This window comes from Pristis pectinata, chromosome 6 (assembly GCF_009764475.1).
Source record: "Pristis pectinata isolate sPriPec2 chromosome 6, sPriPec2.1.pri, whole genome shotgun sequence".
Lineage (NCBI taxonomy): Eukaryota > Metazoa > Chordata > Chondrichthyes > Rhinopristiformes > Pristidae > Pristis > Pristis pectinata.
In genome coordinates, this window is record NC_067410.1 from 113852722 (window position 1) to 113996900 (window position 144179).

Sequence of the window (144179 nt, forward strand, 5' to 3'; positions counted from 1 at the left end):
GAGGAAACAATCCAAGTTTGTCCAGCCTCTCCTTGTATCTCATGCCCTCCAATCCAGGCAGCATCCTGGTGAACAACTTCTGCACCCTCTCAAGCCTCCACATCCTTCCTGAAATGGGGCTACCAGAACTGCACACAATATCCAAGTGCAGCCTAACCAAAGTTGTATCTAACTGCAACGTGACTTCCTGACTCTTAATGCCCCGACCAATGAAGGCAACTGTGCCACATGCCTTTTTTACCATCCTACCTACTTGTGTTGTCATTTTCAGGGGCCACTTTTAGGTTTATAAAATTATAAGAGGTACAGATAGGGTAGACAGTCAGTCTTTTTCCCGGGTAGAAATGTCAATTACCAGAGGGCACAGCTTTAAGCGTCCCCACGTCCTCTGGCTCCACACACGGATCGCCACTTTGGTCCGTGGTGGACTCCACTCTTCCCCTGGTTTCTCCCTTGCCTTTAATGTACTTCTAAAATGTTTTGGGCTTTACCTTAATCTTGTCCTCCAGCACTATTTTGTACCCCCCCCATTACAACTTGTAAGTACCTTCTATGCATTGTACCCCTCTCCCTAGGTATCAGTTCTCTCTACCTGCCATGGGCTAGCTATTTTTTTCTTTACTGAACCATCAATATCCTTTGACAAGTATGGTTCCTTGGACATTGACCATACCTTTTATCATTAAAGTAACATGTTGAGTGACGTTCATGTGTAGACTTACCTGCAAGTAGTGCTGCCATTCACTTTTGCCAGGTCCTGTGTTATCAGCTTCCTCCAATTTAGGACCTTTATTTCTGGTCTATCCTTGGCCTTCTCCATAGCAACCTTAAAATGTACAGTGCTTTGGTCCCTATCTGTTTACATATTGGCTCTAAAAGGTCTCCTGAACACACTTTGTCCCCTTTTTGTTTAAAAGCTCTACCCAAATGGAAGAAACTTGCAGAATATCCCCCATCCTTACTGTAGGTGGACTCCTTTATTATCACTCTTTTACATCACCCTCATTCCACTTGAAGACTCCACACGTGGAATGTTGAGGTGCTTTCTTTGAATGACATCTTGGTAAGAGCAGCAATATCATATTTCCATAATCTGACCAATGGTCTATGTTGCAGAGGGGATTAATGCTCCTTAACACTGCACTGTATTACCCTATCAGAGAAACACCCTTTATTCTACCCTTCGCCTTCCACAACTAGACGAACTTATTTCTCTTTCACAATTCTGATGAAGCGCCTCAGACCTGAAACTATTTCTCTTCCACAGATGCTGCCCAACCTGCTGAACTTTTCAGGGGTTTTCAGATTTTCAGCATCTGCAGTTTTTTTCAGCTGCTTCTTACTCTGCTACCGAGCTCCCTAAGTTCACACGGCAGGATTTCATCCCTCATGTTACCGATGTTCTCACCACCAACGTCAACCAGGATCCCTGACATTTCACCCTTCCCCTTCAGAATGCCCCTCTGTGACATCCTTGACCTTGTCACCAGGGGAGCAACACACTAAATCTGGATTGAGATGCATTCTGTCTCTTCCCTAGCTACCTGCTGTCTCTTTCCTCTGCCTGGAAGTCACCCATCGTTCTCTGAATGCATTTCCTTAAGCTGCAGGGTGACCACCTCTAAAGCTGTGCAATCTACATAACTCTGAGCCTTGCAGATGCACGGTGGCCCACCAATTAGCGCTCAAGCTCCAAAACCCAGCGCAGAAGGTTCTGGAAAGCTCTCTCAAAACTATATCATAGAACATAGAAAACCTACAGCACAATACAGGCTCTTTGGCTCACAAAGTTACGCCGAACATGTCCCTACCATAGAAATTACTAGCCCTTACCCATAGCCCTCTACTTTTCTCAGCTCCATGTACCTATCCAACAGTCTCTTGAAAGACCCTATCGTATCCACCTCCGCCTCCACCACCATTGCCGGCAGCCCATTCCCCGCACTCACCACCCTCTGAGTAAAAAACCTACCCCTGACATCTCCTCTGTACCTACTCCCCAGCACCTTAAACCTATGTCCTCTTGTGGCCACCACTTCCATTGTACTGTAACCTCCAGCACAGGGAACAGTTTCTGTCTACACAATCTGCGTCCCTCAGGAGTTTGTAACCTCCATCGACCCCTCATTGAATTTTAACCTCCATCACCACCCCCATTGTATTGTGCCGTTGTTGGGGCGCGGACGTGGCGTCCGGGCGGTGTTCAGTCCGTTCCGCCCGCTCGCCGGCTCCGGCGGGCCGGGATTTCCGATCCCCGCAACTGACAGACGGAGCGCGGGAATCGGATCCCCGCGGGTCGCCGCAACCCGGGCAGCGCGCACGCGCGGGGTGTGCGGCGGAGGCGGGGCCAGGGGCGGGGCCGCGCACCAGCGGCGGGGGCGGGGCCAGGGGCGGGGCCGCGCACGGGCGGAGGGTCGTGAGCGGCGCCATGGCGGAGTTCAGCATCGACCAGAGCAGCCTCCCCGCCGTCAACGCAGGTAGGGGCCGCCGCCCGACACCCTCCCACCTCACATTCCCCCCCCCAACACCGACACCCCCCCTCACACCCTCCCCCCCCTCCTCACACCCCCCCTCCCCGCTCCCTCCCTCCCTCCCCCGGTCCCCCCATCTTCCCCCCCGCTCCCACCTACCCCCTCCCATCTCCTCCCCCCTCCCCGCCCCGCCTCCCCCCCCTCCCCCACCTCCCCGCTCCCACCTCCCCTTCCTCCCCTCCTCCCATCTCCCCCCATCTCCCCCCCTCCCCCCCCATCTCCCCCCCTCCCCCCCCATCTCCCCCCCATCTCCCCCCCATCTCCCCCCCATCTCCCCCCCCATCTCCCCCCATCTCCCCCCTCCCCCCATCTCCCCCCTCCCCCCCATCTCCCCCCCTCCCCCCCATCTCCCCCCCTCCCCCCCTCCCCCCCCATCTCCCCCCCATCTCCCCCCCTCCCCCCCATCTCCCCCCCTCCCCCCCATCTCCCCCCCTCCCCCCCCATCTCCCCCCCATCTCCCCCCCCTCCCCCCCACCCTCCATAACGTTTAAATATTTGCTGTAGCAAAATTCAAGTCAAATTCCCCATATGTTTGAAGATACTCTTTAAAAAAAAATCTGGGAGTAGCCTTGTGTTAGTGGAAGTGAGGTTAACTGTTCGACTGTGTAAAGGATCCAATCACTGTTGCCCTTTGGGTTAGAAGACTGGTTTGGTCTCGTCATGTATGTGAATCCCGGCTCTCGCACCTGGATTTACTCCTGGGTGGCCTGGCAGAGGTTCTGGTTGTGATGTTGGCACTGACAGGTGGCTTGTACATGCCCACTGTGCCAGTAGCCACATCCCAGAGGATGCTCTCACTTCTTTCAACTGGCAACAGTAGCGCTAAAGGACTGTGTCTGTTTGTGATACCAGCTGCTCTGACGCAGTAGCCAAATTATACGTGAAGAATCAAACAAAGGCAATTTGTTGTCAAAAAGTGATAATTGCATGCTGTCATCCTTCACAGATTTTGTTTCCAGTTTTGCCCCTTTCTCAGCTGACAATCATTTACTCTGCGGCACTACTGTGTATCCTGTGGTCTTGGTTCTATCATCTCGTGAGCCTGGGCTTTGATGGAAGAAGGACTTGCTTTTATTACAGTTCATCTCTATTTGGCTCTGCAGACACTAGTGGTACACATAGGTTGTAATGTAATGCAGGGTACATGGCAGCTCTGTTTTGAACAAAGCAAGCCTCATGAACAGCAGTGAGGACAAATACCAGGCAAAGTGTTTTAGAGCAGGATTAACGAGGGTCAGGACTTTGGGGAGGGCTTTCTGGCTCTTCTTGGCTTGTAGTCATGACCTTTTAGGTCCATCTGAAAGGGCAAATAGGGTCTTGGATTTGAGTCTCATTTAAAAGAGAATGCCTCTGAGTGCAATCCTCACTCAGCACTACACTGGGTGTGCTGGCAAACTGGAGTCTTTGGAGCAGGACCCAAGCCCACACTCTTCTGACTCCCATGTGAGAGAGCCGTTAGTTACCACTGGAAATGAGCCTGACAGTTCTCTGTGGCTGTGGGAAGCCCAGAGCTAATGTCTCTCCCTGATGCTTCCTCATAGCCATCCAAAAATAAACTGTGCACCATAATGTTTTCGTGGGGCTCAGCCAGCATACAGCACAACCACTGTGGCAAGGGAGTGTGACGGGCACTTCAAGCCACATTTCCACAACCTTCAGTTACGTCCAGGCATTGATCAGAGTCTTGGCATAATACGGCACGAAAACTGGTTCTTCAACCCAACGGGTCCATGCCGACCACACCACACGCCCTGCTAGTCCCACTCAACGGGTCCATGCCGACCACACCACACGCCCTGCTAGTCCCAATCAACGGGTCCATGCTGACCACACCATACGCCCTGCTAGTCCCAGTTGCCCCTCTTTTATCTTGTGTCTCTCATCAAATCTCTCCCCTCTTGTGTCTGTGCCCTCTAGTTATAGACTCCCTGACCCTGGGGGAAAATACTATGACTGTCCCCTCACGATTTGATAAACTTCTATGAGGTCACTCCTCTACTCCAGAATAAATAGCTAGAGTGGCCGACCTTTCCCTATAATTCAGGCCCTCTAGTCCAGGCAGCATCCTCGCAAATCTCTTCTGCACCCTCTCCAGTTTGACAATGTCCTTCCTATAACAGGGTGACCAAAACTGTACACCATGCTTCAAGTGCACCCTCACCAACAATTTGTATAACTGCAACATAATGCACTGACTGATGAAGGCCAGCATGTTAAAAAGCCGCCTTCACCACCCTGTCTACTTGCACGGCCACTTTCAGTGAACTGTGCACTTGTACTCCCAGGTCCCTCTGTTCCACAACACAGTGTCCTGCCATTCACTGTATAAGTCTGACCCTGGTTTAACTGTCCAAAATGCATCACCTCACACTTACTAACATTGAAATCTATTTGCCATTTCTCAGCCAATCTCTCTAACTGATCAGGATCTCTTTGCAATTCATTGTAACCTGCTTCACTGTCAACAAGACCCCCTAATTTAGTATCATCAGCAAATTTGCTAATCGTGCCATGTACATTCATATACAAATCATTTACGTACATAATAAATAACAGAGGTCCCAACACTGACCCCTGGGGCACCCCACTAGTTACAGGCTGCCAGTTGGAGAATCAGCCTTCAACCATCACCCTCTGCTTCCTATCATTTGAGCCAATTCTGGATCCACCTTGCGAGCTCTCCTTGAGCCCCATGTGACCAGATCAGCCTGCCATGCAGGACCTTATCAAAGGCCTTATAAAGTCCACGTAGGCAACATCCACTGCCCAATCTTCACCTGTCCCCTTAGTTACCTCTTAAAAAAAACTTCAAAAGATTCGTCAAACATGACCTCCCACGCACAAAACCACGCTGACTATTCCTGATCAGGCCTCGACTATCCAAGTGATAGTAGATCTTGTCCCTCAGAATTCCCTCCAGTAACTTCCCTGCAACTGTAGTCAGGCTCACCGGCCTGTAGTTCCCTGGCTGTCCTTGCTACCCTTCTTGAGCAATGGAACAACATTAGCCACCCTCCGGTCTACAAGGACCTCTACGATTTCTTCCCTGGCCTCCCATGGATGGCACAACATGGTGGGCCGAAGGGCCTGTTTTGTGCTGTATGGTTCTATGGTATAAAGTCTGGGGGTGCACTTGGTCAGGCCCTGGGGATTTGCCCACCTTAATGCGCTTTAAGACTGTGAATACCTCCTTCCTCAGAATATGCATATGATCCGAGACCTTACTTTTTACAGTATATCCTCATTTCTTTGGCATCCATGATATTTTCCTTAGTAAACACTGAGGAGAAATAGACATTAAAAATTCCCGCCGTCTCCTGTTGCTCCACGCATAGGTGGCCCTGATGGTCTTTAAGAGGACCTAGTCTCTCCCTGTTAATATAACTGAAGAACCCCTTGAATTATCTTTAACCCTGCCTGCCAATTCCATCTCATTCTCTCTTTTTGCCCTCTCAAGTCTGGTCTTAAACTTTTTATATTCTTTGAGGGATTCCTTTGTGCCTAGCTGCCTAAACATGGAGGCAGATCCGTGTTTGGCAGTTGGGTACGAATGAATCCCTCAACAGGTTGGTACTGCCTGATCTGGGAGTTCAGCCCATCTCCAGAGGAATAAAATAGGAAAATGCTGGACTAACTCAGCAGGTTAGGCAGCATCCGGAAAGAAAAACAGTTAATGTTTCAGGTTAAAGACCCTTCATTGAAAATTCTGATGAAGAGACTTCAACCTGAATAGTTAGCTATTTTCCTCTCCACTGATACTGTCTGACGGATTTTTCCCACATTTTCTGTCTTTCTTTCAGTTTTCCAGTATCTGCAGGTTTATTTCATTTCTGTCTTCGGTGAACCCCGTTATGAAACATAAGCAGCCGTAGGCTCGGCAGATGGAATCCGAGGGAGCGGTCTGGGCACCCCTCAGATCTGGATCTGATTTGCTTCGGGACATCTAGTGTACCACTGATTGTGAAAAGTTCTAGCAAAGATCTTCCAGGAAAAGATCGTTACTGAGTGGCATGAGATAGAATGTTGACCTTAAACTGCACTGTGTGTATCGTCACACTAGTAGGATTTACAGATGCTTGACATGCACTTTTGTTCACCTGAACACGTTAAAGACCTCAGATTAAGTTGCTTAGCCCTTGCAGTGATCTTCCCTTTTGTTCTCTCCAGCTGGACAACGTAGATATTTTTAATTTTGATCATACCTTTGTGCTGTTATTGAGATTACAACGAAGGGTAATGGTGAGTGGGGCCACGATTGCCCTTCATAATGGTGGGGTGATGACGATCCCACTACCATTACACTACCAATGTTGAAAGTACGATGACCTTGGGATACTATACTTGTGGGTGCAGAAATAAAACAGAAAATAGTGGAAACATCATCTTGAAGGGTCCTGGACCTGGTATGTTAACTGTTTCTCTCTCCACAGATGCTGCCTCTCCTGCTAAGTGTTTCAAGCATTTTCTGTTTTCATTTCAGATTTTCAACAGTTGCAGGTTTTTTTTCGCTTCTGGGTACAGGTGGTCACTGTGTAGCACTGGGGGAACGTAACTGGGAGGTAGCAAGCTGCCCTCACTTCTTTATGTTCCTCCCACCCAGCTTGATGATGCTTTGTCTCATGAGCCATGAGTCAAGAATTAGGTGCAGGGAATGGAGTGGATTTGAAATCAGGAATATTTGTATGATACGATATCTTTATTAGTCACACGTACATCGAAACACACAGTGAAATACATCTTTTGCATAGAGGGTTCTGGGGGCAGCCTGCAAGTGTCGACATGCTTCCGGCGGCAACATAGCACGCCCACAACTTCCTAACCCGTACGTCTTTGGAATGTGGGAGGAAACCGGAGCACCCGGAGGAAACCCACGCAGTCACGGGCAGAATGTACAAACTCCTTACAGGCAGCGGCCGGAACCGAACCTGGGTCACTGGCGCTAGCGTTATAGCGTTGTGCTAAGTGCTACAGTACCGTGCCTGCCAACAATGTTAATGTTAAATAAAAATAAACAACATCCTGAAACCTTAAATGTGCTCTGAGATCAACTCGTCTCACCATCGTGGTCTTTGGCTAAACCAAGGATCTACTTGCCTCATAAGATGGACAGAAAAGATGCTGTACAACTCTATAACTCTACAACTTGAAGACAAAACAGCTGAAAGATACTGACAACTCAACTGGCTGCCAAAATCACCAAAAAACATTGACTGTTTCTTGTGTGTTTTCAATATTCAGAAGCATTTCAAAATATTCAGAAATTATTAAAATTTAAGATAAGATGTCTTTATTAGTCACATGTACATCGAAACACATGGTGAAATGCATCTTTTGCATAGAATGTTCTGGGATGTAACTGAGGTAAAATCAGTCTGTACAGGCCTGTCAGTGTACAACTCTGGGGTGTAGTGTTGGTAGCTGTAGAATATGGGTGCAAGTCTGTCACTGTATATGGGCACTGCATTAGCACAGTGTATGTTTGCCACACTAACATGGTTCAAGTACCTGTGAGTACAGGTCTGCCTCTGGTTGATGTGTAGTTGTATAACAGTGGCATATTGTGGAGTTGCAACAGGACAAGGCAATACACAGCAATATCCTTCCTTGAGTGGTGTGGAGGAGCAGAGGGACTTTGAAGTGTCTGTAAACGGAGCCTTAAAGAGGGCAGAGCTGGTCAGAATCAAGTTTATTATCACCGACATGTAGTGAAATTTGTTGTTTTGCGGCCGCAGTACGGTGCAAGACATAAAAATTACTATAAGTTACAAAAATAAATAGTGCAAAATAGGAATAATGAGGTAGTGTTCATGGACCATTCAGAGATCTGATGGCAGAGGGGAAGAAGCTGTTCTTTAATCATTGAGTGTGGGTCTTCAGGCTCCTGTACCTCCCCCTTGATGTTAGTAACAAGAAGAGGGCATGTCCCTGGTGGCGAGGGTCCTTAGTGATGGATGCTACCTTCTTGAGGCACTGCTTCTTGAAGGTGTCCTCGATGGTGGGGAGGGTTTTGCCTGTGATGGAGCTGGCTGAGTCTACAGCTCTCTGCAGCCTCTTGTGATCCTGCGCATTAAGCATCCATACCATGCAGTCTGAAAGATAGATGGGATGATTTCCTTTTATTAGTCAAGGCAAAGCATACAAGAACAGGGAGGTTTTGCAAGATCAGTGTACAACACTGGTTAGACCACAGCTCAAGCATTGAGTACTGTTTGGGTCACCACATTACAGGAAAGATGTGATTGCACTGGAAGGGATACAGAAGGGATTTCCAGGACCAAAATTGTAGCCATTAGGAAAGATTGGAAAAGTAGCGATTATTTTCTTTGGAACAGGAAAGGTCAAGGGAAGATTTAATTGAGATGTACAACATTGAGAGACTCAGATTCTTCTACTTCCCTGAACAGGGATCAAAAGGCAGTGGCCATAGTTGGTAGAGCATTAGAGGGAGGATGGACTTTGTTGTGTGAGATTGGTATGGGCCGAAACTCATTTGAAAAGTGCTTGGAAAATGGCAACCTGCAGGGCTATGTCCTATTACTGGAAGAAATGAGTGGGCTGAGTAGAGACACAAAAGGCTGTAATTGCTGAAATCTGGAGTAACATATAAAAAGGGAAGAAATGGAAACATCGACTGTCCATTTCCTTCCATAGATGCTGCCTGACCCGCTGAGTTCCTCCAGCATTGGACTGAGTAGTTCATTTTTTGACCGGCATGGACCAAATATCCTTTTCTCTGATACTATGCTGTTGGGTAGCCAAGCTATGCAAACCTCCAGATGTTCTTCCTAAATCTGTCTGGCTCATTGTTGCTTAGGGTGGTGAACCAGGATTTGAATTCTGTCAATGGATAGTTATTCTGAAATTTTGCTTAATTAATCAGGAATATTTGTACAGAAATTTTGTTTTACACATTAAGTAATGAGTAGAATGTAATTGGGTATTTTCGACTGATGCTTGGGCTGCTGGACTTTTGTAAATAGCCCAGGACCTGTTTCTGATCTTTCGATAAGGGACGTTGAAATGTCGTGTATTTTCAGAGACACAGATGTTTGGAGTTGGAATGAAGTGCAGTGTGTTGCTGGAATTTTACTGACTCTGTGGCTCTCCCATTTGATGGAATCTGGTCTCTATTTTTTATTGCAGTTTGAGGCAATGGTTTCATATAGCATGACTTGTTTGGACAGGGTGGATGGTTCACTGAGTGTTCAGTTGTCCCAAAGTGCACTATAAACTGGCTTCATATAAGGGAAGGTTCTGTTAAATATATTTCCTGTAAATTAACTGCAAAATTTGTGGGCAAGGCTAATATATCTAATTTTTACCAATCTGGACTGATAGTTGACATTGTGTAGAAGATGTTAAACCCTTGGGCTACTGTGTTAGTGAGATTTTTTTGGTGACTGGATACAGCAGGTGTGGACTCCGCAAAAGGTTGAGCCCTGGATCCTGAGGAGGGCCCTGATCAACGCTTGGTCTATGCTTGGGAAGCGGATCTGGTAGGAAAGGTCTATAATTTACTCTGTGCTGTTGTAAGTTGATCAAGGGCTTTTCTCCTGGATTGGTGAAGTTTTGTATTCCCTTGATGTTCACACCATCCTTTATCCTGCTGGAATAGTGGGTACACAAGTGTCATGTTGCATGGTGAGTGTTGGAGATGGGGTAGGATGGGTGATGCTTGGTCAACTTTCTATTAAATCTGTAACTGTAAAATGCTTAGTTTAGCCTAATTGGCTGTGGTCTGTTGAACCACAAAATGATTACTTTCCATTTTTGTTACGGTGAGCTCTCCCAGCTTGGGTTTAGTGCAGGTAGGTGCATGATGGTCTCCTTACACTGATCACATGCCTTGTCTAGCTGCATTGTGTGTGCCAGGTATCCAGGAGCCTCCCTCAGCCAGTTTCTTCTAAGGCAGTCCCTCAGGATTGAGGGCGAGTTCTCCTATTCTTTGAGTTCTGAGGTGACTGCTGGGATGAATGTAAAAAGCACAGACTCTGAAGCAAATGGTAGCCAGTGGAACAGCCAGGTGGCTAATTGTGTGATGGTCCACTCATTGTGTCACTCGCAGGGCCTCGCTTCTCAGTACTATCCTGAATGTTCCTTCTCCAATTTGGTTACGGATCAGAGACTGCCAGGAGTCAGTGGGGATATTGCGTTTCTTCAAGAAGGCTTTGAATCTTTTCCTCTGTCCACTTAGTAATCTATTCATGACAGAGCTTGGAATGGAGCATCTTTTTTGGGAGTCTGGCTTTGTCCTGTTCAATATAGTTGACTGAATGTGATCTCAGTCTCGATACTGTCAGTCTGGGGGACCCTCGAGGGTATAGGTTTAAGGTGAAGGGGAAAGATTTAAAGATGACCTGAGCGGCCAGTTTTCATAGAGAGGGTGCTATGTATATGGAGCTGCCAAAGGAAGCAGTAAAGGAAGATACAATTCCAACATTTAAAAGACATTTGGACAGGTACATGGACAGGCAAGGGTTAGAGGGATATGGGCCCAACGGGCAAATAAGACAAGCTCAGGAAGGCACCTTGGTCAGCATGAACTGGTTGAGGCAAGGGGCCTGTTTCTGTGCTGTATAACCATGACTCTAAAGGTGAGCTTGGTTCACTTGCCCTTGGGGCAAATTTGCACTGACAGCATTGGTGATATTTTTCCAGTGTCTTGAGGGTCTGCTGTAGGTGGTCCAGCTCTCAGAAGCAGATGGAAGGGCAGGGATCACTGCTGCCTGGAGACCAGGAGTTCTCTGCCAGGTCTGAGGTCTTGCTTTTCAAGTACCCTTTCTCTCAACCAGCCAAAGTGTGTGCTGATCCGTTGTAGACCGTGGTGAATTTCATCATCGATGTCCCTCTTCACCAAGGGGTGACTCCTGAGACAAGGGACGTAGTCACAATTTCCTGTCTCCCTGTGGACCCTATGTTGGAGTAGTTCAGTGGGGGGGGGGGGTGGGAGGGTGGGCGGGCGGGCGCGGGGGATGTTGGTAGAGGACTTTGCCTTGGGATGTTGAATGTAAGGCCCATCCTCTTGTAAGTTCTGATGGTAACTTGGACCTTGGTCTTGTGCAAATGCAACCATCACCTGCATACTGCAGCTCAAATGCAAGCCTTGGTGACCTGGTTCTGGCGTGCAGTCACCATGGCTTGAACAACTTCTGTTGGTTCTCCTGCAGGAAGTTTGTTGGAATGAGATATAACTTTGTGGCAAGAAAGTTTGAGAAACATGTTGTGGCAATGATAGTCTTGTTTGAATGTAGTCTCCATGAGACTACATTCTGATGTAGATTCATTTGTTATATTACTGCATGCAGTTGTAGAGCAAGCATAAGGTGGAGATGAATTTCTGTAGGCAGTCAAATTTGTGGAGGTTGTTCCACAGTCCCTTCTGACTGATGGAGCCAAAGGCTTCGGTGAGGTCAAGGAAAATAATTTATAGTGACGTGCTGCTCCCTGCATTTTTATTGGAGTTGTCAAGTGGTGAAGATCACGTCAATTGTGCCTCTCGATGGACAGAATCCACACTGTATTGGAGGAGGCAATTGAGAAGGGCACTGGCTATGAGTTTTGGATTACATAGATGCTGCTCTGCAATTACGAAAGTCAGATGGCTCCTTTCTTGGAGATGGTCACAATTACAGCATCTGAGTTTCCCTGGTATATAATCCTCTTCCCATCTATGGGTTTGTGACCAAGTTTTGTGATTACTCCCAAGACCACCGTATCTTTGAGTTGGGAGTTGGCCCTTTCAACCTCTTGTTGATCAGGCTACAAAGCCGGCCTGGATAGGCTGCTGTGGGATGCAATCACAGGTGTTCATGTCAGGGATTGAGTCACACTTACAGTGGTGTTTGAAATGATCCTTCCAGCAGGTGTTGACTGCCTCTAAGTTCAGCCCATTCCTGACTCTGAGTGGGGTGGGACCTTAGATGTTCACAGCTGTTTGTGGCTTTAGCAGCATTGAAGAATCTCCGTCTGTCATGGCTGTCAGTGAGCTCTGAGCCCCTTCATTCACCATCTGTTTCTTAGGTCTCCAGTATTTTGCTGGGTCTCTTCCTTCTGCTTCCTGTAAGATCATTTCTTTTTCATTGAGAGGTGAACCTTCCAATTGAGGAACACTGTGTTTGCAGTTAATTAACTCCTCAGTCTGGGCATTCATATCAAACCAGTCCTGGTCCTTCTGGTTGGGGAAAGACAAGAGTCTCTTCACGGTTGCCAGTTTTGGTGACTTCAGGGCAGCCCACTGTGGACACTATGGCTCTGGTGGATTGAGAAGACAGGTGGCTATGTGAGACAGGGTCCTTGAGAGTCTGAGGTTGGTCTTCTAATACCTCCTGACTCTGATGCTTTGGGGTCACATTGATGGGGAGTTTACAGAAGTGATGGCTGTCATATCAGCGGTGGCTGCCCAAACTGTCTGTGTTCAGGATTTCTATGCAGGGAGTAGACTTTCCATTCCATCAATCTGATGGACTTGATCCCTGAAGTAAAAAGTGTGTAGCTCTACCAAGGCTTCTGACTCCACTTTCTGAAGGTTGCATTTGCTCAAATCCTTGAGCAGAAAACCCAGAAACTTCATTAACTGAGGTCTTGCCACCCCCAACCTAACCTTTCTACAATCCTTGTCACCACAAGACTGCAGCATTTGGGGAAAGGCTCCAACACTTAACGATAGTCAGTAAATGCCAATAATGTCCAAATTCCAAGATGGAAAACTCTTTGTGGCTGTTTCCCAGAAAGGAGCTTTTTGTTTTGAGGGGAAAAAAAATCAAATGGTAAATTTCTAAGAATTCCTTTCCCTCATTACCATAAAATTCCAGTGTGACCCTTAAAGTCAGGTTTGGTAAATTGAATAGTTCACTGGCTTGTGCAATGTGGCTTCCTGCTTCGGAAAAGGAATGGTGGGCACTCTGCATATAGGCACTTTTCCTGCTGAAATTGCTGATCTTGGGGGAAATGGTGAATAGCCAGGGTCAGGGTTAGCAATTAGAAATGGGTGCATTGATGGAGATTTAGAGGAATACGATTCGAGTGAAAAGAAAACTGAAAATGAACTGGCTGGGTTATGTGGGAGTGTTCCAGAGTGCTGGCATGTCAGGAGATTGCCAGATATGCTGATCTCATATCACGTAAGCCAGTTATGAATATGTTCAACATTTACAAAGTTTAGATTTTTGTTTCAGATTCATTTCAAGATACATAAATAAAAAAAATAAGCTGACTTGAATTGTAAGCATAATCTCAACTATTTATAGCTTTCTGGTGAAACATTGATAATTTTATAATTTGTTTTCCTGTTTTTCCCTCAAATTTGATAAATGAATTCAAATAAAAAGTGCAGGAACTCCAGTTCTAAAATAGTTTGTAAAAAAAGCACAGCTTCTTCCCACTTTCATTAAGTTCAACGCTCTACCAATCCATCCTTCCAAAGTGTGACAAAGGAGAGACTTGACCTGTGGCCCAGCCACCAAGAATTATACAATAGCTGAAATCTGCTGGGAGGCAGAGAGAGAGAGAACTGCAAATCAAGTGATCTCGGCAATTGGCACCTGGGTATTTGTCTTTCTCAGTGCAGTTTGCTCTTGCAGTAGAATTATTTTGCTATACTCTTGTCCTTCCAGCATGTTCCTATCTTCTGCTGAAGGCCTTGATTCGATGCCACAGATGGCAACCAGCTTCTGCTTTACCCCAGTGGGCACTGGTGTGAACCTGAGCTAAGAGGGTTGATACAGTACTTGATCAAAACCTGAACCATTTTGGGTCGAAACCTGAACCATTTTGGGTCCTGATGCAGGATTTCAACCCAAAACGTCGACAATTCCTCCCCCCGCCCCCCCCCCCCCCCCCGATGCTGCTTAGCCCGCTGAGTTCCTCCAGCAGATTGTTGCTTCAGATTCCAGCATCTGCAGTCTCTTGTGTCTCCAGTGAACTGTCCTGCAAAAAGGGGTCAGGTCAGGATCAGACTTCAGTGCCTGACCAAGTACTGCATTCTGATACCAAGTTCCTCCAGCAGATTGTGTGTTGTTCACTGGAGAGCACTGGGAGGTGTGAGTCCCTTGCTAGTAATTGATGCAATTCTTCAGTCCATTTGTCACACATTGGTCCTGTATTCCACACTAGGCATTACACTTATTATTGACTAAAGGGGAAGGAAAAACAGGTCATCCAGGCATGGGACTTTTTCTACATTAAATTAGATTATGAGTGACTTGTATATAAACCGTTTGCAAATGAAATTGGATTTATTTTGCCAGGACAGATGGCTCTTTTGAAGAACCACACTCTCAGCTGTTGCGTTAATTTTATCCTGTTGTTCTTTAGAAAGCAGAAATAAGACTAGGCAGAGTCAACACAGATTTCCGAAAGGGAAATCATATTTGACAAACCTGTTAGTTTTTTGAGGTTGTAGCTAACAGAATAAGTAAGGGTGACTCAGTGGATGTGCATCTGCATTTTCACAAGGCCTCCAATCGGATGACACATGAGATTATTAAACAAAACTAGGGCAGACGGGATTAATACTGGCATGAATGAGGGTTAAGGTGCATAAAGCAGGAACAAAGAGGTTATTTTTAGGTTGAGAGGCTGTGACAGAAGCCACATGGATCAGTGCTGGGAGCCCAGCTTATTCCCTATCTATGTCAATGATGATCGAGCCAAGCTTAATATATCCAAGTTTGATGGTGCAAAGCTGGAGGCTGTGAGGCTGATATAGAGGTGCTTTGGGGATATAGACAGTGTAAGTAAATGTGCAAGGATGTGCAGGTGGAATGTAATGTGGAAAACCTGTGCGGTCATCCACTTGAGTAGAAAATATCGAAAAGCAGAGTAGTTTGTAACTTGAGAGATTGTGCTAGGTGTATATTGGCACCAACAAGTAGCGTGTTCAATATCTTTAACTGAATCTCTCCAGGGAAATGTTCTGATGCAGAGATTAGCAGGAATCCCCATTCTAGAACATCAGGGGATTTCCACTATGTATTCTGACTAAAGAGTCTTGTTTTTAGTCCTACTTTGTTCTTGGTTATGTTGGGGTTTGAATGAATTGAATGTTTAAATTGAGGAGACTTAGTGATTCAGGCTAGAATGCTATCACTGAGGTAAGATTGACCTGCATTACAGAAGGTACAGTACAGAGCCAGTTGTCCTATCACACCTCTGCCACATCTTTGGAAAAAGTCATTTGATTAGTCCTACATTCCTAATTGTGCACATTCAACTTCTCTTATTATCAGTGATTCTGTTTCCAATCCCCTTTCAGGCAGTGCATTCCAGATCACAGCTTGTCACTTTGACTGATACTGTGTTCTCTTATTATCATTCCTCCTGCTAAGTTTCTCCTTCAATCTATCAAAACCAATTAGAAATACATCTCCATTTCTTCATTGTTACTTGGCCCATATTCTGGGACTCTCACCCCAGCACTCTCCCATTCCACCCAATTTCACCAAAAGGATTGTAGTGATTCAAGAAGGCAGCTCATCTCCACTTCCTCAAATTAGGGATGTGCAATAAATGCTGGTCTTGTCAGAGGTATCCAGGTCCCAAAAAAAATAAAGACCTCGAAGTGAATTGGGAAGTGAAATGTGATGTTTCCTGTCCTTTGACTGCTGCACAGTTGAATGATTGTTGGAGATGGATGCAGTTACTGTCCATTGGGTATATCCATAAATGAAGTAGTATTAGAAAGCTTTAATTGGAAACTTGGAATTCTCAGAGAGGGAAATAAAATATTGACTATTTTTCTAGTTAGTGACCTGTAAGAGATATAGCATAAATATAAACTGCTCTATGGCATAAAGGACGAGAGACAAGTGGTTATGGCCCTGTCAGGAAATAAAATCCAATTTAGAGTTTGGAAATGAAAGGAAAAAAACATGAAAAATGTATTACAGATTTAGAAAGGGGAGGTGAGTTGTATAGAGTGGACGGTACTATCAAAGCTAGCATAGGTATGATGGGCTGAATGGCCTGCTGTGTGCTGTAAAATTCTCTGATCTTAAATCCAGTAAGCTCTAGTTTTGTAATACCAGACTCCCATGCTGAGGTAAACGAGTTTTAGCAATTATGAGACCTGCTTTCTCCTCCTAAGACCTTGTACTGTCCTATATCTCACCAGACCTGTCCAAAGTGTACAGCTACTGACAACAGTCTCTTCCCAAGTAATGTGCGTGCCTGTTCATGCAAGCCTTCACTGGTTTCCCAAAGCATTCAGTTCTGGTAGCACCACAAGGTTATTTACTGTTTAAGGTGTGGTGTATGTGCAAATACATTAAGGTGTAATTATCGATTAAGAGTGTTGTGCAACTGTGGTGTTTGCAACAACTCAGTGACAAGTGAGTTTTCTCTTTCTCAATAGTGCCAATAAAGGAAATAAACCAAGTGAAGATGTTCTTGATGCTGCACTCAGTAAAATGCTTTGATTGCAAGGCTAATCACTGCCACTTCACCTAGAATTGAGCTCTTCGGTCTATGTTAGGACCAAGGTTGTGATAAGGAGCCAAGTGGTCCTGGGGAAACCCACACTGAAGAGCAAATTATTGGTGAGTAGGTGCCACTTGATAGCACTGTGGACAAAACTTCCCATCACTTTGATTGAGAGTTTAGGCAAACAGGATTTGGCCTGCTTTTTGTGAATAGGATATACTTGGTCAATTTCCAAGTTCCTGAACAGTGCTGTAACTGAAGTGGAGCAGCTTGGCTTGAGGCCCATAACTGGAGCGCAGGCCTTCAGTGCTACAGCTGCAATGTTGTCTGGTCCTGTCACTTTTGTTGTGTAGTTCCGTCAACTAGTTATTGATATTGCATGGAGTGAATCACATTGGCAGAGGATAGACTTCAGTGATGGTGGAGATGTCAGCAGGAAGCCGAGATGTATCATCTCCTCAATTTGGTCTAAGCATGGGGTAAATGGTTTAGTCTTGCCTTTAGCATACTTATGCTGGGCTCTGTCATCATTGAGGGTGGAGATATTCTTGGAGCCACCGCCATTTAGCTGTCACCATTCATGGCTAAACGTGGTAGGACTGCAGAGCTTTGTCATCCAATGGTTGTGAGATCAATTAGTTCTGTCTGTTACGTGCTGTTTTTTCTGTTTAGCGTGTATGTAATTATATATGACAGTTTCATTATGCTAGTACCTCATCATTTTTGGGTACACATGGTAGTGCTCTCAGCATGTCCTTTTGCACTCCTTAACCAGATTCAATGCCCTGACATAGGTTACAATAGTATCCTCTCTCGTTCTAAACCTCGGTTTATCACAAACCCATTTCATGAGGTCTATCCTTGGAACAACGTTATTATTCTAGATGACAGTCTAGTGAATCTATATTCCATTGCTTTAAAGGTAAGAGACTTCCTTGGGTGTGGAGAATGAAGTCACAGACAGTACTTGTGGTTAGCGTAACACTATTATAGTGCCAGCGACCCAGGTTCAATTTCGGCTGCTGTCCGTAAGGAGTTTGTACATTCTCCCCATAATTGCGTGGGTTTCCTCTGGGTGCTCTGATTCCTTCCCACATTCCAAAGATGTACGGGTTAGGAAGTTGTGGGCATGCTATGTTGGCGTCGGAAGCGTGGCAACACTGTGGGCTGCCCCCAGAACACACTATGCAAAAATACATTTCACTGTGTGTTTCGATGTACATGTGACTAATAAAGATATCTTACTTCACCAGTGGTCTCATCAAAGCCATGTAGCAAGACTTCCTCGCCCTTTCCAACAAAAGTTTGGCCTTCCTAATCTTTTGATATACCTGTGCATTAAATTTCTGTACCTGGCAAATCAGCATCTGATCCCTCCTTGCACATTTTCTTCTTTTCTTTATAAAGTATTCTATTTCTCTATCTTTTCCCTTCGAGCAAGTAATCACATTTTCCAACTTCATCTTAATTTGCTTCTGTTAATTAATTAGAGCCTTTTGCAGTCTTTCTCCTGACAACTTTCCCACCAGTCTGTATGTATGGCTCTGTGTTCTTTCATCAATAGCGATTATAAACAGTTGAGAGCCCAGCACCAATCTTAGACAGATGCAGCATGGAAACAGGCCCTTCGGCCCACTGAGTTTGCACTGACCATCAACTACTTGAGGATGGTTGGGATTTGGAATGCACTGTGTGAGGAGGTGGTGGAGGCAAGGACTCTCAATATTTAAGAAGTATCTGGATGGTTACCTGATTCACCAAGGCAAAGGTGGCTGTGGGCCAAGTGCTGGTAAATAGGATGTATAGATTGGTACTTGATAGTTGACATGGTCAGGTGGGTTGGAAGGCCTGTTGCCATGCTGTGACTCTATCACTCTAAGTGCATGTCTTTCACAGTTAGAACATTAATTACGATTATTTCAATGAGTTAAAAATTACGCTGAAACTTAATAGTGCATTAGAACCATTACAATACAGAAGAGTCGCACTTAAACCATTACATGTATGGGGCATTTTGTTAGTATTAGCAGTGCAGTAATGCTGCTGTGGAACTGGGCCCTATGGCTGTCGCAATCCCAGTCATTTGGTGGTTGTGGATGGGCGTGGGTGATTTGCATTCTGGGCATTGCCATCACAAGAATAGACTGCTCTCAATAAAAAAAAGTTTAGATTCCCCACCATGCATGTAACCACCTGTATTTGAGTGCTTTGTGGATCAAAATATGTTAGACACAATCATTTTGGCACTTCCTTTGCCATTACTGGATACTTTTCCCACGGTAGGTGAAACTTTCTGAAATGTGTGTGTAATCCCATTGATAACTGATTCTAGGCAGCAGCTGGAAAATGCCCAGACTAGCACCTGCTGATGTGGCTCAAAGTCATTGCTTGAATCATTTCCAGAAACACTGTGGCTGGGGATCTTTTGGATAAGAACTTGTAAACAGTGATAGATCTTGTTTGAGAAAGCCACAAAATGAATGGGTTTCATTGTATTTGAGGTGGCTGATGTTCAGCCTTAGAACAGCCCAGCTGTGCTTGAGCTACATCAGTACACTGACTTTGGAATGGAAAGGTGCTGAAGATGCCTTGTGTTATCAGCCTTGACCAGCCTGTCTCTAATTTTAATGTGCAGTTTTGGTATTACCCAATTGATTATTGTTCTTTCTAATGTCTCCACCTCCGCTTATTGTGGATCCTTAATGTTTATCCATATTTCTCGGTGTGTTCTAGGCTTCAGTCATTGATGCCCTGTTGGGGAATTAGAATGAGATTTGAGTGTAAACCTTCCCTGAGTCTCAGAAACTAGTGGGGGCTTGTTGAAAAGTGCAATTCAGTGAACCTGGAGACACAAGAGATTGCAGATGCTGGAATCTGGAGCAAAAGATAAACTGCTGGAAGAGCTCGGGGTCAAGTAGCATCTATGGAGGCAAAGAGATGGATGGTTGATGTTTTGGGTTGACCTGTGGCAGCTCCCAATAAGAGCTCAATTCTGAGCAAACTTTTCTCCTCCTCTCTGACCTTGAACATTTTGCTCTTGTCCCACTTTCCCTTACATGTGGCAGATGGCTCACCTTCAATATGTCTCTCAAACCTGTGCAATTAAAATAAAACTTCTCTCGTTCCCTTCCCCAAGATGTACTCTTGAAACTGTGTCATCACTGAAACCATCAGCTGGTGGAAGTGAGCCTCCATTATTCACTCTGTTACCTGACTTTCCCAGCTGGGATGAGGTGCTATTCTAGCTGTGCTGTGCTTCCTGCACTCATTCCCACTTTGTGTCAGGCTGAATAAGCAGCGGCATAGTGGCTTTTCAGAACTCATTCCCACAACATCACTGGATTGTGCAGCCCCAGCCCCTGTATCCCAACCACACACTTACCAAGATGGAAATATTACAGAACAATGCTAGAGTGTGGCTGGAGGTCATTCTGCACTTTGCCTGTGCAGGCTTTTTGAAAGCGTGATCTATTTAGTCCCAATCTCATTCCTCAGAGCCCTGCTATGTATTTTGCCTTTGCCAATGCTTCAGTAATTTATTTGTGAAAGCTACAATTCTATTTGTTTCAGCACACTCTTGGATGAACACAACTGTGTGTGGCAGGAAAAAAGGCTTCCTCTTCACTCTTGTCTCCTCTGGGTGTTGACCTTTCTGCCACTAGATGTTGAAGGTCTTTTTGGTGTGATTGCCAGAAAAAAAGATTTTTTTCCCCTCTGTCTAGGACTGATTTTTTAGGGTAATAAAAAAGCAGAATTTGAGTCCATTGAAGTGTGACATAACATTTAAGGAAATGAAAGGCTTCAGGAACAGTAGATTATTACCCATCGACTAGAGGAGAAATAGAGTTCAAAACTTGCATGAATTTTAATAAATTTGTAACATAGAACATACAACAGAACATGGAGGCTGCAAGCTGGCGCTGGAGTGTGGCGGCTTGTTGCAAGCTGCTCTCTGCCAATCTACTCATTAATTCTATTACAGCACAGGAACAGGCTCTTCAGCTCATGATGTTGTGTTGAACTAATTAACCTAGTAATTAAACACCTAACTAATCTCTTCCACCTACACAATGTCCATATCCTTCCATTCTTTGCATATTCATGTACCAATCCAAGAGCCCTCTAAATACCTCTATTATATCTGCCTCCGTTACCATCCCTGGCAGCACATTCCAGGCACTCTCTGTGTAAAAAAAACTTGCCCCACACATCTCCTTTGAAGTTGCCTTAAATGCGTGCCCTTTGGTATTGGACATTTCGACCCCGGGAAAAAGATACTGTCTGTCTAGTCAATCTATGCCTCTCATAAACTTATAAACTTCTATCATCTTCTGGATGAGTCTACCATGAGGGACCTTGTCAAATGCCATACAGACAACATCCACAGCTCTACCTTCATCAATCACCGTCACCACCCCAGAAAGCTCAATGAAGTTCAAAAGACGTGACTTGCCCCACATAAAGCCATGCTGACTGTCCCTAATTAGGCCATGGTTTCCCAAATGCTCATAAATCCTATCCCTAAGAATCCTCTCCAATACCTTCCCTATCAGTGACGTTAGACTCATCGGTCTATAGTTTCCAGGATTACCTGATCAAATGATAACTACCTGTCACAAAGCCCACCACAGCCACTAATCTTCCTTTAACCAAGGTGACTACTCAACTCACCAGTGTTTTTGAAGTTGTGTTACAAGTAAGAGTATCTGTGTCACGGTAGTTGCATGAACACATGTTTGTGCTGGAGTAACCAAGTGAATACACCACTGCAGGGAGCTCGGGAGAGAGGAATGGGGCTGATGGGATTACTGGCTTTGGCATGGAGCTGATGGGCAGAATGGCCTATCCCTGTGTTACAGTTTGTAAAGTCCTTTGTTGGACGGAAGGAAGTTGTGCTGAGCACAAAATGGCATTTTCAGAAAGAACTGAGAATTCTGAGTACAAGTAGTACTTCCTGGAAATGTTGTTTTTCTCAGTTGATAGTCTGATAACAAGAATGTGAGTTTACTCAGGTAATCTGATTAAGAATAATTGAGAGAATGCTGGAAATCAGCAGATAGTTTTACTAGGAAGTGAAAGTGTTTCATCTAGACTTTTTATCAAAACTGGGCTAACTTACAAAATGAACTAGCCTTTAAAATGCAGTGAGAGTGGGGAGGTCAGTACAGAATCTGTGAAACACCAGAGACCGCAGATGCTGCAATCTGGAGCTAAAAGTAAACTGCTGGAGGAACTCAGTGGGTCAGTGTGGGGAGGGGGAGGGGGAGGGGAAGGGATGGCTGACATTTCAGGTGGTGTAGGGCTTTGACCTGAAATGTTTAACTATCCCTTTGCCTTAAGTGCTGCCTGACCCACTGAGCTCCAGCAGTTTGTTTTTTGCTCCAGGATATCTGAAGGCAATCTTAGAATCAATGACTGAAGAGTATAAAGAATGACAAAGTAGATAGAAGTGCAAGGCAAACGGGCAGGAATGGGATAATGGGATGAGAACAAAGCGTGGGTCAGGGGGGTTGGGGGGGTCCAAGTCCGAATAGTAGAATAATCAGAAATTAGTGAACTCTCATGTCCAGTAGAGGAGGCTCTACTGTACTATAGGAAGATTATGTGTTGTTCCTCAGACTTGTGTTGAGCTTCGTTGGACTTGTGGAGTCACCAATAGTGTTGGAGGCCTGTGACTAGTGGTGTGCTGTAGGGGCAGGGATCGGTGCTGGGTTTGTTGTTGTTTATCATCTATATTAATGATTTAGATGATAATGTGGTGAACTGGATCAGCAAATTTGCAGATGACACCAGGCTGGGGGGCGTAGTGGACAGTGAGGAAGGCTATCAAAGCTTGCAACGTGATCTTGACCAGCTAAGGAAATGGGCTGAAAAATGGCAGATGGAATTTAATGCAGACAAGTGTGAAGTGTACTTAGGGAGGACAAACCAGGGTAAGACTTGCACAGTGCGTGGTAGGGCACTGAGGTGTGCAGTAAAAGAAAGGAACCTGGGAATACAGATCCATGGTTCCTTGAAAGTGGCATCACAGGTAGATAAGGTCATAAAGAGAACTTTTGGCGCTTTGGCCTTCATAAATCAGGGCACTGAGTACAGGAGTTGGAATGTTACATTGAAGTTGTATAAGACATTGGTGAGGCCGAATTTGGAGTATTATTTGCAGTTCTGGTCACCTACCTACAGGAAAGATATCAATAAGCTTGAAAGAGTGCAGAGAAAATTTTTACGGATGTTGCTGAGACCTGAGTTATAGGGAAAGGTTGAATAGGTTAGGACTTTATTCCCTGGACTGCAGGAGAATGAGGGGAGATCTTATAGAGGTATACAAAATTATGATGGGTATAGATGGGGTGAGTGGATTCAGGCTTTTCTCCTCAGGTTGGGTGAGACTAGAACTAGAGGACATAGGTTTAGGGTGAAAGGTGAAATATTTAAGAGGAATCTGAGGGGGAACTACTTCACTTAGAGGGTGGTGCGAGTGTGGAACTAGCTGCCAGCGGAAGTGGTGGATGTGGGTTCAATTGTAACATTTAAGAGAGGTCTGGGTAGGTACATGGATGGGAGGGGTTTGGAGGATATGGTCCAGGTGCAGGTAGATGGGACTAGGCAGAATATCAGGTTGGCGTGGACTAGGTGGGCTGAAGGACCAGTTTCTGTGTTGTAGTGCTCTATGACTATGACTCTATAAGTCGGCAGAGGAGAGGATGGTAGTGGACTGGAGATTGAGCCATAGTTGGCCAGAAGGTGAGTTATACTTACATAGTGAATGGAGATGCTAAGTGAAGCTGTCAGCCAGTTAATATGTAGGGGAGGGCACGTTGTGCATGTCGTGAACAGCATGTGCAGTATATTTTGTTGGAAGTATCCCAGTTAAATCGCTGTTTCATCTGGAAGGGGTGTTTACCCATTGATTGTGGGAAGGGAGGAGATAAACAAATGTGTTGTGTCCCTGCACTTGTTTGGAATCGTGCTGTGGGATTGGTGTAGGTTTTGGGATTGATGGATGAGTGAACCAGAGCATTCAGGAAGTCATGGTCCTTTCAGAATATTGAAAGGGGAAGAGTTGGGGATTGAGTGCAGCCTAGAAATTGGTGGCAAAATTGATGAGATTTTCCAATTTAGGATGTCGGTGGGAAGTGGCTCTGCTATAGTTATGTGCAAGAGGTGAGAGGGGAACCCAAGTTGGACAAGAGCAAAGAATATTCTGTTCCTCCTGTGGAGTCGGGTGTAGCTCAGACCCTGTGAGCTCATAGCAGTGGCTATTGGATGAGGTGAAGTTAGCTGAATTTGTTCAATAGGAAATCGCTTTATAAATGTCAGTGTGGGGGTTCTGATTAGTGCTGGGGTGGGGAGATGGGGAAATTGATGTAAGTTTAGCAGTTTGACCAAGCAATATCAGTCACCACAGACAGGAAATCTGCGAGTGTGAATTTTTTAAGGCTGATGGGTGGCTTTAATCTTCGTCTGTTCCCTCAACTCTTCCCCTTTCCCTCCCTGCCCATGCGGGTTTTTCTAGCATTGCACTGCAAGTACTTGCTTGTTATGTGTGCATTTCGAACGCTGTTTGATCTACAGCAGGAGATCCCAATTCTAACATCAGTGTGAAATCTCTTCCTGGCTCCATTTGCTAAGGGTAGGTTGAATACGTATATTTGGGAATGGAGTATGTAAATCTTTTCAGCATAACAAAGTCACAGATTGTTGCACCTCAGAGTATTATTTCCTATTTTAAACTGCAGCCAAATGGTTGGCAGATGGCCATTTCACAGGCTCATCAGTCACTTACTCCACTTAATTGTCTTTCCAGTGCAGGTGCCTGTTTGCATTGAGCCAAGGATTGAGGCAGGATGATGTTGAGGTTACACAGCCCTGTATGTGATTTGTGGCTGCCTCAGTCTCAGCTGCACAAAGAAATTGTGGAAGTTGATATTGGACAGAATCTGAACACAGAGGATAGTGCTACATGTGTGGGAAGGGTTACACAGAGTTAAGCTGCAGTGCTTCCAGTCTAGTCATGCTCCGTTTAGATCTTGAGGTTGAACCCTGAATTGTGTGCCTTGTTTTAACATACTGCAGTGGTGGAGGTGGGTGAAGATGATGGAATCCATTGCAGCCACCTGAGCAGGCAAATTGTGCTTCATTTGAAGATCAGGACAAGCAGCAATGCAGCATCCTCTCAGCACTGCACTGGTTTGTTATCTTAGATAACGTGCTTGCACTGGACAGGAAGCTTACTTTAATAATATGAAATAAAATAATTGTTTCTATATTTTTTCTCTTCACTGTCTTGTATAATTTACATGTAATTTATATCCTGTGTATTGTCTGTACTTACGTGCCTGTGATGCTGCCACAAGCAAGTTTTTCACTGTACCTGTAGCTCACTACACTTGTGCACATGACAATAAACTCAACCTGACTTGACTACTCATTCCTAAAGGTGGTACTTTGCTTTCCATTCTGGGTGTGGATGTGAACAGCTGAAATAATTGCAACATGGATTTGGAATGTAATCAAAGACAAAGCACAGGTGGCTGATTCACTTTCTGAAACAGCATTCATGAAACCTCGTGATTGTAAGGTCCCTTCTGTGAAAGCCTTCAGTCCGAATCCATCCCATTAGTGAGAGGACGTTGTGATTGTCTTTGGTTCCTACGGATTCCCAACATAATCCCTTATATTGTTTAAAGTAGGGAAATGGAAATGTAATAAAAACTGAAACTTCTGAAAACACTCAGCAGGTTAGGCAGCATCTGTGGAAAGAGAAACAGATTTAACCTTTAAGGTCTTTATTTTAGATTTTCAGCATTTGCATTTTTTGAATTTTTGTTGGATGTATTTGGTAATACGATAATGTGGTAAATTGGATTAGTAAGTTTGCGGATGACACTAGGGTTGGAGGTGTAGTGGACAGTGAGGAAGGCTTTCAAAGCTTGCAGAGGGATCTGGACCAAATGGAAAAATGGTCCAGAAAATGGCAGATGGAATTTAATGCAGACAAGTGTGAGGTGTTGCAGTTTGGAAGGACAAATCAAGGGAGGACATACACAGTAAATGGTAGGGGACTGAGGAGTGCGGAGGAACAAAGGGATCTGGGAGTTCAGATACATAATTCCTTGAAAGTAAAGTCACAGGTAGACAGGGTTGTAAAAAAGGCTTTTGGCATCCTGGCATTTATAAATCAAAGTATTGAGTATAAGAGTTGGAATGTTTTGGTGAGGTTGTATAAGTCATTGGTGAGACCAAATTTAGAATATTGTGTGCAGTTCTGGTCACTGAACTACTGGAAGGATGTCAGTAAGATTGAAAGAGTGCAGAGGAGATTTACAAGAATGTTGCCGGGTCTTCAGGAGTTGAGTTACAAGGAAAGATTGAGCATGTTAGGACTTTATTCCTTGGAGCGGAGAAGAATGAGGGGAGATATGATAGAGGTTTATAAAATGATGAGGGGCATAGACAGGGTTAATGCAAGTAGGCTCTTTCCACCTAGATTAGGAGAGATAAGTACGAGAGGACATGGCTTTAGGGTGAAAGGGGAAAGGTTTAGGGGAACATTAGAGGGAACTTCTTCACTCAGAGAGTGGTGGGAGTGTGGAATGGGCTGCCATCTGATGTGGTAAATGTGGGCTCGCTCTTAACTTTTAAGAGTAAATTGGATAGATACATGGACGAGAGAGGTCTGGAGGGGTATGGGCTGGGGGCAGGTAAATGGGACTAGCAGAATAATGTTTTGGCACAGACTAGAAGGGCCAAATGGCCTGTTTTCTGTGCTGTAGTTTTCTATGGTTTCTATGGCTCCCTACCTTACAGGGATGGTATAGGAACTTGGATCCCAGTATGAGTGTGTCTGTAGCATAACACTGTAGAAAACCAAGCAGAGCCTCATCATGTTGCTCAGAAGGCCGTAAGTTCTTAAAAAAAACTTGCATATCTGCCACGTTACATGGCATTATAACAACATTTGGACCGAGGGTTTCTGAAGCAAAGTCTGTTGTAATATAAATAATTGTGGGAAAAGCAATATCAGCAGATTTAGGAGGCTGCTGTTCAGAGTAAAGGGCTGAGGAATGTGGGTGAGGTAGTGGAGAGATGGCTTCAGTCTGACAAAGTTGAAATTGTTCTGCATAAACAAACCATTTACACCATAATATTTGCATAATAGTTGTACCTATGTAAAACATAATCTTTGGCTGAAGTCAGTTATTGGCAGAATTGGAATGGAATTGATCTTCTGTGTTATTCAAGCTATACTTGGGTATAATGTGATCAGTAGTTAGAACTGAATGAAGAAAGAATAGTGGTTTACAGAAATAGTAAACTTAAGATCATATGCAGAGTGTTTAGCTGAGGACCTCATTTGCTGTGGTCAGGGTACAGGTTTGTATATATCTACCAGCAGAGAGCAGCTGGGCAGTGAAAGGGCAGCAGCGAGGCATTGACGGGCCAGTGTAGGGGCATTACTGAGGAGGGGCTGAGTCAATGGAGGGCAGCAGCAAAAGTGGCCATGCCCAGAGGAGGGGAAAGCACTGAAGGGATGGCCAGGATGACCCTTAACTGTGATATTTGATTCACTGTTAGTTGTTAATTGCAATGCGTCTATAACAGGCTACATCTCTTTTTAAGTCCAAGTTCTGCAACAGAGTGAGTGTTTAGATACCACTGCTGCCTGGGTTTGACAACATCAGACTAGTATATTTTGTCCACTTGTCATTCAAATCTTTCAGCTGTAATCATGCTTCTCCCCAATCCTTTTTGTGTGTATGTGAACCGTTGTGCTTGATTGCCATTGTGTGAGCAGTAGGAGCTTGCTCTGCTATCCCATAAGATCCTGGTTGACCTTCTAACTTCAGATTTCTGTTCTATCCTCATATTCCTTAATTTCCTTGCACTTTACAGATCTATTGACCTCAATCAAACAGTTGGGCATCCACTGTCTGTGGGTGAAAATTACCAAGGATTCACCATCAATTGACGGAAATGATTTCTTGACTTGATGTTAAATGGCCACTTTATCCAATGGCTCGTTTCTCTACAGTACGAGGAAGATATTTCTCACCATTTATCCAGTCAACTCATTTCAGGATTTATGTTTTAGACAATTCCTGTAACACCATAGAATGTAAATCCATCCTGTTCAATCCCTGCATAAGGCAGCCTTCTCATTTCAAGAATCAATCTGAATCTCAGTTGTAGGTAGTTTTAAAACATCCATCGTCACTTAACGTTGTCAAGCTTGTATGTGTGAGATTGGAGTTTAACCATTTCTTTTTCCTTTCAGTATGTCGTCAGTTTGCAGTTCGTGAGGATCACAGTCTGGCCCACAACCTTCAGGAGCAGGAGAGTGAGTACTCGAAAAACACTTTATTGCAGCATCGCAAAGTGCACTTGGAGGTGAACTGTTTGTGTATAAAAATAAGTCAATCATGACTGTAATGTTGTCAGAATGTTCTGAAATCCTTGAAGGAAGGAAGCATGCAGAGTTTACCTGGTCTGGGTCTGTATGTGCCTCAAGTTCCACTCCAACCTTGTTAGCTCCTACATGTCCTCTGAGGTGGCTGTGTCGTCCCGAAATCAATTTCCCTATCCGTCTGCTGTAAATAACACAGTGCCACGAGGTCGATTCGAACAAATACCTTTATTAGCAGCGCACCGCTAGGAGAATTCTCTTCAGCACTCACTAAGAGTCGCTTCCCAAGTTCTCCCAGTACAAAGGGGTAGACAGAGATTTATACAGGTATTGTCACGCACACTTTAATGAGTCAGGTGCTGGAGTACTTGGTTGAGCAGGAAACGGACAAAGGGCTACTGCAGATGGACAAAGAGCAGCCTCACACCACAGGTTCAGTTAATCATTTTGCAATCGGGTGAGACAAAGCAGGTATCACCTTCATTGTTTGAGACAGCCTTCCATTTCCCGTTGACCATCATCTCCATAGTCAAGCATAATGGGAATCCAATTAAGTTCCAGACACAGCAATTACCACACAGTACCCAGCCCAGGAAAGCAGTGGTGTGGCTGTTCTGGCCTGAAGGACACTTTTTAAATCAGTATTTCAAGCAGCCATAATTCTCATCCGTCTTAAGATATCAATACAGTTCTAGTTTATTAATCCTACACCTCCTCATTCCCCCCCTTTTTATCATTTCATGATAAACTAGAGCGGCGCTGAGAACGGGGCGGAGAGCTTATTAATAAGGACCTTGCAACAAGTATTTAGACAGGCCAGCACCACACAGCATACTATTATAATCACGATTAGTCCCACAGCTCCATGCAGCAGGTATGATGCCCACGATCCTCCTAGCAGCCACCCCAACCAACTTGTCCCTCCTGTAAATCCTGACTAAAGCTATCTACTTGCATCTGAATGTCCTGAATGGCATGGGAGATGTTGTAGGACTCGTCTCTCACGTTGGTGATGCATTTGTCCCCAACTATAGCACATACTCCTCCTTGCTGAGCCAGCTGGTAGTCCACAGCATACCGGGTCTGCTGGGCATAAAGTTGAAGCTCTGCCAGTTTCCGGTTCACTGCCTTCAGGCCCTCCATGGTACTGTTTCCCAGTGCAGCCAGTCCACAAATAAGGTAGTTCCGGTTTTTTGCGGCTATAGTTCCTTCCCAACCCCCCAGAGAGAGAGTACTCAGGAATCCATAGCCTAACGATGCTAAGGGAGATCCCAATGACATAGGACCCTTCCAATCCTCACAGAACTCCTCACTAACTGACCGCACCACAAGTCTTCGTCGGACATGAGCCTTCTGGGGGCAGGGGACCGTGACCGGCCCGATCGTTCCTATTGCAAACCAGGCTGGCAGAGTGGGGGTGGCTGTGGTGTAAGTGCCATTAAAGAGGAACACATACCCTTCCTTAGCCCGGTAGCAGGTTACATTACCCGATTGCCGTGGACTGGGCATTTGAGAATACCAAGAGATCCCAGCAACATTTCTCCCATGCTCCCTCAGGTAATTCTCCCTGGTTAGCCATTCTAAAGAGACATTAGACAATCTCACGTGGGTCCCGTTCCCTTCTCCACAAACCCATCGCTCTCCTGCAAGTAACGTAGCACACCTGGTGGCAGCGCACTCACAGCTAAACCATCCCCCTTTAAACCCGCAATTCCTCTCTGTACAGGTAGTGGCGGCACATGTTATCGTATGCTGTACAATTGCTAGCCCACAACCCCACCCTATGCCGGTGAAACAGTGGGAGAAGGACTGGTGGTGGGCTGTACTACTAGGTCCTGTTACTGTTCCTTGCCAGCATTTACCCGGCAGCACCCTCCTGTAAGTTCCCATCTGTCCAACACACTTTGTTTTTGAAAATTCATACTTTAAGAGGGCCCTGGGGCTCCAGCTTGGTGTGGCTATAAGAAGACCTTCCGGTGACTCTGCCAAGGGGTAACAAACGGTGCGATTACTATGTAGGTGCATATGTATTTGTAAAACAAATTATCCTCTGACGCCCACACAAGAGTACTAGTAAAGGTGAAGAGTCCGAAATTAAAAGGTATTAGCTTTCCTCCCGTGGCCATCGTTTGCAGTCGCTCAGATGAATCCAACGTTCCTGGCCTTTTACTTTCACAGGCTGTCGGATGTTTGGAGTAGTATCTGGAAGGGGCCTTTCCACCGAGGTCCCAGTTTAGGGCGCTCCCAATCCTGTATCAGTACCTGAGTCTCCGATTTCCAGGTCAGGCAATTCCGTGTTCTGCCCTTGAGGTGGTTTAAAGGCACTCTCCACCTGCGAATGAAGAAACTTTAAAGAGGACGTAAGTTGTCTGAAATACCTTTGTAGTTCATCCCCCATGATATTAAGGTCAACCTGTGTGGGGGTTGGGTGGCAGCGTCCCATGGGGTTCTTCCCGGACGCCCATAGACGATTTCGGCAGCCGATGCCCTGGTGGCTGAGTGGGGGGTGATTCTCATATGGTATAATGCTAAGAAGAGAACCTTCAACCAGTTTAGACCTGCCTTTGACACTAATCTGGTTAGTTTATTCTTAAGGGTCCTGTTAGCTCTCTCTACTACACCCGCTGACTGAGGGTGGTAGTTGCAGTGGAACTGCTGTTCGATATGCAGTGCCTCGCACAATTCCTTATTTATTTTCCCTAGGAAGTGGGGGCCATTAAAGAACTTATCCGTCGGGGTTTCACATAACTTTACCACTGTTGAGGCCTTATTATTGGTGGTTGGAAAAGCTTCAATCCATCGACTAAATACATCAACAATAATAAGACAGTACTTGTAACAATATACGACGCGGTAATTCAATAAAGTCGAGTTGTATGCATTCAAAAGGACCACCTGGCAAGGGGGTTTTGCCTAGGGGTGCACTTCACCCCTTTCCCAGCATTGGTTTGTTGGCATATCAAGCACGACCGTATTTTGCCTTGTGCTGCTTCCTCCAATCTGGGGTGCCACCAGGTACGTAGTAAAATGTTACTCATTCCCTCCTTGCCGAGGTGGGTGTCAGAATGTAGGCAGTCAATAAGCATTGGTAACAAAGAATCAGGTATACATACTTGACCGACTGGAGTAACCCAGAGGCCATGTAGCGCAGAGTGCGTACACCCGTGCACCTTCCACATTTGTTTTTCTGAGTCAGGGGCGTCCCCCTGTAAGTGCTGCACAGTGACCATGTCTGGGGTGCCCGGTCGTTGCTATGTTTGGCTTGCAAACAACTGCTTGTTTTTCCATAGTGGAAACGGGTTTATAGACCCCTGGCATGCTGCCAATGTCGCTTCTATATCTGCCCTGTTATTCCCCTGGGTTATTGGGGAGGCATCTGAAAGGTGAGCGGAGCATTTAATGATGGCCAATTTGTTTGGGAGGAGGATGGCTTGGAGGAGGTTCTTTACATAAACCGCATTCTGTATGGGGCTACCTGTAGAGGTCAGAAATCCCCTGTGTGCCCAGAGTTGGACAAATCATGGGCAACTCCAAAAGCATAGCGGGAGTCAGTGAAGACATTAGCTACTTTGTCCTTGGCTAAAATGCAAGCTCGGGTCAGGGCAAAGAGTTCTGCTTTTTGGGCAGAGACTGGGGGCTGCAGAGATGCCGATTCCACACTCTGGGAGTCGTTAACCACAGCATAGCCGCTAAGGCGGATGCCCTGTTCAGAAATGTAGGAACTACCGTCGACGTACAGGTTTAAGTCGGCTGACTGGATGGCCTTATCTGAAAGGTCCGGGCGGGGTGCAGTTAAAAAGTGGTTACGCATTAGACAGTCATGAGGTGGGTCCGCAAGATCCTCAGGTGGGGCTCTAGGAAGATGGCAGGATTAATGGTCGTACAGTAAGCAAAAGTGAGGAGTGGGTTATTCAGGAGTGCTACCTCGTATCTGTTTAAGCGGGCCTGGGTAAGGTGTTGCGTCGGGTGAGAAGTTAAGAGTGCCGTTACAGTGTGGGAGGAATAAACCATCACTGCCTGTTGCCAAGGTTATATTGGTGGCTTGCTGTTACTAGGGAATAAATGGCTGGAAGCATTTGTGAGCATGGTGGAAGTCCCCTTGCAACTGGGTCCAGCCGAGTGGAGTAGTATGCCACCGGTCTTTTCCTTCCCCGTGGGTTTTGAGTAAGGATGGCTGTAGGGCAGTCCTGTAGGACATCCACGAAGAGCTGAAATGGGCGATCATACAAAAGGGCGTCCCAGGGCCGGGCCACTGGCAAGGGCCTGTTTGAGGCTATCAAAGGCCTCCCTTTGTTCTGTTCGTAAGTTCAAGAGGGTCCCCACGGACTGGCTTGAGGCCAAGGGTGTGAGGGTGCTTAGTAAGGAGCGCCACGTTAGGTAGCCACTGTCTGCAGAAATTTACTAACCCTAAGAAGGCGCGCATACCCTTTGGGGTAGTGGGCGGTGGGGTGGCAACGATGGGCGTAATACATTCAGGAGTGAGCCGCCGCTCAGTAGCACTTAAGAGGGTGCCCAGAAATTTTACCTGGTGCTGGGTTCGTTTTACTTTCTGTGGAGGTATTACGTATCCCCACGAGTGGAGCGCGTTAAGTAGTCTATTAGTGTCCGCGATGTTGGTGGGCTCCGAGGGGCTTGCTAGTAAAAGGTCATCTACATACTGGACAATGGTGGATTTATCAGAAAGGTGGAACCCTTGGAGTTGATTATGTAAAACTTGGGAAAAAAATAGTCGGGGAGTGTATAAAACCTTGCGGGAGGTGCATCCAAGTGTATTGCTGACCTTGGAAGGTGAAAGCAAACAGGTACTGCGAGTCGGGAGAGAGGGGAATTGCGAAAAATGCATGCTGCAGGTCCACAATGGTAAAAACGCAAGAGTCGGCGGGGATACTGCTGAGAATGGTAGCTGGATTCGGGACCACGGGATGTAGTGGCTCCACTATCTCGTTGACCTTACGTAGGTCTTGTACAAGGCGCCACTCTGTTCGTCCGGGTTTGGGGACAGGTAAAATGGGGGTGTTACAAGGTGATTGGCAAGGAACCAGGATGCCCTGCTTGCAGAATGAATCTATTAACTGAGTTATTCCGTCGACTGCCTCTCTCCGAAGGGGATACTGTGGGATGGAAGGCAGTTGTGCTGCCGGTCTTACACAGATCTGGACTGGGGTCACTGGGGTGTATCCCACCTCGGACTTCGATGCGGCCCATAAATCGGGGGTGGGTTCATCCGAAGGGAGTCGATGGGGCCGGTGATGGTGTAAACAGCCCGTCACCGAGAAAGGGACGAGGTAGTAAGTCAGGGTCCCCCCTGGCAGAGCCTGAGGAACCCCGAAAAGGCCTTTGTCTGTCTGTACCTCAAGCTGGTGGGCTAGGAATCCCAGTTCCTTTGGTCTATGTCCCTCGTTAACTGACAGGGTAATGTGAGGGGACATCAAGCCTGACTGATTCCAGAATTCATTAGGCACTTGGACTAGAAGTGCTGCCCCCTCCTTCCCCACTACTTCTCCTAAAATAGTGATGGTCACCATGCTACCCAGGAGAGGAGCATACAATCCTTCTAGTTCCCTTGAGGCCCCAGTGGGGTCGTAAGCTAGCGTCACATGCGGGTCAGTGGTTTCCAAGGGTGGGTTAAAATCGCTGCTCGTGAGGTTCACCGTCCATCACTGAGGAGGCTGGTGAATCCAGAGGATCCTATGGTTTTTAGTACCAGTAATGGTAATACCGTCATCCAGGCATTGTATTTTGAGTTGGAAGGAGCAGAGCAGGTCCCTTCCGGCTAGGTTAACCCCCAGGCTTGTGGTTACTGCAAACTGGATCAGGCATACCTGATCTTCAAATTTAACTTTTAAGGGTTCAGTTAAGGGGTAGGATCTTTCCTGTCCCTCCAGTCCGCTCAATGGAACTGAAGCAGTGGACAGTTTAAAATCATGCTGGGTAATACAAGGGGCTTCAAGGGTCGAAGTATTTGCTCCCGTGTCTATCATAAAGGGAATCGGCTTTCCTTCAACTAAGAAATGGACGATGGGTTCATCGTCCGGGTTATTGGTGAGGGCAGGGTATATGGAGAGGCTACTCTCCACGTCTAGTCAGGCAGAAAACGGGTTGTTGGTTGAAAAAGGTTGTCGTCTACCAGGGGGTCTGGTCTGCCGATGACGGTAGTAGGGGCAGTCCCTCCACCAATAGTCAGGTGCCCCACAAAGGTAGCATCCCGTCGGCCTGGCGTTCGCTGGTGCGGGTTGTTGGGGTCCCCTGGGTCCTAGGTAATTATGAGAGGGTGGTGGTGGTGGCCCACAAGGGGGCCCGTACACTGGGGCTCTTAAGTCATTGGGGTATAGTGGGTATCCTTTACCGGACCAGTCAACCCCTTCTGGAACGCAAAATTGCCGCTCCATTTGATAGCCCGTATTGTCGGAGTAGGAAGGTTGGGGCCGAGGGGGTCTCTGCACCATTTCCTGTTTTATCTTTGTGGCTTTCGACTCGCGCCCGTTACTCCAGAAATGGACTAGCGCCCTCCCCATGGCTTGTTGTGTGTGGTCAGGCCAGTTCATGTCATTAGTGCGGATAGATGAGGCCACTCCCGCAGGGATGCATTGTAATAAGAGGGCGTTAAACTGGGGGGAGACATTGCCTCTGTTGTAGGCATCGTCCCCCGCATAGGTACCGTAAAGTGAACAGAAACGGTCCCAAAAGTCTGGGCCGTCCTCACCTTGTTTTGGTCGGCATTCTAAAACTTCAGTTATGTCAATAGGCTGTTGGAGGGTTTTACGAAGGGCAGTTCTAATAGTGGCCACCTGGTCCTGAGGCCGGACGGCCACCTGAAAGTCTGTCCAGTCAGTATAGTTCCCCAGGTGTTCTTTCCACTGTGCCACTTCATTAGTCGTAAGGGTCATGCAACAAAGGCTGAAAAGGTCTTGTGGGGCGGCCTGATCCATCTGAATTGTCCCCATCACATAATCTATGAAATCCTCCAGGTTGGTTTTACGGTTGGGCGCCCGACTCATGATTAAGCACATCTCCTGAGGGCTTCCAAGGGGTGTAAATTTGGATTGTAGGATTAGCGCTGGCTTGGGCTGGATCAGGATTGGGAACACTCCTGTTGGGAAATTGTTTCTTAACCTTGGCTCCCTTAACCCCGTTCAACATGGTCGGTAGGCTGGGATCTGTAGGGTCGCCATAATCAGTGGTAGAATCAGAGTCGGTGTCCGTCTGAGAATCTATTGAAGGACCGTCCCTTGCCAGAAAGCTCCGTCGTTTGTCTGTGGCCTTAGAGCCACCTGTCTGTGGGCTTTCCCTTCGACTAAGCCGCATCCTGGTTCGGGACGCAATAGGTTCATGGACTTGTCCTGTGGGCGGGACTTGGCTAGCAGTCGCTGGTGGTAGGGGCGGGACGGCTGGTGGGCTAGCCGCATTATATGGGGGCGGCAATGAAACTGGGGGGTAGGTAGGGGCTGTGGGTCGGACCATCCAATTCTCCTCCTCTTCGTCCGTATCATTACTTTGGAACAACAGGGGCATGCCAGACATGTCGGGAGGTACCTCCACTTTATCCTTACTACTTTTATTTTTATTTCTGCTCTTCTCCGTATACACCTCATTTACCTCTCCTCTCTCCCTTCTGCTCCTTTCAGCATCGTGGTCTCCGCACTGAGACTTCAGGACTCCCCAACTCTTAGGATTTCCCTGTTCATCACACACACTAATTCCCCTTCTGCGCGCATTATGTTCCCAGCTAGCTTGCTTAGATTTATTTGTTAGGTCTTCGGCCGTTTTTCTCCAAGTAGACATTAATAATTTCCATTTTTCCCCTGTATTCCGCTCCCAAATTGCCTTTTCTGCCTTTAGGCATTTATCTACGTCCCAAGTTCCCCCCAATGGCCATATTTCTTTTCCCAATTTCTTATTGAGGCATGCTGATAATTTACGGAAGTTACTCTCGTTCTTCGGATCGTCTTTACATAACTTAGATAGTGGGGTATTGGACCCAGACTTATCGAGAGTTTGTCCCATATTTGTATTCTACCCGATCGGACGGTACGAATCGCTGCGATTACCTATGAGATTGGTCTCTTTCCTTCACCCACTTCAGGTTCCTGACCTTTCCGTGGGGGATTTCCCCTCTTAAGAACCGGTCTTAGGCAGGGTGGTAGTACTGGAGAACCGATCTCAGAACTTAGAGCTCAAAACCTTGAAATTCACAACTTAAAATCCCAAATCCAAAACTGGGGAACCCTGAACAGGACTTAACTTAACTGGGGACTCGAACCCCGAACAGAACTTAACTGGGGACTCGAACCCCTTCTTACCTGTGGCACTCGGACAGGTTCGCGAGGAGTCCGTCAGAGGATTGTCGGTAAACGAAGGGATCGATCAGGTGTCCGACTACCTGAGAGGGATCAAGGTGAATCGTACCTTGTGGGCCCGTCCGTCTCAGGTGGCCGTTATCCCCGTCGGTTGCTCACGCCGCTTCCGAAACCTCGTCTTGGACTCCTGGCTGGCTCACCAAATTGTCGTCCCGAAATCAATTTCCCTATCCGTCCGCTGTAAATAACACAGTGCCACGAGGTCGATTCGAACAAATACCTTTATTAGCAGTGCACCGCTAGGAGAATTCTCTTCAGCACTCACTAAGAGTCGCTCCCGAGTTCTCCCAGTACAAAGGGGTAGACAGAGATTTATACAGGTATTGTCACGCACACTTTAATGAGTCAGGTGCCGGAGTTCTTGGTTGAGCAAGAAACGGACAAAGGGCTACTGCAGATGGACAAAGAGCAGCCTCACACCACAGGTTCAGCTAATCATTTTGCAATCGGGTGAGACAAAGGCAGGTATCACCTTCATTGTTTGAGACAGCCTTCCCATTTCCCGTTGACCATCATCTCCATAGTCAAGCATAATGGGAATCCAGTTAAGTTCCAGACACAGCAATTACCACACAGCACCCAGCCCAGGAAAGCAGTGGTGTGGCTGTTCTGGCCTGAAGGACACTTTTTAAATCAGTATTTCAAGCAGCCATAATTCTCATCCGTCTTAAGATATCAATACAGTTCTAGTTTATTAATCCTACACCTCCTCAGCTGACTGAATTGATGTAAACCAGCCTTGTGTCTATTTCATCATAGAATTAGTTAGTTTAAGTTTTGCCATTTTCTTTGTGAGATATTTCTTACTAAAAAATTAGACTATTGAACAGTTCCCTTATACAATGAGATGGACTATGACCTCACGATCTACCTTGTTGTGACCTTATAGCACTGCACTTCCTCTGTAGCTGTGACACTTTACTCTGTACTGTTATTGTCTTTACCTGTACTACGTCAATGAACTCTGTACTAACCCAATGTAACTGCACTGTGTAATGAATTGACCTGCATGATCGGTTTGTAAGACAAGCTTGTAAGACACCGTACCTCAGTACAAGTGACAATAATAAACCAATACCAATAGTTTAATTGGAACTGTTGGTGAGATATGTGGACTGTTGTATTTTATTTTAAATCTGTTTCTGAAAAGAGAAACAAGTTCAAATCTCTTGTTGATCTGGAGTCTGAGGAGCACATGTCATCCCCACCTGCTCCAGGAGTCCTTGTTATCCTTATAAGATTTGAATGTAGGTCATGGCATCAATTAGAGTGCACAGCATCACCAGTATTTGTGAAATGTTCTTCTGCAAAAAACACCTGATGAACTGTGCACTCTACACATTAGCCAAAAAATAACTTTCAAAAAAACATTTTACAACTCCGTTTCCCACACCTCTGCTTTCACCCTCCCCCACCTAGAACCATGAGGGTTTTCCCCTCATCCTCACCTTCCATGACACCACCCTCTACATTCAACAGATTTCTCACTTAACATTCAACTTGATGTAACCACCAAATATATTTTTTCTTCTCTCCCCTTAAGTATTACGAAAGGATCAATCTCTCTGCAATATGCTGGTTGTGGAGATGACTCTAGCTTCATTTAACTTGTTACAAAAATTATGAACATTGTGAACTACTCTAGCTGTTTGACAATTTTAAAGAATCTAGGAAGCTGTGGAAGTGAAACTAGGGGGGGTTAATTGAAAATATCAGAGCCTGAGATTGTTTTTTGTGAGGTGTAGGTGAGTTGATGAAGTTAAAATTCTGAGCAGCTGTGACCTACTATTGTCAATGGCACTTAACGTGCTGTTAGTTGTGCATCTAATTGTGCAATCATCATCAAACGTTGTTCAATTCTGTTTACAATTTCTTAGCAAATAAATCAATTCCTCATAAGTGGCAAGCAACGTGACAGTGCTTACCACCCACCCTTGATATTCAGTGACATACCATCCAGCTAGACCAGCCACATAAATCCTGCAGTAACAAGAACAGGTTGGGGACTGGGCATTCTCACCCCTTGATATCCTAAAAGTCTTTTCCCAAGGCAGGATTGTGTGCTCATATTTTCTACTTGCCTGCAGAGTGCAGCTCCAACAAGCTCGACACCAGGACAAAACCACACAGTTGGTTGGCACCCTACCCACCACCCTGAGCGTTCATTCCCTCCACACTGGCAGACTATGGCTGCTATGTGTACATTTACAAAGCGTACTGCAGTTAACCCTAGGCAACTCTGACGCTCCTCCCAAACCCATGACCTCTAGCACTAAGAGGGACAAGATGCAGGGGAACACACCAGCTGTGGGTTCCCCTCCACGTCGTCCACTGTCTTGACTTTGAAATATATCACCAGTCTAAATCCCAGAGCTCCCTACAAACAAACAAACATGTGAATTAGGGGCAGGAAGAGGCTATTCGGCCCCTCTAGCCTGCTCCGCAGTTTAATGACGTTGTGCCTGATCTGATTTTTAACTTTAACTCCAGTCTACCTTGTAGCGTGTCACCTCCTTGCACTTTGAGGTACCTTCACTGGAAGCAGTTCATAGCAGAGGCTCACCACAACCACCTCAAGGGCAGTGAGGGGTGGGCAATAAATTCTGGCCTTCTGAAGGAGTAAATGTAAAAGACCTGTTGAAACAGATTCGGAGGTCAATGGCTCTACCTGGTGTATGTTCCCCTGTGCCAGGTATGGACATTGGGTGGGTTTAGCAGACTGGGAATGGCCCCAGAGCTTTCTTTGTTATGCCTTCTTGTCAGATGGCACAAATGGCTGTGTAAACAATAACTTGGACGTCTCAGATCCATCAGACTCGCTTCCTACCCACTGTATGATGAACTGGCATGGGCTGGATCTGCAGTGCTGTAGGGATTTCCTTGGGACCATAATGGTGGATAAGAAGCACCCAAGAATATGTGATAGAATTAGAACAGTACAGCACAGGAACAGGCCCTTCAGCCCACCGTGTCTGTGCCAACCATGATGCCAATTTAAACTGCACATCTGCCTGCACACGGTCTGTATCCCTCAACTCCCTGCCTGTTCATGTGCCTAAAACCAGCTGATGGGCTGTGTATAGAAGGCAAAATGCTAGAAACACTCAGCTGGTCAGGTCGAAGTCCTTTCGTTGGTTCTTTAGCCGAAATGATACCTCTTTCTTTCACTACAATGCTGCCTGACAAGCACCTCCAGCATTTTGTGATTATTTTTACTTCAGATTTCCAGTGTATGTAATTTGATTTTCTTTTGTTTAGTAACACTGTACATAGCCTTCAAAACAAAAATTGCCCTATGGCTTCTCTGAGGCAGGAGTAGTCAGCAGGTTTCAAGAGGAGAGATGATTTGCTGCAGCAGTTAAGATCTTGCCGATTGTTAATAAAGTGGTTGAGCTAGTGGCAATGTTGGCGAGTTGGAAGCCACATCAATATTTTCCTGCAGCTGTACCCTGTGCTTTTCCTGCTCTGTCTCCTCTCCTGGGTATTGACTCAGAGGATAATTTTCTTTGGACACTGGCTCATTCTGATAGCTTTCCCAGAAACCTGCTGTTAGGTAGAAATCTGGATACACTGTCATTTGCCCATGAGTTTGTTTTATGGTGAAGCACACCTTCGAACCGGACTAAGGGCCTTTCACTCCCTGCTTGAGCCTAAGATCGTGGGGCCAGATGTGATATTCTGGCTCTCTATTCATGGGCACCCCTGCACAGGTGAAATAGAGTCCAGCATTTGTGATCACTGCAGCTCCTCACTGGATGTGTTGATGCACTCAGAGAATCTCCAGAGGAAATTGCTGAGCTCTTGTGCTTTTGGGCATAAGACATAGGAGCAGAATTAAGCTATTTGGCCCATCGAGTCTACTCTGCCATTCAATCATGCCTGATTTAAAATTCACTCTCAACCCCATTCTCCTGCCTTCTCCCCGTAACCTTACTGAGGGCAGGGCAGGGTTTCAGATACTGTTATCTCACATTTTGTAAACAATCCAGCCACAATGACAGCAGCAGCTCAGTTTTAGTAATGTTTGCAACATAAGTCATTGAAATTCTTCATTTAAATTCTAGAATGCTTGAAGTTGGAGCTCCGTGAATCGAACATATTGCACACTGAATGATATAACTGGACAGGCTGTTTTGTCTCAGGAGGTGGTGTGCAGTTAACTGCAGATTGCTACTTGTCTGTGTGTGCGTGTGTGTGTGCGTGTGTGTGTGCGTGTAAGTGCGCGTGTGTGTGTGAGAGAGAGAGAGAGAGAGAGATCTGATGGAAGTTTAATTGCAGAGGAGCAATCTTGAACAGAAGTTCACCACCTTGCAAGTCTCTTACTACCAACTGGCTCATTTTAACTGTGGATGTCCGATCTCTTTACACCTTCACCCCACACCAGGATGGCTTGGAGCCTTTCACTTCTCCTTGAACAGCAACCAAACCAATGCCCCTCCACCACCATCCTCATTTGTCTGGCAGAACTCATTCTTACGTTGAACAACTTCTCCTTTACTTCCACTCACTTCCTCCAAATCAAACATGCAGCTGTAGGAGCCCACATGGCCCAAGTTTTGTGGAACAATTCCTTGTTTCATTTCTACTCAGACCCCCTCCCTTATTCCTTTCTCTGGTACATTGACGACTGTATTGGTTTACTTCTGCACTTGTACAGAACTCGACTATATCACCTTTCCTGCCAAATTCCACCCAGCTCTCAGTTTCACACAGCCTGTCTCTGATTCTTCCCTTCTTTATCACCATTACAGAGGATAGGTTAATGACCATTATCCATTGAACCTGCAGACTCCCATAGCTATCACGACTACATCCCCCTCCACCCTGTTTCCTGTGTGGACGCCTTTCCATTCTCTCAGTTTTTCTGGTTTTCTCTTACCTGTTCTTATGGAGAGATCTTTCACACCAGTGTTTCTAAGATGTCTCCTGTTTCCTCAACCTTACCATCTACCCTTGTTGATAGGTCCCTCAACCACATCTGCTCCACTTCCTGTACTTCTGCTCATCCCTCTCTTCCCACCCAGAGCAAGGACAGGGTTCCCCTTGTCCTCGCCTTCCATTCCACCAGTCTCCACATTCAATAGATCGTCCTCAGTAATTTCTACACCTTCCGTGCCAAAGCAAACACTAGGCACATGTTCCATTCTCTTCCCCTTTCAACATTCTGAAGGGGCTGTTCCTTCTGTGACTCCCTGGTTCACTCTTGCACCTCCATCAACAATAACAACTCTCCTCTGTTCAGTCTAAAAAGGTGTCCCTGACCTTCCAGTGCTGCCACTTCAGTTTTCTGTCCCACTCTCACTTCGCCCAGGCTTTGGCCTTCTATACCGTTCCAACAAATCCCAGTGCAAGCTCGAGAAATAGCATCTCATCTTCTGTCTAGCATGTTGCAGACCTTGAGATGCAATATTGATTCACCACTTTCACATAACCAGCCTTAATTGTTTCGGTTGGCATTGTGAATTCTAATGTAAGGTCATTAACCTGTGATGTTATTTTTCCTCTTGCCACAGCTCTACCTGCGCTGCTGCATATTTCCAACATTTTATTTTATTTATCAGATTTCCACCATCTGTCTTCTGCACCTCTCACTTCAAGCATTGTTCTTTTTCCTCTTTGCCCACTTTCCTTCCCCACCACCCCCCTCCTCTGGACAGTTTAGTTATGATAACCATTCACCATGTTTCTTTGGTTTATGTCCCAGAAGGTTCACGTGAGCCGTGATTAGTCGATTCTAAGTTCTGGAAAAACCAATTTTCTCATCATTGTGTGGTAAAATTCCATGAGGCAGGAATAAGGTGGTGAAGGAACATGGAAAGTGTATCAGTAGCCAATCTTTTGAGTTATACAGCATGGAAGCAGGCCCCTGGGCTCAACTCGTCCATGCCAACCAAGGTATCTTCCTGAGCTAGACCCATCTGCCTGCATTTGGCCCATATCCCTCTCGTTGACACAGATTGGTGTTATGGGCATAAGGTGCTTTCTCCTGCTAATTCACATTGTTCCTGCTCTGGAAATGCTTAATAAGATAGTACAGAGGGAGCTTTCTCCTGTATCAGACCTGTTGTGTGCCCACCCTGGGAGTGTATGGGACAGTGTAGCAGCAGCTTTATTCTGTATCAAGCCCATGCTGTACTTGTCTGGGAATGTGGGATGCTGTGATACCAGGGCTTGAAATGGAGTGTGTTCAGTCTCCCAATACCTAAAGGATTTTCTACTTGCAAACATGACAAGCCTATGAGACGGTGGGGAGATGGTTGGTAGTGGCTGTGAGCCATTTCCAGGCTTAAAGAGAACAAAGTCTGCCGTTCCACTCTGTAACTAATGATTGTACTTGTAGTATATGAAATAGAATATAATGTCAGTATTGTACAATCACTTGGAATTGTTGTAATATTTTGTCATCGGGGACTATTGTGTGGATTGTGTTTGCATTGTAAGAATCAGGGAACATTTCAAACCGCTCTTGATGAAGCTGAGAACTTGCTCCATTTGTCTTTGTGCAGTCATTCCTGCATTTCTCGCAAAGGCAGCCCTCTGATCTTAAATCTGTTTACAGTCCTAATGCAGTGTTTGAGTAGCATGATGTCTTAACTAGATTCAAACCCTGCACAAAATCCATGGACTACAGGTAGCATGACAAGTATATCTTAGTTAAGATATAGTTGTCTTTGCTACCTGTACTGTACACAGTACTCTAGCTGTAATTCCACCGAGGCCCATTGTAGTTGGAGACATCTTTGTTGCTGTACTCAAAACCTCTTACATTGAAATCTAGCATACCGTTTGCCTTAATTGCTCACTGCACTTGCATATTTGCTTTGTTCATCCCATTGAACCTAAACATTTCCCAGTCTGTCTGCTCCATGCTGTAACTGTTCTATGATCCTATATGAATACCATTTAAATAAATGGTAGATTACTTCAGGTTTTTCCGACTGCTATGTATTTGATCACTCATTCAGTGTCTGAATTGCCCTGAAGCCTCTCTGCATTCTCCGTACAACTCATAATTCCATCCAGTTTCATGTCACTGTCAAACTTGGAAATATTATGTCACCACCTGCTGTACCGAGGAAGTCCCATTCATTCTCCGTTTCCCGTCTGTAAGCTGATCCATGCCAGTCTATTAACCCCCAACCCCCATACAATATGCTTTAATTTTGCATACAAGAACTTTTTACTTTATCAAAGGGCTTCTGAAAATCCAAATGCACCACATCCATTGGTTCTACCTTATCTATTCTACCAGTTACAAAGCTCCAGTGGCATTGTCAAACAATTTCCCTTTCATAAATCCACTTTGACTTTATCTGATTCTTTTGGTATTTTCTAAGTTTCCTGTTACCACATCCTTTACAGTAGGTTCTATTACTGAGGTTAGGCTAACCGGAATATAGTTCCCTGTTTACTACATCCCTTAAATACCTACCACTCTGCAGGAACTGTTCCATAATCTATCCAATTTTGGAAAATCTTATTCAAGCTGTGCAGTTCTATCATATCTACTTGTGAATGGGAGTGGACAATTAACAGGAGAGGTGGTGGGCTAAATGGTCTCCTGTGTTGTAACTTTGCTCTGATTCCCTTCAAGGCTTCAGGTGTGGTCCATCCTCAATGTAGTGAGGTTCCTTGCTCAGGCTGCTCTGGGGGTACCTCCTAAACCCATGGCCTCTGCAATCAAGAAAGATGAGGGCTTCAGTGTGTGGGAACTCTCACCACCTGCAGGTTCCTCTTCAAGTTGCACACCACCTTGACTTGAAAATATATCATTGGTCCCTCCTGGTTGCTTGGTCTCAATATTGGACCTCATTCTGGCCATCGACACTGACCGAGTACCTGCATCAGAAGAACTTCAGCAGTTAAGGGCATCAGCTCCCCACCACTACCTTGGAAGATAGTAAATGATAGCCTTGAAACTGTGGCCAGATCCTGAAAAGTGAATAAACAAAAGTCTGTGCTTCCCTTCAGTACAGGAGCCAGGAAATTCTCTGCTGTCAGATGAGCCTTTAAATCAAACCTTTGCCTGAAGTGGAAGTGCCAAGTCTCATTAGTATAAGAGCAGGGAGTTCTGCCCCAGTTATCAGTGCAAGAGATGAACTTAGCATTCGTTTCATTATTTGTGCTGCACTCAATTTGTCTGCTGGGTTTACCTTCATTGGAGACTAAACTTCAAAATGTGCTTTGTAAAGTGCTTTCAGCCATCCTGAGACTGCAAAAAATTCTAATTGGTCCTTTTTCTCACAACTTTGTAGTGTCATTAAAAACTTGACAGGTTGCAAGTACTTTATTTCTGTTAGAGTCATGGCAGTGTTAGGAGATGTAACAGCAGTATGATAAAGGACCCAGGAGACACGAGACTGCAAATGCTGGATCTGGAGCAGAAAACCCAGTGATGGAGGAACTCAGTGGGTAATGCTGCCTGACCTGCTGAGTTCCTCCAGCAGTTTGGGTTTTTTTTTACTCCCGATAAAAGACCCAGTCTTTCTTGGTCTTTTTTCTTTGACAGATAAACTTTAGCTAGAATATTGGTATTGGTTTATTATTGTAACTTGTACCAAGGTACAGTGAAAAACTTGTCTTGCATACCGATCGTACAGGTTAATTCATCACACAGTGCAGTTACATTGAGTTAGTACAGAGTGCATTGAGGAAGTACAGGTAAGAACAGTAACAGTACAGAGTAAAGTGTCACAGGTACAGAGAAGGTGCAGTGCAATAAGGTGCAAGGTCACATCAAGGTAGATTGTGAGGTCAGAGTCCATCTCGTTGTATAAGGTGTTGTGTAAAATCATTCTTTACTGTCTTAAGGATCAAGGACTCTGGACACAAGCTTTGTAGACCAAAACTAGTTTAATCACAAAGGCAAACGCGGGACAGAATGGATGGGAACAGACACACGATCACTCACACACAGAATACCACGAACACGAGAGGGAATCGCAACTGGGGTAAGGTACACACACACACACACACACACACACACGCTAACACACACACACGCTAACACACACACACGCTAACACACACACACACACACACACACACACACACACACACAATAACAATGTACAACTTCAGGATATAACCCTTCAATGCCTGACCCACACTAGCATTGGCTCTAATACTACCCGGAGTCTGAGTGGAACGCTCCCAGACCATGTGGTGATGCACTCTTACCAGTGATCTCTGCAGCGTTGTCTCACTACTCCTGGGGTCGTCAAAAGAGGAAGGGCTAGGTGATGCAGCCGTTTTTATGGTGCTAGGAGGCTGGGTGGAGCCTAACGTGATTTAAACAAGCCAATGGTGTGGGAGTCAAAGACAAAGGTTCCTGCCACAGCCAATGGTCAGGCAGGTTCAGAGACAAAGGGTACTGGTCAGGCAAGTTCAGAGGCAAAAGGTACTCTCACACCTGAGGGGTGGGTGGAGCCGCACCTTGATTGACAGTAGTATCACTTCTGATCAGAGGAGCAATGCTGTCCTCCGGTCAGCGGAGGTCATTGTCATTACTGTCACGTGACAGCCATGTGGCTTTCTCACAACATAAGGGAACTGTTCAATAGTCTTATCTCAGTGGGATAGAAGGAAAAGAGATCCTTCAGTTAAATGTCCAGCTAAGAGGACAAAGACAATATCTCTGACAGTTCAGTAGCCTCTCAGTACTGCACACGATACAACCTGGATTATTTAGGTTCCCACATCTCAAGTGTGTTTTGTGCCCGTAATCTTCTGACTGCAAGATGAAAGTGTCACTTGGGCCATGGCTGAAGCTCGAGGTTGGGAAATTGAATGGGCCAGGTCTTTCTGTATTGGTTACCCTGCCTTCTCCTTCGGTCTCCCCCACGCCTGTGCTCACCTGATCCAGGTGAGGAGGGCATATCCAGTTGGATCCAGATCCTGGACTCCAAGGGCCTGGTGGGAATGATATTTGGGCTTCTGGTGCATTGCAGCTCTGCCCTAGAAACCTGATTCCTTCCATCACCTGGTAAGGTTCTGTGCCAGAGACTTAAAATCTATCAACATTATAGTAAAATGTATATAGATTTAATCAAATTTTATTAGAAACACAAATCGACAAAAGCTAGTGCTGATCAGGTTGTAATCTCAGTTCCTTGTTCTTACCTGTCCATGCTAACCTTTCACCCCTTTGCTAATCAAGAATCTACTTACCTCTTTCTTACTTACCTCTACTTACCAGCACCCTCTGTGAAGACTTGCAACCCCCTCCACTCCACTCTCAGTCCTGATGCAGGGTTTCAACCTGACCCCCCACAGATGCTGCTCAACCTGTTTGATGCTCCAGATATCAGCTCAACTTGTCATAAATGGGAAGTCCTTGATGCTTAAACACTCCTCAGAATCACATCCCCTCTTCCTCTTCTACAGAATAAAAACAGAGTAACTTGCCTTCCCATTTGCCTCATGGTCCTTTCCCTACAATGGCTGAAATCAGTTGGCTTTGGTTTGTGAACCGGGGTGGACCTGGCTCATAGTCAAAGAGGCAATTCTCTCGGCAGACTGGGGTTGGCAACTAGAATTCACGAGTCCCCCCGGCGGAGCAAATGGGCGAATTTAGCCTTCCAAATCTTTCCAATTCCAACAATTCGTTCAACAGTGTGCGCACAGACGTTTGGGATTATTTTAGTTTAAACAGCTTGAATCGTTGGCATTAACAAGTGTGATCTGCGCAATATATTTAATCAAAAGATGTGTGCATGTTTAGAATGCTGAATTGTTCCTGTGCTGTACATATGAGAGTACAGTGCAAGCCTAACTCGTTTTGTGCACTTTCCTAGTTGAACATCACTTGGCATCCAACGTGCAGCGAAACCGTTTAGTTCAGAATGATCTGCAAGTGGCCAAGAAGCTGCAAGAGGAGGAGAATAAGAAAGCCCAAATGCGGCTTCAGAGACGCCAGCGAGAGATGTAAGCACTTACTACATTACTGCTTGGAAATACAGAAACATGGGAAAAGTGGGAGCAGGAGTCCCATTCGAGCCTGCTCCACCACTCAGTATCGTTGTGGCTGATCATTGATTACTGTTTCAGCTTTCTCCCACTTGCCCTTGCACAAGTATGCGTCTTCTATTTGAATATATTTAATGATTTGGTATCAACTGTTTTCTGTGGTAGAGAATTCCACAGGTGTAAGAAGAAATTTCTCATCATCTCAGTTTTAAACGGATTGCTCCTACTGTTAGACTCTGAGCTCTGGTTCTCAATTTCCGGCATCAGAAACATCTAATCTATTCTGAGATTCCCTTCTCAATCTTCTGAATATAAACCTACTTGACCCAACCTCTTTTCGTACGTCAGTACTGCATCTGCCATGAATCTGCCCACTTCCTCGGTTGTCATCTTCAAGGCTGATCTTCGTCCAAGAAGTTGGAGATATTACGCTTAATTCCCTTGCATCCAAATCATTAGTAAATATTGTGGAGAGGGAAAGAGTGGAGGTAGGACCCACCAAGGTTGGGAGGCAGGATAAAAGGAATAAAAAACACAAGTGGTTAGTTGAGACCATTGAAAGCCGGCAGGAGAAGCATGCTGAGAAAATGCAGCCCTCCCTTTCTCGCAACCACTGTCCTGTTTCTTCACAACTCTCTCTTGCCCTTTCACCTAGATTGGCACTTTGTGCTATCTTCCAGCATGTAACTATTGAGGTAAAACTGGCAGGTTGACTGGAACCTTGACTAATTAGGTTATATTTGTGAAAACAAAGTTCTTTAGTTACGTCTTCAGTAGGTTGACTCCAAGGAAGGCCCACGGTGGCTTCTGGGAGTGGCCAATCAATGAAACTTTGTCGGAGACACAAGAAATTCTGCAGATGCTGCAATCTGGAGCAATACACAAAAAGTACTGGAGGAACTCAGCAGGTCCAGTAGCATCCATGGAGTGAAATAAACAATCGATGTTTCGGGCCAAGACCTGAGTCCTGATGAAGGGTCTCGGCTCAAAACGTCAACTGTACATCTCCCTCTATGGATGCTGCCTGACCTGTTGAGTTCCTCCAGCACTTCTTGTGAATGAAACTTTGTTGGTATTCATGAAATCAACACGTTGTCAGCTGGGATGCCTGCAATAGATGTCCAATTGCTTCAACAGAGCTTCAGCATTCTGCACAGAGTTTTGATCACTCTGACCAATCTGGATGCAGGTTGCTGGCTCCAATTCCAAATGGAGCCACAGGAGAGCAGATGGTGGAATCTTGAACAACACACAAGTTGCTGGAGGAACTCTGGTGGATCAGGCACATCTATGGAGGGAAATGGACGGTCGACGTTTTGGGGAGTCTGGATGAAGGGTCTTGACCCGTAACATCGACTGTTCCTTTCCCTCCATAGGTGCTGCTTGCCCTGCTGTGTTCTTCTGGCATCCTGTGTGAAACTCCCAATTCCAAATGGTTGTCTAATTCTGAATCTAAAGTTACAGTCAATGTAGTAGCTGGGACTTAACCAAACAAAATTTCATCCTGAGCATAACTGGTTGTATCTGTTTCATACTCTCTCTCCCTATTCTGACATTAAATCGCCAAAGCATTCAGGGCAGGAGGGACTAATCAGATGTTGTATCTGAAGTACTTACTAGGATCTATTTGGTTGTGAAATTGACCAAGTCACACTGATGTATTTTGGGGAACGGCTTTTAAGGATGACCAGACATTTAGAGTAATAGAACCATAGAGTAGTGCAGCAGGCCCTTCGGCCCAGCCGGTCCATACTGACCAAGATGCCCACCTAAGCTAGTCCCACTTCCCCTCGTTTGGCCCATATCCCTTTAGTGGGACAGTGTTGGAAGGGGCCTTTAACCTTAACCTGGATTAAGTTTATGTATTGCAGCATAAGGGCATCGCATCCCATCTGGAGGCCTTTGTCCCTCATTAACCTCAATCATTTTAAAATATTTGTTACCATCCAGTCTTACATGAGGTGGTGAGAGGTTCTATTCCCACTGGGCACAGGTTGTAAATCATAGAGTCGTAGAGATGTAGAGCTTGGGAATGGTCTCTTTGCCCCACTGAGTCCATACTGACTATCAGGCACCCCTTGCTGTGCTAACTCTACAATAATCTCAGTCAACTCCTCCAAATTCGATTGCCTCACCTGCCACTGTGGGTGATTTACAGGGCCAATGAACCCACCAACCTGCACATCTTTGGGATGTGCGAGGAAAGCAGAGCACCCGGTGTAAATCCGTGCAAGCTCCACATCGATGGTACCAAAGGTCAGCATTAACCATGGGTTGCTGGAGCTGTGAGGGAACAGACTTACGAGCTACACCACTGTGTCATAAGTGAATCAACAATCAAATTCTAGAATAGATTATACGGAGGCTGAGGAGAAGTCCTCAAACATTTTTGTTTCACCACGCTTTACCTCAAGCCACATGCCTCTCTCGCTCTCAGCCCTTTTCCCCCACCAGCTCCACCTCCACTCAAATACTTTTCATTCTGTGTTTATTTTGCACCTCCTAATATTACCGCATGTCCCACAGTTGAGAAGCAGTAGATGGTGAGAGCTGTTACAAGCTGCTTTCAGCAGTGAATTGCTGTGTGAGTCACAGGTACAGATTGATGCTCTTCTTTGATGCAGCCGTTAGAGCTGATGAGCAGACAGCATCTAATTTAAACTTCATGTGCACAGCAGGAGAAGTAGTATAATTAGCAAATTAAAAGGCTGGTAGTGAGGAGTCTGACAAATGATGCAAATAGTGCATGCAGGGATGTAATCCCAAAAATCCTTAGATTCTGGAGAAGTATTGCAGGTTTGGAAAACTGCAAGTGTGATAGTTGTATTCAAAAAGGTTTAGAGGCAAAAGCAAGTAACCACAGGCTGGTTAGATAACTGTCTGTTATTGGAAAATGTTAGTACCAATTATTAAGGAGGTCATAGATTCACGCAGCACGGAAACAGGCCCTTCGGCCCAACTCATCCATGCCGACTGTGTTGCCCAGTCTCACCTGCCCATGTTTGGCCCATAGCCGTCTAAACCTCTCCTCTGCATGTACTTATCTAGATGGCTTTTACATGTTACTAATGTGCCTGCCTCAACCACTATTTCTGGTAGCTCATTCCAAATACACACCACCCTTTGTGTGAAGAAACTGCCCCTGATGTCCCTTTTAAATCTCTCACCTCTGATCTTAAACCTATGCCCTCTTGTTTTTAGCTCCCCCTCCCTGGGAAAAAGACTCCATGCTTTCACCCAGTCTATGCCTCTCATGATATTATATACCTCTATTAGGTCACCCCTCAATCTCCTACATTCCAGAGAATAAAGTCCTAGTCTACTCAACCTCTCCTTGTAACTCAGGCCCCCGGGTCCAGGCAACATCCTGGTAAATCTTTTCTGCTCTCTTTCTCATTTAATAACATCTTTCTTATAACAGGGTGACCAAAACAACACACAGTATTCCAAGTGCAGCCTCACCAACATCTTGTATAACTGCAACATAACTTCCCAACTCCTACACTCAGTGCCCTGACTGATGAAGGCCAGCACACCAAATGCGTTCTTCACCACCCTATCTACCTGTGACGCTGCTTTCATGGAACTATGCACTTGCATTCCTAGGCCCCTCTGTTTCATAACACTCCCCAGGGCCCTACCATTCACCAAATAAGTCCTACCCTGGTCTGATCTCTCAAAATGTAAAACCTCACATTTATCTGGATTGAAAGCCACTTGCCAATCCTCAGCCCACTTACCCAGCTGATCAAGATCCCCCTGTAATTTTTCATAATCTCCCACACTATCTACAACACCACCTGTTTAGTAACAGCAAAGTATTTGGAAAGTTGTAATCAGATCAAGCAGAATAAGCATCCTTAAGGGACAGTCACATCTGACACATTTATTCAAGACTCACAACCCTTGTGAGAAGAAATTCTTCCTCACAGTCTTAAATGAATGCCCTTATTCTGAGACCATGCCCTCTGGTCCTAGACTCTCCTCCCAGCATTTACCCTGACAAACATCCATAGAATGTTATGTATTTTAATAATGCTTCTTATTCTTCTGAACTCCAATGAAACAGATGCAACCTATTAAAACTTTCCTTATACAACAACCTCTCCATATCCAGAATTATCCCAATGATCCTTGAACTGCCTCCATGATGATCTCTCTCCTTACATTAGGGGACCAAAACTGTTCACTGTAGTCTAGATCTGGCCTCAATAGTGCCTTGTGCAGTTGCGTACTTTTATACTCCGGTCCCCTGGAGATAAGAGCCAGCATTCTGTTAGTTTTCATGCTTGCTAGTTTTTGGAGGAAGTATCAGCTGCAGTGGACAGCTGAGAATAAATAGATGTAATACATTTGGATTTTTTAAAGGTATTCAACAAGGTGCCACACAAGGGTGTTTTGCAATATAAGAGCTCATGGTGTTGGAGGTAATGTATTAGCATAGACAGAGACACAAAATTTCTGCAGATGCTGGAATTGATGGAGGATTGGCTAACTAGAAGGAAGGAGTGTTTTCAGATTGGCAATGAATCCAGAGTGGTGCTGCAGCTATTTACAATGTATATTAGTAATCTAAGGGAAGGAAGTTACGTGCAAAAAGTTGGCAAATGGAGTTAGACGTGGGGAAGCATATTGTTTACTTTGGAAGGAAGAATAATGAAGCAGAGTATTATTTGAATAGAGAGAGACTGCAGAAGGCTGCAATACAAAGGGATTTGGGTTCTTTGCAGCAGACGCAAAGTGCAGGTGCAGCAGCTAACAGAATGCTGGCTCTTATCTCCAGGGGACTGGAGTATAAAAGTAAGCAACTGTACAAGGCACTATTGAGGCCAGATCTAGACTACAGTGAACAGTTTTGGTCCCCTAATGTAAGGAGAGATCATGGAGGCCGTTCAAGGTTCCCTGGGATAATTCTGGACATAGCAGGGTTGTCTTATGAGGAAAGTTTTTATAGGTTTCACCTGTATTCATTGGAGTTCAGAAGACTGAGAAGCAATCTTATTGAAACATACAATTCTACAGATGTTTGTCAGGGTAAATGCTGGGAGGAGAGTCCAGGACCAGAGGGCATGGTCTCAGAATAAGGGCATCCATATAAAGACTGTGAGGAAGAATTTCTTCTCACAGGTGTTGTGAGTCTTTGGAAGTCTTTGCTCCAGAGAGCTGTGGAGGCTGAATCCTTCACTATATTGAAAGATGAGATAGAATATTAATCAGAACAGGAATCAAGGGTTATGGGGAGAGGGCAGGAAAGTGGATGAGGAAGTCAGATCAGCCATGATCTTACTGATAGGCCTACTCTTGCTCCTATTTGTAATGACACTGAGGGTTAAGCTGTGTGGATCTGTTTTGGGTGCCCTGTTATATCTTGGACAACCTTTTTAGAGCTTGCTTCATTGGGTTCCTCTGGGGAAGGCTGACCTTTAAATGCCAGCTCACTCTTCAAAGACAATCTGGTTTATAAAACTGAGGCTCTGATGGTATTTGTGCAGGCATGTCACCTTCTTCTTGTCTGGTCATCTCTGATGTTGTAGGGAGCTCCGCGACAACCAGATGGCTCAGGTGATTCAGGATGAGCTTGCCCTGGAAAATGAAAAAAGGCGACGCCAGGAGGAGAAGGACGAGGTACGACTCCGTGGAGTGGCAGTAATTTTACAGGGAACAGGCCTTTCGACCCGCCATGTCTGCTCCAAACATGATGTCAAATTAAACTAAATCCCTTCTACTTACACAATATTCATATCCCTCCATTCTCGGCATAATCATGTGTCTATGTAATAGCCTCTTAAATGCCGCAATCATATCTGCTTCCACCACGACCCTGGCAGTGCATTACAGGCACCTATCACTCTCTGTGTAAAATAAAACTTGCCCTGCACATCTCCTTTAAACTGCACCCCCTCCCCCCCCCCCCCCCCCCCCCCCCCCCCCCCCCCCCCCCCCCCCCCCCCCCCCCCCCCCCCCCCCCCCCCCCACCTCATTGCATGTCCTTTAGTACTTAACATTTCTATCCTGGGAAAAAGACTCTGACTGTCTACCCTATCTACGCCTCTCATAACTTTATAAACCTTCATCAGCTCTCCCCTCATCTTCTGATGCTCCAGAGAAGATGCTCCAAGTTTGTCCAACCTCTCCCTAGCTCAAACCCTCTAATCCAGGCACCATCCTGGTGAACCTTTTCTGCACCCTTTCCAAAGCCTCCACGTCCTTCCTGTGATGGGGTGACCAGAATTGAATGCAATACTTGAAGTTCAGCCTAACCAAAGTTTCATCTTGCTGCAACATGACCTTGTTACTCTCACACTCAATACCCCAGTGCTTCAGTGTCCCAATACCTGCATGTTCAGGGCACTGAGCAAGACACTGCATCTGGGATCACTCTGGCAGTGCCCAGAGTGGCTGTATGAAGTTCACTCAGCAAAGTATTTCTGCTAAAAGCTCTGAACTTGTTTCTTTTTTTACTAAAGATATATGGTTTCTGAGTTTTTAGACCCAGACTGGAACACAAGCCTATGATTTTTGTTTTTGTAAGTAGATGACTTTGGGTGAGCAGAAATTCATGGACCATTTACTTTAATACAGCAAGCCTCACGGGTAAGGCAGATGAACTCAGAGCATGGATGGGCACATGGGATTGTGGCATTGTAGCTATTACAGAAACATTGTTGAAATATGGGCAGGACTGGCAGCTCAATTTTTGCAGAGTATCGATGCTTTGGCATGACAAGTGGGTGTAAGAGAGCAGGGGAGTTGCACAATTGATGAGAGAGAACATCGTGGCAATAATTAGAGGTGATATCCTGGGAGGAACATTCACTGAGGCCATGTTGGTAGAACTTAGAAATATAAAAGGATGGATGACTTTGGGATTGAAGTATAGACTCCCATAGTAGCGAACAGGAATTGGAGGAGCATATAGGTGGAGAAATCACGGATAGGTGTAGGAATAATAGGATTGTAATCGTAGGTGATTTTAACTGCCCTAGTATTAACTGGGACTGCCTTGGTGTGAAAGGATTAGATGGGACAGGATTTGTCAAGTGTGTCCAGGTGAGTTTTCTCAAGCAATATGCTGTGGCTGGCCCTACTAGAAGGAGCTACACTTGACCTCCTCTTAAGAAATAATGCTGGGCAAGTGGTTGATGGGTCAGATTGACAAGGAAGGGCGGTAGGCGTTGTCTACGTGGACTTTGACAAGGTCCCACATGCAAGGCTGATCCAGAAAGTTAAGACACATGGGATCCAGCGTAAGCTAGCCAATTGGATACAAGATTGGCTATTTTTCATGTTCATTCAAGGGATGTGGGCAGTGGTGTGTGCATGGATCTGGGTCAGACAGGGGTGCAGAGAGCTTGTAGTATGCTTGCCTTCATCCACTGAGGCATTGAGTTTAAGAGTTGGGACATCATGTTACAGTACAAAATGTTGGTTAGACTGCACTTGGAATAATGTGTGCAGTTCTTATCACCACACTACAAGAAGGATGTGACTAAGTTCAAGGGTGCAGAAAAGATTCACAAGGATGTTGCCTGGATTGAGGGGCTTGAGTTAGAAGGAGAGACTGGATGGGCTGGGTTTGTTTTCCCTGGAGCAAAGGAGGCTGAGAGGTGACATGATAGAGGTTTATAAAATTATGAAAAGCATAGACAAGGTAGAAAACCAGAATATGTTTCCCATGGTCAAGGGGAAGAAGGAAACATACTTTGTTTAGGAAGCAAAAATTGGATAGGGCTCTTGAGATAAGGTAGCCAGGAAGGAGCTTAAGAAGGAACTTAGGAGAGCTGGAAGGGAATGTGAGAAAGCCTTGGCGAGTAGGACTAAGGAATTGTACACGTACGTGAAGAACAGGAGGATGACTAGGATGTGGGTAGGACCGCACAACGATAAATGGGAAAATGTGCCCAGAGGTAGGGGAGGTCCTTAATGAATACTTCAGTGTTCACCAGGGAGAGGAACTTTGATGAATGTGAGGTCAGCATAGAACAGGCTAATGTGCTGGAGCATATAGAGGTTAAAAAAGAAGCAGTGTTGGAGCTTCTGAAAAACATTAGGATAGGTAAGCCCCCAGAGCCAGACGGGATATACCCCAGGATACTATGGGAAGGGAGGGAAGAGATTGCTGGGGTGTTGACGATGATCTTTGCATTTTCCCTGGTCACAGGAGTGGTACCAGAGGATTGGAGGATGGCAAATGTTGTTCCCTTGTTCAAGAAAGGTAATAGGGATAATCCTGGGAATTATAGACCAGTGAGTCTTACGTCAGTGGTGGGCAAGCTATTGGAGAGGATTCTTAGGGACAGGATTTACAAGCATTTGGAGAAGCATAGTCTTATTAGGGACAGTCAGCATGGCTTTGTGAGGGGCAGATTGTGCCTCACAAGCCTAATTGAGTTTAAAACTTCATTTATACAACATGGTAATGGGCCCAACGAGCCCGCGCCGCCCATTTACACCCAAGTTAACCTACTAACCCGTACGTCTTTGGAATGTGGGAGAAAACCGGAGGAAACCCACACAGTCATGGGGAGAATGTACAAACTCCTTACAGACAGCGGTGGGAATTGAACCCTGATCACTGGTTCTATAACCGCTACACTGCTCTTGGCTGAAGTCATTGTCTCCTCTGCCTTCAGCCACCTTGCTCTGAAGATTAATTTTCATGAGCATTGCATCAGTGAGAGTAAGATTGTTCAGCCGTGATAGACTCTGAACCTGTCTGACCCTCCAGAAACAGGCTGATCCAGAGGGCACCAGATCCTGTCGTTGCACACAAACATTGCAGTTGTTGGACACTGGTTAGATCGAAGGTTAGATCACACGGAATCCAGGGAGAGCTGGATAATCAGATACAAAATTGACGATGGTAGAAAGCAGAGGGTAATGGTGGAGGTTTCTCGGACTGGAAACCTGTGACTAGTGGTGTTCCTCAGGGCTAGGCCTGTTGTGATTTGGATAAGAATGTACAAGGCATGGTTAGTAAGTTTGCAGATGACATTAAAATAGGTGGTACAGTGGACAATGAAGAAGGTTATCAAAATTACAGGGGATCTTGATCAGCTGGGTACGTGGGCCAAGGAATGGCAAATGGAGTTTAATTTGGATAAGTGTGAGGTGTTGCATTTTGGGAAGTCAAATCAAGGTAGGACTTTCACAGTGAACAGCAGGGCCCTGGGGAGTTTTGTAGAACAGAGGGACCTTGGAGTACAAGTACATGGTTCCCTGAAAGTGGAGTCACAGGTAGATGGAGGTGAAGAAGGATTTCGGCATGCTGGCCTTCATCAGTCAGGGCACTGAGTATAAAAGTTGGGATGTCATGGTGCGGTTGTACAGGACGCTGGTGAGGCCACACTTGGAGTATTGTGTTCAGTTTTGGTTGTCCTGCTAGAGGAAAGATGTTAAAGGATTTACAAAGATGCTGCCAGGACTTAAGGGATTGAGTTATCGGGAGAGGTTGGACAGGCTAGGACTTTATTCCTTAGAATGCAGGAGACTGAGAGATGATATTATAGAGGTGTACAAAATCATGATGGGCAGAGGTAGGGTGAATGCATTTGGTCTTTTTCCAAGGGTTGGGGAATCAAGTACTAGATGGCATAGGTTTAAGGTGAGAGGGAAAAAATTTAATAGGAACTTAAGGGGCAACTTTTTTTTACACAAAGGGTGGTATCTATGTGGAATGAGCTGTCAGAGGAAGTGGTTGAGGCAGGTACAGTGACAACTTTTAAAAGACAGTTGGACAGGTACATGGATTGGAAAGGTTTAGAAGGTTATGGGCCAAACGCTGGCAAATGGGTTATCTTGGTCAGCATGGACCAGTTGGGCCAAAGGGCCCGTTTCTGTGCTGTATCACTCTATGACATCAATCAGGATGTTGCTGCTTCAGTCTGACAATGCAGCCAAATGTACACTAGCTGCCAATAACTCGGGGTAGATTGGATATGATCATCTTCAAAGTAAGGGTTGAGGGGAGTGCTGATGCAAATGTTTTCAGTTTTGTTCAAGCTTCACTCATGTTTCTAATACTCTTCATTCAGGCCATTGCTCGTAAGCTCCAAGAGAAGGAAGAGAAGCTGAGACGGAAACACCAGGTGCTAGATCGTGAACCATTAGATGCTGCCTTTGAAGGAAATAGAGGTAATGCTTCAAAGCATATTTTAATGACTTGGTTCAAATTGAGTGGGCATTGCTATGGTGGGTAAAGCAGTACAATGACATGAGTTAATTTGACCAGTGGGACACATTCAGCTTGCTGAATTGGAGCTTCCTGAAGATTCGTTCTTGGGATCAACTGGAGATCCAAGATTTTAGTTTGTTTTCTGAGACAGTGAATTAGAAATGCCCATTCATAAGCCTGGGAACAAAGAGGAAAAATGTCTGGATGAGCTTGAAAGGCTAATCCTGGAATGGTGTCTTGATCCTTGAAGCATTACAATACCCAGCTGTTGTTGAGCTTGTTTACTGAGGCATGTGGTGGCGTTTGGTGAATGGAAGGTGCTGAGAGCACTCATTGCTGCTGCAGTGACACTGTTGATCAGGGGCTGGTATTGTTGATCTGTGGTTGTGATAAGTGCTTGGTGATGGGTTTGTGGTGGCAATTGTCAAATGATTGTAGAGCTAAGAAAATTGGCTGCTCATCCTGATTCTAACTGCATACTGAGTTTTCTGAAGATCATGATGATTGGAAGCTATGGAATAACCTTGACACCATGATTCTTCTGGACAATCAGTTACGCTCGCCAACCTCAGCTGTTGATGTACGCCTGCCGGCTTGTCATTTCTATCTTGTTTGTGTCTTTCCTTTTCTAGTGTTGGTGGTTACCTTGTGCTCCATCCCCACATCTAACCTGAACTGTTCCCTACCCATACAATACCTACACTTGGAGTTCTTGGAAGGAATCAGTACACTAGTGAATCCATGGCAGTTAGACACAAAATGAAAACATAAAATACTGGAGATACTCGGTAGTTTAGCATTTGTGGAGAGAAAAACGGGTAATATTTTGGGTCAATCTCCTTTCATCAGATGACACCAACATAAAATTCTAAACGTTTCTCTCTCCATAGACACTGCTTGACCTGCAGACTATTTTCAGAATTCTCTATCACAGCAAATTTTCAGTATCTGAGAGGTTTTTTTGCCTTTTTGTTAACAGACCTATTAATTTAAGTGTCCCCAGTTGATGAGTCTCTGGAAGGGTCCAATAGGAGTACTCCTTGAATTAATGCTGAATAAACTGATAAAAGTTGAGTTGGGTAGATCAGGCAGGGTAAGAGTGGAGAACTAAAACTGAATTGTCCTTTCCCTGTACCCTACCATTGTGGGTAGCACAGTGGTACAGCTAGCAGAGCTGCTGTCTCCCAACTCCAGTGACCCAGGTTCAGCTCTGACCTCTGGTGCTGTCTGTGGGGAGTTTGCACGTTCTTCCTGTGACTGCATGCTCGAGTTTCCTCCCATATCCCAGTGACGTGTGAGTTGGCAGGTTAACCGACCACTGTAAATCGTCCCTCGTAGTAGAATTGATGGGAATGTGCAGAGATCAAGTTACAGGGAAATCTAGTGGGGGAATAGGATTGCTCTGTAAACTGGCATAGACTTGATGGGCTGAATGGCCTTGTATGTTGAAAGGAAATATGGAAATATTAAAAATAGTAGTGGTTTGGATGTTGTTGGGACTTGCTCTGTCATTGATTACCATTATTCAGTTACCCTTGGCTGTCTGGTCTCGATGTCACAAATCAGTGATTTCAGTTGATCATCACTTCTAGTAGTTTATTTTGGATTTCCACCAATAAAGTAGTTTTCTTCGATCATTCACCTCCCATTTTCACCTCCTGCAGACCAGACTTTCGTTTCTTCAGTTGTCCCATTACCATCTTCTACTTTCATAGCTTTCGACATCTAACCTCTCTGCTTCCCATCTTTTAACAGATCCTCCTTTTGCACAATGTTCCCTGACTCTAGTATTTCTGTATTTCACTTCACTCACTGTGAATTAAGACCAGGAGTGGGACTCTTGTCCACTGAGTCTTGCTGTGTCATTCAATGAGATCGTGATGGATCTGAATGTAACCTCAACTCCATATTCTCATCATCCCGCGGTAACCCTTCAACCCTAGCTCATCAAATATCTGTCTACGCCTGCCTTAAAAATTTTCAACAACTGTCCTTCCACTGCCCTTTGAGGAAAAGTTCTATAGGTTTGCATCCCTCCAAGAGGGGAAAAAATCCACCTCATCCGTCTTAAATGAACTAGATGTAATTTTTGTTTTAAAGGTGCCCCTTAATTCTAGATTCCCCCACAGAAAAGCTATACACTAAGTGCTGGAGAATAGAATCAGTACAGATGGGAATGTGATGGTCAGTGCGGACATGAGACCTCAGGGTCTGACTCTGAGAAACATCCTTTCCATATCCCCCCCATCAGGATTTCACATGTTTCAATCATGTCACCTCTTGTTTGTGAAATTCCAACTGATACAAGTCCAGCCTCTCCCAGCCTTTTCTCGAGAGAGCATTCCCATTCCAGGTATTAGTCTAGTAAACTATCTCTGAACTGCCTCCAGCACTGCATCCTTCCAAAAATAAGGAAACTAATACTGTCCACAGTATTCCAGATGTGGTCTCACCACTGCCCTATATAACTGAAGCATAACCTCCTAACATCTGTGTTTGGTTCCCCTCACAATCAACAATGCTGTATGCTAGACCTTTGCGAGTCCTGCACAAGGACACAGAATCAGAGTAAGGTTTATTAGCATTGACATATGTCATGAAATTTGTTGTTTTGTGGATCTTTCTGCATCTTGGAACTTGGCAGTCTCGCCATTTTGATTAAGTGCTTTCACATTTTGCCTTCCAAAATGTTCAATTTCATGTCTTCCCACATACTCTGTCAGGTCTTTGGCCACTCACTGAACCTGTCCTTATCCCTCTGTAGTCTCATTGTGTCTTCTTCACAATTTACTTTCCTACCTGTCTTTAACCAGACCTTCGGTGCCTTCACCTATCATTTATATTAAGCTGAGGCCCCAGCACTGGTCCCTCTGGTAGAGCACTTGTTACAACCAGAGAGAGAACCATTTATTCTTACTATTTCCTGTTAACCAGCCAATCTTCTACCCACACCAATATGTTGCCTCCTACACCATGAACTTTTACTTTCCGTGATGACCTTTGATGCGGCACATTATCACAGGTCTCATCAACAACTGAGCATCCTCAGCCCTCTGAGGTTGGAAATTTCATTACAACCCTCTGCAGAAAGACATTTCTTCTCATCTCGCTTTTAAATAGCAGACCTCTGCCAGGGACTATATACTCAAAGTTCCAAACCACTACCAAGAGACTTCCTTACCTTTGTGTTCCAATAAAAGCCAAAGTACCATTTGCCTTCTGATTTGCTTGCTGTGTCCTCATGAAAACTTTAACCAATTACTTGTTTTGACTCTTCAGAAATCAAAGATGTAATGGTCTCATACAAAAAATATCTGCATTATGTTTATTGCTAGTGATCTAGAATGTAAAGGAGAGAAAATTTTGCTATAACTTTGCACACTGCTAGTTTGACCATGCCTAGAGCACTGTAACATGGAAGATATTTGTCATAGATTTCTTGAACAATATTTCAAAGAACCAGTTTGGGAGCAGGGTATTTTAGATGTAGTACTATGCAATGAGAGTGCTAATATATATTTTTAAGAATGTGTTTAGTTTTTTTCTGTGGAGAAAAGTGGTGTTATAGTATTTAATCTGGAGTTTGAGAAGTTTAAACTATAAATGATGGAGTAGAAGGATTGCTGGCCTCATTTTTAAATAATTTGTAAATTGAAGGACGGCAAAAAGCTGGCAAACATTGCCAAAAGAGTAGTAATTCCAAATATCAGGAAGAACGTAGAAACTAACAGTAATCAAGAAATTCACATGAGAAGCTAAAATCACGAAATGTAAAAATGATTGTAAGTTCAGGAAATGTGAAAAGGATAGTGTGGTTAAAGCAAATATGGGTTTCTAAATAAACAGAGACAGAAGTGAGGAGCTGTAAACTAGCAGAGCCATTAAATATTTTAGTGTCTTCACAGTGTAGGGGATGAAGAACATATAGGGCTAGTGAAGGTCCAAGAGTCCATTAAGAACAAGGAACTTAATGTCAGTAAATAAAAGTACTGAAGAATGGGACTAAAATCTGGCAAATCGGGTCCTACACCTTCAAAAGAAGTGGCCACGGTGAAAGTGAGGGAGGTTCAGGTCTGTTGTTAGGGCTGATCATGGGGGTCCTGGCATTCATACTGAGGAACAGAACTTGCCTCTGTTCTTAACTTGACTTCTTTTAATGTGGGAGAGTTATTGCGCACCAGCAACCATACAGATTAAGAGAGCAAGGTCTTGGTCCAGTGACAACAGAGTCCAAGATGACTGGAGATGAGGGTCTGCTGCATGGGCTGTCGTGCACATATACCTGCATGTGTACCTCTCGCTACACGTTCACAGGTACATGCAAAGCGCACACTCACTCTCACACTCAGACAGTGATGGGCTTGACTACAGATGCCCTTACCCATCGGGATCACATCACTCCGCACCCCACCCCTACCCAAAATCCGTGATCCTTTACAAGATTTCAGAGTTTAGAAGCAAAACATTATTGTGTTGGAAACTCCACATGTGAAGGGGAAGTGATCAGCTCTACAGGGATCTGAAGGCTGAGGTCCAATAGGAAACCCATGAAGTAAGGAACTGCTGGTGGGTAGAAAGCTGTCAAGGTGATCCACAGCCAAATCTCCCAAGGGCCCGTCCTGCTGTGAGCCGAGAATGGAGGTGACTTTCCGGAAACAGACAAAACTGCAGATGCTAGAATCTGAAACAAAAACAGAAATGTTAGAAGAACTCAGCTAGTCGAGCAGCATCTGTGGAAAGAAAAACGATTAATGTTTCTTGTCAGTGATCAGTTCTGTGGAAATGTTCATTGGTTCCACAGATGCTGCTTGACTGGCTGAGTTCTTCCAGCATTTCTGTTTCTGTTATCGAGGACAGAAGCAGGCGGTGCCTGCTGGAAGGAAGTCTTAGAGTAACTCCATAGCATGGCTCTGCCCTTGACAAGAGTACCCTTGATTCTATTCACAACAGACCCTCACCATCACCCTGACTGACGGGAGGTCAGAGGCACACAGCCCGGGAGTGGAGAGTAATCCCTGCTGAAGTTCTAAACTTGGCAGTGAGGAATGTCAGTCACACATTCACAACCTCGTTTCCACATCTGGGAGAGAAATGTGCCAATGATGTTGTAATCATGAACAAGGAAGGAGCTGAATCTGACTGTGATGAGGACAGAGGACAGGAAAGTCATCGCCAGGGTTCTCCTCAGCTGTGCCTGTGCTGACAGAGCCGTCCGAATCACAGTGGGATTCCATCCAAGCAGGAGGCACAATGAACACGATCCTTACCACATGTAATGAAATGCAATGAGCATCAGCCATATATGTGGCTTATTCTTGACCTCTCTATCTTTTGACTTGGTCATTTTCGAGAGTCTGTGAGCATCCTCTTCAAATTTGCCCCAATCTCTTACCGTCATGACTTGTGTGCAAGGTTATCAATGGGCCCACAAAGACCCAATCTCATTCTAGGCTGATGTCAGCAAGGCTGCATCATCAACCCAGCACTTGTGTCGGTCTTCCTCACCACAGTGCTCCACCTCACTGCCAACTTACTGCTAGAGTGCAGCTAATCTAAATGGGAAACTGTCCAATCTACCCTCACTTCAGAGCCAAGGACATCCCAACTTCAGGTCACTGCATTGGAATTAGCTGGTAGCAGTGTCCTAGTGGACCAAGTAACTAGAGCTGGCCTTAAGGCTAATTGGGTGTGGGTGGTAGGGGTATTCTTCTGAAGGGAGATTTAATTAAGGGCAAAAGGATAGTGTTGGGTAATGAAAAGGGTGTTGGTGGCCAGGGTATGTCAGGAAGGGACAGACGTAAGAGACTGTCTACAATTAAGTCGTCAGGAAGTGATCTGACTCGTTGTGCAGGATCCCGGGCCTGTTATTGACCAAGTTTGGGTGCTGCTTTAGTTGGGGAAAAGCACAGAAAATGCTGGGAATACTCAGCAGGTCAGGCAGCATCTGCAGAGAAAGAGAGAGATACAGAGTTAACATTTCACATTGGTAACCTTTCCACAATAAATGGAAGAATAAGAGTCCGATTAAAGGTCATTGATCTGAAACGTTTCTCTCACCACAGTTGCTGCCTGACCAGCCAAGCACTCCCAGTATTTTGTTTGTTTCAGATTTCCAGCATCTGTTATATTTATTCTGTATGCAGGTCACTCCCACCCCCTCCCCCCCCCCCCCCCCACCCCAACCATGTCAGGGTTCCGTTCCTGAGAACTGTTTGTATCCTGAACAGTTTGTAAGTCAGAAATGTGGCCACCCGGCAATATGTTTAAATAAAAACATAGGCTGAACAACAGCAATGTGTAGTTAGACCAGGGTGTTTAACTCAATCATTCAGATATTGCTGTAAACAGAGTTCCCACCCGGCAGAAGATGCCTGCAGCAGCCGGCAAATCCATCGCACTGGTCTCCCAAATACTCGCTTATATGTGGGCTGTACATAAGTCAGGCATTTGTATCCTGGGAGGAGCTGTACTTGTGTGATGTGGGGATCATTCTACCTTGCTCCTGGTGAAATGCTGTCTCACATTTCAGTGGGTACAGCTCAGTAGGCAGCTCTTCCGCCCATTAAGTCTGTACTGGCTTTACGTAAGAGCAATCCAACCAATACCTCACCCTCTTCCTAACTCTGCAAATTCTTTCCTATCGGGTCCTTATCCGGCTCTCTTTTCAATGCTGCAGCTGTAACTATATAAATTGGACTCTTTTAATGAGACACGCTATCATTTACCTGCATGGCTTTCTGTGATCATGTCCTGAAGATTTATTATTTGAATTCTCCATCGGTTTTGTCTTTGTTTTGTTTGGTGTCTAACATTTACTGACCAGTTCTCATGTCCCGTTGTGTCCATGTGCGACTCAGACCATATGAAAAGTGGGGTGCACAAACCTGATAGAAACAGCAGGCTTGCCTGTGGCTCCCACAGAAACAGCAATTCAGGGGGCTCCCAGCTGAGGGGAGCTGTAGGAGGATCCTGTTCGAAGGTTTGTGCAGATGACTGGATCGCCGAGCCAGCAACATGTGGCTCCACTCAGAGGCTCCACAGCTCTGAGGCTGAGGGTGATGACAGTTCTCTCGACACTGGAAGACAGAAGGTTGAGAGCTGCTCTCCTCAGAAGGAGCCACCAATGAGACCACCTCCACCAGTCGTAAACTCAGCCTCCAAGGCAGCCTACAGCTACCACGGTAAGGGCGCTCGACCCAAGGTCATTCGTGTGAGGGATGATCGTGGTGCTCACCACCGGAAACACAGGGACAGAGCAAAGCGTGACTATAGCCCTGAAATGCTTGGGGCATGTGGCTACAGTCCTGAGGAACTGAGGGGGCGACATGGAGAGGACAGAGATGGTGGCAAGAGGAGGAAGGAGTGGCAGCACTCAGCACGTTCGTGGTCACCTGACCTGAAGATAAGCGAAGAACAATGCCCAGAACAAGGTAGCAACTTCCTCTTTCGCTTACATTGCTGTTCAGAGTGTGTGAAATTCCTCTTGGTGTTTCCAGCAGGGAAGCAGTGTTTCATGAAAAACAGCGCACTTAAGTGTAGACGGTAAATTATTTCAGTAAAACCATTGGAGTTGATCTCAGCCCTGGGCAGGGCTTGGTGGCAGAGGTGAAATATAAACTTCTTGTTGCTTGGAACTTGTGTAAGTTCAGTACAGTGAGACGGTAACCACTCCACTTAAACATCGCTCCTTGAGATGTTGCAGGCTCCTAAAGTAAAAGAACCCAGTGAGTGCTTTCAGCACCCCCACCTCACCCCCTGCCCCTTGGAAATGTGTTCATTGTGCATTCTGAGAAGCATTAATCAGGTTAGCTTCTGAACAAGTTGACAGGACCCCATGTCCCAGTGCAAGCCCTGCATCATTCCTGGTCCATTTAAATGAATGAGGGGAACAATTCGCTATCAGTTCACTTGGGTCATGTGAGTCCAGAAATGGCAAGCTCTTGAGGAATTCCATCTGATGTATTCAACTGGAATGATGGTCCGTAGCCTAGTGTTCCTTAATCACTGATGTCCACTTAGAAGTGCAATAAAATGTCCCACTAATGAATCAGTGCACACAAATCTCTCTCCAAAAAAAAGCCCAGTTAAATCCCTTCCCAAATGCTGGACCACTCCAAAGAACATCTTCCTTTACTCGCTCCTTGAGATGTTGCAGGCTTTTCTCTGTCCTGCTTGATTCAGACTGTCCCAGTGAAAGGGAATCACATTGTCATGCATCAAGCATGGATGTGTTATCTTGCTCTGTCCTCTCCTCTGCTGCTTGAAGCTGATGATCATTCTCCCTTTCCTGCCACTTTGGCTGCTTCCTCCTGATTGCATCCCAGTGCCCATCCCAATCTGGTGCCAGTCCTGATCATTAATGTTGCTTGTTTGGAATTTTCCATTATGTCATCAGCTTTGCTTTAACCCATTGCCTGCTGAGATGCATCTTTCGCCCACCATGAACCCATGAACACTACCTCGTTATTCCTCTTTTGCACTATTTATTTATTTTTGTAACTTATAGTAATTTTTATGTCTTTGTTTTGCACTGTACTGCTACCACAAAACAATAAACTTCATGACATATGTCAGTGATAATAACTCTGATTCTGATTCTTCTCTGCCACTCCTCTCACTATCTAGCTTCATTACTGAGGCACAACTCCCCCTGCATTCTTCTGACCAGCTTCCAAATAAATTACACCTCTTTGGAATGCTGTTGTCAGGCTCGCCTGTGCTCACTCCAGGCACGAGCACCACCCAGTCTGACACACCAGTGTAGTACTGCGGGAAAGCTGCACTATTGAAAGTGCCATCATGCAAGTGACGGTTAGAGGCCTTATTTGCCCTCGAATGATGTGAAAAATTCCTAGTTTGAAGCAAAAAAGAAAATGCTGGAAAGACCCAACTGGTCAGGCAGCATCTGTGGAAAGAGAAACAGTCAACGTGCCAGGTCTACAACAGAACAGGACACTCTCCCCACTGTAATGGGCCAATATCCATCACCTCTGCAAAGTAAAGAGATGTGGCTGTTACCACATAGCGGTGGGTGAAGCCCTGCTGTATACAAACTGGCTGTCACGTTTCCTATATTTATGAGAAGCAATACCTGCTTTGGGTGACTCACGGTCACATAGAAACTCCTCTCCAGCTCCATCGTTCTCTTTGACTCTCTGTGGTGGTCCTTGTCACTTTCACACTCTTGCTCCTTGCCTCTCAACCTTCCTTCATCGGCAGCCTCCCTGTTTTCCTGTCTGTGCTGCTCGGTCTACCCTTCATCATCTGTTGTAATCTCCATAAACAGTGACTAGCCTCCCAGCTGCTCAAACCAAGTCCCCCCCCTTCCACGTCCTCCCACCTTACTGTCAAATGTCACCTTGGAGCTTATCTCTTGGTTCGATCTCCTGGTCCACAGTTCTCGCCATAAATTCCCAATCCTTATTTCCCCTTCCCCTTCCCTCTTGCAATGTGTTCCTGTGACCTCCTCAAGGAGGGATTGTCCATTGTAATTTATCAATGTTCTTGTACCCTTCTGAAGCAACCCTGCCAGTGACTGTGGCCTCCACACCTCAATGTTAAATGTGCAGGAGTTGCTGTCAGCACATTTGTTTTCTGAAGCTCGCTGGAGACCTCCAGTGGCAGGGTTCAGTTTTATTATCTCTCAGAGTTGAACTGTGTTTGATGCTTCGATTTATCTAGGTATAATTCAGGTGGTGGACACTTTAACTGTACAAAGATAGGTCTCGACTCAGTGGGTTGTACTTTCTTCTGAGTCAGAGGACCTTCTGTTGAAGTCTCTCTGTGGAGAGTTAAACACATCTCTTGACACCAGTGCGGTAGTGAGGGTGCTCCTCTGTTGCCAGTTTAAAGATAAACAGGCCCAGTGTGGCCTCAGATGGATGCACTGTTCAAAGCAGCAGTGGGGATATTCCCTGTGCCTTGGCAAATATTTATCCCTCCAGCTCCCTACTAATAAAACATAAATGATCATTATCTCATTGCTGTTTGTATGAGCTGGCTGTTACACTTCCTAAATTACAAATGACTTCACCTCAAGTACTTAATTGGTTGTAAAGTGCTCTGCAGTGACTGGGGCTGTGAGAGTTACCATATGGAAACAAGTCAGAGAGGTTCTTGCGAAGACTTGCAGCACTAAGTGAGTGAGACTGCCGCCTGCGCTGTGTTCACCCTGTCATTCAGTGGCAGCATCAAAACGATTGCTCTTGTGTAAAATAGCTCGTGGTATCTATAAGGTGAGCCTACACAAGTGATCTAGCACTTTGAAGTTGCTTTTTTAAAATCTTGATTCTTTGCTGAATTCAATTGGTCAGGAGGGTCTGGTAACAGCAACCTAACTTGAGGTAGTTTTTGATCTTTGACTACAAGGTCTTTTGCGTGTCTCAGGAAGATCTGTAGCCCACACTTGGCCTGAGGGAGCTCCAGCCCAAAGGAAGCTCGTCTTCTGCTTTTATCACAAGATCACAAGATAAGGGAGCAGAAGCAGGCCATTCGGCCCATCGAGTCTGCTCCAAGGAAAAGGGAAAAAGAAATGGGTGGGAAAAAAAGAGAGAGAAAAAAAAAACTATTCTAATCCCATTTGCCAGCCTTATCCCCATATCCCTTGATACCCTGACTATTTAGATATCTGTCTATCTCCTCCTTGAACACCCCCACTGATCTGGCCTCCACTGCTGTGCGTGGCAAGGAGTTCCACAATTTCACCACCCTCTGGGGTAAAGAAAACTTCTCCTCATCTCTGTCTTGAAACTGTACCCTCTAATTCTAAGATTGTGCCCTCTGGTCCTGGACAACGCCCACCAAGGGAAACAGCCTAGCCACATCTACTCTATCCTTACCTGTCAACATTTTAAAATGTCGCTACGAGGTCCCTCTCATCCTTCTGTACTCCAGCGAGTACAGTCCAAGAGCCGACAAACGCTCATCGTACTTAAGAGCCCTTTCATTCCTGGAATCATTCTCGTAAATCTCCTCTGACCCTCTCCAACGTCAGCACATCCTTCCTAAGATGCGGGGCCCAAAACTGCGCACAGTATTCCAAATGAGGCCTCACTAGCGCCCCGTAGAGCCTCATCAACACTTCCTTACTTTATACACTATACCTCTCGAGATGAATGCCAACATAGCATTCGCTTTCTTAACCACCGATCCAACCTGGTGGTTAACTTTTAAGGTATCTTGTATAAGTACCCCCAAGTCCCTTTGTACTACCGCACTATCAATCTTCTCTCCTTCTAGATAATAATCTACCCGCTTGCGGCACACCACTAGTAACCGGTAACCAACCAGAACGAGATCCTTTTATTTCCACCCTTTGCTTCCTGCCAACCAGCCAATTCTCCACCCATTTTGCTACCCTGCCCCATAATTCCATGACCTCTCATCTTATTAATCAGTCCTCTTGTGAGGCACCTTATCAAAGGCCTTTTGAAAGTCTAAATACACAACATCTACCCGCCTCTCCCTTATCCACCCTACCTGTGATTTCTTCAAAAAACTCCAATAGGTTGGTCAGACAGGACCCTCCCCTTCACAAAACCATGTTGACTAGGTCCTATCTTGCCTTGCGCCTCTAGGTATTCGGTACCTCCTCCTTGAGGATAGACTCCAATAATTTTCCCCACCACTGACGTCAGACTAATAGGTCTGTAATTGCCTTTGTGCTGCCTCCCACCTTTCTTATATAACGGAACTACATTCGCTACCCTCCATTCCTCCGGAAACCATGCCAGAATCTATCGATTCCTGAAAAATAATCGCCAACGCCTCCGCTATCTCCACAGCCACCTCCTTCAGAACCCGGGGATGCACCTCATCCGGTCCGGGAGACTTATCAGCCTTAAGCCCCTTTAGTTTTCCAAGCACCTTCTCCCTATTAATCTCAATTGAACTCAGCTCCAATTCGTGAGACTCCTGACTAATGGGCACATTGCTTATGTCCTCCACGGTGAAGACCGATGCAAATATTCATTCAATTCCCTTGCCATCTCACTATCATCCATTATAATACCTCCTGCACCGTTATCAATTGGTCCTATGTCACCCGTGTCTCTCTTTTATCCTTATGTATTTAAAAAAACTCTTAGAATCCTTCCGAATGTTGTCCGCCAGCTTCCTTTCGTAACTCATCTTTGCTTTCCTAATGACCTTCTTAGTTTCTCTCTGCAGATTTTTAAAATCGTTCCAATCTTCTGTTTTCCCACTAATTTTTGCTACTTTGTACGCCGCCCCTTTTGCTTTTATTTTATCCTTCACCTCCCTCGTTATCCACATCTGTGCCTTTTTCCATTCAAAACCTTCTTTTTTCTTGGAATATATCTGTCCTGCATTGTCCTTATTTCCTGTAGAAATTTCTTCCATTTTTCCTCTGCCGTCCCTCCAGCTAACTTACTCCTCCAATCAATTTGGGCCAATTCATCTCTCATACCTTTGTAATTTCCCTTATTCCACTGAAATATCGATATAACCAGTTATCAGCTTCTCCTTCTCAAACTTGAAACTAAACTCAATCATATTGTGATCACTTGTTCCCAGTGGTTCCTTTACCTTTAGTTCCCTAATCACCTCGGGTTCACTACACAGCACCCAATCCAAAACAGCCGATCCCCTGGTGGGCTCCTCAATAAGTTGCTCCAGAAAAACATCCCTTAGACATTCCACAAACTCACTCTCCTGAGTACTACCGCCTTGCTGCATTTCCCAGTCCCACCTTCATGTTAAAATCCCCCATAATTATCTTCACATTGTCACTCTGACATGCTTTTTCTATCTCAATCTGCAACTTATGGTCCACTTCCTGACTGCTGTTCGGGGGCCTATATATGACTGCTATTATTGTTCTTTTAACCCTTGCTATTTCTCAGCTCCACCCATAAGGATTCCACCTCCTCTGACCCAATGTCCTTCCTTTCTATTGATTTTATATCGCTACTAACCATCATGGCCACACCTCCCCCTCTGCCTACCCTCCTATCCTTCCTATATACTGTATACCCCTTGACATTCAGTTCCCAATCACATCCATCATGAAGCCACGACTCAGTGATTGCAACGATGTCATATTTATTAACCTGTAGTTGTGCCACTAGGTCATCTACTTTATTCCTGATGCTACGTGCATTTAAATATAGTATGTTTAGACTGGTATCTGCTATTGATTTTATTGTACCTCTATTGATCAGCAGATTATCCTGACTTTCTACCTGTCCATCCTTCTTACTATCTTCGCTACCTACTATCTTAGACATGTTCGTGTAGACCTCATCCCCTATCCTAACATTCGGTATCCGAACATCCTCATCCCCGATCCTAACATTCTGTATCCGAACATCCGGATTTGTTGTACTTCTATTATTCAGTAAATTATCCTGACTTATCACCTGCCTGTCATTCTTGCCATCCTCAATGGATTCGTTTCTATACACTTTCTCCCTCACCTTAGCATCTTGTAACCTAGCATCCTGGTTACCATCCCCCTGCCAGATCAGTTTAAACCCTCCCCTACAACTAAATTAAACATTCCCGCCAGGATATTGGACCCTTTGGAGTTTAGATGCAACCCATCCTTAGCAAATAGGTCTTGCCTCCCCCAAAAAAAGGTCCCAGGTATCCAAGAATCTGAAGCCCTGCCCCTTGCACCAGTCACTCAGCCACGCATTTAACTGCCAGAGCTTTCTATTCTTCCTGTCATTGATACGCGACACGGGTAGTAGTCCTGAGATTACTACCCTTGAGGTCCTACTTTTCAACCTTCTCCCTAATGCCTTGTATTCCTCCTTCAGGACCTCTTCTCTTTTCCTACCTACATCATTGGTACCTACATGTACCAAGATTTCTGGCTGCTCACCCTCCCCCCTCAGAATATTCTCGACACGGTCTGTATACCCATACTGTCCTGCAAAATGGGTTGTGATGGTAACAGGAGTCAAAGAGCAAGGTTGGTTGGAAAGTGGGATGGCATTCACAAAAAGTAATGACTAACGATCTAAAGATTTTAGTGGTGGTTCTGATAAAGGAAGTTTGTTTCCAGGAATGGAAATGTTTTTGGATTCTGTTATTCCCATCAAACATTCCGAGGGAAGCTATGGCATGGAAACATGAGATGTCAGATGCTGGAATCTGGAGGTTCCTCCAGCAGATTGTTGATCTACCTATGACGTGGGCTAGCTACAGAGTAAAGCCTCCACCTTATCGTCCCCTCTGTCACTCCCAAGCCAAGGTACAGCAGGTGTCAGGTAGTGAGTAATCTTCAGTTAAGTTTCTTAAGCTCAGAGGGTGTTCCTCTTTGCGTAAGTCCTCTCCCCATGTCCGCTATTCGACGTTGCAGATTATTGTATTTCCATTCAATCGCAAATGCAGTTCATTGTGTGGTGAGGTCCAGGGAACTGATTTAATTAGTCGCAATGCTCACTGGTACCGGAGTTTCGCAGCAAATGGGTCTGAGGATAGTCTCACCTCATTAATCAGGAAGGCTTGAATCTGACACTCACTGTGGTGCTTAATCAAAGGTGCTGGGCATACTGTGCTCAGTGATACTGTGTAGACAAGAAAGTAACCTCTGTACCAGCTACCATGTTGTGGTTTGGTGTGCTCCCATTGAGGTGGGTAGTCCCTCTTGGGGAGATCTAAGCCCTGCATCCCAAGCACCATCCCTTGGTGCAGCCCTGACTAACACCAAGAAACCCACCCCTTCCCAATCACTATGGAAAGCTTCACGGTCACACCATACTAGGGTGGAAAAACCTGAGCTCTAATTCACCAGTGAATGCCCTGGAGAAAGAAGGCCGAGAGCAGCTTCAACCAGTGTTCTGGGTAAATATGAAAGGTGTTATTCCGTTGGTTGGGAATTCTGAGTTATCACTCAGTGGGCAGGGAGGGAGAGACATTTCTTTATGTGGAGGTTGTTGGATCGGAATCCTTCACCTTGGTGACTGAGGCAGGGTGGCCATGTTATCCTAAATGGGGAAAACCTGGATAAATGTTGAAACCAATAAGTGTAGGGGGAGAGCAGGACATTGACATTGGATTTGGATTGGCCAGCCAAGTGTCAGCACAGACAGAACGGACTGGATGTGGAACCTCCTGTACTGTAAGGGGGTGCAGTGGGTTCCAAAGCACTGGAAAGGCCGGGCTACACAAGAGCCGGTATTCAAAGGGCATCTGCTGTAAGTGGTTCATGTTCTCTGGTTGAAGCAACTGGTGAATTAATATGTTGTAGGTGTTGGTTGGGGTAGGTGTTCTTTCATTGTGGTCTGCTGACTGGTGAATATTCCTGCCTCCTTCAGGGCTGAAGCCCAGGATGGAGTATGGAGTGAAGGAAGCCATGCACGGGATCTCAAGAATGAGCACCAAGGACCTGGAGTTGAAGGATGCTGAACTGGCACGAAAACTTCAGGAGGAAGAGATCAGGGTGAGGAAATGAAACTGGCGCATGGTATTTATATAATGTGATTAAAGTACAACATGTGGTACGGATGTCAGCCCTGGTGTTTGTCTCGAGGGATGTGCACAAAATTCGGGTTGATGTGTTGCCTGCTGAAGGCAGCACTGCTGGAGAGGCTACCTTTCAAATGAGAAGTTAAACCTGAGGCCCCATCAGCTCCCTCTGGTACTGGCGAATGGTCCTATGAGATACCAGATGGGAAGAAGTTAACCTCAGTGTCTAGGCCAAGATATATCCATTAATCATCATCATTGAAGTAGATTATCTGCTGCTATTTGAAGAAGCTCACTATGCCCTACATTACAGCATTAAAATGTTCTTCATTGACTAGGATGCCCACTGGTCATGAGGGATGCTGTAGAAATGCTAGAACAGTGGCCACACGCAGTTGCATTCAGCTTTAGTATTCTGAGTTTCCTTTTGCTTCAGTTGAAGTCAGGCTTTGTTTCAACTTTTGTTAATTCTACCTCCTTGATTTGATTGACATTTTATGGGTGAATAAACTGGGGGACAACAGAAGATGTTCTCTGTATATCTCAGCAATATTGTCTTCCCCTAAACCTCGGCCACAGTGTGGGCCAGGGGTTGTGGTGAGGTGGGCCAGGTAAAGGCAGCCGGTTCCCTTTCCTCCAGGGCCATGCTGAACCATTTTGGGTTTAGGTTAAGTGCAGGAAGTTAAACCAGGCCAGGACATGAGCAGTGAATGGCAGAGCCCTGGGGAAGCTTGTTGAATAGAGAGACCTAGGGGTACAAATACATAGTTTCCTGGTGGAGTGGTGAAGAAGGCGTACAGCACTCCTCCCTTCATCGGCTGAGGCACTGAGTATCTGAATTCAGACCTCATGTTTCAGCTGTACAGATCGTTGGTTAGGCCACACGGAGTATTGTGTGCCCTTGTACTATAAAATGGATTCTTAACCTCACAATCTACCTCGTTATGACCTTGTACCTTATTGTCTGCCTGCACTGCACTTTCTCTGTCACTGTAACACTTTATTCTGCATTCTGTTATTGTTTTCCTTTGTGCTACATCAATGCACTGATGTGATGAAATGATCTGTATGGATGGCATGTAAAACAAAGTTTTTCACTGTACCTCGGTACATGTGACAATAATAAACCAATTTGCCAATTTGCAGTTGTGGTTTCCACACTATAGGAAGGATGTGGTTAAGCTGGAGAGAGTACCAAAAAGATTCACAAGGATGTTGCCAGGACTGGAGGGCTTGAGTTATAAGGAGAGGCTGGATAGGCTGGGACTGTTTTCTCTGGAGTGAAGGAGGCTGAGGGGTGACCTTATAGAGGTTTATAAGATTGAGGGGCATAGATAGATAAGTCTATTTGTATAAGGGAGTCTAAAACTCAAGGGCATAGATTTAAGGTGAGAGATGGAAAGATTTAAAGGGGACCCGAGGGGCAAGTTTTTCCACACAGAGGGTGGTAGGTACAGTTACAACACTTAAAAGACATTTGGACAGGTACATGGATAGGAAAGGTTCAGAGGGATATGGGCCAAACACAGGCAAATGAGAGTCGTGTAGGTGGGCACCTTGTTGGCATGGATGAGGTGGGTGAAGGACCTGTTTCTGCGCTGTATTACTCCATGAATTTATGACTGTTTCACAGTACCAATGTGCAAAATCTTATCTCTTATTTATTGAAATCAAATTGATAACCTTCCCTTCTGGCACCTGAACAATGTTTTGGTGTTCACAGTTATGCAAAGATTTCCATTTCTACTTTGTCTCTCGTGTTCCCAGAACAGCCCAAAGTGGCTTCAAAGCCAAAGAAGTGCAGTCGCTATCACAGCAACGTAGCAGGTGATCAACGGTCGAGACATAGTTGTAGAGCAATACAGCACGGATACAGGCCCTTCAGCCCAACTAGTCCATGCCAACCACGGTGCCCACCCAGCTAGTCCCAATTTCCTGTGTTCAGCCCATATCTCTCCAAGCCCTGCCCCTCCATGTACCTATCCAAGTGCTTCTTAAATGATACTATTGTACCTGCTTCAACCACTTCCTCTGGCAGCTCATTTCATATCCTCACCACCCTGAAGAAGTTGCCCCTCGGATCCCTGTTAAATCTGTCCCCTCTCACCCTAAACCTATGCCCCCTAGTTTTGGGACTCCCCTACCCTGGAGAAAAGTCTGTTACCGTCCGCCTTATCTCTGCCTCTCACTTTAAGCACTTCTGTAAGGTCGCCCCTCATTCTCCAACATTCCAAGGAATGAAGACGTAGCCTGTCCAACCTCTCCCTATAACATGGGCCCTCTCATCCTGGCAACATCCTTGTAAGTATTCTCTGCACTCTGATTAATTAATCAGTTCACTTGGTTGAAAGATAGGTATTGGCCCAAATGGCGTGTTGGGAATTACACCTGCATCTTCTGGTGCAATGCAGAGAGAGAAATATTGGGCCAGGTTGAAAGCTCGATTCAGTGAGTCAGTAGCATTGAAATGTATTCAGGAGCCAAACACCAGGGCTTGCTACAGGCATTCTTTGGAGGACACACTCAAAGCTCAGTGACATCGTGTCAGAGTGACAAGGGAATGTGAAGCTTCCTGCTTCCTTGTGTAAGAGTTGATAAAGTCGCACGGCCCTGATGTGTTCATCATTTCATAAAGTTCTTAACAATTAAAACATTTGACCTCCTGACATTTCCTGCTTTACATATTCTGCTCCAAGCAACCAGTTTGAATATCTTTCATTACCTGTTCCCTGCCACTCCCCTAAACCAGGGGGTGTGTTGAAAATCTCTCATCGTCAAGATTTATATAAAAAAGAAAACATTCCGGTTGTCACAGACACTGCCCACTTGCCTACTGAGAGGAGTTCTGGGTAGTACAGCAGGTAGTGCAGCTGTCTCATTGCTCCAGTGACCCAGTTTCAATCCTGACCTTGGTGCTATCAGTGTGGAGTTAGTACGTTCTCCCTTTGTTTATCTCTCGATGCTCTGGTTTCCTCCACATCCCAAACACGAGGAGACTCGGTGGCAATTGACTGCCTTCTACATCATCTGGAAACATCCACACCTCGTGGCCAATCCACCATCCCAAACATTCCCATCACACAGTGGCTGCAGCCTACACCATTGATAAGGTGCACTGCAACATACACAGCACAGTGGTTCCCAACCTTCTGAGTGAAAACCCAACCTGTTCGTGCTCAATAAAATACTCACCCCATCATAAATGTCTGATGTCGTGGGCTATATCATAGTGCTCTCTTAAGGAGTTTAGGTAGTTCCAGGGCTGGTTACAGCCCAGTCTCCAAGGCAGTTGGTATGTCCAGTAAGTGTTTATTCATCTTTACTTTCTTGTGAACTTTTTAACTAAAGTTCATAGAGCCCCTGTAATCTTTGACACCCCTGAGGAACTTCTGCCTGGTGTCCAGACAGCATTTATTCCTCTATAGTTAACTAAATAGATAGCAGGCATGGAATTGGTTTATTATTGTCACTTCTACTAAGGTACAGTGAAAAATCTGCCTTGCATACCATTCATACAGATCAATTCATTACACAGTGCATCGAGGTAGTACAGGGTGAAACAATAACAGAATGCAGAATAAAGTGTTACAGCTACAGAGAAAGTGCAGTGTAGGCAGACAATAAGGTGCAAGGTCATAACGAGGTGGATTGTGAGGTCAAGAGTCCATTTTATCATACTAGGAGACTGTTTAATAGTCTTATAACAGTGGGATAGAAGCTGTCCTGGAGCCTGCTGGTACGTGCTTTTGGGTTTTTTGTATCTTCTGCCCAATGGGAGGGGGGAGGAGAGAGAATGTTGGGGGTAGGTGGGGTGTTTGATTACGTTGGCTGCTTTACCAAGGCAGCAAAAAGTGTAGACAGAGTCCATGGAGGGAGGCTGGTTTCTGTGATGTGCTGGGCTGTGTCCACAACTCCCTGCAGTTTCTTGCGGTCCTGGGCAGAGCAGTTGCCATACTAAGCCATGATGCATCCAGATAGGATGACGTTGCTGTTTGTGAGGCTGTGCTATCCACGGTTATCAGCTATGATTTAAAAAAAAATAAAATGTTGGAAACACTCAGCAGGTCAGGGCAGCAGCTGTGAAACATTCTCTTTCCACAGATGTTGCCTGAGCTGATTATCTCCAGCATTTTTCTGTTTTACAGATTTCCAGCATCTGCAGCTTTTCTTTATTATCCTTGTGAATACTTTGTGTTCTGTGGAGAGAAGGTTGCTTTGATGCACTCTTTTCTTCCCTGTGTACTGTTTTGTTCATGGGAACTGATTCAGAGGTAAGGTTTCTTCTTGTCGAGAACCAGTAGTTGTTTTCTCCCTCCCTCCCTGCAGCAAAAAACTCTCTCCCTTCAGCAGCTAGAGCCTCCAGCTCCAGGTACCATACCCGAGTAGTATTTGCCAATGGTACCTACACATGTAGAACCAGGCACCGCATTAACAAGCTGCTTCGCCGCGGGAGGAATGGATAAGCGCTGAGCTCCATTCCAAACTGTGATCCTTGCAGCAGACTCCAAAACCTGTGTACTGACCTCTCTTCCCTCTCATGAAAGGTAGGATGAGTAGAAACCCTTGTATTTAAAAAGTAGTTGGATGTACACTTGTAGAGCAGTGACTGTGGGGCTCCAGAGCTAGAGCTGGAAGGTGGGATTAAGCTGGAGAGCTTTGTTTACACCAGCACCCAGACAGTGGGCTGTATGGTCAGCTCCCGTGTAGTAGGTTTTCCACAATCCTGTGGTCGAAGATAATGAATCCTGTTTGTCAGCTGAGAAAAGCAGCAGGTTAAGAGGTTTGTGGTGTGTATGCTGTGTTACAACATGGCACTGTGTGAGCTTTCCTCTGGAGCTGTTGACTGCATGCTGTGTATCACCTGTGAAGCAACAGGCACTGAGCAGGAAACCAACTGCTTGTTATTTCTCTTCTCTGATCCAGGCTACTCAGAGTTCTGAGAGAGCAGCTCAGTTGGCGCAAGATGAGGTAAGATTACTCTTCAGAGATTGTGTGAATCTGGAGCAAGTAGCTTCAGAACACTATTCCAATTAATATTCCAGGGAGAATTGCTCCTCTTGAGTCATCTCTATATAATGTTCAATGCAGTGGATGTTGTCCCTTCATTCTGCAAGGTAATCGATTCACTGTCAATCTTGTGGCCAAATTTAATTCCTTTCTGCCAATGACAGGAGATTGCTCGGTTACTAATGGAAGAGGAGAAGAAGCAGGTTCTCAGGAAATCCAAGGAAAAAGATTCTTCACGAAGGACAGAGGAAGAAAGGAGGAAGGGATCATTGGACTGGAGGAAGCTCGAGCTAGAGAGGAAGGTAATTCACACCCACGGTGAGGTTTGATTCTGGGTATTTGTTCAGACTTTTTGGGAAAAATCTCGTAGAGGTTAATTGGATGGTTATCTAGAACTACTTACCTGGTAACTATGGTTGGTGGATGTAAGCACAAAGTTTTTGCTGATGGACAGAAGAAGGAGCATGCAGTGTGGTTCTGTGGGGCACTGTCCCTGGAGCAGGGGTCCATGCACTGTGGTTCTGTGGTGCACTGATCGGCCTAGCTCTGTCAACTACCAGTGTGGTCCAGTGCAAACTTTCCTACTCAGTGAGGCTACAATACACAACAGTTTTGAGAGTTTGGTTTCGTGCATGGTTTTGGATGATTAATGTTAACCGGTTAAACTTCAATGTTGTGGCTTATGGGTGGAGACCGTTGATGAGATAACCAAATCCCACACTGCTTTTCTTGGTATTTGATTTAATCTGACTGTCGGTGCAATACTCATCAACTGTAACGTACTGATTCTCGTCCATGATTCCTTGTTTTTCTTCTGATCATAAAATAAAACAAAGGTATTGGATTTATTCAATCTGTCAGAATGATAGCAGGCCAAGGAGCCTTTGTGGAGAGAGAACTAGTTGACATCAGAAGCAAAAAACAAGCTGCTGGAGGAACTCAGCAGTTCAGGCAGCATCTGTGAAGGTAACAGAGAGTCGAAGTTTCAAGTTAAGAGCTGCATCAGACAGATGCTGCCTGACCTGCTGAGTTCCTCCAGCTGCTTGTTTTTGCTCCAGATCCCAGCATCTGCAGTCTCTTTTGTTTCCTTTCATCAGAACCCATTTTTGTGGGTGGTTCTGTGCTTGGACACTTTGGATATTGTTAGCACTATGAAACTTGCCAGGCAACCCATAGTGCGGGTTAGGTCGAGGAGCAGATACATCCGTTTGGCCTTATCAGGAGGTGAGAGGCAGGTTCCTAATGTGCGAGTTGAGGGAAATTGAACAGTTCCTTCAAACAGCTGGAACAGGCACGATGGGGCCAATGGCCTCCAAGAATTGTATAAAATTCTAAGATTTGAGGTAGGCTGAAATGAAAGGCAGCAGAGTAAAGCTGCCTCTGGTCATTCCTACAGTGCACCTGAGCCGTCCGTCTAAGTTGAAGGGATGGCACTGATCACCTTGCCGTTAGACTGCCTCTTAGTTGGTGTAGCATTGAAACAATCCTAAATGTCCTATGTTTGTGATTTATGTACACAATTTGGATGGGAATGTACAAGGCATGGTCAGTACATTTGCAGATGATACTAAAATAGGTGGTGGTGTAGATGTGTAGAAGTTTCTGAAAAATTACAGGGATGTCATGACCAGCTGGGTATGTGGGCTGAGGACTGGCAAATGGCTTTCAATCCAGATAAATGTGAGGTATTACATTTTGGGAGATCAAACTAGGGTAGGACATATAGGAGTTGGGAAGTTATCTTGCAGTTATATAAGGCATTGGTGAGGCTGCACTTGGAGTATTGTGTACATTTTCAGTCACCCTGTTATAGGAAAGATGTTATTAAACTAGAAGGAGAGCAGAAAAGATTTACCAGGATGTTGCTTGGACTTGGGGGCCTGAGTTACAAGGAGAGGTTGCCTGGACTAGGACTTTATTCCCTGGAATGAAGGAGATTGAGGGGTGACCTGATAGAGGTATATGAGATCATGAGGGGCATAGACAGGGTGAAAGCACATAGTCTTTTTCCCAGGGAGGGGGCATTATAAACAAACGGGCACAGGTTTAAGATCAGAGGTGAGAGATTTAAAAGGGACATCAGGGGCAGTTTCTTCACACAAAGGGTGGTGTGTATTTGGAATGAGCGGCCAGAAATAGTGGTTGAAGCAGGCACATTAGCAACACTTAAAAGCCATTGAGATAAGTACATGGATAGGAGAGGTTTAGAGGGCTATGGGCCAGATGTGGGCAGATGGGACTAGCTCACTGGGCAACACAGTTGGGCATGGACAAGTTGGGCTGAAGGGCCTGTTTCCATGCTCAATGTCTCGATTACTCTATATGGAGATGGGAGAGAGCTTTAAACTCGTGAGTGATTTCATCTCTCTGTGGTCTGAGCCCTCTTACCTCTCGACTCCACCAAGCCTACAGTCATTCAAGATCAATTTCTTCTCCAGTTCTCAACCATTGGTGCCTGCACCATGAACTGCCAAGACCCCAAGCTCAGGAATTCCCTCCACAAACTCTCTGTCCTGCTACCTTTCCTTAACAAGATGCTTCTTAAAGCATGCTACCTTGAACAAGCCTCTGGTCCCCAGCTTTAGTCTGCTCGTGCTGCATGTCAGATTTTCTTTATCGTTCCTGTGTACTAAAGAATAGTTTACCAGAATTTAAGATGGTTTGTAAAATGCAATGATCTGAGACTGGAACTTGGTAAGGAAATAATGAAGGAAATGGGAGGAGGGCTGGAGTAAAGATGAAATGTGGAACCTTTCTTGTACAGTAGTTTCTCTGCTCTCCTAATTCTACGTCTTCAGGGAAACCCAAGGCAAAATCTGTTGAAATTCAAGTGTGGTTTACTGGTTATTGCATGGTCACACTTCTGGTAGATGAGGAATCTCCCCATCATCACTGAGGAACAGGAGGGACAATGAGTCTCCAGGTGAACAGGAGCCATGTTATCCCTGTGCCTAACCAGATCCATTGTGGACCAGTTCATCAGCATTCATGGAATCTTCACTCCCTGAGGAATATTGAATGTTGCAATGCCACAACAACCTGTGTGGCCATCGTAGCTACAATTGTTTTCTGTTTGGGCTAGCGGGGAGACGGTGCTGCCTTCCTGTGCTGTTGTGACCTATCTTTCTCTTTGTGCAGCACAACGGCGGTGAGTATGTCAGAGCCAGGCCGCAGGACGAGCTGGAGCCGTTAACAGGGAAGCCTGAACGACCAGCAAGGTAAAACCATGGACACTTTTCTGGTAGTGTTTGCCTCCAGCTCTGTTGAATGTGGAGGCTGCCCCTGTGATATTTCCATGAAGACTGGCTGCTATCTGTGTGTGTGAGACCATGCTTGAATGTCAACATCGCAATGCAAAACTCATCTTGTTGCCTTGGGTTGGAAACGAGGCATGGATTTGTGTTGCACTGTGGGTCCTGACTGAGATCCACGTATTTTCAGATGGAACCTTTGACTTTCCTGATCCATGTAGCTGAACATTGGGTGGGGTTAGGAAGCCTTATTGAAGGCTCAGCCCTGCATTCTGTTCTGGATACACTCAATGTGTTGAGGTGGCACATGTTTATTTCCTGCCATAGCAATTTGATTATCTCAGACTGTGAAGGTTAAGGACGTTACAATGACTGAGTCATTGACTTCAGGAAGTGGGGTGGAGCACACATTCCTGTACGTAATGGTGCTAAGGTGGAGGTGGTTTAAAGCTTCAAGTTCCTAGGTGTAAACATCACCAATAGTTTGTCCTGGTCCAACCACATAGATGTCACAGGCAAGAAAGCTCACCAGTGCCTCTACTTCCTCAGAAGGCTAAGGAAGTTTGGCATTGACCCTCACCAATTTTTATAGATGCAGCAGAAAGCATCGTATTTGGGTGCATTCATGGCTTGGTATGACTGTGCCTGAGTCTGCAAGAAACTGCAGAGAGTTGTGGATACCAGCCTCCCCTCCATGTCTACGCTTCTCGCTGCCTCGGTAAAGCAGCCAGCATAATCAAAGACCCCACCCACCCTGGACATTCTCTCTTCTCCCCCTTCCAACGGGCAGAAGATACAAAAGCTTGAAAACACACACTACCAGGCTCAAGGACAGCTTCTGTCCTGCTGTTATAAGACTCTTGAACGGTCCCCTAGTACAATAAGATGGACACTTGACCTCAATCTACCTTGTCATGGCCTTTGTACCTTATTGTCTGTCTCCACTGCACTTTGTCTGTGCCTCACTCTATATTCTGCATTCTGTTATCACTTTTCCCTTTGTGCTACTTTGATGTACTTAGATTTTGAAATGATCTGTCTGGATGGCAGGCAAACAAAGTTTTTCACCATACCTCAATACGTGTGACAATAATATACCAATTGCCTTTGCCACTGGATCAATTCTCTCTCCAAGTTAGCAGCCTTTGCATCAGTATTTCAGCAGCAGTCTGATGAAAGGACATTGACCCGACACATTAACACTGTTTCTCTCGGATGCTACCTGACCTCCTGACTATTTCCTGTGTTTTTAAACCTCTTGTTATTTCTTCCCTCTGCCTTTACTGATTATATATTCTGACCTTCAGCCAAGGTGCATCCTTCCTGCTGTCATTGTTTCATCCTCCTCATTACCTGGACCTTTTCCATTCATGGCTTTTCTCGGAACAAGTTACCTTTGAAATATTTAACTCTCAAACACAGTCCCCACATGCCCACCTCTCTGTTCTGGATATTAGGTCAAACACCAAGTCTAGCTGTGCCTTATTCAAAAATGGAAACATTTCAGATGATGAAAGAAGAAATTAATGTCACTAATTCCTAAATGCTTCATGCATTGAATATAGTGCCATCAATTGTAGCTGCTCCCAGTTTTCCTTGATTTGACCTTGGTTGGAAGAATCCCGAATAACAACCTCGCACTTAATGTCAGCAAAATCAAGGAGCTAATTGTTGACTTCAGAAAGGGGGAGTCAGGAGACCACATACCAGTTCTCGTTGGTAGGTCAGAAGTGGAGAGAGTCAGCAGCTTCAAATTCCTGGGCATTAACATATCGAATGACCTGTCCTGTGCCCAACACGTTGATGCAATCATGACAAAGGCATGCCAGTGCTCTACTTTCTAAGCTTAACAAGACTTAACTTTGACAGATGCACTGTTGGAAGTACCCTGACTGGTTGCAGCATGGTCTGGTGCAGTAATTCCAACACAGGAAAGCAAACAGCTACCGAGAGTTGTAGACACGTCCTGGTCCATCACTGGCATAGCCCTCCCCACCATTGACAGTATCTACTGGAGGTGCTGCCTCAAGAAGGCAGCATCTATCATCAAGGATCCCCACCATCTGGGTCACACCTTCTTCTCGCTGCTACCATCGGGCAGGAGGTACAGAAGCCTCAAGTCCCACACCACCAGGTTCAGGAACAGCTATTTTCCTACAACCATCAGATTCTTGAACCAACCTGCACAACCCTAACCCTACTTCAGCAATAGAACACTACCTGTTGCACTACCATGGACTTGTCTTCAATTAGGTCTTTATGCGTAATTTATATTGTGTGTTGTCTGTACCTACATTCCTGTGATGCTGCAGCAAGCAAGTTTTTCATTGTACTGTACCTCACCGTACTTGTGCACGTGACAACAAACTCAGCTTGAATACCTCTTTCCCTGACACAGAGCTGAAGTTTTTTACACCACTGACACATATATTTCCCTTACCTGACCACTCCAACCTTTTTCATTAAACTGAATCTACATGCACCCTCTCATGAGACCCATAATTAGCAGTGGGTAAGTTACAGATAACTTTGTCCTGTTTGCCTCAGTAAACTTGAAGGAAGCACCCTGGTTACTCACCCAGCTGCTTGTCCTTTTCTCTTGCCAGGTTAAGGGAGCAGAAGTGGAAAGCTCCACCTCTCAAACTGGCTGGCCCAGTGTTGCCAGTTCTCAAGAATCATATTCAGCAGATACAGAGTTATATAAAGCAACCTGGGCATTGAGCCAAATTCAAGTCATAGTTCAAAATGCCAAGAGCCTTTGCTTGCACATCGTTTCTTATTTCCCTCTGTACCCACTTGCCTTTCTCCACAGCTGACACACCTTGATCACCCATTCAGTGGGAGTGGTGCCAGAGAAAGAGCACAGCTTAATCAAAAGAGAAATTACCTGGTCTATCCATTTCTAGAAATGACTTCACCCTGGGATCAACTCTAATCCCTGGGTTACTCCCTAATCCCTGACAACCCCCATCAGTTAAATCAGCAATGTCTGCAACACTTAACTACTCCAAGCATTTCTCACCGCTGTCCACTCGGTAACGATTGATTTAGACGGAGAACGTTGCCCATTAGCAGACAGCTCAAGAACTGGGGACACAGATTCAAAGTGGTGGGCAAAAGATGCAAGAGGGATGTGACAGCAAAACATTTAACACTGAGTATTTTGATCTTTAACCCACTACCAATAAGGGTTGTACAGGCTGTCAGTTAGAGCTTTCAAGAAGAAAGTGGCTAGCAACTAAAGGAAAACATTTTGAAGAGATGGGAAAGAACAAAGGAAACTGGATTGTCTTTCAAACAGCAGCATGGACTTGATGACAGTGATTTAAAATAGGTTGCAGAAAAGATTCACAAGGATGTTGCCTGGATCAGAGGGCTTGAGGTATAGGAAGAGAGGTAAATGAGTTGTGGTGTCTTCGACCACATATGAATGACCAAGGAGTAGGTATTGGCAGCCTTAAAGCACATGAGGGTGGATTAATCCCCAGAGCCTGACCAAGTGCATCCATGGACCTTGTGGGAAGTTAGGGAAGAAATTTCAAAGGCCCTTGTAGAGATATTTGCTTCATCTTTAGCCTCAAAGTCGAGTTTGTTGTCATATGCACAAGTCCATGTGTGCACAGGTGCAAAGAAAAACTTAGTTGCAGCAGCATCACAGGCACAGAGCATCAGATAAGCAGCATTCACAAGAAAAACATAGATTAAACATAAATTATACACAATTTCTACAGAACAAAATTGGAACAAAAAAAAAGTCAATTTTAATGCAAGGTGATCTAAGTGGTCACGATGTTGCTAAACTGCAGTGATTAGGGTTGTGCAAGTTGGTTCAAGAACCGAATGGTTGAAGTGAAGTAGCTGTTCCTGACCTGGTGTGGGACTTCAGACTTCTGTACCTCTTGCCCGATGGGAGCTGTGAGAAGATGGCACGGCCCGGATGGTGGGGATCTTTATGGATGTTGCCTTCTTGAGGCAGCGCCTCCTGTAGATACCACCGGTGGTGGGGAGGGATGTGCCCGTGATGTATTGGGCTGAGTCCATTACTCTCTGCAGCTTCTTGTGTTTCTGCACACTCAAATTGGCATACCAGACCATGATGCAACCAATCAGGATACCAGTCAGTGAAGTTCTGGAAGACTGGAGGGTGGCTAATGTTGTACCGTTATTTAAGAAGGGCAGCAAGGACAAGCCAAGGAACGTCAGTCGTGTGTAAGTTACTGGAGGGGATTATGAGGGACAGGATCTATTAATATTTGGATAGACACGGTCTGATTAGAGATAGCACAGCTTTGTACGTGAGAAATTGTGTCTGACAAATCCATTTGTTTTTCGAAGAGGTGACTAAGGGGATAGCTAAGGGCAGAACAGTGGGCGTTGAATGAGAATGTACAAGGCATAGTTAATAACTTTACGGATATTACGAAAATAGATGGTATCGAAGACAGTGAAGAGAGGTATCAAAAACTACGGGGGGACCTTGATCAGTTGGGCTGAGGATTGGCAAATGTTCAATTCAGATCAGTGTGAGGTGTTGCATTTTGGAAAGTCAGACCAGGGTAGGACCAGTACAGTGAATGGTCAGGTCCTGGGGAGTGTTGTGGAACAGAGGGATCAAGGGGTACAGACTGAAAGCGGTGTCACAGGTAGATGGTGATTAAGGAAGCATTTGACATGCTGGCCTTCATCAGTCGGCGCATTGAATATAGGAGTTGGGACATTATGTTGCAGTTGTACAAGATGTTGGTGAGGCCACACTTGGAGTATTGTGTCAGTTTTGGTTATCCTGCTATAGGAAAGAGATTATTAAGCTGGAGAGAGTGCAGAGGAGATTTACAAGAATGTTGCCTGAGTTATAGGGAGAGGTTGGACAGGCTAGGATTTTATTCATTGGAGCGTAGGAGACTGAGGGGTGACCTTATAGAGGTGCATAAAGTCATGAGGGGCATCGATAGAGTGGATGCGCACAGTCTTTTTCCCAGTGAAGGGGAGCAAGAACTAGCGGGCATAGGTTTAAGGTGAGAGGTGAAAATTTTAAAAGGGATCTGAGGGGCAACTTCTTCACACAGAGGGTGGTGGATATGTAGAACAAGCTGCCAGAGGAAGTAGTTGAGGCAGGTACAATAATGACATTTGAGACACTTGGATAAGTACGTGGGTAGGAAAGGTTTAGAGGGATGCGGGCAAATGGGACTAGCTTAGGTGGGCACTTTGGTTGGTATTGAAGGGCCTGTTTCCGTGCAATATTACTGTATGACTCAGAGTCTGGATAGGCTGGGTCTTTATTCCCTGAGCAAAGGGGGCTGAGAGGTGACATGACAGAGGTAAATAAAATTATGAGAGGCATAGATAGGGCAGATAGCCAGAGTCTATTTCCCATGGCAGGGTGCCTAAAACTAGACGGTGTTGGTTTAAAGTGAGAAGGAGAAGTTTAAAGGGGATCTGAGGGGTAAATGCTTCACACACAGAGTAGTTGGTATCTGGAGTGAGCTGCCAGAGGAGGCAGTGGAGGCAGAAACAGTAACAACATTTCAGAGGCATCTGGACAGGTGAATGAGCAGGGCACAGAGGGAGAGGGAGTTAATGCAGGCGAGTGGGGTTGGTGTAGATGGGCATGAGGGTTGGCACCTACATGATGGGCCGAAGGTCCTCTTTCTGTGACAAACAACTGACTCTGAGCAGAACGGACTGATTTTTGATGGAGTTTAGAAAAATGAGAGAATCATGGATAATGATTTCAAGAGCAAATTTTTATTGTGTCACAGATTTTTTGACAGTGGTTTGTGAATTATGTAGGAGCGAATTTCTGTTACCTGAGCCTCCGTAAAATAAGAGGAAAGTTTGACTGAAGTTTTACATCCTGCTGTATGGAATTGATTGCAGAGCAGTGTTATTGCATTCCATTGGGCAGTAGGTACTGGGGCCAAGTATGAATGGGCCCACTATACACAGAGAAGCATGTTGTATTTTGTGTTTTTCTGCCTTTGTTAAGTAACTCATAAAGTAACTCTTTTCCCCATCTTTCTCTGTCCGGTGCCTTAGGCTGGCATTGTAATGTTCCCCTGTTAGAGCACTGGTGCTGGGAAAGTGGTTGGGAAATGTTTTCTTTGGCCTCATTCAGTCGGTCTTACGCTGCAGTCTTCATTTCCGCAGACTCCCTGCCCAGCGAGTGGGGTCTGAAGACTTGGACCACAGGCCAGGCTCACAGCGTCCATCACGTCCTGTCTCTCGGCCTTCTGAGTCGTCACAGAAAGGTACCGTACAGTGGCAGTGTGAAGCCTCAGCTGGTGGGAACCAAGTGCCAGGGTTGGGAAAAGTGGTGGATAAGTGTCAGTTCCAGATTTTCTAGTTTATTAAAGCTCTGTCATCCATCTATTTAAAGATGTACGGATGGTATAGACATTGGTCAGCCAGCGCAGAAACAGTGCACTTAGTCCACGCTGCCAGTAATCTGGTCCATCAGCAAATGTTTCCAATTGTATCCCACACTCCATCTCACTCTGCAGTCGGACCACAGATGAAGTGTCCATCTCAGCCACCAATCCTGAGACCACACCCCACAGCCTCACCACTCCATGCATGAAGAAGGTTCACCAGCATCTGTTCCACATCTTCTACATTTCCTCCTCATTCTCTGGCCCCTTGTTCTGAGTTCTCACTCGCTGGAGGCAGTCTGCTTCTCTCTGTCCCATTCCATTCGTTACACTCATCTGCCCTTCCATCTGCCAACAGCTTTTCTCTCTGTAGGCCTGATGAGCTCAGATTACATGGGAAAACTTGGGTAAACTACTGTGTCTGACGATGACCATAGCCTCACTATTATTTACAACAGCTGTTGGGAAGCACTAGATGACAAATCAGCCCAATTGTGGATTTCATTAGCCTGCTATCATGCATTAAGTCGCATGGGGCAGTACAGTTTGTGGTACATTCATCTGATCAGGTAATGAATTGTTGACTGTCAACAGTCTGTGGTTAAGCCACCAGCTTTGATACCTCTGATTTGACCTCTAGGGTGAGGCAGTTGTTGGGCCCTGCCCTTCATTCTGTGATTCCAGATTAAACTGAGCATTTACCTCGTGGGCATTTATCAACTCCCCTTACACCAAAACTGGTAGTAAATTGTCCTGTGTACTTGGGTGTCAGCTATCTCTAGAACTCTCAACTCTGATTCAGTAGGTCATGGATTCAAGTCGCTGTCCAGAGGCTTGAGCAGATCTAGGTTGTTGTTCCCAGTGTGGTTCTTGGGAGCACAACATTGAAGTACCACCTTTCTGATGCAATGAGACAAGGAGCTCTGTGCCCTCTGAAATGAATGTTCTGAGCAGTTAAGGTGTTCATTAGATGTTAAGACCAAAATGTTAATGCCTGTGCCCACCTGGCAGCGGAAGGCATGGGTGAACAGACAGAAAAATAAAAGGAAGACCCTGCCTCTGCTCCCCTCCACACCTATTTCTCTGATTTTCTACAATCCCTAGAAAAATTATAGCTTCAACCTGCTTGGCATACTATGCATCCATATATTCTCTTCTACATGCTGATATAGTCTGAGGACAGAACTGCTAATGGAATAGAATTGGTTTAAAATGTGTGTTTGCAAATTGTCTTTTATCTTCAGTGATGCTTTTAACACAGTCAATGAATTTAATAAAAATAGTTGGTGATAGAATGCCATGCAGCTGTAAAGCTGAGAGGAATGTGAGGAGGAAATAACTGCAGCGGAAATGGGACAGCGGCTTTTCCTTTACAGGGGAGGTATTGAAGGATAAGGCAGCAAAGACTTGTTCATCCACTCTGCAAACTTACTTGTAGAAATCTGTCGAGCAATCCTGGTACTAATGAGTTGATAATTCTGAAACTGCTGCTTTAAGGATATTTGTTTCTGTTTCAAATTATATTTGTCTCAAAAATAATTGCCAGTATTCAGTCAAAAATGGCAGTGAAATGATTGAAAATTTCAAATGAGAAGCACTGGTTGCACAAGGATAAGCAAAATAAGGGGTTTTGGAAGAAGTTCCAGCCTGGGCCATCTTGTCGCGTGCCAGTGCTAATGTTGGCACTTGCCCATGTTTTCCTCGCACAAGTCCTGGTTTCCAGTTTATCCCTGAGCTGCCAAGTTCACAGGCAGATTCTCCTTAGGGTCTGACCAGGCAGCGTGACCTTGAGCAGACTTCCAAGCTGTCGGGCTAGGAAGCCAGCCCACAAAGTCAGCACCAGATTAAACCTGGCGCAAGCACAATGATCCCATTGAAATATCAGGAGAAGGGTAAGTGGAGCTGAGCTGTTTTAGTTGGTTTTGGTGTCTTTAATTCTTTATATGTGGTTTAGTCTTCTAAATATAAAAGATTTTAAGTAATTTTTTATAGATCCCATGTGTGGACATCAATGTAACTTGCAACTGTTGAGTCTGGGAGTGAGGCCTCCCCGGTGTCAAAGCCACTGTGTGAGCTCAGCAAGCACTCTGTGCTGAGATCCTGTGGCAGCCAGGACACTGATGGTCTCAGGCTCTGTGGAACTCTCCATCCAGGGTCATGTTGGAACGCTGTGTCCTGCAGGGAGACAGTCAGTGATTGTAAGGCACTAGAAGATCTGGTCTACTGGGGTTATACAGCATAGAAACAGGCCCTTCAGCCTAACTCATCCATGTCAACTGAGATGCCCATCTAAGCTAATCCCATTTCCCTGTATTTGGCCCACATCTCTCTAAACCTTTCCTATCCATGTACCTGTCCAAGTGTCTTTTAAATGTTGTTAATGTACCTGCCTCAACCACTTCATCTGGCAGCTCATTCCATATACTGACCACCCTCCGTGTGAAGAAGTTGCCCCTCATGTCCCTTTTAAATCTCTCCCCTCTCACCTTAAACCTGTGCCCTCTAGTTTTTGATTCCCTTTCTCTGGAAAACAGAATCAACTTTTGTGCCCCCCTCTTTGCTCTTCTTGTCTCCTTTTGAAGTGCCTACCTACACTTTCTGTACTCCTGCAGGACCTCCCATTCTCAGTACCCTTGCCCTGCCACATGCTGCTTTTTCTTTATCCCATGACACCCATGGCTCCTTGGACTTAACTGCCCTTACCCTTCACCCTTACAAGCACACTGACCTTGAACCCTCCTCGTTTCACTTTAGAATGACTCCCATTTGTTGGATGTAGACCTACCCACAAGTAATCGTTCCCAATTGGTTTGCCAGGTCCTGTCTTATGATACTGAAATTGGCCTTCTGCCAATTCTTGACCTTCCTGGCTTTCCTTACCCCTGTCAGATGGGATTAGTATGGACAGGTATTGGGTGGACTTGAAATGTCACTGGCAGACAAGATTAAGGAAAATCGCAAAGCACTTTAAAAGTATATTAAAGGCAAGAGGGTACCCAGGGATAGAGTAGGGCCCACTAGAGAACAAATTGTCAATCTGTGCATGAAGCCAGAGGACATAAGAAAGGGGTAATAAATACTTCTCATCTGCATGCAGTAACAAGAAGACATTGTAGCTAGAGAATTCAGGGAGGAAGCTGTTGGAATTTCAGAATAAATTACCATTGAAAAGGAGGAGGTCTTCGATATCTTAGTGGGCTTAAATGTGGATATGTCCCCAGGACCTGAGGAATTGTATCCCAGGCTGCTATGGGAGGTAAGGGAGGTGATTGATGGAACCCCGACACGGATTTTTCAATCTTCATTGGTGGCAGGCATGGTGCCAAATGACTGTGGTCCCTCTATTCAAGAAGGGAAGCAGGGATGATCCAGTAATTACAGGCCTGTGAATCTAATGTCAGCAGTAGGGAAGTTATTGGAAAAAGCTCTGAGGCACAGGGTCAATTACACATGGAAAGGCAAGGAATAATCAAAGAGAGTCAGCATAGTTTTGGCCAGGGGGACCTAGTTTCTAACCAAAGTGATTAAATTTTCCGAAGAGGTAGCACAATGTATTGATAGCAGAGTGGTTGACGTGTACATAGACTTCAGTCTCACATGGAAGACTCGTCCAAAAGGTGGGATCCAGGGCAAGTTGGCAAATTGGTTCCAGAATTGGCTTGGTAATAGGAGACAGAGGGTAATGGTGGAGGGTTGGCTTTTGTGATTAGATGCCTGTGACCGGTAGTGCACCACAGGGATCAGTGCTGGGGCTGCTGCTGTTTGTTATATTCATTAATAATTTGGATATGAGTATAGGAGACAGGATTAGAAGGTTTGCAGATGACACAAAAATTAGTGGTGAGAAAGTTGGTCATAGACTACTGGACAATATTGATCAGTTGGTAAGAACGGCAGATTAATGGCAGGTGGAATTTAGTCCTGTTAGTTGTGAGGTGGTGCACTTTGGAGGGACAGATGCATGTGGTATGTACACAATGATGTTAGGGTCTCGGAGTATTTAAAAAAAGAGATGGATCTCTGTGCACAAGTCCAAGGAGCCTTGAAAATCGCAGCACAGATAAGGTGAAGAAGGCATACAAAATATTAGCTGAGGCACAGAGAAAAGAACAGGGAAGTTGTGATACAAGTTTGGAAAACATTTGTTGGGCCTCAGCTGGAATATTGTGTGCCGTTCTGGTCACCATACTTTAGGAAGGATGTGATGGTGCTGCAGAGGAGATTCCTCAGGGTGTTGCCTAGGATGGAGCAGTTCGGTTATGTAGAGAGGCTGGGTCTGTTCTCGGAGCAGAGGAGTCCTGATAGACGTGTACAAAATTATGAGTGGTATAGGTAGGATAAGTATTAGGAAGCTTTTCCCCATAGCAGTGTCTAAAACTGGAGAATATAGTTTTAAGGTAATGGCTGAGAGGTTCAGAGGGAATTTGAGGAACTTTCTGATCCAGAGAAATGGAATGTGGAGTGCACTGCCGAAGGGGCTGGTGGAAGCTGATACCTCCACAACTTTTTAAAGTATCTAGACAAGCACTTGTATGGCCAAGGCATAGAGACTCTGGACAAAGTGCTGGTAAATGGGTACTTGATGTTGGCATGGCTTGATGGGCCGAAGGGCCCATTTCTGTGCCGTAAGATTCTAATTCTGACATAATCCCTCATGGCAGTAAATTCCCAATTTCCTTTACTTTAGTATCCCTACAGCTCTTCAGAGGGATTTAACAATTTGGGAGCATTCCATGCTTTGGGTTATACATCAACTGGGTTAGGGATGAGTACAAGGAAATAAGAGGAATTGAGTAGAAGAGCTATTATTTGTCTAATACTGGACATAATGCTTTTAAAGTGAGAGGGACCAAGTTCAAAGGAGATGTGTGAGGCAGGCTCTCTTTACACGGAGAGTGGTGGGTGCCTGGAATGTGCTGCCAGGGGTAATGGTGGAGGCAGATAAATAGAGGTGTTACAAGGATCTTGGGTAGGCACATATATGTGCAGAGGATGGAGGGACATGGACACTGTGTAGGCAGAAGGGATTAGTTTAGTGAGGCGTTTAATTACCAGTTAGGTTAGTTTGACACATCGTGGGCAAAAGGCCCTGTTCCTGTGCTGTACTCTATGTTTGAGTGCTGTTACAACAAAGCTAGATTTTATAATTCAACAATATGTTAACTTTTTGACTGGTAGTGATGTCCTGTCACTTTAACCACAGTTTAGGATTTGTGGTTCTGGATTTGCCCAATGGAATCAACTGATTCATTCTGATTCTCTGGGAATGTCAGAGTTTACAGGGCCAGAGCTACTGTTTAGGACTATGTGCCTCCTGATAATGTGGTATTTGTCCTTGCTTATGGTGAGCCAGACTGTAACAGCATTCTTCTGACTTCTCTTGCACATCCCTCGATCTCCTCGCCAAACAACATGTGGGTCTCAGTTCTGAGAGCTCCAGCTGAGTGCCTGCCCCACAGTGTTTTGGGGAGGAGTTGCACTGCTCTACTGTGTGGAGAATTCATCCTGATTTCACTCTTGAACCCTTTTGTTCTCATTTTGTGATGGTAACCCCTTGTTCTGGATTCTTCTGCCTAGGTAAGTGGTTTCTCTTTAGCTTCCTCATGGAATCTTTTTAAACACAATTAGATCATTCCTTCTAAACACAGAGGAGTACAAGCCTAGAACTTCAACTGACATTGCAATTTGATCCTTTAGACCTGATGTCACAATGCTAGATTTGTGGAGCTCCTGATCATGGCTAAAATATCCTCCCTAGATCTGACCTCAGGCTCTGAGCACAGGTCTGTAGCAGTTATCACTTTGTATTGACATTTATTAATTGGAGGTTGTGTTCAGTTTCCTATTACAGGCAATGATTGAGGAAACCGAGCAGTTTCATAAATGAAGGGGATTTAATGTCTTGAGAGTTTCGCCTGTTTTTATCCAGTGTGGATTGGGCCATTGTTACTGGAAAAAAGTGCAACCTGTGCTTCCTTCGACTCGTCAAAGTGGAGAAAACCCTCTCGGATATTTGGCACACCGGAATGAAGTGAGCCAGTACACAGCCCTGTTCTTGTTTTACGACATAGAATCTTCACTATTAATGTGTTTGCACAAATAGCAGGAGAGAGACCTTTTGAAATGTTTTTTAAATTAACAATGTTAAGTTGTACTAACTTCTATAAATATTTTTGTTTCTAACCATTTAACCAGGGCTTTCAGTTGGTCTTTGCAGTACTGTGCTCAGCTTGGAATGGCTTGCATCTGCACCAAAGTTTCTCCCTCCCTCGCCCACCCACCCTGGTTCATGTTAGTGTGACCACCAAATTCTTGCATTGATTTAATTTGACTGAATGGTCCAGTAAATTCATGACTTGATATCTGAAGATCTGACACACATCCCTGGTGTTGCTGGTGAGACCTGGTTCTCCTGTGGGGATTCCATCAAACACACTGAACAGCACAAAAACCTTTGTTCTATGGGAAGTCACTTGGTGTATTGTGACCTTTCTGTTTTATGCAGAAACATTTCCACTTTAACAAATAATTGATTGCCATATCTTTCTTCTTGCTGTCTCAAGAAATTTGCATAATGTTATTATAATCAAATTACATCGACACTTTCGCATATCTATCGTACGTTTAAAATCCTGTAAGTGTTAACGCACTTCCCATCAACAATTATCCATTATATGTTTCTGCGTCCACATTTAAATTAGAAATTGCCAATGTAAACCTGCTGTAATTGTAGTCCTTAATATTGGAGAAGCAGCAATAACAGTGCGAATAGACCGTGGCAAGTTTGCATTGGCAGTTTGTTCCATCTGTGGCCAATGAATTCTATAATCACTGTATAAAAAGAATCAAAAAGGGAATTGAATTACTGGCCTACTTGTCCTGGTGACTCTCCTTGTTGGAGTCTATAACTGGCTGCAATTTTTCAGAGAAGGCGTATTAACAACTTTTGGTTGTCGATTTGCAAGGTCACCCATTGGCATTCTGCTGTGTGACTACTTGGAAGAATGCTTTATTCATTAGGATCTGCAGGGCTATGTTCAGGAAATCCTCAGGCATAAGTGGGTAGTGCCCATCTCCTCCATCCGACTTGTCAAAGGTAGATGGGATCAGCCTGCCATCTCCAAACAGAGTGAAATACCAGCGAGTGATAAACCACTGGCTTCTGTTTAGTTGTTACCTGGTATAACTATAGTTCTAGGTATAGGATCTTCACAGACTGATAACATTTTGGGGAAAAGCAGACTTAATCCTAACCAGCAACCCACTGTCCCCAAATGTCCAAGGATCCCAAACTCTTCATGGTTTGGAATGGCACACAGGCCATTATGAATCAAATGAACTTAGCTTAGGTGTGTAGGAAATAGTTGCAACATAACATGCGACTTTTGTGATAAGATCTGTTCTATAGAGACCCTTACTGTGTCCCTCTAAGTAAAGGTGCTGCCCCCTCCAGCCAATGATGCATGCTGCATGTGTGTTTGTCAAGCAAATGTAAATCACTGATGCATGTTGTGTGTTGAAGCTGCCTCGTGCATGTCGAGCAGCTGGAGTGAGCAGAGGTCTGAGACTGCCAAGCTGCAAGGTCAGGCATTTCAGCCACTGAAGCAGATGCCCTGATTTTACTCAAAAGTAGTTTGTGGATCTTTTAATTTAATTACCCATAAAAAGGTGGAATGCAGGATGTAATAGGAACCTCCATGAGTCAGTGTTTTAAATGTCTCAAATTTTCTAGCACACTTTCTATGATGTACAGTACTCTCCAGATTTTGTGCACACCAAGCTTTTCCCTGTGGAGGAAGAGGATCCAGTAGAAGCAGCCTGTAGTTTGGCCACATCTGTGATGGGATAAGATGGGATCTTGCTAACAGTGTGCCTTGTGAATGCACTTCTTCGGGAACACTGCTGCCCTTCAGTGTGGTGTTCCCATGCAGGCTGTATAATTGAGGCAGTGTAACAGAAGGCCTCAAGATCTCTTGTCCCCGCACTGACGCTGGTACTTGGGGACGGTTTGCTTTGCCTTGGAAACAAACTTCATTGGATTTCAATTTATATGCAATAGTAAACGGTTTTAAAGGTGGGCCAGTCAGGGGAACCTTTCAGTGTTTCTTTTTCTATATCTGACCTAGCAGACCAAATTAAATCAACCTTTGAGGAGGTTTCCACTCTCGTTGTCACTGGTACCCTCCCTGTTCCATGCACCGCAAGCTTCCTTCATGCTGTCCTGTGGAGATCAGTGACGGTACCTCCGTATCCCTACCCTCACTGTCCTGTTGAGATCAGTGAATCTCCATCTCCCTGCCCTCACCATCCTGTGGAGATCAATGACGGTACCTCTGTCTCCCTATCCTCACCGTCCTGTGGAGATCAGTGAACCTCCATCTCCCTACCCTCACCGTCCTGTGGAGATCAGTGAACCTCCACCTTCCTACCCTCAGCATCCTGTGGAGATCAGTGAATCTCTGTCTCCCTACCCTCACCGTCCTGAGGAGATCAGTGATGGCACCTCCATCTCCCTACCCTCACTGCCCTGTGGAGATCGGTGACGGTACCTCTGTCTCTGCACCCTCACCGTCCTGTGGAGATCAGTGAGGGTACCTCCATCTCCCTACCTTTACCATCCTGGGCTCAAAACGAGTGTCTGCACAATCTGCCCGGCACTTTCCTTCTGAAGCTATTTAATCTGTTACTTGTCCTTCAGTGCTTGGATTTGGGCATCAGTGCAGCCTCTCACATGTCCTTTACATTAAGGGATAAGGTAGTGGCACAGTGGTGAATGGACCAGTAACCCGGAGGCCTGCACCAACAATCCAGAGGCACGAGTTCAAATCACACCTGTGGAATTTAAGTTCCATTAGTCTTCTGGAATTTTAAAAAAGCAGCAGGTTTTGGTAAAAACGCTATATTGTCATAAAGCCCACCTTGTTCTGCCACCCTTAGAGGGCTGGTGCCTCCACACCGTAGATGAGGCTGACTCTTAACTGGCCTTTGAAAAGGCCCAGCAAACCATGGCTGTATCATAACTGCTGCATTAAAGCAGAGAAAAAGAGAGCTTGATGCAACACCTACTGTTCCCTCGGGTAGCTAACCTGGACCACCACAAAGTTGTCCCCAATCCATCTGACCTTGCCACAATCACGTACTGATGAATATCTGGGGCCAGTGGTTAAAAAGTGGAAGAGCAGGCTAAGGAGCGATCTGACCAAATCATATCCTCACCATCATAGTTATCAGACACGTGCCTGATTCCATCACTATCCCTGGGTACATCCAGGTCCACCAAAGGAGAGGCTCACCCAAGATGGTGGCACAGTGGTGTACAGGTGGGACGGTGTAGCCCTGGGCATCCTCGTCATTGGCTCTAGACCCCTTGACGTCTCATCGCATCAGACCAGTCTTGGCAAGGAAACCCTGTTCTGTTCACCACCCACTTTCCCCTTGTGCCCGAGGCAGCAATGCCAAGAGAGCACCAGGCATGAGCTGGTAAGTGACGGGTAACGTTCGAGTCACAGAAACACCAAGAAATGACCTTCTCCAATAGGAGAGAATTCCACCTCCTGCCCTCGACATTCAATGGCATCAATAGCCTGGTAGTTACCGTTGACCAGACACTCACTGGACCAATCACATAAGTACAGTGGCTGCAAGAAGAGTTTAAAGGCTGGGAATCCAGTGGTAAGGGACTCACCTCCTGACACTCCAGACACAAGTAGAGAATGTGATGGAATACTCTCCACTTCCCTGAATGAAGGCAATGCCAGCAAAAGTCAAGAAGCTTGTCACTCTCCAGGAGAAAGCACCTTGGGTGATAAGCAGCCCATCAATCACACTGAAAATTCATTCCCTTCACCACTGGCACACAGTGTGTGCCACCTACAAAATGCACTGCAGTTACTCACCCAGCCTGCTCTGACAGCACCTCCCAAATCCATGAACTGTACCACCAAGTAGGGCAAAGGCAGCAGGGGTACAGCAAGTACATCACCCACAGGCTTCCTTCCAAGTGCACACCATCCTGACTTGGAGATATTGCATCCCCTTCACTGCTGTGTCTAAATCCTGGAACTCTCTCCCCAGCAGGACTGTGGTGACTCACCACCAGCTTCTCAGGGGTGGTTAGGGATGGACAATAAACTAACTTTTTTCTTTTTCTTTTCTTTTTTTCTATTTTTAAATATTGTGCTGCCTCTCCAGATGTTGTATCAATGATCATATCTGACATGGCCGACGTTGATCTTCCAATGGCTCCACTGCTGTCTAAGTGTAGTCAGACTGCAGTAAACAAGAGCTTCCTTTGACCTGTGTCCAGCACCCAAATGTCACTCCAAGTGGACATGTTTTCACCAAAGTATGCAGCTGAACGGCAGCAATCAATATCAGCTCCCTCACACCCACAGTGGCAGTGAGGTAGCCAAGTTAGCAAATCTTGGTGCTTAACCTAAAGGAAGCTTCAAGCAGACTTTGTAAACTCCAGACACAATCAATCCAGTGATCAGTGGATTAGCCATTTCTGGTTTTACTGATGTGTATCAGTGGTACTCACGCAGAGACCTCCTACTTTCAGACCATCACTCACCCTAACACCGCCCTTGTTTTGTCTGGCTGTGTCACTGATGTTAAATTTCAAGTTTAATTTCCAACCCACTTCATTGCCCCTATGGCCAGCAATTCCCTGACCGCACTGTTCACCCGAGATGTCTGAGAGTTCAGCTTGCCTTTCCTTCCCCAGTGCCCATTGGCTTGGGGAATATCGGCACAGAACACCACTTGAATCCAAGGCTCCCTCTGATAACGTCCCACTCTGTGGAGTGTTCTTGTTCTACAACCACCCAAGGTATAATAACACCCAAGTCCATATTCCTCAACCTTGCACTCCTGTGTCTGCAGGCATCCAGGCCCTTCCTGTACAATGTTCCTGCATAGCTCCTCGCATGTTACCCTTCTACTCCATTGCTCCATTCTTGAGATGTGACCATCAGCAATGTCCAGTTGGCCTGAGACATTGTGGTCAGGCTAATTCATTGAACTGTAGAGTGTCCAACACAACGAGGTGACTTCAGAGGGTGGGTAGAAATCAACTGTGGAATAGGAGTCACGTACAGGATGGTTAGACAAAGATAGCAGACTCCTGCCCTAGAGGGCATCAATGAACCTTCTGGAATATTTTATGACAATCTGACGTTGTGCATTCTTGCCAAGACCAACTGTTTATTTTGAGCTGCTTTCAAGTTTCAAAACAGTCAAATAGAATTTGTACTTACACAGGCTGCACTGTTGGGATGGGTTCAGGATTACTGGTCTGGTACCATGTCCCCTCTACATATCTGTGAATAAGCACCCTTCGTACAACCTTGCCTTCTTTCACCAAGGTTTGATCACTGCACTAACCTCACCGTCCTGCACCCCCAGCTTCCAAACTGCATAGTTACCCCTCCAAATCCTTGGGCACCTTTGTATTAATGAGCTGTCTTGTTGATCTTTGCTCTGAATTGGAATCCAGAAAAGTAATTTGGGATTTGCAAGTTCAATCATTCCCTGATTTATGATAGACTCTTTAAATGGATTTTCAATCCCTGGATTCAAAGCACACCCCCCCCCCCCCCCAATACAACGTGCTTCACTTTGATTAGTTTCAGGTTGAGTATGAGACGATACAAAGCAAATCATTCCTCAAAGGGTAAATTCATCAATAAAGAAGCAATTTAGTCTCGTCTTCCCTGGTGTGCATTGTGCTTCTGGGTTTTGCAATTCATTAAGGATACCTGCGAAAGGACTTGCATTGCAGCAGCATCCACCTTATACTCCACTTGGAGGCCATGAACCCTCCTCCTGGGAATGCCCTCTGTCCTTTGGAGACGTGCCTCATTACTGCCTCCAGCCAATGGTTTGTTGATAATGAAAATCTCAAAGGAAAACTATATTTTGTCAGGATTGAGGTTGGGGTCAACACGTAGCCTCGTGGTTTTGTTCTTCAAATTGAGAATCCTAGAGGCCTGCATCAACATCTGAAAATAGAGGTAGCTCGCTCATTTGTTGATGCCGCGTTTGAGGCTCAGTAAATGGTTGGAGTGAAGGAGGGGTGGAGGGGAAGTGATGGGGTGATCCCTAAAGCTACAGACAGATTGACGAAGCTTTCAGCCAGCAAACTCCAGAGCAGTGTTTGGTTAGTTGTGTTCCCCTTTCTCACTCAGTGTTACTGTCTCACCTCTGCTCCTTCCAGCTGATTTTATATATATATATATATCTATATATATCTATACATATCTATATAAATATATTCCAGATATGACCAAATATTATTGTGGATAGCAGCATTTATTTGCCAAATGATCACTTTGTGCTTTTCTGAGCACACTTCACCACGAGATCTGATTCATGTTCATTAACTATATTACCATGTTACCCATTGCTAACAAGCTGCTTCTGTTAATGGTATTCAGATTATTTTTGTACATCTTTGTAATTAAGTTTAAAATTGTCAACAACGTGTGTTTTTCTGACAATAAACATGAAATGCTGCCTGAAGATGAATCAGTGATGGGTGCCCTTCATTGTCCATTGTGGTGGCCTGATCCAGCTTGCATTAGTACCTGGATCCCATTGAGGCCCATTCTGCTGAAGAGACTTGGACAGAGGCCAAAGCATTAATGTTACAAGGTTCCAGTGCTTCTTGTCCAATGAACTGACAGATGATCCATTCACAGTAATGAAGTGAACAGGTGAAGCAATAACTTGTCCCAGAACACAGGAGGAAATGGAGACCCTCTGCATCATCGCCCTTTTCCCTTGCCCTCCACCAGCACCACACTTTCCTGGCAAAACCAGTAATCCCAACCTTTCCCCCCCAACAATAGCAGTGGAATCCCCAGCAGAGGCAAAAAACATCTGCAAATCCGACTTCCAGGTAAGGAATACTTTCTCCCCTCCCTCTATCAAATCTTCATAGCGTTAAAAACTTCATTAAATTTCCTTTTGACCCTCCAATGTTCCAGTGGAAATAATCCCCATAGTTCTGAGGTTTCCCTTTTAGCCATAGTTTCTGGGCTCTGGTACCATTCCTGCTGGTTTGATACTGACTTTGTTCACCCCAAAGTCTCCCCAAAGGCTGATCCATCTGTGGCTGACTTGAGAAGTTAACAGTGATTTCAAATTGGGGGAAAAAGACGTCTTAGAACATAGAACACTACAGCACACTACAGGCCCTTCAGCCCACAATGTTGTGCCGACATTTTATCCTGCTCTAAGATCTATCTAACCCTTCCCTTCCACATAGCCCTCCATTTCTCTACCATTCATGTGGCTATCTGAGTTTCTTAAATGTTCCTAATGTCCTGCCCCCACAACCTCTGCTGGCAGTGCGTTCCATGCACCCACCACTCTGTGTAAAAAAACTTACCTCTGACATCCCCCTTATACCTTCCTCCAATCACCTTAAAATTATGCCCCCTCGTGTTAGCCATTGTCGCCCTGGGGAAAAGTCTCTGACTACCCACTCGATCTATGTCTCATATATCTATATCATCTTGTACACCTCTGTCAAGTCACCTCTCATCCTTCTCTCCAAAGAGAAAAGCCCTAACTCACTCAACCTGTCCTCATAAGACATGCTCTCCAATCCAGGCAGCATCCTGGTAAATCTCCTCGGCACCCTCTCTAAAGCTTCCACATCCTTCCTATAATGTTGCAAAGACCAGGAAAAGAAATGACTACAAAAGTAATGGCAGAAAATAGGTTGAGAGTCAATCAGCAAGAGATAAAAACAGTCGGTAAGAACTCCTAAAATTATATAAAAATGTAACTAAAATAAATGTAGGTCCTGTTGTTGATGAAGCTGGGGAATTAATGGGAAATAAGGCAATGATGGGTAATTGAACTAATTAAGGGGAATCAGTAAATGTAATGGAGTTGGATGTCCAATTGGCACTGTAAGCTGCAGAGGTGAGGGCGGATCCTGCTGGAGATGGTGTATTAGTGTGAATACAGGATTGACTAACAGTTCAGATAAGTGGGTCATTTTCAGGTTACCATTCAAAAACTTTCTATCTGTTTATGGCAGGCACAGTCATGTAGCGCTTAGCATAACGCTATTACAGCGCCAGCGACCTGGGTTCAATTCTGGCCGCTGTCTAAGGAGTTTGTATGTTCTCCCCGTGTCTGCGTGGGTTTCCTCCGGATGCTCTGGTTTCTTCCCACATTCCAAAGACGTACTGGTTAGGAAGTTGTGGGCATGCTATGTTGACGCCAGAAGCGTGGCGACATTTACGGCTGCCCCCAGAATACTCTACGCAAAAGATGCATTTCACTGTGTATTTCGATGTACATGTGACTAATAAAGATATCGTATTTTTTCTACAGAAGTGGATGACCTCTCAGTTTTCTTCCATTATCCCCCAAAACCGCTCTGCCTTTTCACAACACTTAGTTTTATATCATCAACAAGTTGGGATATGTTACACTTGATCACCTCATCCAAATCATTGAAGCAGACTGTGAACCAGTCCCAGCAGCACCCACTATCCCCAGCCTCCCAATTTGAAAATGACCTGTTCATTGCCCCTCTGCTTTCTCTCTGTTAACCAGTCCTCAGTTCAGGCCACTGTATTACATCCCTGGCATGGCACCTTCTCAGCAACCTTCAAACACACCACATCCGTTGGTTAACCTTACCTATTCTGCTGTTACAACCACACAATTCCAACAGAGTTGTCAAGTACAAACTCCCTCATAAATCCATGCCAACTCCGTTCAGTCCTATTATTTTCCAAGTATCCTGTTACCACTCCTTTACTAATAGATTCCAGCATCTCCCTGCAGATGTCAGAATTACTGCTCTATAGTTCTGTTTTACTCTCTCCCTCTGACTTGAGAGGCAATTTGATAGAGATGTATAAGTTATAAGGGTTATAGATCGAGTGGACAGCCAGCACCTTTTCCCCAGGGCGGCAATGGCCAATACCAGAAGACATCAGTTTAAGGTCAGAGGAGGAAAGTTTAGGGGAGATGTCAGAGGTAGGTATTTTACACAGAGAGTGGTGGGTGCCGGGAATGCACTGCTGGGGGTGGTGGTAGAGGCTGATACAATAGGGACATTTATAAGACTCAGGCACATGGATGTAAGAAAAATGGAGGGTTGTGGGCTGTGCGGGAGGGAAGGGTTAGATTGATGGTGGAGTAGGTTTGTATAGGTCATCACAACATTGTGGGCTGAAGGGCCTGTACTGTGCTGTACTGTTCTGTACTCCTCCCGTAAATAGCGGGTTACATTTGCAACCTTCTGCTCAGTGGAAACCTTTCAACAATCTGAACGTTTAGAAGATCCACATTCTCCATCCAAACCTAGGATGCAAGTCGCCGGGGACGTGAAGATTTATTGCCTCTCAGTCTCATTATTTAGTGTTAATTTCTGTGAACTCATTTTACTCCAGGCATTTGGTTCTCTATTTCCAGCAGGTTTTCTGTATCTTCCGTAAAGACTGACAGGAAACATTGCTTTAATTTCTCTGCCATTTCCTTATTCCCCAATATAATTTCTTCTGCCACAAATCTTTTCCATTTTGCATCCCTTGAGAAGCTCTCACGGTTTGCTCCGTGTTTCTCGCTGGTTTACTCCTGTATACTCCCTTCCATTGGACCCCCTTTGCCAAATTCTGAACGTCCCAACCCCAGGCTTCCTGCTTTTATTGGTAATGTACGTGTGAACTAATCCTGACTTTAGTTTCTCTTCAACAGGCTGTTCTGGGACTGGAGTCAATAAGCAGAGACCAGGCAGGGAGGGCAGGTTTCCTGCCCTAAAGGATGTGGTGAAGCTGTCGGATTTTGGCCACAATCCCGCAGATCCATAGTTACTTACACTAACGCTGGCATTTTACTCCTTGTGATGAAGTTAGATTCTTGGTCTGTTACGTGGGATGTGGTCTCCATCCACTGGAATAATTAAAGGCAGCACATTGGCACAACAAGTAGTACTACTGCCACACAACACCAGGTTCGATCCCGACCTCCGGCACTGTCTGTGTGGAGTTCGCACGTTCTCCCTGTGACTGCATGGGTTTCCTCTCACATCCCAAAGGTGTGTGAGTTGGTGGGTTAATTGGCCCCTGTGTGTGGGTGACAGAGGATTCAGGGTGGGGTTGCAGAGAGTTGCTGGGCACAGGACAGAATTGGTTGCAGGGAAGCAGGTGAGGGAAGAACTATGAGAGTCGGCATGGACTTGATGGGCCAAATGGCATCAGGGAATGGAAGAGAGGAAAGTGGGAGTAGGTCACATTGCCCTCTGAGCCTCCTGCACTCAGTGAGATCATGTCTGGCGTTTCCCCACCCAATCCTCACCCACCATGATTCCACTCATGTCCAATAGCTTATTGACCTGAACACCCACTGCCCCATGGGAGATAATACCATGGAATCACAAGCCTCTGAGTGAAGACTTTTCTCATCTCAACCCCAATCCTGAGGTGATTAATCCAGGCCACCGGATTGTAATAAATCCTGAAATGCTGCTTGACCTTTCCATTTTCCTGCCTTCTGTCTTTTCCAGGAATCGGTTGGAACCCTTGTCATTATTACAGTAGAATCTTGTTGATCTGAATGTTTACTCCCTGTCCTCAACACATCTACACTCCTTACCGATGATCTGCCCATTCTGCTGACCATCTGGGACTGGTTCATAGCTCTTTCACAGATTCCTTGTTTCCAAGGCACGTTTAACAACTTCCAGCTCCTGATGCCGACTATCTCCTCAGTGCTGAACTCTGTACCTCTGGGCAGTGTCCTGGAGGAGGTGGATAGGGTGACTGTGTCTGTAATAGGGTGCAGTGTTGTCTGCCTTGCTTGAGTCACAGAGTAACGATTTGTACACTCCACCCAAAACAATGACTGAAGTCCCTGAACATCACTGCAGGCACTGGTTGGGGCGGGGTGGACAATTCACACAGCCACTTGCACAAGCAACAGATTCCTTTCTGAAAAATTCAAGTCAATGTTTACAGTTACTTTAAAATTCACAAGTTATTGTTCATTGAATTGTTCATTTAAAACGTTGTAGAAATTGACACTGATTTTTACTTGTTGAGTGACTTGAAAGGTAAGACCAGGGCTGCTGGAGGTTAAATCATCCGTTGTGACTTTGGGAAAGCTACAGCCTGTGTCCCGGGGGTTTGGTAACTGAGGACAGAGTGTCACCCGATTACTGCCTCGTGACATCAACACGGGGTCTTGTGCACCTCCAATGGTAACTGAAGTACTGTAAGGCCACTGGTTACTCTGATGATGAGAGAGGAGGGCAAGAGAACATCAGGCATCCTCGGACAAATGAGGCAGATTGGCTTCAAGTGTTCATCGTGACCTCAAGTGCTTGTCGTTATATGAAGTGCACACTAATGTTATAATGATGCCCGTCACCCATCTTGACAGGACACATACACCGTCACCAATCCCAGTGACATCTGGCATCTTGGGCCTTGGATGCCCAAATGATTTGCTCATTATTTTACTACACTGCAGCAAAGTGTCTTTAATATCGTAAAACCTTTCAACAGCTGAATCTCAGGGCAGGTGATCAAAGTCTGACTTTGAACCATGTGATAAGAGTCCTTAGCAATCATCGTGGCGGAGAGAATAGGGAAGAAATTCCAGGATTATGGAACTCCCTCCGTGAGTGCCGGGGGTGGGGGGGGGGGAGAACAGTGGGGGGGGGGGGGGGAAGAACAGGAGGGGGTGACAGGTGAATAAGACCTCTAAACGTGTGGATGGCCTGAGGGTTAGGAGGGGACAAGATGGAAGGTGAGCCAGGAGAGTGTCAGTATAATTGCAGGGCCTGATTGATGAGCATGAACTGGGCACTGTCCACAAGAGTGACACAACAAGCTGCCCAGTTCACTGATGCCCCAATGCAGAATGAGATTGTGGTTCAAGTTCTGATGATGCTACTGATTTCTTGAAAACGTCAATTATCTATCAAATCACAAAACAAAATTGAAGAAAATCAGCAAATCTGAAATGGAAGGGTAGCTGGTTTATAGGAAATAAGAAGCTGTTTATCTTTTGGTAGTGGTGGTGGTCACGGGAAGCCAAGTGCTGGGACATTGTCTGCAGAGGGGACTGTCACTTAGCTTGTCATCTGAAAGATACTGCCTTTGAAATTGTGTTGGGCAATAAGGAAATGGCACAGAAATTAAACCTGTCTGTCTTGATAAGAAAACGTCCCAGAAACAGGTGGAGATTTTATCAGGTCTAAAGAGAATGAAGGAAATTAGTGTTAGTAAAATGAAAAGCATTGGAGAACTTAAAGCAATGGGGAACTGAGAAATCCCCACCTGCTCGTCCCCTGGTCTTCAACTGGTGGCTGTGGAGACAGTGGAAGCACTGGTGTCATCTTCCAAAATTCCATGGATTCTGGAATGATTCCCACAGATTGGAAGGTAGCAAATGTGACCCCCTGTTTAATAAAGGAGGGAGAGAGAAAATGGGGAACTACAGGTTGGGGTGACCTGACATCAGTGGTAGGGGGGTCTAAGGAAGTACTGGTGGGGCATGTAGGGAATAATAGTAAGGGCAGACAGAATTGACTGGGATTTATGAAAGGAGAATCATGCTTGACAAATCTTAGTTTTTTGACATTGTAACTAGAAGTAAAGATCAGGGTTAACCAGTGCACATGATGAATTGGATTTTTAGAAGGTCCTCTGTAAAATGGGAGGTTATTAAACTTGGTGAGCACGGTGTTGGACATAATGTACTGAGGACTGGTTAATGCACAGAACACGAGGCTGTTTTGGGGTTGGGAGGCAATGACCAGTTTGGAACTGTGGCCCCGGTGTTCACAATCTGTAGCAGTGATTTAGGTGAGGGTCTACGTGGATTGTATTGCATTTAGCAGTGGCAGTGCAGGTTGTGAGCGGGATACACAGAGGCTCCTGGGGATAGACTGGTTAAGTGAATGGGGAAGGATAAAGCAGACAGAATGTAGTGTGGAAAATTACGGCCATCTGTGTTTATTGAAAGGTGAGAGATGGAAAGGTGTTGCTGTTCAGGGGGACCTGGGAGCTTTGTACACCGATCACTCAAAGTTCACATGCAGGAACAACAAGCAGTTAGGAAGTGCAGTTTTCTATTAGCCTCCCCTACATGAGGAATTGAGTACAGAATTTGGACAATTGACTATAATATAGCATCCCTGTGAGACTGCACCTGGAATATTGTGTTAGGGTCTGGTCTCCTTACTTAAGGAACTGTACAGCAAGTGTGACATGATGCATTTTGGGAAGTCAAATGGGTAGGACATGTACAGTATATGTAGGGCACTGAGTAATGTTGATGAACAGAGGGACCTTGGGGTCCAAGTCCACAGTTACCTGGAAGTGGCAGCACAGCTAGATAGGGTGGTGAAGAAGGTATATGGCATGTTTGCCTTCATAAGTCGGGGCACAGAATATAAAAGTTGGGACGTTATGTTGCAACTTTACAAAACATTGGAGCGCTCTTGAAGTATTGTGTGCAGTTCTGGTCACCACACTATAGCAAGGATGTGGTTCTGCTGGAGAGAGTGCAGAGGAGATTCCCCAGGATGTTGCCTGGATTGGAGGACTTTAGTAATGGGGAGAGAGTGGGTAAGCTGGAGTGAAGGAGAATGAGGGGTGGCCTGATAGAGCTACAGTATGTAAAACTGTAAGAGGCGTCGGTAGGGTGGATGCATCTGTTTTCCCATGGTGGAGCTATCAAAAACAAGAGGGCGCAGGTTTAAGGTGAGAAGAAGGAGTTTTAAAGCAGATCTGAGGGGAAAGTTTTTTTACACAGTGGGTGATGTTTGGAACTCGCTGCCAGAGGAGTGGTAGAATCAGATTGGTAAATAAATTAGTTTATTGTCACTTGTACCAAGGTACAATGAAAAACTTTGTTTTGCATGCTGTCCATACAGTGCATCAAGGTAGTACAAGGTAAAACAATACGGAATGCAGAATAAAGTGTCACAGCCACAGAGAGAGTGCAGTGCAGGTAGACGATAAGGTGCAAGGTCATAATGAGGTAGATTGTGAGGTCAAGAGTCCATCTTATCGTACCAGGGAACCGTTCAATCATCTTACAACAGCGGGGTAGAAGCTGTCCTTGAGCCTGGTGGTACGTGATTTCAGTCTTTTGTATCTTCTGCCTGATGGGAGGGGGAGAAGAGAGAATGTCCAGGGTGGGTGTGGTCTTTGATTATGTCGGCTGCTTTACCGAGGCAGCAAGAAGCGTAGACAGAGTCCATGGAGGGGAGGCTGGTTTCGGTGATGTGCTGATACATGAAATCACTATGAATCAGATACAATCACTGTGTTTAAGAGGCATTTAGACTGGCACTGCAAGAGACAGGGGATAGACGTACACAGTCCAAATGTGGGCAAATGGGATTAGTGTAGATGGGTAAAATGGTCAGCATGGATGAATTGGGCCGAAGGGCCTGTTTCTGTTTCAGTTTGAGCCTCCCACGTCCTTCCAGGGTAAAGAATCCCACATCCTCTGAGTGAAGACCATTTTCCTCATCTCAGTGTCATTGGTCTGAGATGGTGACCCTGGTTCCACATCCCTCAGCCCGGGCTTTGCAGGCTGAGTCATTGGCTTCATTCCAAACCCATCAAATACATGTCTGAGAATTGAAGCGATGGGGGCGTGGTGCTGGAAAATGGCACTGAGGTACATCAGCCACAGTCGTGATGAATGGCAGAACAGGCTCGAAGGGCCGAATGGCCTACTCCAGCTCCCACTATGTCCTTGTGTTTCTGGGGGTCTGAGGAAAGTGCTTCAGCTGCCACCAGACATGTGAATGAAGAACACAAAGTGGCAGGAAGTCATATGTTCCTGCATTTTCTGCTCTGCCGTTTAATAAGATCAGATCTGATATTTTACACAGAACATTACAGCACAGCACAGGCCCTTCGGCCCACAATGTTGTGCCGACATTTTATCCTGCTCTAAGATCTACCTAACCCTTCCCTCCCACATAGCCCCCCCCCCCAATTTCTCTATCATTCATGTGTCTATCTAAGAGACTCTTAACTGTCCCAAATGTATCTACCCCCACAACCTCTGCCGGCAGTGCGTTCCGCGCACCCACCACTCTCTAAAAAACTTACCCCTGACATCCCCCTTATACCTTCCTCCAATCACCCTAAAATTATGCCCCCTCATGTTAGCCATTGTCGCCTTGGGAAAAAGTCTCTGACTGTCCACTCGATCTATGCCTCTTATCATCTTGTACACCTCTATCAATTCCCCTCTCATCCTCCTCCTCTCCAAAGAGAAAAGCCCTAGCTCACTCAACCTATCCTCATAAGACCTGCTCTCCAATCCAGGCAACATCCTGGTAAATTTCCTCTACATCCTCTCTAAAGCTTCCACATCCTTCCTATAATGAGGCGACCAGAACTGAACACAAGTGTGGTCTGACCAGAGTTGTATAGAGCCGCAAAATTACCTCATGGCTCTTACCTAAGAACCACTTTGCTGCACTAACCCACGTTACTACTCTGTCACTCTGCCTCTGAGCCCTCTGGGGCAGAGAAATCCGAAGGTTCACCATCTTCAAGGTGAAGATGTTTCTCCTCTGGGTAGATCTACACTGCTCGGTCAGGGGAATCACCCTCCCCACATCCTGTCTGTCCAGTGAGGTCTGTCATGGACAACAGAACCAGTCCAACCTCCCCTCACAGGGTGAAGCCGCCATTCCTGGAACCGTCCGAATTGCCCCGACGCTCCTTCTTTTAGTTAAGGAGACCAAAACTGACTCCAGACTCTTGGTGTGGTCTCACCCGGCGCTATATAATTGCAGCAAGCCACTTTTACTCTTGTGTTTAAATTCTCCTAACGCTGACGACATTGAGGAGGTACGTGCACAGGCGCTCGACTGAGCGGGGCACAGAGGGAGATCCAATTGATGCGGGCAAGTGGGATTGGTGCAGACAGGCAAGATGGTCAGCATAGACACATGGGGCCGAAGGGCCTGCCCTGGCTGTACAACTCTCCGACTCCAGTGCGCCCGCCGCACTTGGCCGGGTGAGGGGTCTCTGCCGGGGGGACGGGACCCCGGGACACCGCCCTACCCGGGTGGGGGTCCCCGGACCCTCCCTCCGGACCCTCCCCACATCCAGTCCGAACCCCTTACCCTCCCCCTCACACACCGGGACGTTGCGGGGGCCCACGGCCACAGAGTGAGCTCGGACCCCGCGCCCAGCGCGCCCCGCCCCAGGCCCGGACCCTCCGCAGGGAACCCCCGGGGTCCCTTCCCCGGCGGCTGAATCCCCCCGGCAGTGCGCCCCTTCGGCCCGCCACCTCCTTACCTGCTCCCTCGGCGCTCGCGCGCCGCTCCGATCCAAAGGAGGTTCCTCCTCACTCCTCCTGTCACCTCCCTCAGTCCCTCCTCCCGTCCATCCCCCCTCCCTCCACCTCCCTCCCTCCCTCCCCCCTCCCGTCCATCCCCCCTCCCTCCACCTCCCTCCCTCCCTCCCCCCTCCCGTCCATCCCCCCTCCCTCCACCTCCCTCCCTCCCTCCCTCCCTCCACCCTCCTCCCTCCCTCCTCCCTCACTCCACCCTCCCTCCCTCCCTCCCTCCGCTCCCTCCCTCCCTCCCTCCACCCTCCCTCCTCCCTCCGCTCCCTCCCTCCACCTCCCTCCCTCCCTCCCTCCCTCCCTCCTCCCTCCACCTCCCCCCCTCCCTCCCCCCTCCCTCCACCTCCCTCCCTCCCTCCGGGAGCGCGGTGTAACACGCACCGTGCGGCAGGTGGAAACTTTACAGTCCGACTCGCAATCCACCGGAAGAAAAAGTCGGTGTGGGGAGGGGGTGAGAGGGTTGGGGGTGTGGGGAGGGGGTGAGAGGGTTGGGGGTGTGGGGGAGGGGGTGAGAGGGTTGGGGGTGTGTGGGGAGGGGGTGAGAGGGTTGGGGGGGTGTGGGGGAGGGGGTGAGAGGGTTGGGGGTGTGGGGGAGGGGGTGAGAGGGTTGGGGGGTGCGGGGGAGGGGGTGAGAGGGTTGGGGGGTTGTGGGGGAGGGGGTGAGAGGGTTGGGGGTGTGTGGGGGAGGGGGTGAGAGGGTTGGGGGTGTGTGGGGGAGGGGACGAGAGGGTTGGGGGTGTGGGGGAGGGGGTGAGAGGGTTGGGGGGGTGCGGGGGAGGGGGTGAGAGGGTTGGGGGGGTGCGGGGGGAGGGGGTGAGAGGGTTGGGGGTGTGGGGGAGGGGGTGAGAGGGTTGGGGGTGTGCGGGGGAGGGGGTGAGAGGGTTGGGGGTGTGCGGGGGAGGGGACGAGAGGGTTGGGGGTGTGCGGGGGAGGGGACGAGAGGGTTGGGGGTGTGCGGGGGAGGGGGCGAGAGGGTTGGGGGTGTGTGGGGGAGGGGTGAGAGGGTTGGGGGGGTGTGGGGGAGGGGGTGACAGAGTTGGGGGGGTGTGGGGGAGGGGGTGAGAGGGTTGGGGGGGTGTGGGGGAGGGGGTGAGATGGTTGTGGGGGGTGGGGGAGGGGGTGAGAGGGGAGAGTGAAAGGGGGAGGGGGTGAAAGAGGGAGTGGGGTGGGGGTAATGGGGTGGGGTGAGAGGGGGTGGGGGTCAGAAGGGGTGGGGAGGGATGAGGGTGAGTGGGGTGGGTGTGAGAGGGGGTGCGGTGACCCCCCCGCCCTCTCCCCCTCCCCCCGCGCCCCACCCTCTCCCACTCACACCCCCCCCCCCCCCAGGTGGAGGGGATCCGGCTCAGGTAAGGTGGAAGCAGAGGTTGTGCAGTGTGTCAGGGAGCGACGGTTGGGGAGTTCAGGTACGTTCCTGCCAGAGCCGAGCACCAACAGGTAAATCCGCAGCTCCCGGGACCAGAGACACGGGAAGATGAAGCAAGAACAAGCAAGCGGGAACCAGGCAAAAACATCAGAGCAGCAGTGAAAACTACACACAGCGCGGGACAGGCCATTCGGCCCACCATGTGGTGCCGATCTCGATGCCCATTTCTACTAAATGCCCTCCTCCTGTGTATCATCCACATCCCTCCACTCCCTCCGTCTTCATGTGTCTGTCTAAAAGCCTCCACCAAACTGCCTGCTTCCACTGGAACCCCTGGTGACCCGTTCCAGGCACCCACCACCCTCTGAATAAAATACATGCCCCTCACATCGCCCTTAAACTCTCCCCCTTAAAAGCACGTCCTCTGGTGTTTGACATTTCTACCCTGGGGAACAGATTCTGACTGTCTACCCTAACTATGCTTTTCATAATTTTATAAACCTCTATCAGGTCTCCCCTCAGCCTCTGACACTCCAGGGAGAACAACCCAAGTTTGTCCAACCTCTCCTTATAGCTCATACCCTCTGATCCGGGCAGCTTCCTGGTGAACCTCCTCTGCACCCTCTCCACAGTCTCCACATCCTTCCTATAACGGGGCAACCAGAACTGCACACAGTACTCCAAGTGCGGTCTGACTAAAGCTTTATACAGCTGCAGCTGACTTTCTTGCTCTTGTACTCAGTAATAGCTTTATGAAAAAAGTGTCCTCTGGACACATAGATGGTAAAAGGGTAGCACAGAAGGAGTGGGACCATTAATGACAAACACAGGAACTTGCACTTGGATGCCGAGGGCAGTGTTAAGCACTTTGGATCTGCCTTCAGCAGGGGAGAGGGTGGTTCAGGGGGATTATGAGTCATACAGCACAGAAACAGGTCCTTCGGCCCAACCGGTCCATGACAACAAAGATGCTCATCTAAGCTCGTACCATTTGCCTGTGTTTGGCCCATATCCCTCTGAACCTTTCCTATCCACGTCCGAGTGCCTTTTAAATGTTGTTAATGTACCTGCCGCAACCACTTCCTCTGGCAGCTTGTTCCATGTACCGACCACCCTCTGGGTGAAAAAGTTGCCCCTCAAGTTCCTTCTCCCCTCTCACCTTAAACCTATGCCCTCCAGTTCTTGATTCCCCAACCCTGAGAAAAAGATTGTGCACATTCACCCTATCTATGCCGCTCATAGTTTTATACACCCTTATAAGGTCACCCCTCATTCTCCCCTGCTGCAATGAGAACAGTCCCAACCTGCTCAACCTACTCCATAAGTCAGTCCCTCGTGTTAGCCCAATACATCACAGGCACATCCCTCCCCACCATCGGTAGTGTCTACAGGAGACGCTGCCTCAAGAAGGCAACATCCATCACCAAAGATCCCCACCATCCAGGCCATGCCATCTTCTCCCAGCTCCCATCGGGCAGGAGGTGCAGAAGCCTGAAGTCCCACATCACCAGGTTCCAGAACAGCTACTTCCCTTCAACCATTCGGTTCTTGAACCAACCGGCACAACCCTGATCACTACCCAGGTTCAATTCCGGCCATTGTCTGTAAGGAGTTTGTACGTTCTCTGTGTCTGCGTGGGTTTCCTCCGGGTGCTCCGGTTTCCTCCCACATTCCAAAGACGTACAGGTTAGGAAGTTGTGGGCGTGCTATGTTGGCGCCGGAAGCGTGGCGACACTTGCGGGCTGCCCCCAGAACACTCTATGCAAAAGCTGCATTTCACTGTGTGTTTCGATGTACATGTGACCAATAAAGAAATCTGATCCAGTTCAGCAACACTACGACCACCATGATCACTTTGCTCTAAAATGGACTTTGTTTCCTTTTGTTCTAATTGTGTTCCTTCTTATAAAAATTGTGTATAATTTACATTAAATTTAGGTTTTTCTTGCGAATGCTGCTTGTATGATGCTACCTGGCTGCAGCAAGTAGGTTTTTCATTGAACCTGTGCACCATGGACCTGCATATGGCAATAAACTCGACTTTGACTTTGACATCCTCATTAATCTCCTCTGCGTCTTTCCAGCTTAACGGCATCTTTCCTGTAGCAGGGTGACAAACACTGACCACGATATTCTAAATGTGGCCTCACCAACATCTTGTACAACTGCAACATAACATCCCAACATTTTTCAACCTTTATTTGCACAACACTGTAATAGGCTGTTCCAACCCAACGAGCCTGCGCTGCCCAGTTACACCCTTGTTAACCTACTAACCTGTGCATTTTGGGATGTGGGAGGAAACCGGAGCACCCGGAGGAAACCCATGCAGGCACGGGGAGAATGTACAAACTCCTTACAGACAGTGGCTGGAATTGGACCCCAATCACTGGCACTGTAATAGCATTACGCTAACCGCTGCCCTAACCTCTGTACTCAATGCCTTGACTGATGAAGGCCAGTGTGCCAAAAGCCTTCTTCACTACCCTGTCTACCTGCGACGCCACTTTGTACTTGTACTCCTAGGTCCCTCTGTTCTACAACACTCCCCAGGGCCCAACCGTTCACTGTGAAAGTCCTCCCTCATTTGTCTTCCCAAAACACAACACCTCTCACCTATCCAAATTAAACTCCATCTGTCATTCCTCGGCCCACTGACCCAGCTGATCAAGATCCCTCTGTAAATCCCGACCCATCTTCACTGGCAACTACTTTAGTGTCATCTGCAAACTTACTGACCACGCCTTGTACACTCTCATCCAAATCATCGATATAGATGACAACCAGCAATGGGCCCAGCACGAGCCCTGGGGATTTGTTGTACACATTGATGGTTTGCATATGAATGTAGGAGACATGATTAGAAGTTGACAAGTGACACGAATATTCGTGGTGGTGATTTTAGTGAGGTCACAGATAGTGATCATTAGGTAAAATGGGCAGAGCACTGGTAAATGGAATTTAATCCGTATAATTACATTGGGAGGACACAATGAGTGGTCAGCCCTAGGTGTACAAATCCATGGATCCTCGAACGTGACAGCACATACATGGTGAAGAAGGCACACGGCTACTTGCCTTCATTAGCTGAGCATAGAAAATAAGGGCAGGGAGGTTGTGGTACAGCTTTATAAAACATTGGTTCGGCCTCAACTGGAGCACCGTGTGCAGTTCTGGTCACCACACTGTAGGGAGGATGTGATCGCACTAGAGAGGGTGCAGAGGAGACTCCCCAGGGTGTTGCCTGGGATGGAGTGTTTCTGTCCTGAGGAGGTTGGAGCGGAGGGGACTGAGGAGGCAGCTGCTAAAGGTTTACAAAATTGTGGAAAGGATGGAGCAGGAAACACGAGACTGCAGATGCTGGAACCTGGAGCATCATACAACCTGCTGGAGAAACTCAGCGGGTCAGGCAGCCTCTGATAGTAGGATTCCATTTTTTCCCTTACAGAGGTGTCAAAAACTGGAGGACATAGGTTTACGCAGAGGGGGAGAGGTTTAGGGGGGGATCTGAGAAAGAAGATATTTTGACCTGGAGGGTGGTTGGAATCTGGAACGCACTGCCTGAGGGGGTGGTGGAGACAGAGACCCTCACACTTAACAGGTGTTTAGATGAGCCTTTGAATTGTCAGAGTAGGAACGTTTATGGATCTCCCCAGATCTCTGTATCCTCAGCCGTCACTCTGAGCCCTCGCTGCTGCCCACAGGGATCGCATCCCAGGTCCATTTGATTCAGTTGTCACTCATCACCGCACCACTTCTGATCACCTCTGACCACATCACACCCACCAACCGTTGTTGGAACACTGTGGAGGTGAGGGGTGGGGGGAGAGACAGAGGGAGAGAGGATGAAAGGGAGGGAGAGGGAGGGGGAGAATGTTTCTGCTAGGGTGAGGTCAGGGTTGACTTGAGGATAAAATGTAAACAAGTTCATCTGCGCAGTGGGTTAATGGGAGCAGTCAGAGAGTCAGGAAGTGGGAAAACAGCCCTTTAGATCCTCAGGCCCACACTGAGAATAAAGAACCCACCTTCACATCCCGCCCACCAGCATGTGAAGTCAGCGCTGAGAGGATTACAATGGGTGGGTGTAGCAGTGACCGAGGAGACGGTGCACAGGGGTCTATGCAGTGTGCTGGCCAGATGCTCTGGGGGGTGTCAGTGGTGGCCAAGGGAAGCCAGTGGGTGAGGTTGTCACAGAGGAAGGAAGGAAGAACTGAGCGACGTCAGAGCCTGGATTCTCCAGCAGTGAGGCAGGAAACCCCCTCAGCGCGGAACCCTCCCTACAGAAAACATCCACGTCTGGGACCCCATTAGTAATTTGACACCCGGCTACTGGAGTTTTGCCGGACTGGGATTGGGAGGGAGGGGCACAGGAGGGAAGGAGTTACAGAACAGTGAGAAGGTTGTTGAATGTGGCAACTGCTTCAAAGTTACAGGTTTGTTTTGCCAATGGCAAATTGTCCTCCAATGAAACTGATTATAACAATCGTAAAAGTAAACTGACTTCAAACCGGTTTGTCCTGCCTGCAGGAATGTGATCAGCATGGAATTGTCATCAAGCTCTGTGACACCAGAGCACTGAGGTATTGTGGGAACATAGTGATAGGAAACCTTAAACACTAGAGTGCTAGAAACACTCAGTAGGTCAGTCAGCATCTGTGGAGAGAGAAGCAGTTAATGTTTCAGAACGACAAGCCTTAGAAGAGAGTTAGGAAGTTAGTTTTCAGAAGCAGACAAGGTGCGGGAGGGATGGACAGGACACAGTGAACATCTCTGAGAGGGTGAGGTCAGGGCTGCTGTGGGGAAAAGATGGAGTCATCCAGGTGATGGGTTAATGAGACCAGTTAGAGAGAACACAGAGGTACATAAAGGTTACTAAATGTAGATCTGTGGGTAGTACCCAGCAAGTCGGGTGTGGCAGTGGAGAGACACCACTGATAGATGAACAGCCCATTCTGACACATTAGAACATAAGAAACAGGAGCAGGACGAGGCCATCCGGCCCGTCGAGCTTGCTCCGCCTTTCAATAAGATCATGGCTGATCTGGCCGTGGACTCAGCTCCACCCACCTGCCAAACCCCATCACCCTTAATTCCCCTACTGTGCAAAAATCTATCCAACAAAATCTATCTAATATGCTTAATGAGGTTGCGTCTGCTGCTTCCCTGAACAGAGAATTCCACAGATTCACCGCTCTCTGGGAAAAGCAGTTTCTCCTCATCTTCATCCTAAATCTAATACCCCGAATCTTGAGGCTATATCCTCTAGTTCTAGTCTCACCCACCAGTGGAAACAACCTTCCTGCCTCTATCTTATCTATCCCTTTCATAATTTTATATGTTTCATAAATTCTCTTCTTCTGAATTCCAGCGAGTATAGTCCCAGGTGACTCAATCTCTCCTCACAGGCTAACCCCCTCATCTCCAGAATCAACCTGGTGAACTTCCTCTGCATCACCTCCAAAGCCAGTATTTCCTTCCTCAAGTAAGGAGACCAGAACTGCACACCGTAGTCCAGGTGCGGCCTGACCAGTTCCCTGCACAGTTGCATCATAACCTCCCTGCTCTTAAATTCAGTCCCTCTAGCAATGAAGGCCAACATTCTATTTGCCTTCCTGATAACGTTGCACCTGCAAACCAACCTTTTGTGATTCATGCACAAGCTCTCCCAAGTCCCTCTACACAACAACATGCTGCAATCTTTCACCGTTTAAATAATAATAATCTGATCCTCTATTTTTCCTTCCAAAGTGGATGACCTCACATTTACCAACTTTGTACTCCATCTGCCAGACCCTTGCACACTCACATAACCTATCTCTCTGCAAACTCTCCGCATCCTCTGCATAATTTGTTTTTCCACTCAGTTTAGTGTCATCAGCAAACTTAGATACGCTACACTCGGTCCCCTCTTCCAAATCGTTAATGTATATTGTGAACAGTTGCAGGCCCAGCACTGACCCCTGTGGCAACCACTCCCCACTGATTGCCAACCAGAGAAACACCCATTTATCCCAACTCTCTGCCTTCTATTGGTTAACCAATCCTCTATCCATGCTAATACATTACCCCCAACTCCATGCATCCTTATCTTATGGATAAGTCTTCTATGCAGCATCTTAACAAATGCCTTTGGAAATCCAAGTATACAACATCCACCTGTTCCCCTCTATCCATTGCGTTCTTTATACCAGTAAGTTTGTCAAACAGGACCTGCCCTTCCTGAATCCATGCTGTGTCTGCCTGATGGAACCACTTCTATCCAGATTTCTCGCTATTTCTTCCTTAATGATAACTTCAAGCATTTTCCCGACTACAGACGTTAAGCTAACCAGTCTGTAATTACCTGCCTTTTGCCTACATCCTTTTTTAAACAGTGGCGTGACATTCACTGTCTTCCAATCCGCCAGGACCTGCCCAGAGTCCAGAGAATTTTTGTAAATTATCACAAACGTCTGTACAATAACTTCCGCCATTTCTTTCAGTACCCTGGGATGCATCCCATCAGGACCAGGGGACTTGTCTACCTTCAGGCCCACTAGTTTGCTCATCACTACTTCTTTAGTGACAGTGTTGTATCGAGGTCCTCACCTCCCATCGCATCCATAACATCTCTCTTTAGCATGTTAGACATGTCCTCTACCGTGAAGACCGACACAAAATAGTTGTTCAAGGCCTCGGCCATTTCCACATTACCCAATATTAATTCCCCCTTCTCATCTTCCAAGGGACCTACGTTCACTTCAGCCACCCTTTTCTGCTTTATATAATTATAAAAACCTACTGTCTGTTTTTATATTTTGTGCTAGTTTACTTTCATAATCTATCTGCCCTTTCCTTATTGCTTGCTTAGTGGTTCTTTGCTGCTTTTTAAAGTTTTCCCAATCTTCCAGTTTCTCACCACTCTTGGCGACTTTGTACGCCTGAGCTTTTAGCTTGATGCATTCTTTTATTTCCTTCATTATCCATGGGTGGCTCTCCCCACCCTTACTGTCCTTGCTTTTAACTGGAGTTGCCTGAAGTTACCTGAAGATACCTGAAGTTGCAGAATTTGACATTCATCAGGGGTAGGGAATTATTGGGACAATCCTATTGGGACAGGATTAACCTTGGGGAGGGAGGGGTTGATCAGGGAGTCAGCTTTTAACTGGAGTTGCCTGAAGTTACCTGAAGATACCTGAAGTTGCAGAATTTGACATTCATCAGGGGTAGGGAATTATTGGGACAATCCTATTGGGACAGGATTAACCTTGGGGAGGGAGGGGTTGATCAGGGAGTCAGCAAGGCTTTGTTAAGGGGAGTTGACTGCATGTGTCCCTGAGGGTTATGCAGTTGATGAAGTCCATGTGGACTTCAGTAAGGCCCTTTGGCAAGGTCCCACATGTGAGACTGGTCTCCAAGGTAAGAGTCAATGGGATCCAGGACACGTTGGCAAATAACTAAATATTATTGCCGACCTTTTTAAAGTAAATTCATAAAATCACATTTAGCCAAAGTCAATTAATCAGAAACATCAATGTTAATTCACGAGAGCCCCACTGTCACCGTGTGATGGTGGAGAGGACTTCCTCCTTCGCCTTGCCTGGTCCCTGTGGAGCAGCTCTGGGCTGTTCTGTGCGGTGTGCCCAGTGCAGGTTCAACACCTGCCCCCGAGCTGCCTCATCTCCATGGATTTTACCTTTGACATCTGATGCTCTAGGTTTAACAAGTTTCTTGCAGAACATCTGTGTACAGACCGGTTCCAGTTGTAAGGCAGCGTTATTCGTAAGGGTGTCAAAGGTTATGGGGAGAAGGCAGGAGAATGGGGTTGAGAGGGAAAAATAAATCAGCCAGGATTGAATGATGCAGCAGACACAATGGGCCAAATGGCCTAAGTCTGCCCTTATGTCTTGTGGTCTTATGGTTATGTCAATCTGAGGAGCTGAAGGTGTCCTTGGAGAAGGTTGTGGAGGGTGGATGGAGGTGTTCAGACTCGGAGTGATTTGACAGAAGGTCTGTTTGCAGTGAAGGGTGGGGAGCAGAGGGTGAGGGATCTCCACATGGGCTAGTGGAAGTGATTTATAAATGCACCACATTGTTGGGCTCTGGAATGTGCTCCTATAAAAGGTGGTTCATGCGAAGGGGAACTTAAACTGAAGGAAAATGTAGAATCACAAGTTGTCCAAAGCAGCCTGTCTCTCAACGACATCACCAGGATGACAGCTATCACCCTGGGGACATATCAGCTGGGGAAACGGTGACAGCAGATTCACACCTGGAGGGCTAGAGTGAACGTGATGTTGTGTCCATACACGGGGACGGGCTGGGGTAAGTGTGTCTGAGGAAGTTTAGAGATGTCCTATATTGCTCAATATTTGTTGTCCTTGCCCTGGGACTGAGGAGACAGGAACGAGGGTGTCTCACCACAGTTATTCACAGCTTGGTGAACCACACTGGAAGTATTGTGTACAACTGGGATCTCCTCTCCGAGGAACAAAATGTTCTCCTTTTCAGGTGATCCTTCAGGATCGAGGACGACTTGCTTCCACCCTCCTGTGGGTTCTGAGGTTGCTGATGAGGCCAGTGTGGGACCCCAGTCTGTGCACGGGTGGGGCGGAAGGAAGATATCTTGTGGCAGCTTTGGGAAGTGAAACGGGAGGTAGGAGAGGAGCAGAGAATGTGTAGGAGGTACAAGCTGTCACAAGAGGGTGAAGAAAGAGCACAAAACGGCAAGAGAAAGGAAAACCCCAAAGCATTGTATACATCCATTAAGGGCATGAGGTTAACCAGGGAAAGAGTAGAGCTGATAGGGTCTGTGGGCGATCTGTGTGTGGAGCCAGAGGATGTAGCTGAATGTTAAATGAATATTTCTCATCTGTATTCACTGAGGAGAAGAACTTTCTATGTGGAGAATTCAGGGAGGGGGTGGTAGAGTTCTAGAACATTTCCAATGAAAAGGAGGTGCTAAATGTCTCAGAGAGCTTGAAGGAGAATAAATCCTCCAGGCCTGACGAGATGTATCCCAAGCTGGGACACTAGGGAGGAGATTGCTGGGGCCCTGATGGTACTACTTAAATCATCTTTGGCCAGAGGAAAGGTGTCAGATGACTGGAGGACAGCAAATGTGGTAACTTTATTCAAGAAGGACAGTTACAGTTACCACAGGCCAGTGAGTCTAACATCAGCAGTTGGGAAGTTATTGGGACAATCCTGAGGGACAGGACTAGCCTGTACTTGGGGAGGGGGGGTTGATCAGGGGATAGTCAACAAGACTTTGTTAAAGGGAGATCCTGCCTGACTAGTTTGACAGAATTTTTCAGGGAGTTGGCCGAATGTGTCTCAGCAAAGGTCCCACATGGGACACTGGTCCGAAAGGTGAGAGTTCTTGAGATCCAGGGCAAGCTGACAATTGGATCTCAGATTATTGCTGGGACCTGTTAGACTGTTGCACACTTCAGTGACCTGGGTGTGAATGTCGGAAGTGTGGTTGGTAGGTCCACTGATGGCATGAAAATTGGCCGCGTTGTTGATAGAGGGTAAGTGGTCAAATGCAACGCACTGGATGAGGGGGAGCTGGAGGCAGGGACTCACTGTGAGGGGAGATGTAGGCAGGGACTCACTGTGAGGGGGAGCTGGAGGCAGGGACTCACTGTGAGGGGGAGCTGGAGGCAGGGACACTGTGAGGGGGAGATGGAGGCAGGGACTCACTGTGAGGGGAGATAGAGGCAGGGACACTGTGAGGGGGAGATGGAGGCAGGGACTCACTGTGAGGGGGAGCTGGAGGCAGGGCCACTGTGAGGGGGAGATGGAGGCAGGGACACTGTGAGGGGGAGCTGGAGGCAGGGACTCACTGTGAGGGGGAGCTGGAGGGAGGGTCTCTGTGTCTGAGGGTGATCAAGTACTTGAGTCACCAAGGCACTGAGCCTGCTGATCAAGTGCTAGAAATTGGGATTAATGTGGACCCACTCACAGAGCCATCCCCCCCAGTTACCCTCCACCTCCCTCAGCGGGGCCAAGAAAGCAAACCTCTCCTCAGTTACCCAGGGCCTCGGTGAGACAGGAGACTGTCAACGGTTCCGGTCCCCTGGTCCCTCCTTCGAGGGAATGCAGCAGAGATTCACTGCACTGACTCCAGGGATGGCCGGCTTGGATTGTCTCAGCCCAGAGGTTTGAGGAATGAGAGGAGATCTCATGGGAAGGTCCAGAATTCTGAAGGACTCTGCAGGAGGGATGTGGGGTCGGAGGTTTGGGACTGAGGTGAGGAGAGGGATCTTCACTCCAAGGGTGAGGGGAGGGGAGGGGTTGTGGGCAGTGTGTGGGGGAGGGGAGGGGAGGGGGTGTGGGCAGAGTGTGGAGTACGGAGGGGTACGGGAGGGGTACAGGGAGTAAGGGAGGGGTACGGAAGGGAGGGGTACAGGAGGGGTATGGGGGGGTACGGGAGAGGTTCACAGAGTGTGACGGGGAGAAAGAGAAGCCACGGTTTCCTGGCAGTCAGTGTTGGCCCCAACCAGAGACACTCCAGACATCTCCTGGTCGGGCAGCTTACGCAGTGGACAGAGCCACTGTCTCCAGGGACCCCGGTTCGATCCCGACCTCTGGCGCTGTCTGTGTGGAGTTTGCACGTTCTCCCTGTGACCGCATGGGTTTCCCCTGGGTGCTCCGGTTTCCTCCCACATGCCAGCCACATGTGGGTCAGTGGGTTAATGCGGGTCAGTGTGTGGGTGAGGGGTAGATTCTGGGGGAGGTTGGGGGTGGGTGTGTTGATGAGAATGTGGGGGTGAACATGTCACAGAGAAATAGAGAGATGGGAGTGCCCTGAGACCCAGCATAGACTCAATGGGCTGAATGTCCTCGTTCTGGGTTGTAAGGAGATATGAAAAATGAAATATTTCCCAGGCTGTTAACGGGAGCTCTGTGGGAATCTGCTGAGGCTCTGATCAAGGGTTTGTTAACTTCTGACTTGAGCCACTAAACCTGTTTGTCCAACAGAGATGTTTTTTATTCATTCATGCTTTGGGATGACGGACTGGGCCAGCATTTATTGCCATCCCTGACTGCCCCTGATGGTGAGGGTGAGCTGTGTGGGGAAGCTGCTCCTGCAGTGATGTTGGGGACGGAGTTCCAGGATTAGACCTGGTGATGAAGGAGCAGTCAGATATTCCCGTCAGGATGGAGTGTGACTAGGAGGGGAACCTGCAGGGGCTGGTGCTCCCCTGGGACTGCTGCCCTCGTCTTCCTTGGTGGAGGCGGTGGGATAGGGAGGTGCAGCCGGGGACCTGGGTGAGTACCTGCTCCTTGATCAGGTCGGAGCAGAGGATCGGAGGACAGCTGCACTGTAGTGTTGTTTGAAAAAGTAGGAAGGGGCAAAACAAGTCACTACAGGCGATTATTGGAATCAGAGATGGTCTAAACCTTCATGGAGAAGTGTTCAGATTAATCAGGGAGAGTCTACAACTAACAACTGAATAAGGAGAGCCAGTGAGGCTGGTGCATTTACATGGATAGCAGCAAGGTTTTTGACAAGTCCCACAGGTCCGTGAATGCCCATGGGATGGGCAGGGAGGACAGAATGGTGGAGAGTTCTCCAATTCAATACATTCATAGCTGATCTTTTACCTCCTCCCTTGGTCCCTCGATATCTCTCCCTACCCTGAATATGCTCTGTAACTCCTTGAGTAGAGAATTCCAAAGATCCACAGGCTGAAGAACTCTCCCCATCTCTGCCCTGAGACCCCTCAGCCCCGGGAAACATCATGCCCACGTGAAGCCCAGTAGGAAGCTTGTGCATTCCAGTCAGCTCTCCTCTCACTCCAGAAGATCAGGCCCATCCTGCTTCATCTCTCCTCACAGGACAAGCCCTTCCATCCCAGGAATCATCCATGAACCTTCACAGCATTCCCTTCATTGAAAAGCTATCTCCCTTAGATGGGGAGACCAGACCGTACACGATGTGGTTTCACTGGGGTTCTATATAGAATGATGGAGTCAGACAGCACAGAACAGGCCTTTTGGCCCAAGTTCTTCATGCTGACCAAGATGCCCATCTAAGCTCGTACCATTTGCCTGCGTTTGGCCCATATCCCTCTAAACCTTTCCTATCCACGTCCAAGTGTCTTTTAAGTGTTGTTAATGTACTTGCTTCAACCACTTCCTCTGGCAGCTCCTTCCATATACAGACCACTCTCTGTGTGAAGAAGTTGCCCCTCAGGTCCCTTTTAGATCTCTCCCCTCTCACCCTAAGCCTGTGCCCTCTGACTTTTGATTCCCCAACCCTGGGAAAATGACTGAGTGTGTTCTCCCTATCGATGCCCCTCATGACGTTATACACCTCTATAAGGTCTCCTACACTCCAAGGAATAAAGTCCCAGCCTGTCCAACCCCTCCCTATAATTCAGCCCCTGAGTCCCGCAGCATCCTCGTAAATCTCCTCTGCACTCTCTCCAGTTTAACCATGAGGTGGCTGATCCTCTCACAGGATGACCAAAGCTGCACACAGCGCTGCAGGTCGGAGACACAGGAGATTCTGCAGATGCTGGAATCAGAAGAACACACAGTGTGTTCTCCTCCCCCTCCTCCTCCCCCCACCTCCTTCTGGCTTCTGACCTCCTCCTCTCCAGTCCTGATGAAGGGTCTCGGCCCGAAACGTCGACTGTTTATTTCCCTCCGTGGATGCTGCCTGACCTGCTGAGTTTCCCCAGCATTTTGTGGCCTCACTAACTGCAGCATAACATCCCAACCTCTATACTCCGTGCCCCGACTGATGAAGGCCAGCGTGCCAAATGCTTTCTTCACCACCCTGTCTACCTGTGATGCCACCTTCAGGGAACCACGTATTTGTATGCCTAGGTCCCTCTGTTCTACAACTTGGGTGGCACCTCATCAAAGGCCACATGAAGGTCCACATGCTCTGGTTAGTCCCTATCTCTCATGCCAGCTACAACTCCAAAAACCTCTGACAAACTTGTCAAACACAATTTCCTTTCATCATCTGTGCCAACTGTGCTCAGCCCCATCACCGTTCTCCCTAGTTCCCTGTCACCATTCCCTTCAAAATAGATTTCAGTGTTTTCTCCACTACCGACATCAGGATAATTGGTCCATGTTCCCTGCTGACCCTCCCTCCCTCCTCTCCTCTCCTCAGTTGCGGGGTCATCTGCCACCATCCACTCAGTGGGAACATTTCGGAATTTGTGGAATGTTGGGAGGTGACCCTCAGACACAGGTCCTGGCGATTCCTCGCCCTTGATCCCATTAATTCCTCCAACTCTGCTTTTTCCTCAGGCTAACCTCTTGGAGCTCCTTACTCACTGTTCCTGTAGTCCTCCACTGTTTCTGGGAGGTTTCCTGTGTCTTCTTCCAGTCGGGAAGCTTTCCTTCATTAGCTGAAGCCTGGAGTATGTTCCTCCTCCACAGGCAGGGTCGAGGATGACTTGTTCCCACCCATGTTCCGGAGGTTCCGAGGTGGCTGATGAGGTCTATATCAGACCCTGGGTCACACAGAAGGGGCAGGAGTCGTTTGAAGTGATGGGTGGGTGGGGAGAGTGGTTTCTGAGGTGGTCTTCACCGGAAGTTAGAGGTCGATGTTGATGCCGTCCACAGCTACATCCAGGATCTCCCGGTGTCCAGCCAGGATCTCTCGGTGTCCAGCCAGGATCTCCCGGTGTCCAGCCAGGACCTCTCGGTGTCCAGCCAGGACCTCCCGGTGTCCAGCCAGGATCTCTCGGTGTCCAGCCAGGATCTCCCGGTGTCCAGCCAGGATCTCTCGGTGTCCAGCCAGGATCTCCCGGTGTCCAGCCAGGACCTCTCGGTGTCCAGCCAGGACCTCCCGGTGTCCAGCCAGGATCTCTCGTTGTCCAGCCAGGATCTCCCGGTGTCCAGCCAGGATCTCTCGGTGTCCAGCCAGGATCTCCCGGTGTCCAGCCAGGATCTCTCGGTGTCCAGCCAGGATCTCCCGGTGTCCAGCCAGGACCTCTCGGTGTCCAGCCAGGACCTCCCGGTGTCCAGCCAGGATCTCTCGGTGTCCAGCCAGGATCTCCCGGTGTCCAGCCAGGATCTCTCGGTGTCCAGCCAGGATCTCCCGGTGTCCAGCCAGGACCTCCCGGTGTCCAGCCAGGATCTCTCGTTGTCCAGCCAGGATCTCCCGGTGTCCAGCCAGGATCTCTCGGTGTCCAGCCAGGATCTCCCGGTGTCCAGCCAGGATCTCTCAGTGTCCAGCCAGGATCTCTCGGTGTCCAGCCAGGATCTCCCAGTGTCCAGCCAGGATCTCTCGGTGTCCAGCCAGGATCTCCCAGTGTCCAGCCAGGATCTCTCGGTGTCCAGCCAGGATCTCCCAGTGTCCAGCCACTTCAATTCCACTCCCCATTCCCACCCTGACGTGTGTGTCCATGGCCTCCTCTACTGCCACCTTGAGGTCAGATGCAGGTTGGAGGAGCAACACTTTGGATGTCTCCAACCTGACGGCATCAACCGATTTCTCTAACTTCTGCTAACCCCTCCCTCTGTTTTCCTCCACCCCCTTTGTTTTCCCTCATTCCTGTGGACCCCTCACCCCTTCTTACCCTCCCCCACCCTCATGACCTGCCCACCTCCTTCCCTGTTCCCTGATTTCCATGGTCCGCTGTCCTGTCCTATCAGATTCCTCCTTCAGCCCTTTGCCTCTCTTCCACCTCTCACCTCCCAGCTTCTCACCCCCCTCCCCCACCCACCTACCCTCCCCCCTCACCTGGACTCACCCCTCACCTGCCACCTGTGCTCCTCCCCCTCCCCCCACCTTATTCTGGCTTCTGGCTTCTGCCCCCTTCAGTCCTGATGAAGGGTCTCGACCCAAAACATCGACCGTTTATTTCCCTCCACAGATGCTGCCTGACCTGCTGAGCTCCTCCAGCATTTTGTGTGGGGAGCAGAGTCTGTTTTGGGGATTGGATGTTGGGCACAAGAAATGGGAAAAGAAGTGGCAAATGAAATACAACGTTGAAAAGTGTCTGGTCATGCACTTTGGTAGAAGAGATAAACGGACAGACTATTATTTAAATGGGGAGAAAATTCAAAATTCAGAGATGCAAAGGGACTTGGGAGTCCTCGTGCAGGATACCCTAAAAGTTAACCTCCAGGTTGAGTCAGTGGTGAAGAAGGTGAATGCAATGCTGGCATTCGTTTCTAGAGGAACAGGATATAAGAGCAGGGATGTGATGTTGAGGCTCTATAAGGCATTGGGAAGACCTCACTTGGAGTACTGTGTGCAGTTTTGGGCTCCTTATTTAAGAAAGGATGTGCTGAAGTTGGAGAGGGTTCAGAGAAGGTTCACTAGAATGATTCCAGGAATGAGAGGATTAACACATGAGGAACGTTTGACGGCTCTTGGGCCGTACTCCTCAGAGTTCAGAAGAATGAGGGGGGACCTCATAGAAACATTTTGAATGTTAAAAGGCCTGGACAGAGTAGATGTGGCAAAGTTGTTTTCCATTGTGGGGGAGTCTAGTACAAGAGGGCACGACTTCAGGATTGAAGGGTGCCCATTCAGAACAGAGATGCAGAGAAATTTCTTTAGCCAGAGAGTGGTGAATCTGTGGAATTTGTTGCCACAGGCGGCTGTGGAGGCAAAGTCATTGGGTGTATTTAAGGCAGAGATTGATAGGTATCTGAGTAGCCAGGGCATCAAAGGTTATGGTGAGAAGGCGGGGGAGTGGGGCTAAATGGGAGAATGGATCAGCTCGTGATAGAATGGCAGAGCAGACTCGATGGGCCAAATGGCCAACTTCTGTTCCTTTGGAATGAAATGGTGGAGAGGAGTAAGTGGGGTCTCAGTGCTGGGGCCATCGCCTGGGGGAGGGCACCCACTTTGCCGATGGAGTTGGTGATCTCTTGTACCTTCAGCTCTCCGCTGTGGCTGGTCCAGTCTCAGCTGTGGGTCACCTCTGCCCAGAGCCTTTCACTCCCAGTCAGGAGAGACTGGGAAACATCCTTCTCAACATTCTCAGATCCCCCCCCTCCTCCCCCCACAGATGCTGCCTGACCCGCCGAGTTCCTCTAGCAGATTGTGTGTTGCCTCCGGTGTCTCTGAAACGTTGAGCAGTTTGTTCACCGGAGTGAGATAAAGGCAGAGGGCAGCAGAGGGCGCCAGACACCACCTAAACCCGGCGTCCCGCCCTGTGTCAGCGCCCCGGGTGGGGCCGGGCAGAGTCGAGCCGCCGGGGGAGGCACCGGTCCCTGTGTTTCTTCTTCCTGTTGCTGTGGAGATTAGTGTGTGTGTGTGTGTGTGTGTGTGTGTGTGTGTGTGTGTGTGTGTGTGTGTGTGTGTGTGTGTGTGTGTGTGCACAAGTGTGCACATACAGGCAGCACCCAGCCACAAGCATTGACACCATACAGATACAGCAGGAGGTGGTCTCCAGCCCACGTGTCCCTGTCCCAGACAGGGAGTCGGCCCTGTGGGGTCCGTGTAGACTGGTGCACACCGGCTACCCCACCTGAAAAGGAACCGAGTGCCACACCATGCAGTTCTGTGCCCGGAACGCCAGGATCCCCACGGACAATGCCAACAGTGACAGACCGGAGCTCTGCTCCGTGATCCCAGCTCAGAGACACTGATGTCACCAGCTGAGTGAGAGATGAGAGCAGGTTTGGAGGACGAGCTGAGGGGGGCACCTTCCTGAGGGGCTTCTCCATCAACAAGACCCAGCCTGGACCCTCACCAACTCCCCCCTCTTTCTGACCCACAACTAACACTGCAGTTGTCAGTGAACACGTCCCAACACAGGAGGTGGCAGATGTGGCCGAGGGGGAGTCTAGTCCAACCTGGCCCACATGCCAAAGGGAGACACACCCATTGCTCTATGCCGGGCGGGGCAGGCGGTGTGATCGGTTTGGGAGGAGAAGGGCAGGTAACTCCAACCGGTCCTTCTCTTGGAGCTTGGCCTCATCACAGGGAACACCAGAGTCAGAGACACCACAAGAATTCTCAGCAACTCGCTGGTCCCAGCACTGGCACCTGATCAACAACAACACCGTCAGAGCAAGAGACAGTGGTGGTGTCAGCCACTGTGACCCACAGATCTTAAATAGATCCCATCTCTGTGGAGCACAAAACCGTGGCGTTGCCCCAGCATGTTTCCCAAACTTTCTTACCACAAAGTTATATCTCGTTCCAACAAACTTCCTGCAGGAGTGGAACTAATCTTCAGAACCAACAGAAGTTGTTCAAGCCATGGTGACTGCACGCCAGAACCAGGTCACCCCAGCATCGGCAGCTGAGCTGCAGTATGTACGTGATGTTAGCGTTTGCACAAGACCAAGGTCCAAGTTACCATCAGAACTTACGAGAGGACTGCAAGAAATGCAAGAGAACACTTAAGAAAGAAATCAGGAGGGCAAAAAGAGGACATGAGGTTTCCCTGGTAGACAGGGTGAAAGAGAATCCCAGGGATTTCTATCGGTATTGGTGTTGGTTTTTTATTGTCACTTGTACCGAGGTACAGTGAAAAACTTGCCTTGCATACCGTTTGTACAGATCAATTCATTACAACAGTGCATTGAGGTAGTACAGGGTAAAACAATAACAGAATGCAGAATAAAGTGTCACAGTTACAGAGAAAGTGCAGTGCAGGCAGACAATAAGGTGCAAGGTCATAACGAGTAGATTGTGAGGTCAAGAGTCCATCCTACAGCTATATTAAAAGAGCAAAAGGGTAGCAAGGGACAAAATTGGTCCTCTTGAAGATCAGCATGGGTCATCTATGCATGGAGTCGAAAGAGATGGGGGAGATCTTAAATGAATTTTTTGCATCCGTATTTACTCTGGAGATAGATGCAGAGACTATAAAACTGAGGTAAAAGAGTCGTGAAGTCAAAGACCGTATCTGGATTACGGAAGAGGAGGTGCTGGCTGTCTTGTGGTGAACTAATGTGGATAAATCCCCTCAGACCTTGTGGGAGGCCCTGACACGGGTGAGGTGCCAGAGGACTGGAGGATACGTAATGTTGGTCTGTTGTTTAAGGAAGGCTCTAGGAATAAGCCGGGAAATTATAGGCCAGTGAGCCTGACATCAGTCCTGGGTAAATTATTGGAAGATATTCTGAGGAAGAGGATTTAAGTATTTGGATAGACAGGGCCTGATTAGGGACAGTCAACATGGCTTTGTGTGTGGCAGGTCACGTCTAACCAATCTAATAGAGTTTTTCGAGGAGGTTCCCAGGAAGGTCGATGAGGGAAAGGCAGTGGATGTTGACAACATGGGCCTTAGCAAGACCACATAGCTTTTAGCAAGTCCCACGTGGGAGATTGCTCCAGAAGGTTAAGTCACTTGGCATTCAGGATGAAGTAGTCAATTGGATTTAGGTAGATGGGACTAGGCAGAAGATCAGGTTGGCATGGGCTAGATGGGCCGAAGGGCCTGTTTCCCTGCTGCAGTGTTCTCTGACTCTAAGAGGATGGGCCTTACACTCAATATCCCAAGGCAAAGTCCTCCACCAATACCCCCCTGTGCCCCCCCCCCCCCGCTGAACTACTCCAACATAGGGTCCACAGGGAGACAGGATATTGTGACTACGTCCCTTGTCTCAGGAGTCACCCCTTGGTGAAGAGGGACATCGATGATGAAATTCACCACAGTCTACAACGGATCAGCACACACTTTGGCTGGTTGAGAGAAAGGGTACTTGAAAAGCAAGACCTCAGACCTGGCAGAGAACTCCTGGTCTCCAGGCAGCAGTGATCCCTGCCCTTCCATCTGCTTCTGAGAGCTGGACCACCTACAGCCAGACCCTCAAGACACTGCAGGGATCCCAGCGACATGATCTCCACAAAACCCTCCCAATCCACTGTTAGAATAAGCAAGCCAACAGTGTTGTCTCCCAGGCTGACACTGTCAGCACGGAGGCCATGTTACACTCAGTCACCACACTGGGCAGGACACACTGTACACATGCCCGGCACCAGGCTCCTGAAACAGACAATATATCCTGAATGATATCGCAGGACAGAGGAAAAGAGCCAAGGATGTGCTCAAACCTCTGAGAAAAATGGCTGAAAATATTTAAGGCAGAGACAGAGAGATTTCTGAACACAAAAGGCACCCAGGGGTGCGGGGAGACAGTGGAAGTATCTGATGTATAAAGGGTCAGCCATGATCATGATGAATGGTGGGGTAAACCGAAGGGCCGAATGGCCTGCTCCTCCAATTCTATAGGACAACATAGAGGGGGATTCACTCTGTGTCCGACCCCAGGAGTGCGTGAAGGGACGGTGCGGAGGGAGCTTCACCCTGTGTCTGACCCCGGGAGTGTGTGACAGGACGGTGCGGAGGGAGCTTCACCCTGTGTCTGACCCCGGGAGTGTGTGACGGGACGGTGCGGAGGGAGCTTCACCCTGTGTCTGACCCCGGGAGTGTGTGATGGGACGGTGCGGAGGGAGCTTCACCCTGTGTCTGACCCGGGAGTGTGTGATGGGACGGTGCGGAGGGACCTTCAATCAAAGCCAGAACATTAATATGAACTCCAATTACTTTAAGCACAAGAATTCATTAGAAATGGCTCGAAACCCTTCCATTCATTTTCTCTTTATTTCCATGGAACCTTCTGGAAGAAACTGTTGTGAGGCGGAATGGTCTCCCAGTCCAGAGGGAGTATCTCCAGTTCTGAAGGATGATCCCAGTGGCTGTTCAGTCTACACCAGTGTGTCCAGGGCATACATCTTCCCTGTGGCACTTCTGCCAGGCCGGTAGGTGGGACTGTTGCTCCTGGAAGCCGTGCCTGAGGTGGTGAGAGAGCAGTTCTGGTCAGTGTCACCCCAACTCATGGTTGATGCTCAAACTGAGAGCCCAGGGTGACTGCGGGTAGCATCATTCTGCGGCCACTGCATGAAGGACAGGCCATTCAGCCCCTCAAACCTGTTCGTTCCATGGGATGATGGCCGATCCCTCCTGAGCAACCCTCCGCACCAAACATCTGTCCTCACGTGTTCCCAACCACTGAGTGTCCACAGCTCTTGGGGGGCAGCCCCAAGACCCCAACCCTTGGCTGTGGATCCAATGTTAGTATGTTTGACGTGGGGAGGGGGATTGGATCCAGGCCGACGGTGCAGCAGGTGGGAGGCACAACCAGAGGTGGACAATAGGCCAGTGGGGAGAGCAGGCAGAGACAGGACGGGCCAGGAGTTGACTCTGAAGCAAGAGTCCTCAAGGTCAGAGGGATGAGCCGAGCGTGTAGGTCAGCACGTGGGCTCACAGCATGACGGACGGGCAGGACTGGCAGCTCAGTGTTCTGGGGTATAACGTTTCAGGTGAGACGGGGATGCAGAAATGGAGGGGGTGTGTTGTCCCTCTGATCAGCAAGAGCATGACAGCAGTACTTGGGGAGGGTGACCTGGAGGTGTCGGCCAATGAGGCGGCGTGGGTAGAACTTAAAAGTAAGAAAGGACCAATCACTTTAATGGGTCGCAATGGTCAGTGGGAATTAGAAGAACGGATATGTAGGCAGATCACAGAAGGTGCTGCAGTGGTAGGGGATTTTAATTTTCCCGCTATTGGCGGGGATTGCCCTAGTACAAGGGGTTTAGATGCGATGGAATTCATAAAGTGCATCCAGGAGGGTTTTCTGAAGCAGGGTGCAGAGGGTCCCACCAGGGAGGGAGCTGGACCTGACCCGACCTTGGGGAACGTGGACAGGCAGTGGAAGTGTCTGCAGACGAACCCTTTGGGAACAGTGACCACAGTTCAGTGGTCATGTGCAAGACTCATAGAGTCACGCAGCACAGAGGCAGGCCCTTCGGCCCAACTGGTCCATGCCGACCAAAATTCCCATCTAAGCCGGTCCCATTTGCCCACGTTTGGCACATATCCCACTAAACCTTTCCATCCATGGACCTGTCCAAGTGCCTTTGAAACGCTGTTAGTGTACCTGCCTCACCCACTGCCTCCGGCCGCTCGTTCCACACACGGACCAGGCTCTGGGTGAAATGAGACTGCAGTAACTGAGATGGGCCCTACCTTCCAAGGGGCTGAGGCAGCAGCAGAGGATGGTGCCCGACAGGAGGGAGCCCATCGATCCAGCCATGGCCAGCCAGCAGGACCAGCCCCACTGGTACTGGATGCCCAGGAAGATGTTCTGAATGACCAGAGTGCTCCGCTCCACGTACACATCAATGGCGTACCAAACCGCACCCACCATGCCCGGGATCCCTGCGGGTTCAACACTACGCGTTACTCACACCACAAGCGCACAGCTGCAGACAGAATCCGGTCACCAACGTTAACCTCCCCATGTCCCCATATGGCGCCAGAGCTGGTGCCTTCACCTCCACCTCCACCTCCAGCAACCTCCTGCCTTTGACCAGATACTCTGCACCCTCCCGTCACCTCCCACCGGGCCCCTCCCGCGGGGGAAGAACATCCCGCCCCTAACGCTGCCCAGGCCTTTCCAGACCGAGTTAAAGGTCAACACGGAATTACCCCGAGGTGGGGCAATGGGGTCCTGCCGACCGAACCGAAGCGAGCAATGATTGGCCGCATTGTTCCGTCAGCCCCCGGCGTGGGACGGAGTCGGGTGTAGCCTTGGCTAGGTGAGGGACAGACGTCCTTGCTGGACGGACAGGGTTTAACCCAATCCTCGGCCTCCAGCAGACATGGGCTGTGGCCCAGCGGGTGGGACAGGGTGGAGTCTGTGTGACACCGGGCAGAGGTTCACGTCCAGCCCAGGGTTACTGAGGGAGGGGCGGTTGTGAGGGAGGGGCAGTACTGAGGGAGGGTCACCGAGGGGGGGGCAGTACTGAGGGAGCGTCACACTGAGGTAATGATGGTGGTGCAGAGGGAGCGAGCCACATGAACACAGCCACAAAACACGATGATGCTGGAGGAACTCAGCAGGCCAGGCAGCATCCGTGGAGTAAAGCAGGCGGTCAGCGTTTCGGGTCAGGACCCTTCTTCAGGACTGAAGATAGGAAAAGGGGAAGCCCGATATACAGGAGGGAAAAGCAGAGCAGTGATAGGTGGACAAAAGAGGGGAGGTGGGGTGGGCACAGGGTGGTGATAGGTAGATGCAGGTAAGAGATAGCGGGGGGGAGGAGAGGAGAGCAGATCCACTGGCGGATGGGTCAAAGGTATGGAGAGAAAGGGAAATAAAAGGTAGAGAAAAGGAGGCTAGGACAGGGAAGAGAAGAAGAAGCACGGTGTGGGGGGGGTGTGGTTTGTGAGGGTGGGGATTACGTACAGTGGGAGAATTCAATGTTAAGAAAATTGTCTTCATTCAGCAGCTTGTGAACCTCTTCTCCACAGAAAGCTTTGATCTTCAATAGTTATTGAAGCCCGAGACTTCCGATGCCATGGAGGAAGAGGAAGGTACGGCCACATACTTGCTCTGAACAACATTCCCAATTCAGGCAGGACTCGGCAGGGGTGTTACACACAACAGTGTCTCAGACTCCAAGACACGGTGTGGTTTCGGGCAGACAATGAGCTGGCGTTGAGTGGAGGGGCTCCCTGGAGGAGGGGCAGAGCAATTGTTCCTTTGCCCCAGTCTCAGGAAGGACTGTCGGTGACCTTACTGGGACGGCGGGCGAGGGGCGCTGACCTGGGGAGACGGGGTGAACCACTGCAGACTCAGATCAGTGTTACCCATAGAGCTGTGAACCAGGAGGAGGCTGTTCAGCCCATCAAGCCTACCCCACCATTCATCAGGACCATGGTGGTGTTCAATGTCTCCCTCGATCCCCTCCACCTCTGCGTTGAAGGAGTTCAGTGAGTTCCATGGGTAGAGCTCTGAAGCTTCCCTGCCACTGATTGGCCGGTGGTGTGATGGTTCCTACCTCCGATCAGTTGGATTATCCCGGCCACCAGACAGATCTTGGCCTTGGTGGGCGTGTGGTCCTTCAGAATTTTGACACAGTCCAGGCCCAGGATGAGGATGATGAAGGCGAAGCCAGTCAGGATGTCCGTGACGATCATCAGGGCGCGTGTCACCACCAGCTTCACTGTGGGGACAACCGCAGGTGTCAGTACCCAGCCTGACCTCTTCCTGTGCACTGGCCGGGCTGGGACCAGCTTCTGCCCAGTGGGGGTGGTCAGTGCAAAGGTCCACCAGTGCCCCGGGTGGTACAAACCCTTGTTACGGGCACGGTCCCACACAACACGGGATCTGAGCCCCAGTGAACCTTGGGCTCGTGGGGTTTCCCATACATCAGTGGGAGAGCCGTGTCACATCAGCCCAGCAACTGTGCCCCGAACCTGCTCCGCATTCAGCTCCCAAACCCAACCCTACCCTCAGCCCAGCTGTGGCACCCTCACCAGCTGTGGCACCCTCAGCCCAGCTGTGGCACCCTCACCAGCTGTGGCACCCTCAGCAGCTGTGGCACCCTCAGCCCAGCTGTGGCACCCTCACCAGCTGTGGCACCCTCAGCACCCTGCCTGCTCCACCCCACGGCTGCTCCCACCCTAAGGATCTGCCATCTTGCCCTGGGCTCCCCCACAGACCAAGGAGCCTCACAATCTAATGAAACCAGTGATGAGCCTTTGTAACACTCCAGACCACAAACGGACCCTCCCCCCGGAGGGGAGCAGGAGTACCCTGGAGCCCCCCTCCAGTGCTGCCAATGGGTAGGGTGATGGAGGGAGGGAGGGAAGGAGGGTGATCTGTTTGAACCCTCCAGCAGCTTCATCCCAGGGCAGAGGGAGGGTCCGTCACTGACACAGGGAGAGGCCGGGACGTTGGTTCCAACCACACCCCAGTGAGAGGGGCCAGGACGTTGGTTCCACCCCCAGTGGGAGGGGCTGGGTGCTGGTACCACCCTGTGTGAGGGGCCAGGCATTGGTTCCACTCCCCAGTGGGAAGGGCTGGGTCCTGACTCCACCTCCAGTGGGAGGGGCCAGGTGATGGTACCAACCCTCCAGTGGGAGGGGCCGGGTGCTGGCTCCACCCCCAGTGGGAGGGACCGGGTGGTGGAAGCTCATGGAGGGTCCGTGGACACAGGGAGAGCCCAGGGTTCACGGTGGGTGCACTGGTGGTCAGTACTCACAGGGGTGCTCAGCCAAAATCGAATCATAGTTGTCGCAGGTTTGAATCCCGTCCACGGTGCTGGTCACACACTCCCACCACAGGCCACGGCACTTCTGGCTAACCTGGTGGTAGAAGCAAGGCCATCAGAGGGGGAGGGATGGGACCGAGCCAGGGGTCTCTCTCTCTCTCTATCTCTCTCTCTCTCTCTCCCCCTCTCTCTCTCTCTAACTCCCCCTGTTAATCCCTGACGCACATGGCTCCATCAACGTCCTGATCACCTTGGCAATCGCACCCTCGTCCCTTTGCCCTCACCCACGGTCTCACTGACCACATGTGTTGGGAGGTCATCAGCCTGAAGCATTATCTGCGTTTCTCTCTCCACAGCTGCTGCCGCAACCACTGAACGTTTCTGCATGATCTGTTTCTGCAGCAGGGAACAGCAGTCTACAGGTGGGATACCTGCCGGATAATTCCCTGGAATTACACGGGAGGCAGAGTTACTGCTGAAATCAGAAGGACAAATGGTGGAAAATCTGATGGACCAGAAGTGTTCAGCTGACAGTTGAGGGCTGCCCTGTGAGAGTGGAAGACAAGGGGTAGTTCTCTGAGGATGCGTTGGTCTCTGTTGGGACCGTGTGACAGGCTGCAGTCGGAGGGGTCAGAGTAGGGTGTGGAGTCGGAGGGAGAGGAACTGGAAGCTCGGCGTCTCTCTTGTGGACAGAATGGGGGTGTTGTCCAAAGCGGACTCCCCGTCTGCGTCAGGTTTCTCCATGGAGCTGGCAACACTGTGCTGGGACAAGAACGAGTGCAGGTGAATCACTGCACCTCACCAGTGACGGTGTCCCGGCTGGTGAGACAGGATGAGGTAAATGAGCCTTGGGTCAGGGGTTGTACAGATGGAGGAGTGGACCAGAGTGTCCTGATGGGACAGGACGGAACAACCCAGAATTGTGAAGGGGCGGATGGGGGTAGCCGTGTCTGTCGGTAACAACGATTGGCGACGGGAGAGATTACAGTGGATGTCAATCGGTGAGGTGGGAGGTAGAGTCCAGCCTGCCAGGGTCTCACCAGGAGGGTCCACAGTGAACACGTGACCCACTCAGGGCCCAGCTCCAGAGAGCAGCTACATTAGGAACAGGAGCTATAGTAATGCAGGCAAATGGGATCAGTGCAGGCGAGCAAAGGTCAGCATGGGTTGGTGGGCCGAAGGGCCTGTTTCTGTGCTGTAGCTCCGTGACTCCAGGCCATTCAGTCCCTCCTGCACCACTCCACGGGACCATGCCAGACCTCGGACCTCAGCACCTCCCTGCGAGGTGGATGCACGGGGGGGTGGGAACATATGGTGCAGGACAGAGATCGGAGATGACAGGGGATCCGGTGGAAGGGCGGGAAGGAAGGGAAGGCCGGAGACGGCCGGGGATCCGGTGGAAGGGCGGGAAGGAAGGGAAGGTTACGGGCGGTGGGAAGGAGGCCACAGTTGTGGCTGGGGAATGTTATCTGACCCAGCACCGGGCAGGCAGGCCGAATGGACTTTCTCCCCTGTGCCTCTTGTCCAGGGGCAGGGGGAGGGGCAGGGGGAGGGGCAGGGACAGGGGCAGGGGCAGGGTCAGGGTCAGGGTCAGGGGCAGGGTCAGGGTCAGGGGGAGGGGCAGGGGGAGGAGCAGGGTCAGGGGCAGGGTCAGGGTCAGGGGCAGGGGGAGGGTCAGGGTCAGGGGCAGAGACAGGGGCAGGGTCAGGGTCAGGGGCAGGGGCAGGGGGAGGGGGAGGGGCAGGGGGAGGGTCAGGGGCAGGGTCAGGGTCAGGGGAGGGGCAGGGGGAGGAGCAGGGTCAGGGGCAGGGTCAGGGTCAGGGGCAGGGGGAGGGTCAGGGTCAGGGTCAGGGTCAGGGGCAGGGGCAGGGTCAGGGGCAGGGGCGGCACCAGTATCAGGGAGAACGTTGCCTGAGGCACGTCCTGTTCAGTCAGGGAGGTTGTCGCCCCAGGCAGGCTGAAATCAGTCAGGTTAATGTGTGTTAAATGGAGTTAATCATTGCTGTAAATGGGCAGTCTGTATCCTTCACAGTGTGAAGCAGCCCTGCACTGCACTCTCACACCTTCCAAACCCTCCAATTCACTGCCTCACACACACAATTAACCCCTGAATGACCGTCCACACAATTACATACCTCATTAAACCTGCCACACAGAAACAGGCCATCAGCCCACTGGGCTTTGCTGGTTCTAACAGACAGAATCTCAGTTGTTGCCCTGAAGCTTGGTCAGGGTTACGTGAGCCGGGAGCTGGTCCAACGTTGTAGACTGAAGGAGTTGTTGCTGTGCTGTTGTATGTTCCCTTGTGTCTGGGGCCCCGTATATACCCCCCACCAGCGGTCCCGACCCCCTGCTGGTTCTCAGCCCCACCCAAACTGATTCCATTCCTGGATTTTCTGAGCTAAGGTCCATGTGAATCAGGAAGTGACCCATCAGCCCATCGAGTGTGGTCCATCAGCTGACCGGGACGTAAACCCAGCTCCACGTTCCCACTGTACCTTCCATCCACTTACTACGAATCTATCCACCTTCCTTAAACTCTGTCAAAGCCTCACCGCCCTCTGAGAGGACAGAATTCACTTCACTTTCTTCAACGGGTTTCCAGTGACACCGAGTTCCCGATCCTCCCCCAAAGGGACCGTCCACTCCACATCCCCCGTCAAAACCCCTCAGGACCGACATTTCAGTTCTCCTTCCCTCTCACTCGTTTGAAGTCCAGGAGCTACGAGGCCAGCCTGAGCTTTCCTTGTGGGACCATCCAGCAGCCAGCTACAGGTGGGGGGAACCTTCCCTCAGCTGCTAAGTAACCAACATCCTTCCCTGCTCAGGGGGCCCAATGCTGTGCACGGGACTCCTGTCTCACTGCAGCCTCAGGGTTCACTCGTCACCTCCAGACCTGAACTTCGCAATCACAGCCCAGCTCCATTTTGTTTTGAAAAGTCCTCCTGAAATCCCCCCCAACTTCCACCCACCTCCCCCGAGCCCCCCATTCATCTCCCCCCAACCCCCAACCACCCCACCTCCCCCACCCTACCCATCAACATCCCCCCCACCTCCTCCCCCCACCTTCCCCCCACACACACACACACACACCCACCTCCCCCACACACCCCCAAACCCCCACCTCCCACCCTTCCCCACCTCCAAGCTGTCGTCCGCATTCACCATCCAGCAGTCCGTCCACGTCGCCACAACGAGGAAGGCGGCAGAAACCAGGGAGATGAAGAACCCAACATACTGGAGCTCCTGCCTCATCGCAGCTGCTGCTGGGGTACAAGGGTCCCACTGCCCTCTGCAGCCCCCTGGTGCTGGGGTATCACTGCCCCCAGCAGGGTCCTGTTGCTGGGGTACGAGGGTCACTGCCCCCAGCAAGGTCCTGTTGCTGGGGTACGAGGGTCTGCCCCCAGCAGGGTCCTGTTGCTGGGGTACAAGGTGGACACACTGCCCTGGCAGGCTCCTGCCCAGGTGACAGTCTCACCTGAACGGGGCTGTGGCCAATCAGATCACTGCCCAGATGACGGTCTCACCTGAACGGGGCTGTGGCCAATCAGATCACTGCCCAGGTGACGGTCTCACCTGACCGGGGCTGTGGCCAATTAGATCACTGCCGGCAGCTCAAAGCACACGTCCCATTCCAGGACGTGGGACTGACTGTCAGGTGGGGGGAGAGCAGGGAGGGTGGGAGTGGGCCCTGGGGACTGTGGCGTTCCATCACCTGTCCGAGGGAGGGAGGGTGGGAGGGAGAGTGGGAGGGAGGGAGGGAGGTTGCAGTCTGTGGATAAGGAAGTGCTGCGAGGGGCTGTGTGGATGTGTGCACAGACCGTGGCGAGGCTGGGATTTATTACCCATCAGCTGATGACCTGCTGAAACCCAGGGACACCAGTGAACCATGAGTGTCGACACAGTCCGTCCTCGTGGGTTAATGTTCATCCCTGAATGAGCCTTCAGCAGCTGTGCCAGGACTGGAACTGGTGCCCCCGGATCACCAGCCCAGGTCCGATCCCGGGGACAGACGGGTTGCAGGAACAACTCAGCGGCTCAGGCAGCACCTGTGGAGGCAACTGGTGGGGCAACGTTTCGGGTTGAGACTTGCATCAGGACTGAGGGAAGGGGAAAGGTTGTCAGTGTGTACGGGAGGGGTAGAGGCTGAAGGGTGATGGAGGATCCGGGGGGAGGGGACGGGAGGAGAGGGGATGGTGGGCAGCTGGTACCGGGGGGGTGGGGAGGGGAGGGGATGGTGGGCAGTCAGGTGGTACCGGGGGGGAGGGGACGGGAGGAGAGGGGATGGTGGGCAGGTGGTACTGGGAGCAGATGGGAGACATGAACAGACCAAGTGGACAGGTGAGCGTGTGGCCTCTACAGACAGAGCACTGATACTCCAGCGAAGGGTTTCCCAGTCCGCACTTGGTTTCTCTGATGTAGGGGAGGCCACGTCGCCATGTGTACCTGCCCATTGTGTCCTATCGGCTGCCATTGGTCTTGACGTGTCGCAATGTGGGATAGGAAGGGCCAGCACTGACCTCAACACTGACACTCTCCCAGTGAAGGGCCAGACAGCAACCCCACTGAAGGCCTGAGCTCCAGAACAAGGTGAACCTGTAGTCAAGCTGTTCCAGTCCAGTTACAACACCCTATCCTTGTATCTGGACACTATCCTGTTCCCCCGGTCCAATCCCTTCCCACCTATGTCTGTGACACATCACATGCTCTCAAACTCTTCCATAGCTTGTTCTCCAGCAGAGACAGAACCAGTCCCCTTCCACTAACACTCCTCTGCCTGGCTGAACCTGTCTTCAGCCTAAACAACTTCTCTTTCAACTCCTCTCATTTTCTACAGACCAAGCACGTAGCTATGGACACTCGCATGGGCCCCAGCTATGCCTGCCTCTTCCTTGGCTACATTGATCAATCTCTGTTCCAAGCCTACTCCAGCCCCACTCCTCAACTCTTTCTCCACTATATCAACAACTGCATTGGTGCCACCTCTTGTACCCAACTCGACAGTTTCATAAATTTTGCCACAAATTTTCACCCTGCTCTTCAATTCACTTGGACTGTCTCTGACACCTCTCTCTCCTTCTTCGATCTTTCCATCTCCATTTCAGGAGATTTCTTATCCACCGACATTTTCTACAAACCCACTGACGCCCACAGCTACCTTGATTACAGCTCTTCCCACCCTGTCACTTGCAAGGACGCGATCCCTTTTTCTCAATTTCTCTGCCTCCGCCACATCTGCTTCCATGATGAGGCTTCACTCCAAGACATCTGAGACGTCCAACTTATTTTCTACCCAGGGCTCCCCAGCCACCCCAGCCACCACCCCCCCCCCCCCCGACTGTGGTCGAGAGAGCTCACATCCATACCTCATTTCCCACACCTCCGCTCTCACCCCCATCCCTCCCAGACCCAACAGGGATAGGGTCCCCCTTGTCCTCACATTTCATCCTACCAGCCTATGTATCCAACACATCATTCTTTGCCACTTCCGCCATCTCCAACGGGACCCCACTGCCAAGCATAACTTCCCAACTTCCCCTCCCCACCCCTTTCTGCCTTTTGCAGGGACTGGTCTCTCCGTGACTCCCTAGTCTACCCCTCCCCCTCCACCCCGGGAACTTTCCACTGCCCCCCTTGTAGGTGCAACACCTGCCCCGACACCACCTCCATCACCTCCATCCCAGGACCCAAACAGTCCTTTCAGGTGAGACAGATTCACCTGCACCTCCCTTAACATCATCTACTGCATTCGGTGCTCCAAGTGTGGTCTCCTCTCCACTGGTTAGACCAAATGCAGACTAGGTGACCATTTCGCCGGACACCTGCGCTCTGTCCGTAACCGCGACCTGCATCTCCCCGTTGCCGGTCACTTCAACTCCCCCTCCCACACTGTCACTGATATGTCAGTCCTCGGCCCCCTCCACTGCCAGGAGAATTCCAAGTGCAAACTGGAGGAACAGCACCTCATTTTCCATCTTGGAACCTCGCAGCCTGACGGCATGAACATTGAATTCTCCCACTTTAGGTAACCCCCCCCCCCCCGCCCCCTCCCCAGGCTTCTTCTCTTCTTCCCTTCCCCAGCCTCTCTCTTTTCTACCCTTTTTCCCTCTCTCTCCTCACCTTTGGCCCATCCCCCTGGTGGATCTGCTCTCCCCTCCTCCCCCCCACCTGCCCATCACCATCTCTTATCTGCATCTACCTATCACCACCCTGTGCCCGCCCCACCTCCCCTATTTTCTCCACCTATCACTGCTCTGCTTTCCCCTCCTATATATTGGGCTTCCCCTTTTCCTATCCCGAAGAAGGGTCCTGACCCGAAACGTTGCCCTCCTGCTTTTCTCCACGGATGCTGCCTGACCTGCTGAGTTCCTCCAGCATCATCATGTTTTTCATCTGGATTCCAGTATCTGGAGTCTTTTATTTCTCTTTTTCTCAGTTACAACATCGACCTGACACTGTGGAGAATTGCCCCTGTATGTCCAGGGTCAGTGGTGTGTGTTCTATGTTCTATGTCCTGGTCACAAGGGGCAGGACAAACCCAACCCAGCGAATGACCTCCCAACCTAACAACTCTCACAGGGCGAGAGGGCTGGAACTGATGGTTCTTCAACGGCCTCTGTTCCTCATTCACTACCAGGAGCACAGGATCAATGGCGTTTGTGGTTCATCCCTCACTGCCCCGGAGAAGGTGGGGGGGAGCTGCCTTCTTGGGAAGGTGCTCCCCTGGTGCTGGAGGGGAGGGAGTTGCAGGATCCAGACCCAGTGACGGGGAAGGAATGGTGATACATTTCCCGGACAGCTGTGACTGGGGGGGGGGGGGGGGTGGGGGGGGAACCTGTCGGTGGTGGTGGCCCCCTGCACCTACTGCCCTTGTCCTCCTTGGTTATGGAGGTGATGGAGTCAGGAGGTGCTGTTGGAATAACCGGGGCAAGGGTCTGCATCTTGTAGGCGGTGAGTACGGCAACCACTGGGTGCTGGGGGGTGTGGGGGAGGGGTGTTTGGGGAAGTGGGGGGAGGGGTGTTTGGGGAGGTGGGGTGGTGGTGGGGAGGGGCATTTAGGGAGGTGGGGGGGGTGACAATGAAACAATTGACCTTCAACAATCACAACTTTTGTGCGAGGAACATCTCCAGTCAATGGAGGGGTGGTGGTGGGGGAGGGGGTGCTGGTGGGGGTGGGGTGGTGGTGGGGAAGGGGGTGATGGTGGGGGAGGGGGTGCTGGTGGGGGTGGGGTGGTGGTGGGGGAGGGGTGGTGGTGGGGAAGGGGGTGGTGGTGGGGGAGGGGTGGTGGTGGGGGAGGGGGTGATGGTGGGGGAGGGGCTGGTGGTGGGGGAGGGGGTGATGGTGGGGAAGGGGGTGATGGTGGGGGAGGGGGTGGTGGTGGGGGAGGGGGTGATGGTGGGGGAGGGGGAGGGGGTGGTGGTGGGGAAGGGGTTGGTGGTGGGGGTGGGGGTGGGGGAGGGTGTGATGGTGGGGGGAGGGGGTGGTGGAGGGGGAGGGGGTGATGGTGGGGGAGGGGGAGGGGGAGGGGTGGTGGTGGGGAAGGGGTTGGTGGTGGGGGTGGGGGTGGGGGAGGGGGTGATGGTGGGGGAGGGGGTGGGGGAGGGGTGGTGGTGGGGGAGGGGGTGATGGTGGGGGAGGGGGTGGCGGAGGGGGTGATGGTGGGGGAGGGGGAGTGGGTGGTGGTGGGGGAGGGGGTGATGGTGGGGAGGGGGTGGTGGTGGGGAAGGGGGTGATGGTGGGGGAGGGGGAGGGGGTGATGGTGGGGGAGGGGGAGGGGAGGTGGTGGGGGAGGGGGTGATGGTGGGGGAGGGGGAGGGGTGATGGTGGGGGAGGGGGTGATGGTGGGGAGGGGGTGATGGTGGGGGAGGGGGGAGGGGGTGGTGGTGGGGAGGGGGTGGGGGAGGGGGTGATGGTGGGGAACGGGGTGATGATGGGGGAGGGGGTGATGGTGGGGGAGGGGGTGGTGGTGGGGGAGAGGGTGATGGTGGGGGAGGGGGAGGGGGTGATGTTGGGGGAGGGGGTGATGGTGGGGAGGGGGTGATGGTGGGAGTGGGGGAGGGGGTGATGGTGGGGGAGGGGTGGTGGTGGGGGAGGGGGTGATGGTGGGGGAGGGGGAGGGGGTGATGTTGGGGGAGGGGGTGATGGTGGGGAGGGGGTGATGGTGGGGGAGGGGGGAGGGGGTGGGGGAGGGGGTGGTGGTGGGGGAGGGGGTGATGGTGGGGGAGGGGGAGGGGTGATGGTGGGGAGGGGGTGATGGTGGGGGAGGGGGGAGGGGGTGGGGGTGGGGGAGGGGGTGATGGTGGGGAACTGGTTGATGGTGGGGGAGGGGGTGATGGTGGGGGAGGGGGTGGTGGTGGGGGAGGGGGTGATGGTGGGGGAGGGGGAGGGGCTGATGTTGGGGGAGGGGGTGATGGTGGGGAGGGGGTGATGGTGGGGGAGGGGGTGATGTTGGGGGAGGGGGTGATGGTGAGGAGGGGGTGATGGTGGGGGAGGGGGAGGGGGTGGTGGTGGGGGAGGGGGAGGGGGTGGGGGGGGGGTGGGGGTGGGGGAGGGG

General features: G+C 47.8%; 2 protein-coding genes across 3 annotated transcripts; one reads left to right on the top strand and one right to left on the bottom strand.

Annotated features, from left to right (window-relative positions):
* Positions 1 to 2396: 2396 nt before the first annotated feature.
* On the top strand, positions 2397 to 100429 carry ccdc50a (coiled-coil domain containing 50a). Of its 2 annotated transcripts, XM_052018109.1 has the most exons (12): positions 2397 to 2477; positions 28228 to 28290; positions 47510 to 47639; positions 53216 to 53306; positions 57716 to 57815; positions 64713 to 65285; positions 73140 to 73264; positions 78214 to 78258; positions 78462 to 78599; positions 81436 to 81515; positions 87699 to 87799; positions 93758 to 100429. In XM_052018109.1, the coding sequence occupies exons 1-12, from the start codon at positions 2429 to 2431 to the stop codon at positions 93775 to 93777; spliced, it is 1515 nt and encodes a 504-aa protein (XP_051874069.1). In that variant the 5' UTR covers positions 2397 to 2428; the 3' UTR covers positions 93778 to 100429. The 2 variants fall into 2 exon arrangements, with proteins under 2 accessions (XP_051874069.1, XP_051874070.1); XM_052018110.1 differs by lacking the exon at positions 64713 to 65285.
* A 30716-nt stretch (positions 100430 to 131145) lies between these two features.
* LOC127571769 (claudin-16-like) lies at positions 131146 to 139111 on the bottom strand. The gene is made up of 5 exons (XM_052018463.1): positions 138766 to 139111; positions 135616 to 135718; positions 134410 to 134574; positions 132596 to 132787; positions 131146 to 131360 (listed from the first exon to the last, which is right to left on the bottom strand). The coding sequence occupies exons 1-5, from the start codon at positions 138877 to 138879 to the stop codon at positions 131275 to 131277; spliced, it is 660 nt and encodes a 219-aa protein (XP_051874423.1). The 5' UTR covers positions 138880 to 139111; the 3' UTR covers positions 131146 to 131274.
* Between the last annotated feature and the right edge of the window lie 5068 nt (positions 139112 to 144179).

Coding starts and splice junctions, on each gene's coding strand:
- ccdc50a (XM_052018109.1), top strand. CDS start 2,429: ATGGCGGAGTTCAGCATCGACCAGAGCAGCCTCCCCGCCGTCAACGCA. Junction 53,307..57,715: donor GCCAGGAGGAGAAGGACGAG/GTACGACTCCGT, acceptor CTCTTCATTCAG/GCCATTGCTCGTAAGCTCCA. Junction 65,286..73,139: donor AGAACAATGCCCAGAACAAG/GTAGCAACTTCC, acceptor TGCCTCCTTCAG/GGCTGAAGCCCAGGATGGAG.
- LOC127571769 (XM_052018463.1), bottom strand. CDS start 138,879: ATGAGGCAGGAGCTCCAGTATGTTGGGTTCTTCATCTCCCTGGTTTCT. Junction 132,788..134,409: donor GATAATCCAACTGATCGGAG/GTAGGAACCATC, acceptor TTGAACCCGCAG/GGATCCCGGGCATGGTGGGT. Junction 131,361..132,595: donor CTGCCTCAGCCCCTTGGAAG/GTAGGGCCCATC, acceptor TCACCACCTCAG/GCACGGCTTCCAGGAGCAAC.